A 134,175-nucleotide genomic window follows, 5' to 3' on the forward strand; every position below is an offset into this window, starting at 1 on the left:
ATATGGATGACATCATACATTATATTGAATCGTCAGCAGACCCTGATGTGCTTCCTTATTATGAACATTTTTAGAGAATTTCGATCTACAGCAGTAAGGAAGCAGCACCAAGGTGTAAGGCAACGGAAGCGTGATGATTTCTTGAAGGCCACTTCATCAACTGGACCTGTTTCGCCAGAACCCTCTACCAGCAAGGAATTAACACCTCTCCCTCCCTCCATATGACAGTTGTTTCTGACTCTGAAAATTATGATTCTTTCAATTAAGTTAATATTAATATTGAATATTGTATATCTTTTTTAACGTGTTTTGTATGTTTTTATTCAACGGAGTTTAAGAATTTTAAAGTATTTTTTTCCCTCTAAAATGGATTTAAATGAAAAAAACCAATGTTCACATTGAAAACAACTTTGTGTGAGCTTTAAAAAAATAAAAATTTTAAAAAGTTGTGGAAACACTCGATTAGTTACATTGTATAGTTTTTAATTAAAATAAAGTTTGGTTCCTGTCGTAAATTTATTTTTATATTTTTAACAGATGTTTTACTGGCGTGTATAAATTATTCAATATACGTTATAATAATATTGTATTCATACTTATACATTATAATAACATTTTAATACATCCTGTACATTGTAAGTTCGTTACGCGCAGATATGGGAAACCACAGGTGGCGCCTGACGCTAACACTATCTAAGTTCGTTATTAATATATTTCTAAAATTCATTCGATTTAACGGACTTTCGGCAATAGCGGACACCCCTTCCCCCAATTAGTCCGTTAAATCGAGGGTCTACTATATATATATATATATATATTCAAGTTTATATCCAGATAAATTTGAATAAATAATAAAATAAGGAAAAGAACTTTATTAGTGATGCTAATGTATTTTCAATTTATAATTAACTTTACCTTATTTTATTTTCTTCTTTCAATATACAGTATTATATACAGTATCTATACAGTAGTATAAAAAATAAAATAAGAAAAAGGTAACTGTATGACATGGAGTAGTGATTTCATTATACCTTCAAGGGAAAAGCAGCTAATAAAGAATAATTATTATCATAAAACCCAAATACTTTTGTGTATCACGCCTGTTGGTGTTATTGTTGCTTTAGGCACATTAGCAACTTATACGTTATAATAATAACATACTATATTGTCCTGCTGTATGGCAGTGCAAGGGTGTGTCTCCCAAGGCCGATTTGCATGTTGTGCGGGCTGAAAAACTAAGAATAACTCACGGCAAAAAAAAAACTACTTCCACCGCATGAGAACGCCTAATCACAGTCCCGACTGAAGAAGCCTTTAGAAATCCTCCAGTCATCGGCAAGACTCAAACCACACTTCTCTAAACGAGTGACAGTGGCGAAACCACTACATTTTCACGGAGACCACGCTTGGCACTATGCCAACTGTTCAGCAATAATAGGAACATTTACTTTCTGATGATAGCCTGTCGCAGTGTAAACAAAATTCCATTTTGGGAAGTCCAAGAATGCGTAATTTTAAGAGTGGTTCGTGATATGTGAATCCAAAAACCCTTCCCAACACCATCAAGGGTAATGGGAAGGGTTTCTGCTTTCGTAAAGGCGCCTACAGTGGTCTCAAACAGCTTTTAAATACTATACAGTGTGGCTAACTAATGTTGTTACCAACAACAAATTCTAAATGGGAAGCATTCCGGGAAATAATCATAGATGTTACTAGGCTTTTCATGCCAACTAAGAAATACAGTTCAAAGATTAGATTTAAATGGATGTCAGACACAATTTAAGTTGATCTACCACTTATACATATAAAGCCGCTGTAGCCGTCCTTAGGTCAGGCGCGTGGGTTCATGAGGACATGTGGCTTGAGCGACAGGGGTTCGAGCCCATGATTGTAGAATATGGCGCTGTATAGTATTCTGTCTATTTTCTGATCACGTGGTCGTCCCGCAGTATAAACAGAAAACTTATTTACGTAGCTTTACGGTGATAATTCATATTTGCTTTTACTCCTTCACGCACATAGATACCCCACACTATTTTTACATCACCCATTCAGGACTTAATATACAAGAAGTGTACACTGGACACTTTTCACCGGCACCAGGGTAACCCTAGTGCTGCCTCTTTAGACTGTGTACCCCACACAGGTCAGGGTACAAGTTGTCCCCATTCGGTGGCCAGTATATACAGCAGTTTGGTGGCCAGCATATACAGCCGTTCCTGACTTTCAGCCTTCACCAGCGTCACAGACCACTTTATTCCTACACAAGAGATGTTGCTAGTTGCTAAATTCAAAGCCAACTCAGAGTGCGCACACACACACATACATTAAAAAGTTCATTTTTTACTATTACAAAACTATTATCGTGTTTAAGTTGCCCTAATTGTATTGAAGGAAACAACTCGCTGATGAGAGAAACAGGGACCGAAAAATTTTGAACAGAATAAGAAAGGCTAGCCGCAGCGTCAAGAGCATTCCAATACAACAATGGTAACCAAAGCAGATCATCAAAGAGCACAATTCGTCGTAGCTTGTCACGTTCTGTGCATAGATCTCTTGATGCTAGGAGTGTCCCAATTGGATGGCAGGAATGCTCCGACTGGATCTTGATACCAGGAATGTCCGGATACTTTTGGCAATATGTTATGCTTGTTTCGTTCATAATTTGTCATTTCCTATGAGACCACCAGTGGAACAACATTTGTATGTGACAAGTTATCTAGAAATTGTTTCCGACCAGGCGCATTCCTTCATTTCTTAGTGTATATATCTGCGAATAGGTTCCTTCAACAGGATAATGCACACAACAGGAGAGTGAATTCCCATACTGCGGTGGCCTTCCCAATCGCCAGATATCAATCCAACGGAGCACATGTGGGATAACGTAAAACGAACTCATCGGAATACAAATCCACAAACCACTCTATCTGCAACAGGCGTGAAAAGAAAATAGTCAATGTGTACCAGAATCTCTGCAGTACGCTGTCAACACCTCGCCGAGTCCCTGCCACGACAAATCCAGGCTGTTCTAAACGCTAAAGGGGCCCCTACTCGCTATTAGGTAGACGTACCTAATAAAAGCGACCACTCTATGTATAACTGTAGTTTGTGTTTACCACTTATTTTCTCTATTCCTTCTAATCAGAAAGAATGAGAAAGACATGATTAATTAAAACAATCTAATATAAGTCCTTAACGACGTAATTTAAAACTAGAAGATTAGAAGGAATGGAAAAACGAGGCAGAACGTTTTACTGCTATTTGATGAAGGCTTAATGACCTCAGAACACTGCTTTAGTCTTCCCCACCTTCATAAAATCCTCGGACCACCACTGAATACTAATACGGTATCAATATAGATATATGCAATAAAATTTTCACACACACACACACTTACTAAAGTTAGAATTAATAATTAATGTCTATTGTGTTAATTCTGTTGAATGGAAACTATTATTCCTCTAGCAATTTAACTACATTGCCTATGTTTGATACCTATCTAGTTGTACTTGTGACTCTTGCTCTGGTGCCATATCATTAAAATATTAGTGTTATGTGCTCCAACTCAACCTGTTCCTCGACTTTTGCTTCTACTCCAGTATGTGTCACTGTTCTTGGCAATAAACTGATATTGATTTATTTAACAGAATTGTAAATAAAAACAATCAAAACACATTATAATATTTAAGTAACATATCAAGTACCATATTACTCTCGTCGGGTTGTAGAAGTAATATCGCCATAAAAATATATACTGTATTTCATATCAGGCTATTGTATATAACACAGTATATTGATATAATATATAAGGTATCAATATACAGTATATCGATATAATATATAAGGTATCAATATTCAGTATATCAATACACTGTACTACATATTATTGCAATTCATAGTGATGCATGACACATAAATTTAGTTTTATAAACCAGGATCTGACTTATTTAAATTTAATAAATTATTTTTGTTATTTACTTATCGTTTAACATTAAGTTTTGTTTCCTTTTTTTTTTTTTTTCTTTTTACTAGCTAATACCAAACGACGTTATGTTTTAAGGAAAGCAGAACATAAGGCCATCTAACAGAACTTACTTTCGGTGATTATTCATCTCCCCAATAATAAAAGCCTTTTGCCTAACTTGGCTTCTCTCACCACCAAATTATAACCGATTTGGAGGGAAACCACTCCAGATATATGCCCTTCAAACATTCGTAGCACGACAACAGATAAATTCTACTGGTGACAATCGCTGCAACTTGTGTTAAAACAAAATGCTAATTTGCTTGGTATTTGGCCGAATAAGAGCCTCCTGCCGGAATGAATCTAACATTACATATATAAAACGTATCCATAAAATCCAACAAAAACGTATAAATAAATAAAAGTATAAATAAAAACACATTTTTAACCTAAATCATCAAAAGCTGTTATATTTTCAAAGTGGTTCAATATATTCATAAATTAGTTTCTTGCGAAATATGATTTTTATAACTAAATTAAGATCTTTATAACTAACTTAAATTAAAACTTCGAACCATTTTTAATAATTCGTAATAGCAAAAATTTGCAAATACACCAATTCACGCTTAATTTTACTCAGGGAGAATAGTGGTAAGAAATATTAAAGAAAGACTGCTTAGAAGCCCTGGCTTTCATTTTCATTATTGAGGTTAAAATTAAAATTTTAATCACCATCACGGACAGTGCAGTAGATTATTTCTTTGCTTTCTCACATTGTGGAAAAGGCCTGGACCTGATCCCGTTGAAGGAAAATTACTCAGCAATAATTTTAAACAACTTGATTCGTTATTTTGTCCACTTTTATCAATTTTCATTGATGTTACGTTGTTAAAAAAAACTAACAATTTTTTCAGAAATGAAAAGCTCTACAGCAAAGTATCAATGCGATTTTTTCGCAAATATATTTCAGTTATATTCATACTAACTTTCTCTGATTCCCATTTGTTTCACATTTTACTGTTTTCCACCTTCTTTGCTTAATTTAGTAGCGCAATTTTCTCTAAGGCACATACCATGGAGAAAATAGCGAAAAAAAAAAAAAACAGACACATGAAGGTCATTTATGGAAATTCTGAGCAGATAGATAACAGAGACACTTGAAATTATTTTACTTGAAACTGCAATCTGAAGAACTTTTAACGCTTTGGATTCTCTGCGCATTTTCCGTTCCTGTTATTATATACGGTATATTATGTCCGTTGCAAGATTAGATATCTTGCAACGGACATAATATACCGTATATTGACCAACAGGGAACATTCAACATTATTGATATTCAAGAACTGAAATGGTGTTTCCATGGTGAATTGTACTATCTGAATTAATCTTTACAATGTTATTGCATTTATTCATAAATTCTCCTGCTCATATGCTAATGATTGAAAGTTTAAAAATATCATGCGGGACACTGACATTCCCCATAATTCCGCTCTTCCAACAGAGTGGCAGCAGTATGAGCGGGCTGTTTTCTGTTTCTGTATAATAATGAACCATATTACACTATACAGCCTGGCCCAGTGCTGGACCAAGGTATTTTTGCAACACGGGCAGAAAGATTTTTCGGCGCCGCTTTTACTAAGGATATATATATATATATATATATATATATATATATATATATATATTGTTTTCATTATCTGTAAAATTTGGCGCCCCTTAAAGAATAGCATCCCCTGGCAGAGCCCTCCTAGCTCGTGCCTTAATCCGGCATTGCAGCCTGCAGTGATTTTACTTAAAGTCAACGGCAAGCAAAAGCTAAATTATCCTGCCCAGTGATCCTACCTTAATTCCACTGAACATCTTTGGGATGAATTGGAATATCAGAGAGTTCGCAACTCGTAAATGAAGTGCTCCCCACAGTATCAGATCGATGCACTAAGTAACAAAACCCAGCATGTTCATAGCTACCTAGAGAAAGTTTACTCATAGCTATGAACAGAAAGAAGTTATGTCCGATATGTACAATAAAAAAAAGCCATTATATTAAGGTCACCTAGAAAGTCACTTCAACCACCCATGTGTATTGTGTCCTTAAATTGCATGTGTTCTCTGATCGATTTGCCTGCTTTTCTGGACAAAAACCCGAGTTTCCAGGGGAGGAGGGGGTGAACCTTGATATCTATAGCTCAGAACGACTAATTCAGCAACGTAGTGAAAACAAAAGCCCATAAAAATTCTTCGCGTCATCGACGGGATTCGAACCCGTGCATTTTCTATCCGGTGTGGTGAGAACGGTAACGCTACCACTGTGTGGACTGCGTAGACTGTCCACTACATACAACAAAAAAAAAAAAAAAAAAAAAAAATATGGGGTTACCCGTAAATGATTACATTAACCCGTATTCGTGTCTGTAAATTGCGTGTGTTCTGTGGTCGATTTGCTAGACGAAAAAAACCGCAGTTTCTGCGGAAAAAACCTTACTATCTACGCCTAAGATCAACTAACTCAGCCACGGAGTGAAAAAAGCCCACTAAAGTTCCTCGCGTCATCGACGGGATTCGAACCCTGACCTGGTGTGGAGAGGACGGTGACGATACCACTGTGCCACCCGCGTAGATTGGCCGCTATGTACAGTGACTTTATTTAGTTTTCATATCATGAGGCTTTTGTTTTAGATTTAACTATGTCTACTTTACTTGCTGCATCGTCTCGCATCTCTTATACTGAGGATATTATTATTATTATTATTATTATTATTATTATTATTATTACTAGCCATATAGTGCAAGGAAGACTGAGGTTTATGCTGCACCAGCTAAATAAATTTCCGAGTTACCCTGAGAGAGAGAGAGAGAGAGAGAGAGAGAGAGAGAGAGAGAGAGAGAGAGAGAGAGAGAGAGAGAGAGAGAGAGAGAGAGAGAGAGAGAGAGTAGAAGGAATGACCAAGAAAGATAAGAATGATCATATCCAGCTTAGGACCCTGGGTGTGGCAAGTCCATATTCACCAGATGTGAGCCCCTTGGGATGTACCTTATAACTGGGTTGTTCAGAACTTCACAGTACTTTCTCACCGATAAGTCTCCAACCGGAGTCGAAAATCAGATCTGGTAGTGACTTGCACTTTATATAAAACTTAATATATACTCCATTGGAGTAGTGCGTTTTATTTAGAGGAGTGCAATACAAAGACAACTGTGTGGCGAAGTGCCTCCACATTATGAGATCGTTGCCCTACGTAGCAAATCCAGTTTGCGCATATACTCACTGGCCAAAAAATTAGAAACCTCTATTTAATATCTAGCGTCTGCGTAGCACAGTGGTATCGTCACTGTCCTCCTCACACCGGGTGGAAAAGGCCCGCGTTCGAATCCCGTCGATGACCGAGGAAATTTAATGTTTTTTTTTTTTACTCCCTGGCTGAGTTAATCGGTCTAATACGTAGATAGCAAGGTTCCTCCCCCCCCTCAGAAACTGGGGGTTTTCGCCCAGAAAAGCAGACAAATCGACCATTGAACACAAGCAATTAACAAACATATGACACACGGTACAGTAGATGAATTTCATTATTTGAGTGGCCTAAAAATAATAGTTTTTTTTTTTTTAATTCAGTTTTACTCTGTGTGGGTAGCACATTGATATCATCACCATCCACCCCACACTAGGTGGAAAAGGCCCGAGTTCGAATCCTGTCGATGACGCGAAGAACTTTAGTTGGCTTTTTTTTCACTCCGTGGCTGAGTTATCAGTCTCAGGCGTAGATAGGAAGGTTTTTCCCAAGAGAAACGGGGGGTTTTACGTCCAGTAAAACAGACAAATCGACCAGAGAGCACACGAAATTTACAGACATAAATACGGGTTTATGTATTAAATTACGGATAACTCTAATATAATAATTCGAATTTTATTCAATATCTACTGTAGGTCATCTTTTGCCAGAATTATAGCTCTTAGACATGGTGTGGGTTCAACTAGGTGTCTGAGGGAATCTAGCTCCATGTTTGATCATTCTTCTCAGCACATTTGTCAGCTGCTGGGCGGTGGTCAGTAGAAAACTTCCCTTTCCTACATATCCCAGACATTTTCAATTGGATACAGAGCTGGAGAATTATGCGCCCAGGGTAGTGGTTAAAAAACTTGGGAATGTTCCTCAAAGCATTAAAATATAATTTTTGCACAGTGGACAGTTGCATTGTCTTCTTAAAAGAAACCATCACAGTCCAGGTAAAAATTAAACATTGCTGGGTGAAGTTAGTCCGATACGAGAGAAAGATATTTATTGGAGGTAACACGACCTTCTAAATCTATGAACGGACCCACTCCGTACCAAAGTACCATGATGCCACCTTCAACCACTTAAATAGTGAGCACAAAACAGTATGATGCATGGCTTCATGAGGTTCAAGCCACACTTTCGTCCTATCACTGGTGCAAAATTTTAAATTGGCACTTGTCACACCACACGAATTTTTTCTTCATTATTCCACAGTCCAGTCTTGGCGTTGACGGCACTACTCAATTTGAATATTTCGGCACTACTCAATTTGAATATTTTTTATCGGAAGAAATGGATTTCTTATAGGCACACGACTACCAAATCCATATGCTTCAACGCCCGCGGCATAGTTCCATTGGAAATGAGTTTTTCTTGCCTAAATTGAATTTTTTAGGCATTTGCTGGACCTTCTGACGCACAATTCGTTTTAAATTTATGCGGTCTCATTTTTGCAGTACCGACTTTTTACCACTATTTCCTCCTTTTAGAACTGCATTCTCCACTTCATTGTATATTTTTGAAATGGTTGCTTTTGACATACCAGAAATATCTTTTGTTTTCTCAGTTGTCGCTAAACGTTCTCTAACAATAACAACTTTCTCAAATTCAGAAAGCTCACCTCTTTCTCATGACTAGTTGACTAATATAAGAAGCCACAGGAAAGCATACAGTATTTATCTGATACGAAGGAACCGTAGGTTAATTATCCATTGACGCCAATTACAAAAGTTTTCTAATTTTTTAACTAGTGAGTGTAGCTATGTGCAGAAAGAGGTTGTGTCCCACTTCTATAATGAATTTTCTTGTTTAATTTAAAATGCTATGCATTTCGCCGTCAGTTCAAGCATGCTGTTGACCCTGCTCGGGTAGCTAACAAACTAAATGAATATTTTGCATCGACATTCACACATGAGGAGTTATTCAGCGAGGGGAATGCCAGAGGTGTATTCAACTCTAGCAGTAAGCTAGAGAATCTTGTAATAACTGAGAGCAAAGTGGAGGAGAAATTGTTGAAGATAAACACAAGAAAGGCACCTGGGGTGGATGGGATCTATCCAGTTATATTAAAGGAGGCAGCAAAGGAGGTAAGCAAACCCTTAGCCATAATTATGAGAGCTTCCTTGGACTCAGGGGAGGTACCCATTGACTGGAGATGTGCAAATGTGACCCCAATTCACAAAGGGGGATCAAAGGCTGACACAAGTAATTATAGACCTGTGAGTTTAACTTCTGTTCCCGGAAAATTAATGGAGGCACTGGTGAAAGAAGCACTGCAGGATCATCTAGACAAGACTTCAGTTATAGCTAGGACACAGCATGGTTTTGTTAAGGGGAAGTCTTGCCTGACCAATTTGATTGGATACTATGATGCAGTCACAAAAGAACTGGATGCAGGGAATAACTTTGATATTATATACTTGGATCTTAGAAAGGCTTTTGATACTGTTGCACATGGAAGACTGCTGCACAAATTGGAGCAGTGTGGCATTGGAGGCAAGTTGCTGCTATGGATAAAGGGGTGGTTGAGGGGGAGAAGACAGAGAGTGGTAATCAATGGACACTGCTCATCGTGGACTAATGTTATTAGTGGAGTCCCTCAGGGTTCAGTATTGGGGCCTTTATTGTTTTCTGTATTTATAAATGATATTGATGATGGTATATCAGGCTTAATGTCCAAGTTTGCAGACGATACAAAGGTTGGCAGGGTTGTCAAGGACACTACTGACACTATGCTGCTGCAACAGGATTTGGAAAGGTTGAGCAGATGGGCTTCGAGGTGGCAAATGAAGTTTAACATTGACAAATGTAAAGTACTACATATGGGAAACAGCAACCCCAGAGCAACGTATCAACTCTGTGGTACTACACTGACAGTGGTAGAGAATGAAAGGGACCTGGGGGTGGTGGTGCAGGCAGATATGAAGTTCTCTGAGCAGTGCAGACGAGCTGCAAGAGTAGCTCATGGTGTATTGTCAATGATATATAGAAATTTTTCTAGCAGGGATAAGGAGGTGATTATTCCCTTGTATAAGGCAATGGTCAGGCCACACCTAGAGTACTGTATACAGGCCTGGAGGCCTCATTTCAGGAAGGATGTAGAGCTGCTGGAACGAGTACAGAGAAGGGCAACTAGATTGGTGAATGGGACAAAGGGGTTCTCTTACGAAGAAAGGCTTAAGTTTTGCAAATTACAGTGTCTGGAAACTAGGCACCAGCGGGGTGATCTGATAGAGGTGTACAAAGCCTTGAATGGTTTGAGCATGCTCAATGCTGATGGGATTCTTCCTCTAGCTCAGAAAAATCACCTGAGAGGGCATAAATTCAAATTGAGGAAAGACAGATGTAGGATAGATGTGCGGAAATTTGCCTTTAGCCAGCGGGTGGTTGGTGGGTGGAACAGACTTCCATCCCTTGTCGTGGAAGTTGATAGCCTAAATAAGTTTAAGGCTCAGCTGGACAGGTATTTCGAACGAACAGAGGGGTGAAGTGGAAGTGGTTATTTTTATTTATTTATGTTACTTTTTTTTTTTTTTTTTTTTTGGCTGATGCTGCATAAGCTTGCTTTCTTGCATCAAATGCCTCTACTAATGCTAATGCTAATGCTAATGCTATTTGCTACAGTTATCAAAAAGTTCCATTAGTTCACTGTTTGCTCGCTAGGGTGTAGCTATCCTTAGACTACTCTGCAAAGTTAGTAAGAGGTTGTGTGGTGCGTCATAGAGTAGTAATGTACTCGGTGGTGTGTGTATTTTTCTGTGAAAATGCCCTTGAGTGTTCAGAATAAGATGGCTTCTGCTGATTTTCCATCTACAAACGAAAATGCCACTTCAAGGTAATTTTAGTTTCGTGAGATGTAATCCTCAGTGGTGTATTTAGTGGAGATGGCAAGCTTGTTACTGATTTGTATGGTGTTAAACAGACACTAAATGTTATCTGGTTTTTTTTTTTTTTTTTAATGAAAACCCCAAACACGAAAGGTATTAAAACCTATAGTACTTAGTACCGTGCATGGGTTGAAGGAGAAGTATGGGGGGAGGGGAATGCCGGAAACTTTGCTCTAGAGACTAAACATGGTTGTAACCAGATAATCATGAAATCAATTTCCCAAGAGAGTTTAACACTATATACGAGGTCTATACGGGTTTCTATACGAGGTCTGTTCAATAAAGACTTGATCATAATTTTTTTCACAACACCTTTATTAATCGTCAATATTTTGACGTTTACAAACTAGTCCCCATTTATTGAAATACATATACTCCAACGTCTCTGGCCGCCTTCAAAAATACGCTAGATGCATTTTTATTTGACATGCCTTAGAAAATTTGAAATGCCTCCGATGTCTAAAACGTCTGGCGACTGGATATGCTTTCCTCGCAGCTCCTTTAAATTTGGAAATTAGCATTAGTAAAGCCACAAGATGCAAGAAAGCAAGCTTATATAACAACAGCCATAAAAAAATTTAAAAAAAACATTTCACCCATCCACTTGCTCCAAGTGTTTGTCTAGTTCTACCTTAAACCTATTTAAGCTATCAACTTCAACAACAAATGGAAGTTTGTTCCACCAATCAACCATCTGCTGGCTGAAGGCAAACTTCTGCACATCTAACCTACAATCGTCTTTCCTCAATTTAAATTTATGCCCTCTCAGGCGATTATTCTGAGTAAGAGGAGGAATCCCATCAGCATTGACTATGCTCAAAGCTTTATACACCTCGCAGGTCCCTAGTCTCCAGACTCTGTAATTTGCAAAACTTAATCCTTTCTTCGTAAGAGCAACCCTTTGTTCCATCACTAATCTTGTTGCCCTTCTCTGTACTCGTTCCAGCATCTTTACATTCTTCTCAAAATAAGACCTCCAGACCTGTATACAATACTCAAGGTGTGGCCTGACCATTACCTTATACAAGGGGATAATCACCTCCTTATCCCTGCTAGAAAAATTCCTGTATATCATTGACAAGACACCATGAGCTACTTTCGCCGACTGTCTGCACTGCTCAGAAAACTTCATATCTGCCTGCACAATTATATGCCGAGGTTCTTTTTATTCTCTGATACTGTCAGTGTAGAACCACACAGTTGATATGTTACTCTGGGGTTACTGCTTCCCATATGCAGTAATTTACATTTGTCAATGTTAAACTTCAGTTGCCACCTCTCAGCCCATCTGCTCAACTTTTCTAGATCCTGATACAGCAGCATACTGTCATTAACAACCCTGCCAACTTTTCTATCGTCTTCAAACTTGGACATTAAGCCTGAGCTACCATCATCAGTATCATTAAAAATACAGAAAACAACAATGGACCCAACACTGAACCCTGGGGAACCCCACTAATAACATTAGCCCATGAAAAGCAGTGTCCGTTGATTACCACTCTTTCTTCTCCCACTCAACCATCCCTTTATCTATAGCAGCATTTTGCCTCCAATGCCACTCTGTTCCAATTTGTGCAGCAGTCTTGTGAAGCTATCAAAAGCCTTTCTAAGATCCAAATATATTATATCAAAATTATTCTTTGCATCCAGTTCCTTTGGTGACCACATCCTAGTATCCAATCAAATTGGTCAGGCAAAACACCTTTACGAAAGCAGAAACCTTTCCCTTTACCCGTGATGGTAGTTTCCTCTTTGAGTAAATTCCACTTCAGCAAATTGTGTTAACTGTCCCCTAGTGGGTCCTTTATCTGCAGATTCTTAATGCATGAAGAATCACTACTGATATCAGATCAAGAGTATTATTCCTTCTAGTTGCCTCCCGAACATGCTGCTGTAGAAAACAATCATCCAATAAATCTACAAAAGCCTTGCTAGTGTGTGAGTGACCAGCACACAAATTCCAGTCAATATCTGGGTAATTGAAACCTACATTATAAGACACTCTGATTTACTGGCCCACTCTATTTCTCTGTACAGTTGTTTATTATACTCATCAGAGTCATTAAGCCTATAATATACTTCTACTCTCAATTTTGCTTTCACAGTGCTTATGTCACACAAAACTGACTCAACACTGCACTATCCAGCCATGTCGACTTGCTGTACTTCCTTGGATTTTGTGTTTCTTAACTACTAGCATAACCCCTCCTCCCTTCCTATCCTGTCTACTCTTCCTGTACAGATTGTTCTCCCCAAATTCCAATTCTGCACTGCTTATATCTGTGTGACACAGTCTCTGATATCCAAACAATATCTGCCTTTGATGTCTTAATCAGCACTTCAAATTCATCAATTTTATTTATCAAACCCCTAGTATTGGTGTACACGCAAATATATATGCACCTGTTCCTGTTCTTAGCTATCCTAACACAGCCCATATATTTATTTGTTCCACAATTACTCCCAGCAGTCTTTGAAATCCCGTGTGCCTTGTTTTCCACGCTGCTGCTCATTCCAGTAGAAGCATTGCAAGAATTACTTTCACCTCTGCCAGCGGCTACTGTTAGTCAATTAGTCCAAATATACCCTCCAAGCTAGCAGTTTTCTGACCCAAGTAACACTGCTTCGATAGCATCAGCAAATATTCTTGCACCCTTTCTATTTAAGTGTATATCCCATCTCTGTAGAAGTAGTCTCTCCTGTTGACAAGCACAGACCAGGCTGAGAAAAATTCTACCTTGTGAGCTTTGCACAATCTCTCCAGGGCCAAATTGATCGACAAGACTCTCATCATATACTCCCTCCTATCGTGTCTAGGCAGAATGGCAGATACTTTCAAATTTAACCCTAACTCACGGCATTTTTTCAACATTGACCTGTTCTTATTAAGTAATTCTGCCTGTCTCCTACTTTTAATATCATTAGTAATGATTATCATTAGAAATAAAATTTAAAAAAAAAATCATCAGGGTTGTAGGGCAGATGAGGAACACATCTGCATTAATTCTGGCTAAGTACTTGATGACAGTATTGAGCAGTGTGAGGTCTTTCATTGTCGTGATTCGAGCCCGTGACCACCAAATACGGAAGATGCGGAAAGGTCAGGGAATGACCACCGCATATCCTCGGAGCAATATGGCCTTAGTTGCTAATGCTCCTAAAAACCAAATAACAAAAACATTTTCGTGATGCAGTATCTACCCACCTGCATGCAGTTGTGGTCGTTTACGGCCAACATGATTCTTCAAAGTGTGTAGAGCTGTACAGTTCTGTAGTAAGGCCCCATAACAGTTGTATGATGTGGTGCAACATGCTGGTAAACCATATTTTATTATATTATATTTTCTTGAATGTCAAAAAAAAAAAGAGATGACCATAACCTTTCCTGCAAAAGCCACAACGTTTGCTTTTTTCAGTGTTGGCAATGACAAACTTCTAAACAGCTTTGTTGATTACTCTCTGGGTAGAAATGATGAAGCCATGTCTTATCCAGCGTTAACACTTTCTGCAGAACCTCTCCGTCTTCAGTGACCATCCGTTGCAGCTCCTGCCAAATCTCCATGTGAACTTGCTGTTGCTCAGGTGTAAGTAATCTTGAAACCCAATGTACACAAACACATGTATGCAAATGCCATGAAGAATACCGTACATGCTTCCTACTGATATTCTTAACATTTCTGCTAGTTGAGTTACTCTTATACAACAAACGTCTTCCACGATTACAGAAGCAGAGTTTATGGTTTCTGTGGTGACAGCAGTGGTTGGAGCTCCAGAACTGCTGATTTTTGTGATTGAATCACATCCATCTTTAAACATCCTAAACCACCTGTGAGCTGTGCTCTATGGAAGCATAGATTCACTATAATCCTCTTTTAACATTTCATATGTTTCAACTGATTTTTTCTTGAGACGGAAACAAAAGATGAGAGCAGCACACTATTCTTCACATGTCACATCCATTGTTGTATAGGCAAAATTAAACTGGCATAAATAAACTTGACCAGCTGCCAAGATTACATCATTCACATGACTCAACTGCATATTTGCCATGTGATGCAGCTTGGTTTGTTCTTGAATTCCACAACTCAGCTAAAAATAGCAAGCGGCACAGTTGTTCATATAAAATTATGATCATTCTTTATTGATGAACAGCCCTCATTCTTTTAAATTTCACATAATATATCAGCTGATTACTCGTAATTGGGAGGATATCAGTTAATTGTTTGAATTTACTAATGGGAAGCCCTTTCTTTTATTAACTTATGACTTTATATACGCCAAGAAGCAATCATTCATCAGTCAGATCTGTTAGTATAAGTATTATAATGGCTAAATGAAGCAAGCCAGCTTTTTCTGTGTCTGCCAAAAAAGGGGGGAAATTTTTCAAATATACCTTCCCCTTTGCCAAAAAGTGGCTATCCAATTCTACTTTGTACTTTACCAAACTCTCAGCCTTGAGCACTGTGACAGGCAGTTTATTCCTGTGATCTTTAGAACATACTGCTAGAATTTAAATTTCATGACTTCCAGTCTTATCTTAATTGCTTGAAATTTTGTATTTGTGGCTTTTGGTTCTTGTCTTCTATCACTAAAAATATACTTCCCTCATTAATTTTACTTATTCTCTTCAGGGTGTTATATACTTATATCAGCCCCCCCCCCCCCCAAATATGTCTAGTAACCAAACTTTACATACCATACCTTCTAAGCCACAACCTTTATTGTATTCTTCTTTAAGTGGGACCACCAGACCTGAACACAATATTCTAAATGCTGTCTCACTACTGTGTTGTATTAAGAGACAATAACATAATTTTCCCTTCTTCCAAAGGTCCCATACATCATAGGCAGGACACAATATGACTTTCTAGCCACTTGTTTACAATGCATGGAAAATATTCTTAATATAACTGAAATTTTTCAGAAATGAGAATGAGCAGCTGACTCCCTCACAATGCTGCAGATAGTACTGAAGTGAGACCTTATAGAGGGAGAGAGATGATCCCTGGTCAGACAGAAGCCTCCTTTTTGTCTAGAGTGAGTAATAAAACTGCTCGCATTTGAAACTTAAAATATATTTGGTGATGCCTTCGATTGCTTCCATTGTGTATTAATCTTTTGAGTAACTGCAAAATTGGATAATTTCCATGAAAGTATTGCTTTGTGAAAAGATTAATGCATAATGGCAGCAATTAAAGGCATAACTAAATACAGGGTGGCCATAATTAAAGTATCCCTATTCAGAGTTCTCTGTAGCTCTAAGTAATAAGCAGAATCATCAAAATTAGTAAGTAAACTGTTCAAGGCATGGGGAGAAGGAGCCCATGAAAAAAAATGTATAGTTCCAATATCTGCCAAAATGAGACAAAGTTCCAACAAATAAATAACTAAGACAAACCTTAATGAAATTACAAATTTTTATTTGTGCTCTGCAAAAAAACAGAAACAAACTGTGAACTAAACTGCCAGAGGAAATGGTTTCACAGCTCCAAACTCACAGTTTACTCCCAATGTTCGATGATGTCGCTGATGGTAGAGTTGGTTTTCGATGTGATAACCATTGTTCTGGACCAGAATTGCATTCAGTGCACAGTGTGCTCGACTGCAGAATGCAACGTCTCTGGAGCAATGTTCACACTTGTTGCGTTACGTTGTCCTTTAAGACAGCCAGGTTAGGGACACTTCCTCGATAGACATTGGCCTTGAGGTGACCCCACAGCCAAAATTCACATGGTGTAAGGTCAGGCAGACGTAGTGGCCATGCAATGGGAAACAAATGACTAATGGCTCTTTCTGTAGTAAAGTGATGTCGGAGAAGCTGCTGCACTGGTCATGCGATATGAGGAGGAGCCCCACCTTGCATAAAAATTCTCATCCAGGCATCCTCTTTGCTGCAGTTGAGGAATAATGAAACTGCTCAGCATGCAATGATATCTTTGAGCTGTAATGGAACAGGTGACTGCTCCTGCTGGGTGCAATTCCTCGAAAAACTATGGCCCTGGGATGAAATTTGAAGTCACACCACACCAGGTGATTTTTGGCAAGTGCAATGGGATTTGCTGAATAGCACATGGTGCTTCTTGAAGCCTATATTTGGCAGTTTTGAGTGTTGACAGTCCCATCGAGATAAAAATGGGCCTTGTCTCCCTAAAGAATGTTCCATGGCCAGGTATCATCCACTTCCATTCTGGCCAAAAACGTTAGAGCAAATGCCATTCGTTGTTCAAGATCATCTCTTTGCAACTGCTGCTGGCAGCTGATCTTGTATGGATAATAGTGGATTAATTTCCAAAGAATTTTCCACATAGTGGAATATGGGACATCCAATTGCCTCACTATTTCCCATGAGCTGCTACTAGTTCCAGTAGCTGTATCCCTGGATTGGTCAACGATAGCCGTTGCAACTTCCTCTGCTACCTGAGGTGAAACAGGCTTCCTTCCTCTTCCAGGCTTAACAACAAAGGACCCAGTTTCCTCAAATTTGTTAATCATCCTTCTAACTGTTGCACCTGATAAAGGACCTTGAAATAAGTTCTTTCAGCATCTAAATATACGTAGAATGGCTGCTGTATTGCATCCATTAATGTAGAAGAACTTGGCAATTAAAACATGACAGTAAACTTACAGAATACACTTTCGATGTTTGCATTGTGTTGTTATACCTCTTTGCTCCTGTAAAAATTACATTAACTAAGATTTATGCAGATTTTCTGCTCTCTTAGGTTTCTTATGTTTTAGTTTGGATTTAAAACTTTAGTACAATTCAGTTTCTTTCTGTTTTTTTGCAAAGAGCACAAATACAAAATTGTAATTTCGTTAAGGTTTGTCTTATTTATTTATTGGTACTTTGTCATGCCTTTCCTCTTGTACAGTGCCATATTATCTGCTATTAGCAAATTTTGGAACTTTTTTTTTTTTTTTTTTTTCCATGGGATCCTCCCCGTGCCTTGAATAGTTTACTTACTAATTTTGGTGGCATTCCACTTATTACTTAGAGCTACAGAGAGCTCTGAATAGGGATACTTTAATTATGGCCACCCTGTATATTTTAAGTTTCAAATGTTAGTAGTTTTATTACTTACTCTAGCCAAAATGGAGCATCCGTCTGACCTGGAATCATCTCTCTGTGTATAGTCTCACTTCAGTGCTATCTGCAGCATTATATATTTCAAATGCTGATTTTCTTCTCTTTATAAGAGAGTTATGTTAATTAACTAAAATATTTTGTTAAATTTCAGTAACAGTTGCATTTAAAAGTTGACATCAGATAATTTTCCTTGTCTGTCTTGAAATAGTATTAATATTGGCAAGTGATGCAAGTAAACAAGCTTATACAGCATCAGCCAAATAAAACTATCCACCTCACCTGCCTGTTCCCTCTATAATTTTCTAATGCTCCCTTGTATTTAATCAAACTATCCACTTCTATAACACCTAATGAAAGTTTATTCCAATAATGAGTTACACTCAGGCTGAAAGCAAATTTTTGTATATGTATCCTGCAGCCATCTTTTTCAATTTCTGTTCCTTATATGTGTTATCTAAGAAAGAATAAGGATGTCATCAGCATTTGGTCTACTCAATCCATTTAAAGCCTTAAACATTTCGGTCAGGTATCCTTACAGTTTTCTGGTTCTCAAGAGCTACAATTTGCAAAATTGAAGTCTTCCATGTTAGATACACCATTTTGTGACCTTGACAGCGAAGGTAAAGAAAGCCTGCACGAGAATGACGAGAAACAGCGGATAACTTATGCCGAAAATTAGTTTGCCGATATGGCACTCTAGTGCTGCTCACTCGGTAAACAGATGATAGGTGTTATCAGTCTGGAGCAAAGTCGAGAACGATATACTGATTGACAGGTAGGCATGGAAAACGACGTGCTGATTGGTGCACGAACGCAACACACGATAACATTGGTTTAGTATCACTGTAGCAGCACTAATGGTAACTTGTCCTAATTGCACATGCCCTAACATTTACTGTAATGGTGAAACAAAGGTCAGGTTACCTCGACTTGAATCCCATGTGAGCTTGAACCTCTCCCGAAATGGAGGGGGTAACATAACCTTTTTTCTTTAGAATCATTGAGTGGACTAGCACATAAATTGTTTATTAATAAAATATTAATTTTTTATTACTGTACTTTTATTTTTAAAGACACTCATGCGGAAATTTCTTCCATCTTTAAAAGATTCATCGCTACTATTACCTGTTCACTGCTCATTACAAAACTATTATGCACCATTCTTTACTGGTAAATACACATCATAATGCCAACCAATGACTACACAGTAGCTTGTTGTCTGTCGTGCCCACCACCAATCATTTCATCGTTTGCCACGCCTACCTGTCAATCAATATATCCTCCAGACCGAGCAACGCTAGAGTGCCGTATCGGGAAGCTAATTTTCCGCGTAACTTATCTGACATTTCTCGTCGTTCTCATGCAGGCTTTCTTTACCCAAGCCACCTTGATTAATCTTGTTGCTCTTCTTCACCTATCCCAACAGTTCCACATCCTTCTTAAAATGAAGCCTCCAAACATGTATGCAGTACTCAAGATGAAGCCTCCAAACATGTATGCAGTACTCAAGATGAAGCCTCCAAACATGTATGCAGTACTCCAGATGAAGCCTCCAAACATGTATGCAGTACTCAAGATGAAGCCTCCAAACATGTATGCAGTACTCAAGATGAAGCCTCCAAACATGTATGCAGTACTCAAGATGAAGCCTCCAGACATATATGCAGTACTCAAGATGAAGCCTCCAGACATATATGCAGTACTCAAGGTGAAGCCTAACCATTGCTTTATACAGTAAGATAATCATCACCTTGTCCCTGCTTGAAAAATTGAAGTATATCATTGACAGAAACCCAGGCTGTTCTACCAGCCTGTCTGCACTGCCCACAAAACTTTGTCAGACTGTACAATTTATCCCTATGTCTCTTTTGTTCTCCACCACCTAGAGTGTGGTGCCATTCGATTGGTATGTTATTCTGGGATTACTGCTGCCCTTATGCAGTACTTTGCATTAATCAATGTCAAATTTTAACTCCGATTTCTCAGCTCACCTGTCTAATATTTCTAGGTCTTGTTGCAGTAGTATGCCTTAATTCCTCTCATTAACTATCCCTCAAACCTTTAGATTCCCTGTGAACTTAGAAAATGACATTCCTGCAGCACTAAATATCAGTCTATAACAGTCAGTAATCAAAGCCTTGTATTGTGGCATAAAAATAAAAATTGGTAATTTCATAATTGGAGAGATGTTTAGTGGAATATTAATATAATTGGTTGTGATTTACTTATTTTCATTCAGTATTTCAAAATTTAATTTCAAATTTGATTTCAAAGATGTTTTTGGATCTTCTGTTTCATCCTTCAGTTATGCTTTATTTTCAACTCAGTTCAATTTAAACTTCAGCACAAGGGCTGCTGCGATGCAATACTCTTTTTAATTAAGACAGCTAAAAAGAGAGAAATATTTGATATTTAAAATAATGTTTCATATGGCCATTGTTCTTTCCAACTTGCATATTCACTGTGGTAAAAGGATATGCCGTGCTGTTGGAGCCAGTCTGTTGCTGTCATTTTCTACTCCTCGTCACATGAAAAGTGTTTCCACAAAGATTTCATATGTCAAAATAGAAAAATGTCAGAACAGACCCAATTAAGGTTATATGCAGGATGTGCAATACTATCCACCTGATTTCTGCAATTTTCATCTGTCATATTGGCAGTGTAGGGCCTGGTATTATCATGGTGTAATATGATTTTGTGTCCTTCATTTTTTATTTTATAGTCCTATTAAAGTTATCAATTTCTTTCCTTATTTATAACCTTTCTTTAAAAAAATCAAACAAAACAGCGCCTTCTTTGTCCTGATTTTTCTCTCTGCCAAAATACTGTGGCCATATGTTCTTTGAATCATCTAACAATTTGAGGATTTTTCTTCATTGGAGAAGGCAGATGGGTCCGTTCCATAGAATAGCATTTGACATAGGTGGACAGTGCAATGTTGAGTGAGCTTGGTGTAGCATAAGCACTGGGAAAGCAAAAATGAGAGTAGGAATGTGTTATTGGCCTAATGACTCTGATGAGTACAATTAACAACTGCACAGAGAAATAGTGGGCCAGTAAATCAGAATGTCTTATAGTAAGGGATTTTAACTTCCCAGGTATTGACTGGAACTTGTGGGTTGGTCACTCACACATTAGCAAGGCTTGTGAATTTATTAAATAACCCTTTTCTACAACAGCACGATCGAGAGGCAAACAATGGAAGTATACTCTTGATCTAATTGTCAGCAGTGATTATTCATGCATTAAGAATCTGCAGAAAAGGGACCACTAGGTGGCAGTGATCACAGTATAGTGATGTGAGATGTAACTACCATCAGAGGTAAAGAGAAGTGTTATTGTTTGTAAAGGTGACTATGGTGGTCTCAGACAGTTTTAAATTTATACACTTGGACCAACTCATGATGTTACCAACAGCAAATTCTAAATAGGAAGCATTCAAGGAATTAATCTTGGGAGCTATTAGGCTTTTCGTACCAATTAAGAAATACAGTCAAGGTTTAGGCCTCAATGGATGTCAGATGAACTAATGAAACTCATGGCAGAGAAGAAAAATGCATGGGATGCATATAAATTATCAGGCGACACAGAAGCCTATGGTAGATATAAGCTAGACTGTAGGCAAGCGAAGGAAGATTATGATAAATCTTTTGCAAAGGCTGCAAATAAAATCAGAAAAGACCTCTTTACTTACATAAATACTAGAAGAAAGGGGATAAGTCAGATTGGTCCACTTGATATTGATGGTTCGACTGTTGTTGATCCTGCTCAGGTAGCTGACAAACTGAATGAGTATTTTTTGGAATTCTGTATGGAAGTGGAGGCCATAAGTTTATCCTACTCTAACAGGGAGCTAAATTATTTTGTAATGATTGAAAGAAAACTGGAGGAGAAATTGTAAAAAAGAAAAGAACCTGGTATGAATGGGATCTATCCAGTTATATTAAAGGAAGTAAGCAAACCCTTAGCCATAATTATGAGAACATCCGTGGATTAAGAGGAGGTTCCCATGAACTGGTGATGTGCAAATGTATGTATCCCCAATTCACAAAGGTGGATAAAAGGATGACATGAATAATTACAAACCTGTTAGTTTAACTTCTGTTCTGGGGAAAATAATGGAGTCACTGGTTAAAGAAGCAATCCAGGATAATCTAGACAAGACTGTAGTTAGTTCAGACACAGCATGCGTTTGTTAATGGGAAATCTTGTCTGAGCAATTTATTAGGATACTGCAATATGGTCACTAAGGAACTGGATGCAAAAATTAATTTTGATATCATATATGTACTTGGATTTCAGGAAAGCTTTTGATACTCTTGCACATGGAAGACTGCTGTACAAGTTGAAGCAGTATGGCATTAAGGGCAAGTTACTTCTAGGGATAAAGGGATGGTTGAGTGGGAGAACACAGCATAATCAATGGACACTGCAGTTTGTGGATTGATGTTATTAGTGGAGTCCCCCACAGTTTAGTGTTGGGCCCATTGTTTTCTTATTGATCAATGATATTGATGAAGGTATATCAGGCTTAATGTCCATGTCCAAGTTTGCAGACAATACAAAGGGTGGCAGGGTTGTTAATGACAGTATGCTACTGCAACAGGGTATAGAAAAGTTGGGCAGATGGGCTGAGAAGTGGAAAGTCAAGTTTAATGTTGACAAATCCAAAGTACTGCATATGGGTTGCAGTAACCGAGAGTAACAGACCGCCTGTCCAGTACTACACTCATGGTAGTGAAGAATGAGAAAGACCTGGCAGTAATTTTGCTGTCAGATACAGATACAGAGGCGAATTTAACGGCGTGCGCCCTGGGCCCCGACTTCTGAAGGGCCCCTCAAAACCCCAACTTGACACTTTTTTTCTAATGACACCATGTTTGGTTTCATATGCGCAATTTTAATTACATACAAGTTTACAATCAGTGGTAAAACCTGATAGTATGTTTATATTCGCTTATTTTCATTATTTCATTACTACGCTGCATATGCCCCGCGCGGCTGCGCTACCACCCATCAGAGGAATAGAATCGTATTTGCTCCTTTGTACTTACAAAGGTTCTCCTGCAGTGCAGACTTACGATATATGCAAATAAGCGTATATCGTATATTGTTAAAATTATATTAAGATAAAATTAATTCCTGTTGTTACATCAGCGCCTGAATTTTCGTAGTTTATGAATAATCTTTGAATTTTAATTAATTATTAATTTATTGCACTATAACGAAAAATCTCTTCTCTAGTATTCTAATCATCAGACTCTAGATTTTCTAGCTACCAATGGTAGCTAGAAAAATGAAACAACATCTATCAGGGGCTGAAAAAAGACAAATAAAAAAAGATGCTAATATAATACATATATTAAATTTTTATTGGAAATAAAACATTAATAGTACATAATATTTTTTATTTATTTAAAAAAATGGTTAACATGTATTTTTATTTTCCCTGTCTCTCTTTTTTTTTTAAGGGGCCCAATATTTTCTTCTGCGCCCAGGGCCTCAGCCGACCTTAAATTCCGCTTCTGGTCAGATATGAAGTTTTCTGAGCAGTGTAGACAGCCTGCCTGAGCAGTTGATGGGGTCTTGTTAAGGATAAACAGGGATTTTTCTAGCAGGGATAAGGAAGTGATTATCCCTTTGTATAAGGCAATGGTCAGGCCACACCTTGAGTGTTGCATACAAATCTGAAGGCCTTAATTTAGGAAGGATGTAGAGCTGCTGGAATGAATACAGAGAAGGAAGATTGGTGAGGGGAACAAAGTGGTGCTCTTACCAACAAAGGCTTAAGTTCTGAAAATTGCAGCATCTGGAGACTAGCCACCTGCAAAGTGATCTGATTGAAGTGTATAAAGCTTTCAATGGTCTGAGCAATCTCAGTGCTGATGGAATTCTTCCCCTTCAGATTATGCACTTGAGGAAGCATAAATTCAAATTGAGGAAAGACAGTTGTAGGATAGATGTGCAGAAGTTTGCCTTTAGCCAGCAGGTGGTTGATTGCTGTACGAAACTTCCATCTGTTGTGGAAATTGATAGCTTAAGTAAATTCAAGGACGAACTGAATAAACTTTTGGATCGAAGGGATAGGTTAAATGGGAAGTTTTTTTTTTTTTTTTTGCTGTTGCTGTATAAGCTTGCTTTCTTGCATCATATGCCACTGCTAATTTAGAATAAATGGAAATCTCCAAGTTATTGCACTCCTGCAACAGCTCTTGGCAGATCACCTGTCTGGAGAATTTCATTTTGCTTGTTAACTGTTTGGGTACCCATTTGCATCTTATTTTTTTATAACCTGACTTGTCTAAAATGGTTGATACACTTTACTTTGAACATCCTAGTTCTCGTATCATTACATATGTGGTTAAAATTTTTCAGTGCACACACATTGGTCTTCCACTCCTTGGCTAGTCAAGGAGTGGAATACCTAAATGTAAAATCTGCAAGCCATGTATGAATTTTTCTTATATCAATAGTGTCTTGTTGGTATTTTTTTCTCAGTTTTTCAGGAATTACAACAGCTGAGTTTTCTTCTGATTTCAAAAGAAACTCGATTACAGACAATTGGAGAAATGGATACAGTGTTCCCAGAAAATTTTTCCAGCTGGGTAGCATTATGAAGTAGCTGTGTGGGGAAATGTAATAATTTGCAATATAGTATAAAATTTTCTGTTATGTATAAATGTAGTAGTGGTAGTAGTAGTGGCATGTGATGCAAGAAAGCAAGTGTAAAAAATCACACCATTCCCTCCAAATGCCTGTCCAGTTCCTCCTTAAATTTATTCAACCTATCAACTTCCACAACGACAGATGGAAGTTTGTTAGCGCAATTAACCACCCGCTGGCTAAAGGCAAATTTCCGCACATCTATTCTACATCTGTCCTTTCTTAATTTGAATTTATGCGCCCTTAGGTTCGTAATCTGAACAAGTGGAAGGATCCCATCAGAATTCAGCGTGCTCAACCCATTCAAGGCCTTATACACCTCATCAGATCACCGCGCAGGTGCCTAGTCTCCAGCCACTGCAATTTGCAGAACTTAAGCCTCTCTTGATAAGAGGATCCCTTCATTCCCCTCACCAATCGTGTTGCCCTTCTCTGTACACGTTCAAGTAAATCTACATCCTTCCTAAAATGAGGCCTCCAGACCTGTACGCAGTACTCAAGGCGTGGCCTGACCATTGCCTTATACAGAAGGACAATCACCTCCTTTTCCCTGCTAGCAAAATTCCTATATATCATTGACAAAACCCCATGACCCGCCCTAGCAGCCTGTTTGCACTGCTCAGAAAACTTCATATCTGACTGCACAATTACTCCCAGTTCTTTTTCATTTTCTACCACCTTAAGTGTAGTACCACACAGTTGGTACGTTTCTCTGGGATTACTTCTACCCATATGCAGTACTTTGCATTTGTCAAGGTTAAACTTCAGTTGCCACTTCTTAGCCCATCTGCCCAAATTGTCTAGATCCTGTTGCAGTAGCACACTGCCATTACTGTCATTAACAACCCTGCCAACCTTTGTATCATCAGCAAACTTCGACACTAAGCCTGATATACCTTCATCAATATCATTGATAAATATACAAAACAATAGTGGACCCAACACTGAACCCTGTGGGACTCCACTAATAACATTAGTCCACAAAGAGCAGCACCCATTGATTACCACCCTCTGTCTTCTCCCACTTAACCATCCTTTTATCCATTCTGCTCCAATTTGTACAGTAGTCTTTCATGCGCAACAGTGTCAAAAGCTTTCCTGAAATCCAAATATATGATATCAAAATTATTTTTTGCATCCAGTTCCTTTGTAACCACATCATAATATCCTATCAAATTTGTCAGACAAGACTTTCCCTTAACAAACCCACGCTGTGTCTGAATTATTGCTGAAGTCTTGTCTAGATGATCCTGCAATGCATCTTTAACCAGTGACTCCATTATTTTACCAGGAACAGAAGTTAAACTAACTGGTCTGTAATTACTCGTATCACCTTTCAATCCCCCCTTTGTGAATTGGGGATACATTTGCACATCTCCAGTCCGTGGGAACCTCCCCTGAGTCCAAGGATGCTCTCATAATTATGGCTAAGGGTTTGCTTAGTTGCTTTGCCACCTCCTTTAATATAACTGGATAGATCCCATCCACCCCAGGTGCTTTTCTTATGTTTAACTTCAACAATTTCTCCTCCACTTTGCTCTCAGTTATTACAAAATCATTAAGTATCCTGCTACAATTTGATAACCTTCTGCCATTTTCAAACCTTATTAATTCCTCATGTGTGAATGTAGATGCAAAATACTCATTCAGTTTGTTTGCTATCTGAGCAGGATCATCGATGTTAAGTGGACCAATCAGATTCATCCCCTTCCTTTTAGAGTTTATATAAGTAAAGAAATCCTTTCTGTCTTTCTTAGCATCTTTTGCCAAGGATTTCTTATAATCTGCCTTTGCCTGCCTAACCTCCTATGTGACCTGATTACAGACTAGCTTATATCTGCCATAGGCTTCTGCTGCCTTTGCCTGCCTAACCTCCTATGTGACCTGATTACAGACTAGCTTATATCTGCCATAGGCTTCTGAGTCGCTTGATAATTTATATGCATCTCATGCATTTTTCTTCTCTGTTACAAGTCTCATTAGTTCATTTGATAACCATTTAGGCCTAAACCTTGAACAATATTTCTTAATAGGTATGAAACTTCTAGTAGCATCCAAGATTAATTCCTTGAATGCTTCCCACTTAGAATTTACTGTTGGTAACATAGTCAGTTGATCCCACTGTACAGAATTTAAAAACTTTCTGAGACCACTGTACTTAAGCGATCCAGAGCAAAATTAATTGCATAACTGAACATTATATGCTCTTGTCGCATTGACCTCGATCGCATAGTATCTTCGAATAAATATTTATGATAAGTACCATGTTTCTACTAAATGCAGTCATATTCAGCATGTGTGGAATTCGGTTGTTGGATACACTTCTAACGTTTTGTATGAAGCACTGTTGCCATCAATCACTCATTTTCAGAGGGGAGAGGGGGCAGGATCAGAATCTTTGATAGAACATAGAATGCTGTGATTCAAAAGAGAACGATTACACCATCATAACTCCTGCAAAGCTGATTTCTTACTTCAAAAACACTTCTTGACTGCTGCTGAAAATTTCAAAAATTAACTTCTGGGAATGCAACAATAATGTTGCAGTTGCTTTGTCAGTTATTGTAGAAAGTTTCAATTATGTTTAAATAATATTAAGAAATATTATTCGGACATATTGAAAAGTTTTTATTATACATATCATTAATAAATTACTTATGGATTTTGTACAAATATGAAATCAAATCTTGTGATTTTATTACAAAAGTATTCCTCTAATTTGCATTCCAACAACTTTTTTGCTTGTGAACTTCAATGTCTGGAATGGGGCAGTTAAAAATTTAATAATTTTCTCATTTATAGTTGGTAAAGATTTATTTTTGGTTGAAGCTGGGTTTTTTTCCCCCCTCCCAGGAATTCATAGTCTGTTTCATACTACAACTTGCTTCTGGCCAGATAATTGAAGGAAATGTAGCTTTTTTTTCACCCATTTATATAGAAATCAAGTAATCGGAAAGAGAAAGTCTTTCATCATTTTGCATTATAGACAAAAATCACTAACTTCACACGTTAAAAACTGAAGTACAAAATAAATGTCTCATCCATTTTAATGTATCTGATTCCAAATTTTATATTCACAGATTAAACTTAATTCCTGGATCCTGTTACAAAAATCTTATCTAATATGCATTCTGACAGCTTTTTTTACTTGTGAACTGGCAATGTCTGGAATGGGGACAATTAAAGCTTACCCTAAAAACCACCATCCAGTAATACCAGATTTGTGTCAAAGATCTGACAGCATTGTGAATAGCCAACAACCATACATTGCAGCTTTAATATTAAACTAATGACATACTCTTTTTGATTAAGATATTCATTAATTTCTTTGAAATGTATTGCTTTTTGCTGGGTAACAAACAAATTGCTAATGGAATGTAATGCCCTCCTAGCAAAAAATGTAATATAAATAGTTGACCAAAGTATTTTGTGCAATAACTAAAAGTTCCAAATGAATAAATCCTGCTCAAATATTTCATATTAATATCACATTAAAATACACCATGATATTGTTCTCTGTTGTATATATATACATTTTATAAATGTATAGCATTTGGAGTTGAATGATGATAATGCACTGTTGTGCCTTTGTGGAGAAACTGGTAAAACTGACTGAAGTTTTTTCTTGGAATTATAAATATTTCATTTAATGTTATATCTTTCACATTAAAGTTTTCTGAGTTGTGAGGTTAATTTTTATCCATGAATAAGTTATCTTACTAGGCTGTTCTGAAATATTATCAGTAGCTTTTCATTTGCATATTTCACTCCATAGTATGAAAAATGACAGAATAACCTTGCAAAATATATAAAATCATTTATTGTGATCAAATAAAGTAAGGGCAGTACTCCCATACAGCTAAGCTAGAAGGATTTACATAATTTAAGTGATAATAATAAAATGTAAAATAGGTGAATATGACTTTAGCAAAGGAATAAAATAAAAATGTAACAAGCCCAATGAAACTGTAAATAGCAAATGTTAAGAGAATTGCTGGATCCTATTGTCAGAAATCCTATATATCAATACAGATTGATATTATTTTTAGCTGTCATTCAAAATCAACTTTTAATTTATGTATAAAAAGTGTAGTAGGGTCTTCCTTAGAAATAGGAACTTGCACTTTGGCAATTTTTGATCAATCCTTCCAGAGATTGAGTGCAAGTTATATATCGAATTATGAGATCTTGATAAACTTTGTGCACAGATTATATAGGCTGTATCCCACTTAAAATATTCACGTTCCAGGAAATTTAAAGCCAAGAACCTGACATCGATTTTTCATTTACATTTATTTTTCTTAAGGAAAAAATTACAAATATGCAGGATTATTTTTTAGCTAACTTAATAATAAATCTTACTTTTACAAAAAATTTTAAGTTAAGTTACTTAGGGTTTTTTTAATTATTGGATCAAAAAAGGACAGTTAATTTAAAAGTTACCAAAACTAACTTCTTACTTAACTCATTACTATTTAAGTCTGATAAAAGTAATCGGACAAAATTAAATGAGCAGAAAAGTGGCAATTGAAGTTTAATATTGACAAATGCAAGGTGCGGCATATGGTTAGCACTAATCCGAGAATAACATACTGTGTGATACTACACTGCACAATTCCTCCCAGAACTTCATGTCTGAATGCACAATTACCTGGGGTTAATTGTGCATTCAGACATGAAGTTCTCTGAGCACTGCAGACAGGCTGCTAGGACACAGCTCATGGAGTTTTGTCAGTGGTACACACTACAGTCTCACCTTTCATCCCCACAAAGACCCACAAACGGAGGAGCAGATCCAGACCTGTAGGGAAAATGATAAGTACGGAACAGATAATGCAGAACCGCGATTCACTACGGATGAGCTCATCCTGGCGGCTTCACGTATAGCAGCGAAAAAATGCCCAGGTCCAGACCTCTTGGAGCCGGAAATAATCAAAAAAGTCGTAGAAATAGAACCGGAACTCTTGCTCCAGCTCTTTAACCTATGCCTCACAGTGGGAGCATACCCGCAAGATTGGAAAATGGCCAATGTTAAACTAATAATTAAGAATCCAAACAAACCACCAGAACAGCCATCTTCCTACAGACCGATCACACTACTCACAGTACTAAGTAAACTTTTTGAAAAGCTACTGTTATCCAGAATAAATCACCACTACCAACAGGCAAACCTATCCTCACCAAACCAGTACGGATTCAAACCAGGTCGATCTACAGTAGATGCACTCCAAAGCCTAATTGCCCAAGCACAAGAATCTGAGAAAAAATACGTGCTAGCTATCTCAATTGATTTTGCCGGGGCGTTCGACACCCTATGGTGGCCGAGCGTCCTGGGTCGGCTCCGGGAGGCAGGGGTTCCTGGCAACCTCTTCAATGTGCTTAAAAGCTATCTCACCGACAGAGCAATCAAGATAAAAGCTCCCTACAAAGAAATAGAAAGAAAAATATATAGAGGGTGCCCACAGGGGTCAGTACTTAGACCAACAATGTGGAACCTCCTGATGGACCAGTTTCTAAACAAGGATCTGGAAGGGGTCCGCTCACAAGCCTTCGCGGACGACCTCATCTTAACAATAGAAGCTAATTCCAGGGCGCAACTGGAAATACTGGCAAACCGCGCTGTGCAAATTCTCCAAGACTGGGCCACACACCATTTACTACAAATCTCACCGACGAAGACCAATTCCATACTCTTAAAGGGAACACTGAACATCCACAGACCACCCCAAATTAAAATTGGCACTAGAACAATAAGGCTCAGCACAGAGCTCAAATATTTGGGCGTCATCTTGGATACCCGCTTATCCTTCAAACCGCACCTAAACTACGTAAGAAGAAAAATAAGAAACTGCACTGCCTTAATAAACAGAATTGCCCGAAGAGACTGGGGATTGAAACAGAGAACGATGATGTTTTATTATAAAGCAGCCTTCTTACCAATCGCAACATACGCAGCTGGTGCCTGGTACAAAAAGGCCAGCACAGCTGCAAACCTAAGAATACTTGATTCCATACATAGAATCATGCTACTCACTGCTACTCGTGCCTGCAGCACAGTGAGCACACACGCTCTGCAAGTCATCGCAGGAACCCTCCCCTTAGACCTAGAGGTAGTGAGAAGAGGCATCCTCCATGAGCTCGCTAAAGGCAATGCTTGTACACACCTTGACTTCAACGGAGATCCAGGAAATAACCGCATTGCGGAAAAAAGAAGACTCCAGACCCACTTGCTGCAGGCGTGGCAGGCACGATGGGATGTCTCCATTAAAGGTCGGATTACAAATAAATTCTTTCCAAATATACATAGATTCCAACCTAAATTACCAACCTGGTATGCACCTGGTCTGTTTGTGACGTACCTACTCACAGGACATGGTGCCTTAAACGCCAAACTAACAACTCTGGGAATAATTGAAAATCCAAACTGCACTTGTGGCATTCCAGAAACTTGGTCGCATCTAATGTATGACTGCCATCAATACGACGACATCCGCTGCCAGCTGGTGACAAGACTACAACATTCACCCAAGGATCAGGAGCAATTCATTCTGGACGATAAAGGACCATACATGGCATTCACCGAATTTGCACAGAAACTGTTTAACAGACGCCGAGCCACACTAGCCCAACAAGCAAATAACAACACAACTGGAAACTAAATGGGACAAGCCATTCCCACAACAAATTCAATACCTCCAATGAGAATAAAAGGACATGGCCTACAACTCTGCGACTGACTGAACCCTGAATCTGTAAAAGCCTACATGGACCCGAACCATGCAGCTTCACTGCCAATCAAGACTCGTTGGGGACCAGAATCGAGCACCTGACTCGATTCCTTTCCAAACCTACCACGGCGGGGCGGAGACTCCTTGTGTCCCCTCGCCGAACCCCCCCTTTCCTCTCTGGTGAGGCATGGGCATGCCTCACTGACCAACTGGGGGCATCTTCTCTATCGCTCCCATATTTCTATCTTTACCCCCCAGTCTTCTGTCTCCCCTCCTACTCTATCTATATACAATGCGAACGCCCCACACACTAAATTTAACAACACTCAAAATAATCTTCGCCCAGTTTCGGCCTATCCATCTATGTAATATCAAACCCCCCAGCGGTGTGTATAGGCATACAACATATGGTGTATGCAGACAAGTGAAATGAGTATATACATGTGCATATACATACATATTATGATTTTTTTTTTTTTTTTTTTTTTTTAAAGGTCCTAGCCGCCGAAATCTCAGGAAACTAAGCGGCAGGACCTGCCAGAGTAACTAAGTCTACTGGGTTCCTGGTCTGCCTCCACGGGGCGAATGTGGGGCAACATTGGGCTCCAACAGGGGCCTAGCGGCTAAATGACCAGATGAACAACGGTACACGACATTACACATGTACAATACCCACACACTTTTAAATCTCTGGCATTCCCAGCAAGCTGGTACACCCACAATGAAAGCAACGCGGAGATGGGGGAAACCCCTGGTGCCGCATGACATCAATATACCTTACACCTTACACCTTACACTACAGTGGTGTTCAACCTAAGGCCCCTGGGTCGGATATAACCCAAGAATAATTTTATACGGTCCTCGGGGAAAGTGAACTAAAAGAGCATTTTAAATTTTGTAAATTATCAACCAAAATTTTCTCATTAAATATTAAGTTTTGTTCAGTAAATGTTATTGTGTATTCTATAAAGTTGTTGAATATTTTCTATTTTAGGTGTATCATTATGTTTATTTATTCACCTTAACATTGAAAAGCAGCGATTCTTTTCAGAGTGTAAATTTTCTAAAGTGAGCATTTAAAAGCAAAAGTAAGGTATTTTTTTAAAAACAAAAGTAAGTCATATTTTTGTAATTTTAATTAAATATGAAAAATAAATCACTGACTGATTTATTGCACATAAAAGTGTTGAGAATTTGCATTTTTTAAAATCACATTAATGTTTTTTAACGTGATAAAAAACATTAACGTGAAAATAGAAACTTCCTTTTGCATGTAACTAGATATGGAAAATGTAATACTATTTTTTCTCAAATCACTCACTGCGGCCCACAAAACAAATCTAACTTCGAATATGTCCCTGTACAGGAAAAGGTTGGACACCGCTGGATACAGGAATTTTAGCACCTGGGATTAGGAGATAATTATTCCAATTTAAGGCAGTGATTAATCCATGTCTTGAGTATTGCATACAAGTTTGGAAGCCTCATTTTAAGAAGGATATGAATCTCTTGGAACAGGTGTAGAGAAGAGCAGTGATTAGTGAGGGGGAACAATAGGGTACTGTTAACAAAAAGGACTTCAGTTTTGAAAATAAAATTTGTAAAATTGAAGACCTCATTGCAGAATTTGAAAATTAAGTACCTGTGAAGAGATCTGATTGAGGTCTTTAAGGCTTTGAATAAATTGAGTAAGCTAAATGTTATTCTTACCCTTGCTCAGACTATACACATAAGAGTTCATAAATTCAAACTGAAGAATGGTTGCAGGACAGATGTGTTGCAATATGCTTTCAACCAGAGGGTAGTTGATTATTTGAATAATCGAACAAACTTCCATCTGGTGTGTGGGTGTCGGTAGTTTGAATAAATTTAAGGAAGAATTAAACAGATTATTAATGGATGGATGATGTGTTTTATGCTGTTGCTGTATAAGCCATATTCCTTCCATCATTTTCCATTACTAATAATAATCTTAAAATGCTAAAGACTGATATGCTATTTTAGTTTGTGCCTCTATGTTCTAACAGGAGTTTCTTTCCTAGTAGTGTATATTTTTTTCTTTTCTGATATGGTTAGGACTAGTGCAGAGCGTATTCTTACAAAGAAGAAACAGGAAGAGTGCAAAAGAAATGCCTTAAGAATCGTGGAGAAGATGCTTGAAAATACTGTTTTAGAAGATTGGCTGCTAGAAGCAGTAAGTTTTTGAATGATCTTATTCATGTGACCTTATTTCATTTTGTCAGTAGTATCATTTAGTTTTTGTTATCATAAGTTATGTTGGTCACAGATTAGAATATCTGTGTGTTTTTATTGTTATCAGTTACCAGTTTTGACTATTGCCATTTTGATTATTATCTAGATATGAATATAGAAATTAATTAAGCAAAAAAAGAAAATATCTGTTTTTATAGAATACAATAGTTGTAATTCCTAACATTGTAATCGTAATTATTATAATTCATGACCAGCTTTATTTATAATTAAACATAGCAACTATATATAGTGCCAAACTGTAAAGACACTAAATAAGTCTTGTGCTTTTCATGAATTTGCATGCAATAGACAAATAACAGAATGGCACCCAAGAGGAGCTAGAAGAAAACCTGGAAGATAAAGGCGGAGATGGATAGATGAAATTCATGAGTTTGTGGGTAGTAAATGGATGGCCAGTGCTCAAAACAGAAGGAACTGGAAAGTTGCTGGAGAGGCCTTCATCCTGCAGTGGATTGAAAATGGCTGATGATGATGATGATGTAGCACATCTGGTGGAACATGCAACAAATGCACCTTAACCATTCTGCAATACCATTTTTATTCTGATTTGCTATGTTTTTGTATATTTCATGCACTGGAATTCTGATTTAAGGTTTCTCATTTTTAAGGTACATTTTTTGGTGCAATCCAAAGTTCCATATAAGTAATGTATTATATTCCTCAATTTAATGTACCGCGATTTAACATTTTACTTACATTTCAGGTATACGTTTTGGTTCAGAAATGTACTAAACTAGTTCTTTTTTTTTTTTTTTTTTTTTCTTTTACATATTAAAGAATGATACTATATCAACACTGTTTTCTCTAAAACTTGGTAAATCAAAATACATAAGGTAAATTAAAATAAAAAAAGTGTTCTTCCCATTCATGTAATTCACTGTGAAAAACTAATGCTCTCTCTCTCTCTCTCTCTCTCACACACACACACACACACTCACACTCACTCACTCACTCACTCACTCACTCAAACCACAATGATCAAAAAACTGAACTTTTCCAGTGAGGTGCAGAATAAAGAATGACTTTCAAAAGCAGTGAGGCTATTTTTATGAAATTAATTTTTAAAAGCAGAATCAAAAAGAGAATGAATATTATGATTCACTATATAAACTAGAAAATAAAATTGAGATTATTTCAGATTATCAATGGATGGATGATGTGTTTTATGCTGTTGCTGTATAAGCCATCTTCTTTCCATGAAGAGGGCAGTTCATAAGGTAGAAAGATTATTGAGGATAAACATAATTAGATTTAAAGACTAAATGCTGGTATTTTATAGAGAATATTACCTATAGTGATATTATAGGTGATATGAAATGATGTTGCTTATATCATTTCATCTCATATCACACTAAATTTTAGTGTGGAAGTGTTAGCAAAGGAACTACAGTTAACTTTATAAAATTCAGTACTGTAGGATTTGGAATGCTTTAAAATTTAGCACATTTTAAAAATAAAAAATAAAAATTTTAAAATTAACCTTTTACAATTTGGAAATGTTAAGAAAGTAATTTCAGAAGAGGGGACTTTGGTAGTTTAAAGCACTATTGGGCATCTGTTAATTGGGTGGATTGCAGAGTAAATGCATTTTAATTGTGGAATATCTTTAAAGCAAAATTCAGAGAAGCCATCAACACTTTTAGCATTAGTAGTGGCATATGATGCAAGAAAGCAAGCTTATACAACCAGAGCCAAGAAAAAAAACACTTACCTATTTCACCTATCCCTTCATTCCAAAGGTTTCTCTAGTTATTTCTTGAATTTATTTAAGCTATCAACTTCCACGATAGCATTAGCATTAGTAGAGACATATGATGCAAGAAAGCAAGCTTATGCAGCATCAGCAAAAAAAAAAAAAAAAAAAAACACTCTCCCATTTCACTCCTCTGTTCGTTCCAGGTAGATGTCTAGCTCAGCCTTAAATTTATTTAGGCTATCAACTTCCACAACAAAGGATGGAAGTCTGTTCCAACCACCCGCTGGCTAAAGGCAAACTTCTGCACATCTATCCTACATCTGTCTTTCCTCAATTTGAATTTATGCCCTCTCAAATGATTATTCTCAGCAAGAGGAAAAATTCCATCAGCATTGAGCATGCTCAAACCATTCAAGGCTTTATACACCTCAATCAGATTACGTTGCAGGTGCCTAGTCTCCAGACACTGTAATTTGCAAAATTTAAGCCTTTCTACGTAAGGGCAACCCTTTGTTCCATTCACTAATCTTGTTGCCCTTCTCTGTACTCGTTCCAACAGCTCTACATCCTTCTTAAAATGAGGCCTCCAGACCTGTATACAGTACTCAAGGTGTTGCCTGACCATTGCCTTATATAAGGGGATAATCACCTCCTTATCAGTGCTAGAAAAATTCCTGTATATCATTGACAAGACACTGAGCTACTCTTGCAGACCGTCTGCACTGTTCAGAAAACTTCATATCTGCCTGCACAATTACCCCCAGGTCCTTTTCATTCTCTACCACTGTCAGTGTAGTACCACAGAGTTGATACGTCACTCTGGGGTTGCTGCTTCCCATATGTAGTACTTTACATTTGCAATGGCACCTCCGTAGACAGGTGGGCAGGAGCAGCAGTGCGTAGCACATGCTTCTTAATTAGACCGGGGTTCGAGCCCGTGACCACCAAATACGGAGGATGTGGAAAGGTCATGGAATGACCATTACATATCCCCAGAACAATATGGCCTTAGTTGCTAATGCTCCTAAAAACCAAATAACAAACATTTGTCAATGTTAAACTTTATTTGCCCCCTCTCAGGCCATCTGCTCAACTTTTCTAGATCCTGTTGCAGCAGCGTACTGTCATTAGTGTCCTTAACAACCCTGCTAACCTTCGTATCGTCTGCGAACTTGGACATTAAGTTGATATGCCATCATCAATATTATTTATAAATACAGAAAACAACAATGGACCCAATACTGAACCCTGAGGGACTCCACTAATAACATTAGGCCATGATGAGCAGTGTCCATTGATTACTACTCTCTGTCTTCTCCCACTCAACCATACTTTTATCCATAGCAGCAATTTGCCTCCAATGCCACACTGGAAGTTTATGGATAGATGGAAGTTTGTTCCAGCAATCAATCACCCGCTGGCTAAAGGCAAATTTCTGCACATCTATTCTGCAACTGTCCTTCCTCAGTTTGAATTTATGCCTCCTCAAGTGCATAATCTGAACAAGAGAAAGAATCCCATCAGCATTGAGCTTTCTCAAACCATTGAAAACCTTAAACATCTCAATCAGATAATCAGATCACCTTGCAGGCCTAGATTCCAATTGCTGAGAGGTCCCTATGGACTGGAGAAATGCAAGTATATCCCTAATTCATAAAGCAGAATCAAAAGGCAACATGAGTACCTATACACCTGTTAGCTTAATGAATGGTCCAGGGAAAATAATGGAATCACTGATTAAAGAAGTAATGCAGGACCATTTGGACAGGCATGCAGTTATTTTTTTTTTTTGGTAGTTGTTGGCACATAGGCTTCTGTGGCCACAATGCACCTCCCAAGGTTTTTGCAGTACTTTGATCCAAGCCCGAGGCAGGAATCGAACCCGCAACCTTTGGGTTGCCAGGCAGGCACTTAACCCACCCGGCTAGCCTGGTCAGCCATGCAGTTATACTGCAATCAGCATGGATATGTTAAGTGGTGGTCTTGTCTAACCAATCTGATAGGTTACTATGATGTTAGCAAGTGACCAAGGAACTGGATGCAAAAAATAATTTTGACATCATATAATAAATAAATTTTCTGTTTATACTCCGGGACAACCAAACAGTCAGAGGAGTTTACAAAATATACAGAATACAAGAAACAGCACCGCATTCACCTGTCACGGGCTTGAACCCCGGTCACTCAAGGCACGTGTACTTATGCACCCGCACGCCTGACCACTTGGCTACGGCTTTATTTCAGGGAGGCTTTTGATACTGTTGCACATAAGACTGCTGTACAAACTGGAGAAATGTGGCCTTACGGGCAAGTTACTGCTACGGATAAAAAGGCCAAAAAAACTCCGGGGGTTCACATCTGGTGAGTATGGGCTTGGCCCACCCAGGGTCCTGAGCTGGATATCATCATTCTTCTCTTTCTTTGTGATTTCATTCTACTTCTGACTCTTGTTCTCTCTCGCTCTCTCTCTCTCAGGGTAATTCAGATTTTTTTTTTTTTTTTTTTTTTTTGGCTGGGACAGCATAAGCCTCAAGCTTCCTTGCACCATATAGCTAATAATAATAAAATTAGCATTTAGAACTGGATCATACTGCAGACTCCAACTAGCCTGTTGGAGATGTATTCCGTAAAACACATCCTCTTGTATGCTTTTGTAGACCTAAGACTGTATAGGAATCTTTCATTACCTTGCATCTATTGACTCTGCCATCATAGTGATAATATGATGACAAAGCCTGTATAGAAGCCTATAAATTCTTATAGCCAGCTGTAAGAATTTATGTATGTTTGTAAGAAATGCAAGTTTAATGTCTTCTATACTTGGGTGGGCTCTTATGTGATTTTTTTATTCTAACTGCTTATGCAGTGTTAGGCATGCAAATTGTTTAACTAATACTAGTTTTTTTTTTTTTTATTGTAGTGCCATCATATTTCTCAGGAAGATTATGATGATGCTGTTGAAGAAAGGTTCCTAGTCATGCAGTGTGGTTATCCACTTTGTGGTAAGCAACTCTCAAAGGTAAATGAAGCACTTCAATATGAAGGTGCATTTTTGCCGTATATTGTTGTAGTTTATCTTCCCTCTGATTGAGTAGAAAAGAGAGCATGGATATTGTGACATTTCATTTGATTGCAGACATTAGTTTTTACTTTTTTGTTTAAATGTGCTTTTGCTCAGATATGATATTATTTTTAGAAAGTTCCTTTATTTTTGCCTGTATCTTGTAGTAGTAATTTTCTTTAACTCTGACACCAAAAGCATCCAACAATAAAAATTTTTCAGCATAGCATTTAACTTAACTTTCTGATATATATAAAAAAAAAAAAAAAAAAAAAAAAAAAGGCAAAAATCAACAAAAGGTGAAGCAATATGCCTGTGTTTGAACAGCTTGGTTTTCCTAGGCTCAAAAGCAGTCAATTCTGCCACTTATCAAAAATTCTTTAATCAAATTTTATGTAAGAAATCCTTAACCTAGCTTTGTTCAAAAACAAAGCTGTTTCTTAATATTTATGTCTGAAAAGGGGTTCCCAATATGCACAGATCAGAAATGCATAGTTTCTTAATTATGATTTTCACTGTCTGTCCTAATATGAATAAAGTCGAACTTGGTTAACATAGATGCTATACATTTTTGTACACTTTACCCTGACATCTCCATTATTTCAAATGACTAACCAAAAGCAACTAAATAATGGCCATCTTTAAAACTTCATAAAACTAAACAAAACTCATTAATAATTTATAACACATGCAGCTGGAGTAGGTTACCTTCATACAAAGATTTTCATACAAATATTACCTTCATACAAAGATTTTTGGATTATTCTTAAGAGAACTCAAATATCCTATAATGTCTTCAGTAGCACATAAAATACAGGTAATAAAGATTTTTTTTAAAAATAACTCTTAGATTAACTGTATTTTTAAATCATACAATACCTGCTACATAGTTCTGTCTCCTTTAACTTTTACTTCTTTGGAGTAAACTGCTTACAAATAAATCTTAGCCAAACAATCGCCTTAGAACCATAACTTTTTTCCCTCCAACATATCTTCATTCTTTCATTTGCACTTTAAACTGCCTTTTTAGAGAAATATTGAAAAATTAATGTAAACCATTCATACTAAGGGAAAATCTAAACATAATTTATTTCTCATTACTAATAAAATGTTGATTGATTATTTGTATTACATTACATACACTTCAAAGCTTCACCCATTCTCACCCATAAGGCTCCTTGTTATATTCTCTACCCCCAGCACTATCAACCAACAGTGGTATCTTTTCAAAACTTGCAAAATTTAGGGTTCAAGGATTACTACAGTATAGCAATTACAATGAGAATGCTGAAAACAACATGCCAACATATAAAGGTATTTGCCATTTATATTTAATGTTCTTCTTTTAGTTGTGGCCTTTATAAATTAAATTATTTTCTTAAGACTGTTCCTATTTGTTAAAGAAAAGACTAAGTATTTACAATTACTTCTTTCACATACAAAGCAGAAACCTTTAAATTAATGCTTCAGTCATGTGCTATCTTAATGTATGCATGTTACTTACTATAACAAATATACATAAGAGGGTTTTCTCAAAAAAAGATGGCTCACGTAGACAGTTAAATTGTTCATGTCACAATGAGTAGTTGTATTTAACAGCACATTTCATATAACAAAACTTTTTTTATATGAGGAATATCATTTAACCCTTGGACTACTACAAATATATTGATGCATTTTGATTTTACAAATTGTGGATTGCAGATGGTTAAGCAGTGGGGTTGCAAAGTACAATATCGACTGCTGATCTATTAGAGCCTCTGCTGTGAGTTAAATGGGAGGAAAATTAGTATTAGCCATATGGTGCAAGTAAGCCCAAGGCTTTTGCTGCATCAGCTAAAAAAATAATAAAATATAATAATAATAATAAATAAATAATAAAATAAAATGAACAACTATTCAACTCTCTCCTTACATAGGTAACTATCCAACTGACCTTTGAATCTCCCCAAGCTGACAGCCTCAGCCACCCATGAAGGCAACTTATTTCAGTAATCAACAACTCACTGGGTATATGCCATCAACTCCAGTATAGATAATTTTGAGGGAGGCAGCAAGAGAGTGTTTTGAACTATTGAGGTTAATTGAGTGCATTGTTGGACTTGGGAGAGATTCCTTTGGATTGGAGAAGAGCCAGCTTATTGCCATTACATAAAGGCAGTTCTAAGAGGAAATTGGTAACTACATATTAGTTAGTCTGACTTCAGTTGTAGTGAAAATCTTAAGAGTCAAAGATCAAGAGTTTAATCCAGGGACATTTAGATAGAAATAGCATTCTGAAGGACACACAACATGATTTTATTAAGTGGAAAATCATGTTTAACTAACCTAATAAGCTACTATTTTGTCACAGTTACTCGTGAGATGAATGTAGGAAACAATTTCAACCTAGTTTATTTGGATTTTAGCAAGGCATTTGACTCAGTCCCTCATGAGAAGTTACTGTATAAACTGGAACGTGTAAGTTTTACACTTGGGAAATAGCAACCTCAAAATAACTTATACCCTCTACTAAAAATAGTACAGGAAAAAAGGGACCTGGGGGGGGGGGCAGATATGAAATTTTCTAAATAGTTTAAGCAGGTGGCCTGGAAAGTCCATGGTGTCCTATCAGTGATAAATCAGACAATATCCTATAGAGATAGGAAGGTCTTACAATTGCCTTATATAAGCCCACTGTATAAGACAATTGTAAGATTGCAGTTGGAATACTGTGTCCAAGTATGGACACAGTATCCTCATCTGAAAAATGAAATTTAACTTCTTATGGGGAGGGGTACAAAGACAAGTGGCTTGCATGGTGAGATTAGCAAAAGGGTGACTGTACAACTTGGGTTATGGCAGCTACAGAGCTTGAAAACCAGACACCTTAGAGGGGCACTTGGTTAACTTTGATTGAGGTTTTCAAGGTATGGCTGTTAAGTGCCACCCCCGTGAAGCAGAAACAAAGCAGATGACCTTGAACCTTTCTATTGTTGTCTGCCAAGTCACATTGCAACACACTCATTCACTTTGCAGTGAGACAGGTTCTCATTACCTTGTGTTTTTTTGCAATTTGTCAAAAAATTACACACACAAGAATTGAACAACAAATCAAATTTTTAACAAAACTAAAGAAAATGCAAACTGAAAATTGAGTTCTTATGTCAAGTTTATGAAGAAGATACTATTGTCTAGAGCCTGTGTGTTATGAGTATACTGTAATTACTTGCAATGAAACTTGGCCGTTCTAGTATGACCCAGAAACTAAAAGTTAGTCAATACAATGGGAGATAAAAAAAAAAAAACAATCCCCCAGACTAAAAAGAAGCAAAATGTCAAAATCAAAAGTGAAAACCAGGCTTCTTGTTTTCTTAAATATTAAAGGAATTATTATGGCTGAATACATCCCACCAAATCAGACTGTTAGTCAAACATACTACATACAAGTTCTGACAAGGCTGTGTGAAAAAATTCAAAGGAAGAGACCTGAATTGTGGAAGAATGGTTGGATGCTCTATCGAGATAGTGCTCCAGCACACAATGCACTCCCTGTTCACCAGTTTTTGGCAAAAACAAATTCCCTGTGAACATGCATCCTACTCACCAGACCTTGCCCTTTGAGACTTTTTTCTCTTCCTAAACTGAAAAGTGTACTTAAGGGAATCCATTTTTAGTCCATTGCAGACATTCAGAAAAGAACAACTGAAGTGTTAAAAGGGCTTACAGAAGATGATTTCCAGAAATGATTGTGTTTGGAAGAAACATATAATGGTGTGTGTGCAAGCCCAAGGCAATTATTTTGTAGGGAATAACTTGTAAGGCACGAAATATTACATTATATTTATTTTATTGCAATAGTCACATCTTATATAAGTCTCTGAGAGGGGCTAGTGAAATGAAAACGGGTGGAATTCCAGAACTAGGATCTCTGAATTCAAATTATAGGGGAAGAGGTTTAGACTAGATTGTAGAAAGTTTTCTTTTAGCCAGAAAGTTATTGATTACTGAAACAAGTTGCCTCTGCAGGTAGGGAAGGCTGACAGTTTGAAGAAATTCAAAGGTCAACTAGTTAGTTACCTACATGAGGAAGGAAGCACATAATTTGTATTTTCTTATGTACTTTTTTTTTTTTTTTTTTTTCTGGTGCAGCAAAAGCTTGTAACTTCCTTTCTCTATACGGCTAATATTAATTCCAAAAAAAAAAAAAATTACTGAATCCGATTTCAACTTATGTCCCTTAGTTCTGGAATCATAACACTGAAGATGTCAAGTCAACCTTATTCATTTTACTTTTTTCCCTTAGAGCCTTGTATACCTCAATTAGTTCTCCTCTAAGGTACCTAGTTACTAAACTCAGCAGCCCACATATTCAAAAAATCTTTTCTCATATGGATAACCCTTTGCCAGTCTTGCAGGTACATTGTCCATCTTTGAACCCTTTCAAGAAGCTCACTGTCTTTCTTTAGTTGCAACCTCCACACTTGAACACAGTATTCCAAAGTGCGGTTTGACAATTGCTTTATACAGTGGGATTATGACATTCCTATCTCTACAAGAAAATGTATAATAAATCATCAATAGATGGTTTCATTAAAATTCAGGATTCAAGGATTACTTCAGTAAAGCAGTTACAGTGAGAATTTTGAAAACAACATGCCCATATAGAAAAGTGTTCATTTATATTCTGTGCTATAAATAATATAGCAAATAAAGGATTAATTATTGATATAAAGTCTCTTAAATTAAAATACAGCATCAGCATTTCAAAAAGTGCATTAGATTAAACAAGATGCCACAAAGCTCCTTTACAAAAACAAAAATATTAATTTTTGAATAGGGTACATGATACAACCAGAAACTACTTCCAGGTGATAGTAGGTGAGGTCTTCAAGGTGAACTACTTCCAGGTGAGATCTTCAGATTTTCATTCAGCCACTGGAAAATATGCATGCTGCAGTAGATGGCATAATTACAAAACTGTAATCATAGTGGAATTTACTTACAAAATCCCATCCTCTTGGTTTTTGTCATTGATTGACAGTTTCTGTATGAGCTGTAACTTGTCTGGTTTCTTCCTCAGACAGTAGTGTAACACATTACACACTGTTGATCATGGCATGTTAAGCACTCACAATAGGCACATAATATGGGTTTCCCCAGGCTTTGCCTGAAACTTCTTCAAACCAGCTCCACTGCATCCTCATTGATTTTTGTTTTAGCTGCCACCACCACCTTGACTGAGATGATTATACAAACAATTGCCTTTAATGAATTTTCCTTACCGTTGAAGAACTATAGGTCTACTTGGTGGCTTCTTTTTCAACTGTTTTTGAAATTTAAGCATAACAGTTGTGACAGACTGTAGCTTATTGAACCACCAAAGTATGCACTATATTTTTCTTTGGGTTGGTAAATTCTGCCTTGATTACAGGTTTTCATTTATGCTGCCTTCTACTGCAGCATGCACATTTTCCAGTTGGTGAATAAAAACTTGAAGATATCCTCTATCACCTGGAAGCAGTTTCAGGTTTGTGTCTTACCTGATTCACACAGCAACATTTTGGTTTTGAAAAAGACATTTGTAGATGTCATGTTTTTTCCAAAACATCTTTTTGTGATAAATATAACAGTAAAAATTATGTCACACCAGCTCTTTCCTCTGTGTTCTCATTAATTATGTATATTAAAGTTACCAGGCTGATGTATGTTATTTATTAGTAGTTTTTGATAAAATAATATGAAGAGCTAAATTATGAAGGTATTGTTAAACTCAAGGGAGATCCCTTTAGCTTTCAGAAGTGTCAGTGTATACAAGGTACATTGAAAAAAGCTTATAAAATTTTGAGTGAACAGTTGAGCTTGCTAATCTAATCACCTTCAAAGTACCTTCCTTCTGCATACACCTGCTCCATCAGTCTTCCCAAGCTTTGAAACATTCTTTAAATTGATAAAACAAAAAACACCAATTTAAATATTCTTTAAATTGGTGTTTTTTTTAGCGCACATAGGCCTGCTCTAAAGAAATGCCTGCTTTGGCATTTTCTTTGATGTTATCCATTGTAGCGGAATGACGCCAAAGCCTAATTTTTGCATATATCCACCCAAGGAGTACATATATACAGCTACTTCCCGATTTACATAAGGATTGCGTTCCACGGAACTCTACATAGTTGGAATTTCCCTAAATGCTTATGCAGCATTCACAAATTTGATTGAAGCAAAACAAGAAATGTTCGACAAACATGTAATAGAATTATTTATTAAATTTTTTTATCTCATGCACAGGAAAAATGATAAAATTACAAAAAGAGTGAGAGTAGACGGTCATAATGTCAGCAAGTTTTACCTTTCGAGCATTGTTGCCAGAATTAACTCTCCAGCTGATAAGCATGCTGCTGCGGAAGTTGAGGGCTGTGGAGATTTAGGAGGAGTTTTTTTTCCAACACACCACAAAATTTCTCTGCAGCTGCAGAATCGGCACTGGCAACTTCACCGCGTACTTTAATGTTTTGGAAACCAGCGCGATGCTCGAACCTATTAAACCACCCGTTGCTTGCCACGAACTTGGCTTGAGGTTCACCTTACTTATCCTTAATATCTTCATAAATACTTCTTGCTTTTGCTTGAATGGCCATTGGACTCAGGGGCACTTGCTTCTGAATCTGATTTTCCATCCATATTATTAATAGCTTTTCCATCTTCAATATAACACCTGAATGCTGTTTTGTGATCACTGTTGATCTTAAATGCATTTATCCTTTAATATGTTCTTTTATATGCGCACTGTCCCTTAAAATAGTATTCACTGTTGAAGCAGCGAGACCTAATTCCATGCAATAGATGACAAACTTTGTCCTGCTTCGTAATTCTTAATTAATCATATTCATTTCTAAATCAATTTTGTTTCGTTTCCTAGCACTTCCAGCACTTGCACTTTCTATTGGTCCCTTTCCCTTCACCATTGTAATAAGTAAATAAGAATGAAATGAAGATTTCAGTGAAGGGGAACTGAACTCATTTCACCATAATACCATAACATAAAAACCCACAGAATTCCATTTATCGGGATTATTGCAAATGCAATAAGATGGAGCTTACTACTTGTTTATAATATTGTGGTAACAGAAAAGCCCAATAAACTGGAAAGTAAAAATTGTTTTTATTGTTTTATGGTAGCGATCTCCAGAAATATGTTTTAGAAAAATATCACAAAAATGTTCAAAATTGATTCTTATAACGGAATATATGATAACAATGAAAGTGCAGTGCAATTTCCATTATAATAATGACCTTTTAGAGAGATAAATAGCTTAGTTATATAGCAAAAATTTAAACTTCCAAGGTCTTGGAACGAATTACCAAAAAAAAAAAAAAAAAACAATTTTTTTTTTTTTTTATGAAAATATTTTAATGTGTTCACATTGCAATATTTTAATGATACCTCCATTTATTCCTATGGGATGCAAAATATGTTTCCACGATTTTTTTAAGTTTGCACCAGCCATCAAAAACTTACGTAAAGTCGAATTTCCATAAGTCCAGTATTACATAATCCGGGGAGTGGCTGTATATGCACTTTCTTCACAATTGTTTCAAGTTTGTTGCTACTCTTTCATTAGGTGCTGCCATCTCTTATCTCTCTTTCTCAGCAATTGAACTTATAATGAATGGCAGCATGAAAATAGATTTTCAAAATGAGTGAGGAGAGGATTGTGCCTGTCAGATATTTTTGACCAGTTTTGGCTTATTAAAAGCTGAAATTCAGATCCAATTTCATATTGATGAAATTGAACCCAGTGATACATATATAGAGGATATTACATCAAAAAAGGAATATGGTTTTTTTTTATAAATATTTGCAATTTTTTTTTCAATTTCTTTTAACTGTTTTTTTTTTATTGCCTTTTAAGGACATTAGCATATATGTATAATACACCTATTGTATTCACCATGTCTGTCCGTCTGTTCCCATGGAATAACCTGACTCCTAATAGATGGGGTTTTGTAAAATTTTATATAATATTTGTGTAAATACACCATAGTTTGCTCATAAATGTAACTACATAAGTAGTGTAATGGCATCGTTTGATTATATCTCATATTGTTTTTCCATTCATTCTTATTGTGGCTACCTTGACATCGAGATACCAGGTGTTGCACTACTTCGAATAAATAACACTTTAGTAGAGGAGACTACTATTATTTATTCTCTGTGGGCACCACCACCACCTATAACATAATATGCCTTGTGCATTTAGTCTCCAAAATATTATCATTATTTTCACCATTTAGCATTTCTCATATTGTGGAATTAACTTCACAACTGTGATGGCATGTCTGCATTATCAGGGTACCTGTCCACCCACCAACAAGCTCCGAAACACGTCTGGGTGGTGGAGGTGCCCACTGAGAATAAATAATGGTAGTCTCCTCTACTAGAGAAGCGTTATTTATTTGAAGTAGTGCAATACCTGGTATCTCCTTGTGAAGGTAGCCACAATATGAGATGTAATCAAACGATGCTGTTACACTACTTATGTAGTTAAATGTATGGGTAAACTATGGTGCATTTACACCAATAATATATAGTTAATCTCAACTCATAACATATTATGCCTTGTGCATTTAGTCTTCAAAAAAGTACAATTTTATATATGGCTCTTTTAGAAAAAAATTATTGAGTTATTCCAAATGGAACCAATAGAAATCCAACGATTATTTTTCCATTCCCCCCCCCCTCATCCTTGTAATAATTTGAGCCCCAGTGGGGCTCAAATTATTACAAGGATGAGGGGGGGGGGGGGGGGGAATTTCATACAAATTTTCAAAATTTCATACAAATCCACCAGTGGGTGGATTTGTATGAAATTTTATAATTAGCTCTGTTGGAGGGAGAGAGAGAAACACAGAGCACGGTTTCTCAACCTGTGTGTTGTGGGTATGTTTCAAGTGTGCTGCAGAAAATTCAGATTTAAAAAAATAATAAATCGATGTTTTATAATAAAAATTAATTCAATTAATTTAAAGTGGGTTTTCCACTTTAAGCGAGATTAAACAAAAAAAAGAGACTAAGGTCGGTAGAAGAGGAGCTGAGAGTAAGCTTGTCCAGAATAAATCCTCATATTAAAAAACTGTGCCTCCCATCAAACCCAACCACTCACTGATTAAAATGTTATAATTGTATTTTTGTTTGTTTTTATATAATTATGTTAATTTTTTACACACTTTCTTTTAAATTTCATGTATGCTCAAAAAATGGATATTAAAAGCATTTAAAACAAATAATAAATGCATTATTAAATGTACCCAATAGAAATAACTTCCTGTTTGTGAATATATGAGTGTAATAGTGATTGTAGTGTGTCACAAAATTTTAGCATCTTTAAAGGTGTGCCACAAAATGTTAGCATCTTTAAAAATGTGCCCGAGCAAAAAAAGGTTGAGAAACACTGATGTAGAGTAATTTGACCACCAGTAATTGAACAATTATTATTTCTTTGTCCATCCATTCATCTGAAATTTGATAATTCGTCTTATTTGGAACAATTTAAGTCTTGAAATTTCATTAACATTCCATCCATCAAATTCCATCAAAAGAAACGCAAATGTTATTTTTTTATATATAAATTATGAATCATTACTATTTACTAATATGCCCGAAAAGTAACACAGCGCATACATTAACTGACTTCTTTTTTTTTTTTTTTTGATTCCGATTTGATTTTTGAAATAATTTCACTTTCACATTGGGCAACTGAGTCAAAATGAGAATAAATTATTACAGTAAACCCGCGCTATTCGCGGTCACTGATTTAATATAAAATGAAACCTAAAAAAATGTGAACATTTTCTGCAATAAAAAAACATGGGCGTGGCTAAAATTATCTTTCTCGGTCAAAACAGCGCTCAATGGGTGGGGGGGAGGGGGTGACAAAATCGCGGCATGGATGTTTCTCGCTAATCCTTGTTCAGTATGTGTTATATGCTTGTCATGAAAGGTTTCATCGTTTGCTTTTAATTTATATGCTTATAAATTGAATAAATTTATCAATTTATAAATTGATATGCTTACAAAAGTGATAAATCTACCGTTTTGCAGTGTAAAACAGACTTTTTCGAGTGTGTTAATGGAAGAAAGTGACTTTATTGTGGACAAGTTCTTTCTAACCCGTACAAAAATATGGCTACAAATAACAAGGGAAATGTGAAAAGATCAAAGAAGGTGATGACATTAGCGAATAAAATTGAGTTATTAGACAAAATTTCTAATGGTGAAGGTGTCTCCTCAGTGGAAAAACATTATAAAAGTCAACGGTACGATCAATCAAAAAATCAGAAGTAAAAATCTGCCGTAGTGTCCGTGAAAATGCGCTAATTGCTTCAAAAATTTGCTCTGTAACTCGTGATGTTAAATTAGAAAAAATGGAAAAGGCTTTAAATCTGTGGATAGAAGACCGAACTCAAAATAAAATTCCGTTAAGTTCACTCATCATTCGTGAAAAGGCAAAACTCCTTTATCAACACTTTAGTGAAACTGGTGATAGCACTGGCGGGATAAGTTTTTTAGCTAGCAAAGACGCTGGTTTGAAAGATTTGTTTGAAATTACTAATAAATATTACATTTAATATTAAATTGTTTCTTATTTTCATTTCGATGCCATATGCTTGCATTTCACTATGTACTGTCTATGTACATAGTCATATTATGAAGGTACATATAATACATACATAGACAAAATTTTAGACTAGTTTTTCTTATATATTTTATACTTTGGAATGGAACCCCTTTATTACTATAGGAGGGAGCCATAACTCAGTATTCACGTTTTCGGTATTCGTGGCATTTCTCAGGAACGTAACCCCTGCAAATAGCGGGGGTTTACTCTATATAAAAGCATTTATATTTTATGCCCCAACACCTACTAATAACAAAAAACTCATTGCTCAGGGCCCAGATGTGTTCAAGAAAATCACCGTCGAAAAGGTTAAATAAATCGAGATTGCCATAGCTTAGCACCAGTAAATATAATGGTGTTTGTAAATATTTTCACATAGTATTATATGCCATTAAACTCAGTTTCCTGAATTTTATTAATATTCAGAGTATTTTTCTATTTTAAAAAATTACTAAGATTACTAAATGCCTCATATATTTATTTAGGTTCCTATGCACAAGTATCACATTTGTACAAGAACAAATAAGGTTTATGATATCTCTGAAAGAAAGGTAAGTGTGTTACAAAAACTTTGAGAGAAAGTTGGTGTGGATACAGATTAATGTTACACACACACACACACAACAATTTATCAGTTTGGAAAGAAAGAAAGTAATGTATTTATTTGCAGTGTACTTTTATTAGAAACGGCAAAAACTTGACAGTATTACTCAAGAATTTAATTTCCTCTATTGTCAGTAAATCCCTTTTCTTTACAAAATGTTATTCTGATGGTAAAATTTGAATCGGTATTGATTACACTATAGTTGCTTTACTTCTTTCTGTTCAAAAATTGCTGAGGTTTTAAGTTAATAATCAAATGGAGTAAAGTCCAATAAATAAGGACAGAACTTCACAGTATAGGAGCAGAGTTTTTTTATTTTGTAATTCTTGTAATATTGAGTTTATTATTATCAAGCAAGTACAATATTTCTTTTATCTTTCACCAATACAGGTAATTTTACAGTCAAAGCCGGCTTAAATGATCTGGCTTTTGACAGATCACTTAAGCCAAATCTCATTTGATCTTAGCTATTGATAGTGAATTACACCCTACTTATTCTACCATATGCCAACCATGGGTGCGAAGCACGTTCATATTTGTGGGTGCAAAGCACATTCATTATTGTGTTTTGTGATGAGTACAGCATCTGCTTCTCATGTCCAGCCACAGTTTCATCCTAGAAATATCTTGTGTATTTGCTTTGCCTTTGAAGAGGAACAAATAGAAATTAGATGCTTGTAGTAGGTTACCTATAGGTTTGTTTGATTATAACTTTTGTAGGGGACATTGGATGCTGAATTTAACAATGCTGTAGGGATGTAAATTACAAATGTAAATACATAACTGACTAATGTTTCTGCCTGTTGTAGTAAGCCAGTCCGAGATTTCAACCGTAGTTGAAGGATTTCATCTCACCATGTTATTACTTCTGCTGCCCTGATTTGATGCTCTTTGTACTAGGTGATTTGGGGTACGGGGGGGGGGGGGAATAAGTGATATCATTCGTGAGCATCTTTCAGTTGTCGGTATATATCTGAAGAAATGGGATCATGTTATATAACTTCTGAAATTGAAAAACTAGGTAGATTTCGATTTTATTGTTGTTTCTGTTCATAGTTAAATGGGTGGAGAGGGGTGTAAAAATCCTTCTTGAATTCACAACCCTTTTGAAAACTAGTCAGTGACTGAAAGAGAGAGAGAGAGAATTTGAATGTTTCTGAAGTCAAATGGAACTTCATTTGTTCTACAAAAATTTTTGTAACTAAAGTAGATCTGATTTCTTCTCTTATAGGCTATCATGCACTTTAACTTAAATTCATTTAATTCAGCATTTTCAGTTAACTTTGTAAATAGGACTTCTGGTAATTGGAGGGCTTGAGAAGTTGTTTTGATTTGTTGAAGCTAGTGAATAAAGGTCTGATATTGCTTGTACTTCAGGTGATCCTGTCATCAACTTAGAAATAGTATCGGATAGTAATGTGAGTCTCTCTCTCTATCTGCAGCTGTAATCAGCCTCATTAAAAAGATCTAACATCATAAACTGTGGCCCAATTTTTTCATGTCCACTCCTTGCCACCCATTAAGCATTAAGCAGTAACCTCAACATCAGATACACCTATCACCAAGGACTCCTTAGTTCTAGAACCCATGCAGCTCATTTACATCAGAGCCAACTTCATTGCTATTAGAAATGCCCTCTGTAATCAAACCCAACAAAATCATTTATCTCTGAGAAATAATCACAGCATCTTCAATGGGAAAGTAGTTCAGCCATGTTAATCCTAAACATGAGGAATAACAACAAGCTGCTCTATCTCTTTGGTGACTCCGTGGTCCATAACATCCTTCCTAGAGACAAAACAACCTCCCTGAAACTGTTACCAACTAAATTAATCATTTTCCTCACAACACAAAGTCAGCATCATGCAAAAAAACCCAAACAACTCAGGACATTATCTTGGGAGCATAAAAGTCAATATAGAGAGTTGCCCAGAATTTCCCAACTTTTATGGAAAAGTCCAACCAGGACAACCATCATGAAGTGGCTAATCAATATTCTCACCCAAAACACCTGACACACATATTCAGAAAAGAACCTCAGATAACCTCTTCTACAGTTTCCAACTCGCACAACAATATGGGAATATGCTGTTAAGTTTTTACATTACACATTCATCAGCAACCAACCTTTCCAAGTTGATGGTTTGATTTCACTTAGATTCCTTTATATTCTTGATGTAGTTCACATTTTTATACTTTTTTGGCAGTCAGCAACTGACATAGAGGTATCCTCTCCATCTGGTAGAGAATTCTCAGAAATGTGCAGCAGATGTAATACAACTTAAATGTTGCTACAGTGGGATCCAAATCCATCGGTTGGATCAGTATCTCATCTCACTTCATGGCATAAGTATATAGAGCAAGTGAATATATATAATCTGCAAATGTAAGCTTGCAGAGAAACTACCCACAAATATTCAATCTTCAAATATATATATATATATATATATATATACACGCACCGTCGATTCCGGTTATTTGGGCCACCGGTTAATCGGGGCAGCCGTTTATTTGGGGTAAATCTTAAAAAAACAAAACCCAATCGAGAAAATAGCCAGGTTTTACTTCGCTTAATTGGGACAACATGCCACTTAATCGGGGCAAGAGACCGCAGCACTGGAGATTACCCTACGTTTGTCTGTGACCGTACCACGTAGTTTGGTTGGATTTCTGGAGGTCATAACCATAAAACAATAAAAACAATTAGCAGTCACCTGTTTATTGGGCTTTTCTGTTAGTGCAATCTATCATAAACAGGCGGTAAACTCGATCTTATTGAATTTGCGATAATATGGAATTATGTGGGTTATTATGGTGAAATGTGTTTACACTTCATGGAATCTTCAATCATATAAAAAAATTAATTTTCAGAATTTTCTCTTCATTCCTATTTTTAAAACTTCGTAACTTGTTACTCATTCTCACTTGTGCGTATCTTGTTACTTGCAATTTGTGTGTGCCGTGTTCTTTGTTATTGACTGCTTATCTTTTTACTGTTTTAAATTTTAACCCCCACCCCACAAATGTCAATGAACAGAAATGTCAACTAGTTAGTATGTACATATTACATTACGTATTAATTATTCCAATTATCACATATATTCTTCTGATTTTCACATATCATTTTATATTCTTCTGATTTTCACGTATCATTTAATTTTTTAATTGGTAAGGTAATAAAGGGTAAATTTGTGCTTAATATATCTTTACTTTTATAGCCTGTGGATAATATTCCTCCTATTTTCGCTCATTAAAATCGCTGTTTAATAGAATTAAAATTCAATTCACAAACGGGATCACAATCACCGGCGCTTACTACACATTGTATAGTGAATAGTACTTTCCTATGGTGAGTCCATTGTAACATGATTTTATTGTACAGTGAACCAATTGTAAAGCGGGAGTCCATTGTATTTTTAACTATTTACATGAAACTTTGGTAACTGGGGCAGCCGCTTAATCAGGCCAAAATGCACTATTCCAGATGCGTCCCAAATAACCGGAATCAACTGTATGTATATATATATGTGTGTGTGTGTGTGTGTATTCAATTAAATTAAATGTGAAGAGGCTTACCTCAATATTTTCTTATGAAACGCTTCCATTCTGATTCTCATTATTACTTAAGTTAAAGTTTTACAAATTACTTAAGCGAATTTTTTCAGCACTCGAAATAAAACGGACGATTCAAAATATCCGGTATCAACGATTGAAGGTTCCAACCTTGACATTCAGAGCTATAATAAATCATCTCAAATGCAAACAAGTGCAAAAAAAATACATTAGCATCATAAAATGAAAAATAAAGAGCAAATAGAATTATGAATAAAATATACTATCCTTAAAGCTGACAAAGCTTTTTTTGACTTAGAGTGTTGTGTTTACTTAAGTAATATAGTGAGAATCGGAATAGAAAAGTTTTGTAAGAAAATATTGAGGTAAGCCTCTTTATTCAATTTAATTATTTATAATGGGAAATAAATTTAACCTCATTGTTGTTATATATTTTAATATGTATTCAATTTATAATTATATGATGTTATATATTAGATATTTTGTAACAAATGGATCAATATGCACCCCAAAGGATATTTAATTGTATGTCTATCATTGCTGCAATTAAAGATTCTATTCTATTCTATTAAATTTCTCATACTGAATGCAAAATAACATGGCCCTAAGTCAAAGTTTTAGTTGCTTTGGTGACATAGTCTATCCAACAAACCACATTTTATAAGGGTGCAGGCAGGAAAGAGAGTTTATTAAGTGAACCATCCAGCACATTGAGGTTGCCAGTGCCCAAGTCAGAGAGTCATTGGAAGCTCTGAAGCTGGTCAGTCTCAAGAAAATGTATCTAGACGGCTTAATATTTAGGCAGTTGCCCTTAGACTTTAAAGAAAGTTAGGAGTTGGAACTGATACAAGAAGGCTTGGTATGGGCAGATAATGAACAACCTTGATGAAGACAGTAACTTTCAGCTATATTGAATGCCTCTACCATATGCAAGGTTACATGAGAGTGATCTATTTGCAGGATGACTAAATGTGTTATTCTTCCCTACATCAGAGAGAGAGATCTGAACTGGTGTAGGCAGCATGCTACATGGTTTCAAGGCTGTGGTTTTCATTGTTTACTAATGAGTCTAGATTTCTTCCACAGGTCAATCTGATATAAGCACTCATCTGGAGGAAGCTGGTGGCAGTAACATTATGGAAAATGATACCTATGGGACCTCTCCCCATTGACCAGCAGTTGATATTTCATCCATGACTTCATGCTTGGCCAGTATGTCATTTTAAAGAGAGAGAGAGAGAGAGAGAGAGAGAGAGAGAGAGAGAGAGAGAGAGAGAGAGAGAGAGAGAGAGAGAGAGAGAGAGAGAGAATTAGCCATATAGTGCAAGGAAGTCACAGGCTTTTGCTGCACATATTTTTTACTTTTTTTTTGTTTTGTTTTATTGTGGCTTTTGCTGTAATAATAAAACAAAAAAAAAGTAAAAAACATAAGAAAATAGATACATTTTATGCACTTCACTCCTTATGTAGGTAGCTATTCAGTTGATCTTTGAATTTCTTCAAACTGTCAGCCTCAGCTACCTGCAGAGGCAACTTTTTTTCAGTAATTAACAACTCACTAGCTAAAAGAAAACTTCCTGCAATTTATAAGCACTGATACAGGGGAAGAGGGTAAGCCTCTTCCCCTGTAATTTGAATTTATGGCCTCTACTTCTGGAATTCTCTACAATAGTGAAAATTTTGCTTTCATTTATTGTACTAACCCCTCTTAGAGTCTTACAAATAGCCAACATAATCAGTCTTTCCTTGTAGGTTGCCATTTTGCCAATTTCACCATGTGAGTTGCCTGTCTTTGGACACTCAAGAAGCTCAATGTATCTTTTTTTGGTACAGTTTCCATACAGCATTCCAAGTGTGGCCTTATAATTGCCTTATGCAGTGGGATTATGATCTCCCTATTTCCAAGCTGTTGTTTGATAAATAAAGATATAATAAGTAGATAAGAAAATACTGTTTTTAATTTAGCCCTACCAAATGTATAAATTATTTGGGGTTGCTATTCCCCAAGTGTATGACCTTGTATTTTTCTGCATTAAAACATAGCTGCCAATTTCCTGACCATTCCTGTAGCCTTTTAAAGTCATCCTGAAGGAGAACTGCTTGCCATTAATCATTAACAACTCTCTTGATCTATCGTTTCCATGCTCGTTGTCATTTTCATTTTACCAATATGTAATGCTTAATATAGATTGTCCATTTACAAAGTTGCAGCAGTTAAATTTTTTCAGATTCTTACAGTGTTTCATTTTTGAATGTTGCTTAAGTTTTGGAAACCATTGTATATTAGTAGGATACATTATTTTAGCATTTCAATGAAACTCATAGGCAAAAACCTAATTTTGTGCTCCTACAAGTAAAACCTGACTGAGAGTAGAACTACTTTTAATAAAATATAGTGATGTATATACACAAACAATACTAAAAACAATTTTATTTTAATAGTCATTGAAAATAAAAGTTGTTTTCTTTTAGAAATTCTGCAGCAACAGATGTTTTAAGGCTTCAAATTTTCTGAAGGCACAAATTCCTGTTAGTCCTGTCTGGCTTCGTGAAGATGATGATGATGCAGAAAAAGCTAATATAGCTCTTTTGACAGTGAAAGATAAAAGGTTTGCTTTTAAACAACTAATTTTTTATTGTAAATTAAGATTATACTTTTAACAGATTTAAAATTGAAAGGATTATGAGTTTGTTATTCAGCCTTTCAAGAAAAATTCATAAATGAGAAAATATGAGAAGACTGTCATAGATCAGTTTGGCCCAAGAGGGCCCCGTGCCATTAAATCCTAAGCAGTAACAACAACAGATGCAGGTTAGTGGGCAAGTGATATATGTAGATATAAAATGAATTACAGCTGCACACACACACACACACACACACACACACACACACACACACACACACACACACACACACACACACACACACACACACACAGGAAAACTTCATTATGAGATAACTCCCTATCAGTAGCAGGTCCTAACAGGGAGGATACAGTTTTGCATGCTCTACAATTTTAATGATTTGAAATATTGCCAAACATGGTCATAATTTGTTTTTTGAAAGATACATATCAATGTATCTTTTTGTTTGTTCCAGGGGAAGATGATTAAGTTGACAAGAAAAGCCAAAAGTTTTTTATTAATATTATTAGTATTTAGTATAGGCCATGTGGTGCAAGGAAGTTTTAGTTAGCTACTGGTGCACCAGCAAAACTGTTTCATTCCTTATCCTGTCATCCTGAACTAACCACTAGTTCACTTATTCCAGTAATTAACAACTCGACTGGTTAAAAGAAAACTACTATCCAATAACTCTACCCCTATAATTTGAATTTATGGCCTCCAATTCTAGTATCATTTATGATTGAACATAGTCTGCTTTCATTCATTTTACATTTTGCCATCCCCTCTCAGAGCAATATAGACCTCAGTCGAATCTACCACTAGGGTATCTAGTTACCAAATTCTATAGTTCATATATTCCAAGTGTATTTCCTCATATGGGCCTTTTGACAGTCTCACCACAGTCATAGCCCATCTTTGAACCTTTTCATGAAGCATAATGTTATATTTTTTTTTAGATACAGTGTCCATATTAGATGCAGTGGAGTATTCCAAGTGTTGTTTCATATTATGCCTTATACAGTGGATTATGGCACCTATCTCTATCAATTAATCGTAACTCTCTCTATCCCTGTTCTGAGAAAGCCCTAAAGTCTGCAGAACAGCCTCGACAATTACCCAAATTCATTTCACAAATATACATGGTCTCAATTCTAATCTCAACGATGTCCATTTCAACTTGCAGTCTGCCAAACCCCATGTACTTTTTCTGACAGAATCTCAGTTATCGGTTTATTCAACTACTGCTCATCTCAGATGCCCAAATTATTCGCTGTATGATTCTTTTTGCCTCAAAGGTGGTACAGCCGAGTGGGTAAAGTACCTGCCCGGCAACCCAAAGGTTGCGGGTTCGATTCCCGCCTCAGGCTTGGATCAAAGTACTGCAAAAACCTTGGGAGGTGCAATATGGCCACAGAAGCCAATGCGCCAACAACTACCATATCAAAAAAAAAAAAAAAAAAATGGTGGTACTTGTCCATATGTCCGTTCTGATATTCCCTGTCAGAAACTAGGCAATTTAGAATCTCCTCTCTTTGATCTTCTCTGGCTTAAAATCTCTCTACCTCATTGTGTCAAATTCATCTGTTGTCTCTACCGTTCTCCCAACTCCACTAATCACTTGGAGCTCTTTGACTTCCTCTCTTTGCAACTTGACTTTCTACAGTCCAACTTTCTTAACAGTGAGGTAATTTTCCTTGGTGATTTTAATGTTCACAACTCCAGCTGGCTTCCGTTTTCTAGTCACACCGACCCAGCTGGTCGAGATGCTGAGGCTTTTGCAATTACTAATGATCTTGCACAGATTGTTCATTTACCTACAAGAATACTGGACAATCCTAATCATACAGCCAATACGCTTGATCTTTTTCTCACAAACAACCCTTCTAAGTACACGGTTGAAGTGAGAGGTCCTTTGGGCACTTCAGATCACAACTTGGTGATTGTCTCTTCTCCAGTGGAACCTTTATCTCATGGCTATTCCCAACCTCGTGTTGTTTGGCATTACAAGAATGCAAAATGGGATGACCTGCGAGACTTCTTTTCTTCTTTTCCTTGGTCGGATTACTGTTTCAAAACTTCTGATGTCAGCGTTTGCGCAGATCATGTCAGTGAAATTATTCTTGCAGGAATGGAATCCTTTATCTCACACTCCACTTTAAAATCTCGTCTTTTATCTAAACCTTGGTTTTCCAATAAATGTGCTAAGGCTGTTCAAGAGAAGAATGTTGCATATTGTAATTGGCTTGTTTCTAATTCTTCAGTTTCATTTTCTGCCTACACCAAAGCTCGCAGCAATTGTAAAGCAGTTATTAACCAGTCCAAACTAGAGTTTGAACAGGATAAGAGTAGAAAATTTGCTTCTTGCTCTAATGGTAGCCGAGCATTCTGGTCTCTTGCCAAAGCTATTGGCCGCAACTTTTGCCCATCTCTGCTCCCACCTCTGTCCAAACCAGATGGTTCTGTTGTCACTTCAGTCAAGGATAAAGCTGACCTGCTAACATCCCATTTTTCTTTCAACTGATGCATTAACGATCTTGGTAAAACACCTCCCACTATTCCAAACACGCTCCATTCAATGCCTCCTGTGGTCTTCCGTCAAAAGGATGTCAGAAGGATTTTGACGAATCTTGATGCTAAGAAAGCTCCAGGTCCCGATGGTATTTCTCCACTTGTTCTCAAAACCTGTGCTTCTGAACTTACCCCTATTCTTTGCCGCCTTTCTTTCACTTTCTTATTCCAAAGATGTTTTTCCTTCTGCTTGAAAATTTGCTCATATCCAGCCAGTTCCTAAAAAGGGTGACAAATCCCTCCCATCCAATTATTGTCCCATTGCAATTACTTCTACTCTTTCTAAAGTAATGGAGAAATCAATTAACCGCCAAATTTTAAACCACCTAGAAACCTTCCATCTGATCAATGATCGCCAGTATGGATTCCGTCAGTGTCGATCCTCTGGTGATATTCTGGCTTATATTACCCATTTATGGACTAATTCAATGGAAAGGTTCGGTGAAACACAAGAAGTTGCACTTGACATCTCAAAGGCTTTCGATCATGTTTGGCATAAAGGTCTTCTAAACAAGCTTTCATCTTATGGTTTGCCAACTGTTTTTTGTAATTGGTTATCCAGTTTTCTCTCTAATCGCTCACTGAGGGTGATGGTAGATGGCTCTCTGTCTTCTAACTTCTCCACTAATGCCAGTGTCCCCCAAGGTTCAGTTCTTTCCCCCACTCTTTTCCTCTTGTATATTAATGACCTTCTTCCATTGACTGGAAATCCTCTCCATAGTTTTGGCAATGATAGCACATTGCATTCCACTTTCCATTTTGAGAAACCTTGTCCTGCTCAATCAGCTTCAACTTCTCAAATATCCGCTACCAATTCCTTAAATGCCGATCTTCAGGTAATTCTCCAGTGGGGCAGAGACAACTTAGTTGATTTCAACCCTTCTAAAACTCAGTCTTGTCTTATATCTCGCAAAAAGGATTTTTCTGCTCCTATGGTTATCTTTAGTGACACTCCAATTTCTGGGCAAAATGATATATCTCTTTTGGGGATTACCCTGACTTCTAATCTCTCTTGGCACAAGCACATTACAAATATTGCTTCTTCTGCATCTAAAAAACTTGGTTTTCTCTTTCGCTCTCGGCGTTACTTTTCTTCCAAACAGCTGCTCACTCTGTATAAATAACAAATCCGCCCTGCCATGGAATATTGTTCCCACATTTGGGGTGGTGCCCCCAAAACCTCTCTCAGGCTTCTTGATTCCATTCAGAAGAGGGCAGTTAGGTTAATTAATGACTCATCTCTAACAGAGACTCTGCACTCGTCTCATAGATGTACTGTTTCTGCTGCATGCCTCTTCTACAGATACGTCCATGGGCACTGTTCTTCTGAATTAGCTTCTATAATTCCTGCTCTCTCTCTTTTAAAACAGTCCAAACATGTGCCGCCACCAGCCAACATCCATTTACTGTCGAACTTCAAAGTCACAGAACCAACTTTTCATCTTCCTTGTTTATTCATTCAACTGCCGTTTTCTGGAACAACCTTCCTTCATACGTATTTCCTGAAAATTACAGTCTACGGAAGTTTAAGTACAATGTCAACAAATATCTTCTTTCGTCTTCTCAACCTCCAACCCAAGCACGGTACTAAGTACTATAGGTTCTAACACCTCTCGTGTTTGTGGTTTACATTAAAAAAAAAAAAAAAAAAAAACCTCCAATTCTTACAGGAAGGAAGGCTCCCTTCAGATCTTAAAATAACCTTTAGAGGATTCTGTTACTGCCTCAAGAAAAACTAACAGAATCCTATACTATCACTATAAACTTGTATAATGATGTAAAGAAAGAAAGGGCTGGAATATGAAACAGACTACATCAAACAGACTACATGCATCGATATTTACAAATGAAAAGCCTTTTGTGGCAATGGGAAATTGTGGGAGCGAAGTTAAAAAATATGTAATTAATGATATTGAAATTTCGCAAGATTATTTAATGAAAAACCTTCGAGCCTACAGATTAGTAAGGCTCCTGAAGTTGATGGAATATACCCTATAATCTTAAGAGAGGCGGCAAGCGAGTGCATTGAAGCGTTGAGGCTAATTATGCGAGCATCACTAGACTCTGGGGAGATTCCCTTGGATTGCAAAAGTGCACTTATTATCTCCCATACATAAGGGTGGTTCTAAAAGTGAAGTTGCGAATTATCGACCTGTCAGTCTGACTTCAGTAGTAGGGAAAATCATGGAGGCAATGATCAAGGGTGGAATTCAGGATCATTTGGATCGAATTGAAATTCTCAAGGATACTCAGCATGGTTTTGTAAAGGGAAAATCATGTTTAACAAATCTGGTTCGCTATTTCGAAAGGGTCACTCACGAGCTGGATTTAGGGAATAATTTCGACATTGTTTATTTAGATTTCAGCAAAGCTTTTGACTCAATCCCACATGAGCGGTTGCTTTATAAGCTGGAACAGGTTGGAATCACTGGGAAAATCCTTAGATGGATAGAAGGATGGCTTCAGGGCAGGAGGCAGAGGGTTGTGATAAATGGCTATTCCTCAGATTGGGTTGATGTAAGAAGTGGGGTTCCCCAAGGATCAGTATTAGGACCACTGTTGTTTTTAATTTTCATAAATGACATTGATGAAGGGATAAAGGGCGTGATGTCTAAATTTGCAGATGATGTTAAAATTGGTAGAGTAGTTAATGATCACTGTCAAGCTGAGCTTCTTCAGAGAGACCTAGATAGACTTCAGGAGTGGTCAGAAAAATGGCAGCTGTGCTTTAATCCAACAAAGTGTAAGGTATTACACCTGGGAAACAGTAATCCCAAAAAACTTATTCACTTGGTGGAGTTCAACTAAACCCAGTACTGGAGGAAAGGGGCTTGGGTGTTACGATACGGTCAGACATGAAATTCTCTGAGCATTGTAAACAGGTTGCAAGGAAGGCCCATGGTGTCCTATTGATGATCTATCGAACTTTTGCAAGTAGAAATAGGGACGTGATAATCCCATTATATAAGGCTTATGTTAGACCACATTTGGAATACTGTGTTCAAGTATGGAGACCGCACCTAAAGAAAGACATCGAGCTTCTTGAAAGGGTGCAAAGACTGGTAACTCGCCTGGTGAGATCGACAAAAGGGTGTCCTTATGAAGAAAGACTTCGAATATGTGGGTTGCAGAGTTTGGAGACTAGACACCTTAGAGGAGATTTGATTGAGGTGTTTAAGGCTCTGAGAGGCATCAGTAAAATGAATGAGGACAAAATTTTCAAGATTATAAATGATGCTAGAACTAGGGACATAAATTCAAGTTACGGGGGGAAATGATTAGATTGGACCGCAGGAGGTTTTATTTTAGCCAGCGAGTTATAAATTACTGGAATAAGTTGCCTTCATGGGTGGTAGAGGCTGACAGTTTGGGGAAATTCAAAGGTCATCTGGATAGTACTTTCGGGTAAGGGAAGCGCATAGGATGATAGCTTTAATTTCCTTTTTATTTTTATTTTATTTTTTTATTTATTAATTATTATTATTTAGTTATTTATTTTATTTATTTATTTTTTTTTTTGTTTTTATCATTGTTTTGTTCGGATTTTTTTTTTTTTTTTTTTTTTTTTTTGGCTGGTGCAGCATAAGCCATAGGCTTTCTTGCACCATGCGGCCGTTACTAATAGTAATACTAAGTTGGCAAACCAAATGGTTGCATCACTGACAGAATTCAATCTGAAGCCTTTTCCACTTGGTATGGGAGGACAGTGATTATCGCCATTATGCTACCTGTAAGGGCAAATTGGCAATGCCAGATTTTGGTAATTCTGGATCCCTGCTGCATATATTTTTTTAGTCCTAAAAATCAGGTTGTGGGTGCCCTAACCAACACTAACTGCATTGTTCCAGGGTCCCTGCATCCCTAGAACTGGTGCAGCTATGAACCTCAATAAATTAAATCTGCCTTCATAGTATGTAGGGCATGGAATGAGGATTTTATTACATGCTACCCCTCAGCGATGCACTTGTCAGAACCATACATACCATTAATTTTCTTCACAATCCCTATTAGTGAAATTGAAATTCAGACCTCATTGGGGTCTGAATCCATTTTTTTTGCATAAAATTAATAAAACATCAAATAAATATTATGATAACATATTTGTATTTCCTTTCACTACAAAACAAGAAGAAAGCTGCATTTAATATAACATGATTAATTTCCTTAAATGTTGCAAATCAGATTAAAGAAACTTACAAAAATGCAGAACTAAAATAATTATTCAAAAAAAAATATATATATTCACTTAGGTTAAGATTATTCAGTCTGCAAGTTGACCTGAGACAATATGTATTTTGGACCTGTTTTCATAATGTTTTTAAGATTGTTGCACGTTATATAGTAATATAAATTAACATTTTTTTATATTACCATTTAGAGAAAACATCATATTCACATTGATAAATGGAAAATTTATTGTTTTTTATTTGTTTTATTTTTTTCAAATATTTTAATGACATAATTACAGTTTTTCCTCTAACTCCCTATTTTCTACAGGACTTTTTTTTTTTTCAAACATAGTATTTTTCGGGAATGTATCTCCCACAGTTGTCAAGGGAACTAATGTCGTTACCTTGAAGCTCTTGTATGACATAAATCTTATACAGGGGGAATTTGTTCGTTATAACGCCATGGATGTATTACACTTAATAAAATGCACTGTTTGCTTGATGTTTGTAGAGCAATCGGGTACGGGACATGATACTGCCAAGGGGGATGTCTTTGTGTGTGCACGATGCAAGGAGTGTATCGATATCAGGCAACAACTCGGCGTTCTTGTGGGCCTATATGAGAGCTTGAAGGACAGGGTGGATGCCCTCGAAGAAACTAAATTGAGGGGCCCATCAAGCTCTCAGCTGCCCACATCAACGCTAGAGCTTGCACTTGGGCATCGCGTGACACAGAGACAACCCCCAAGGCAGAATGCGCTGGTCCCGAAGGAACTAGTAGTTGTTGGTGACTCTATTGTCAGGGAAACGGGGAACATGCTTTGTAAAAAAAAAAAAGATAGGTGGAACAGGACCAGGGTATGTCTGCCAGGGGCAAAGGTTGATGACGTTGTAGAGCGAATATCATCTTTTAAGGGCACAAAAGGTGATATAGTTGTACACGTTGGCACTAATAATATTAAGAGTAGGAGACCGGCAGAATTACTTAACAAGTACAGGTCACTGTTGAACAAAAGCCGAGAATTAGGGTTGAATTTGAAAGTGTCTGCAATTCTGCCCAGACACGATAGGAGGGAGTATATGATGAGAGCCTTGTCGATCAATTCGTCCCTTGAAAGATTGTGCAAGGCTCGAGGAGTAGAATTTTTTTCAGCCTGGACTGTACTTGTTAACAGGAGAGTTTGCTTCTACAGGGATGGGATACACTTAAATAGAAAGGGTGCAAGAATATTTGCTGATGCTATCGAGGCAGTGTTAGGTGGGTCGGAAAACTGCTAGCTTGGGGGGAGACAAAGACCAATAGATTGACAGTAGCCACTGGCAGAGGTGAAAGAGATTCTTGCACTGCTTCTATTAGAATGAGCAGAAGCCTGAAAAACAAGATGCATGGTATTTCAGAGACTGCTGGGAGCCATTGCGGTACAAGTAAACACATGGGTTGTGTTAGGGTAGCTAAGAATAGAAACAGGTGCAGGTATACTTGCATGTACACCAATGCTAGGAGTTTAGTAAATAAATTTGAGGTATTGCTCAAAATATCAAAGGCAGATATTGTTGGGATATCAGAGACGTGGTGTCACACAGATATAAGGGATGCAGAACTGCAATTTGGGGAGTACAACGTCTACAGAAAGGATAGACAGGATAGGAAGGGGGGAGGGGTTATGCTATTAGTTAAGAAACACATAAAAACCAAGGAAGTGAAGCCAGTCGACATCGCTGGACAGTGCAGTGTTGAGTCAGTTTGGTGTTACGTAAGCATTGGGAGATCAAAATTGAGAGTAGGAGTGTGCTATAGGCCTAATGACTCTGATGAGTATAATAAGGAACTGTACAGGGAAATAGAGTGGGCCAGTAAATCAGAGAGTCTTATAATGGGAGATTTTAATTTCCCAGATATTGACTGGAATTTGGGGGCTGGTTACTCACACACTAGCAGGCCTTTTGTGGATTTATTGGATGATTGTTTTCTACATCAGCATGTTTGGGAGGCAACTAGAGGGAGTAATACTCTTGATTTGATTATCAGCAGTGATTCTTCATGCATTAAGAATCTGCAGATAAATGAACCACTAGGTGGCAGTGATCACAGTGTGCTGAAGTGGGATTTACTCAAAGAGGTAACTACCATTAGGGGTAAAGGGAAGGGTTATTGCTTCCGTAAAGGCGACTACGATGGACTGAGACAGTATTTAAATTCTATACAGTGGGACCAACTGATGATGTTACCAACAGCAAATTCAAAATGGGAAGCATTCAAAGAACTTATCTTGGAAGCTACTAGGCTTTACATACCAACTAAGAAATATTGTTCAAGGTTTAGGCCAAAATGGATGTCAGATGAACTAATGAGGCATATGGCAGAGAAGAAAAATGAATGGGATACTTACAAATTAACACATGACACAGAAGCCTATGATAGATACAAGTTGATATGCAACCAAGTTACAAAGGAGATTAGGCAGACGAAGGCAGATTATGAGAAATCCTTGGCAAGGGATGCAAAGAAAAACAGCAAAGAGTTCTTTACTTATGTAAACTCTAGAAGGAAGGGGATGAATCAGATTGGTCCACTTGATATTGATGGGTCAACTGTTGATGATCCTGCTCAGGTAGCTAACAAACTAAATGAATATTTTGCATCGACATTCACACATGAGGAGTTATTCAGCAAGGGGAATGCAAGAGGTGTATTCAACTCTAGCAGTAAGCTACAGAATCTTGAAATAACTGGGAGTAAAGTGGAGGAGAAACTGTTGAAGATAAACACAAGAAAGGCACCCCGGGGTGGATGGGATCTATCCAGTTATATTAAAGGAGGCAGCAAAGGAAGTAAGCAAACCCTTAGCCATAATTATGAGAGCTTCCTTGGACTCAGGGGAGGTACCCATAGACTGGAAATGTGCAAATGTGACCCCAATTCACAAAGGAAGATCAAAGGCTGACACAAGTAATTATAGACCTGTGAGCTTAACTTCTGTTCCAGGAAAATTAATGGAGGCACTGGTTAAAGAAGCACTGCAGGATCATTTAGACAAGACTTGTTATAGTTATAGCTCAGACACAGCATGGTTTTGTTAAGGGGAAGTCTTGCCTGACCAACTTGATTGGATACTATGATGCAGTCACAAAAGAACTGGATGCAGGGAATAACTTTGATATTATATACTTGGATCTTAGAAAGGCTTTTGATACTGTTGCACATGGAAGACTGCTGCACAAATTGGAGCAGTGTGACATTGGCGGCAAATTGCTGCTATGGATAAAGGGGTGGTTGAGGGAGAGAAGACAGAGAGTGGTAATCAATGGACACTGCTCATCGTGGACTAATGTTATTAGTGGAGTCCCTCAGGGCTGGGTCCATTATTGTTTTCTGTATTTATAAATGATATTGATGATGGTATATCAAGCTTAATGTCCAAGTTTGCAGATGATACAAAGGTTGGCAGGGTTGTCAAGGACACTACTGACACTATGTTGCTGCAACAGGATCTGGAAAGGTTGAGCAGATGGGCTGAGAGGTGGCAAATGAAGTTTAACATTGACAAATGTAAAGTACTACACATGGGAAACAGCAACCCCAGAGCAATGTATCAACTCTGTGGTACTACACTGACAGTGGTAGAGAATGAAAGGGACTTGGGGGTGGTTGTGCAGGCAGATATGAAGTTCTCTGAGCAGTGCAGACGGGCTGCAAGAGTAGCTCATGGAGTATTGTCAATGATATACAGCAGGGATAAGGATGTGATTATTCCATTGTATAAGGCAATGGTCAGGCCACACCTAGAGTACTGTATACAGGTCTGGAGGCCTCATTTCAAGAAGGATGTAGAGCTGCTGGAACGAGTACAGAGAAGGGCAACAAGATTAGTGAATGGAACAAAGGGGTGCTCTTACGAAGAAAGGCTTAAGTTTTGCAAATTACAGTGTCTGGAGACTAGGCACCAGCAAGGTGATCTGATAGAGGTGTATAAAGCCTTGAATGGTTTAAGCATGCTCAATGCTGATGGGATTCTTCCTCTAGCTCAGAAAAATCACCTGAGAGGGCATAAATTCAAATTGAGGAAAGACAGATGTAGGATAGACGTGCGGAAATTTGCCTTTAGCCAGCGGGTGGTTGGTTGGTGGAACAGACTGCCATCCCTTGTGGTGGAGGTTGATAGCCTAAATAAGTTTAAGGCTCAGCTGGACAGGTATTTTGAACGAACAGAGGGGTGAAGTGGAAGTGGGTTTTTTTTTTTTTTTTTTTTTTTTTTGGCTGATGCTGCATAAGCTTGCTTTCTTGCATCAAATGCCTCTACTAATGCTCATGTTAAAAACTTGATTCCACGTTGTGTGGCAGCTTTTTTTACAGACTTTGGATTCACTGCAATTTTTCCAAGCATAGCTATTCCATTTTCTTCATTTGTAGCACTTCTATCTCTACAGATGCAGTTGTGGATGATTTCAGTTCTCTTGAAGTGGTTTACTAATTCTCATAACAGTTGTGCGAATGATATGCTTTTCTCCTGATCTAGCCACTTAAATTTCTCTATAATATATTCATGATATGCCCAAACTCTTAGACCATAAATAACATGGCAACTCTTTCTTCCAACATTAGCCTTATTTCCATCATATGAAAATTAAACCTAAAACAGGGAAAAATTACAATTAAAAATTGCTTGATTATTTTTTCCCCTTATGATGTGTAGCTTTTGGAATATCCTCTATGTAATTCTTCATAATGTTTAGGCAATGTAAAAAATGGATAAGGCAATAATCATTCATTTAATTGAAGCTCTTGATAACCACCTTCAAGTTGATGCAGTCTACACAGATATATCTAAGGCATTTGATAAAGTCCCGCACGAACAACTTCTTGAAAAACTTAAGATATATGGTATCTGTGACCCTTTGCTCTCATGGTTACGCAGCTATATTACTCATCATTCCTTGAGTGTTATCATCAATCAAGTGAACTGAGACTGTTTTATACCACTAAAGTGGAGTACCACAAGGCTCCCCCTTAGGTCCTCTTCTCTTCATTGTTTTCATAAATGATCTTCCTTCTTTCATCTACACCTCCAATGTTCAAGTTGCTCTCTATGCAGATGATCTTAAGATCTACTCAGCAGTGAAGGAGGTTACCGATTCACAACAGCTTCAATGTGCTCTCAATAAATTCTCTCTGTGGCTATCTCTGAATGGTTTGTCTGCTAATCCCTCAAAGTGCAAAGTAATCTTTCTCATCCACCAGATCTCCACAACTAATTAATACGGAGTACGGTATTAACTGTGTGATCATTGACAGGTGTGACCAAGTTAACGACTTGGGGATTCCCTTCTCCAGCAGTGCTAAATTCAATGCCCATGTCCTTAAAATCACCAGCAAAGCATTCAAAACACTGGGATTCATCAAATGGAACACATACAAGTTCAAAAACTACAGATGTGGTTATCCTTTATAAAAATATTGTTCTGCCACTCCTTGAATTCAGTTCACCCATCTGGAATCCTCACACAAAACTTTAACTAACAAAATTGAAGCAGTCCAAAAAAAGTTTGTCCGTTACCTTACGTACCATAATCCTCTGTTCTATCACTCAGTGTATTATGAATCGCTATGTGATTACTTTCATCTGAAGCCTCTGTGCACTAGAAGAGTTACTGCTGACATCACCCTTCTAGCCAAAGTAATCACTGGAACTTATGAAGCATCTGATATCCTTTGCAAAATCAACTTCAATCCTCCTTGTAGACAAGTCGGAAACCTTACACCTTTTCGCCTGGACTCTGCCACCACAGACTTTATGAAGTTCAGTCCACTGAACAAAATCAGCAAATGACTCTCGTTGATTCTTTGACAACTTCCAATCACTAATGAGCTCCATCCACAAGTTTGCCTCTTCTCTTAAACTGCAAAGTGACTAGCTGTGATCTAATTATTGTAGTTTTTTTTTTTATTATGTGTTTTTTTATTTTTCTGTTCTCTGACTAATTAATTTATTACTCTTTTTGCCGGTAACTTAACTTAATGCAATCCTCTTTTGTACATATGATTTTAATGTTTGAATATATATTAATATTTATCTTCCTGTTGGATTTCGTATTATTGTTATTATGTTTATTGTTCTGATCTCAGATACACTGTTAATGGTTACCTGTTGTGTATATTGTTATTAATAAAAATAAAAAAATAAATTCAAAGAATGCACTGCTCAAATTCAAAACTCTCTCCCCTCTTGAAATTTGGGTTATACTCAGGCATGCACAGCATTTGTTCCACCAGACTATCAAATTGGCTACTTGGCTGAAAAAGGCAAAGTGTATTCTGTGGTTTCAAGAGACAAAATCGGTCACAACCAAACAAATCTTTTAGAAATTCATTGCCTACTTGCCCTCTATGAACATCGTGGATGACCCTCGCTATCTTTGTGGTGAAAATGAAGACTGGGATCACCTATTCTGTTTGCCCACTCTACAAGGACCTGCGAACATTGCCCATAACAAAAATACATGCCTTGCCTCGAGGAAATTAACATTTTCTGATTAATGAGGTAGACCAGTACCACGCTTTTTCTGCCTTTGCCCATGATCTATTCACCAGAAGAAGATCACTGGTACAGCGTCCTAGAACTAATGCACATTGATTGACACCCTTTTCTTACATATTGAACATCTCCACCTCGGATTCATCCAGATTCGACTGCGAACATCTGCACCTAGATTGTGACCACTTCTAGCTACTGGACTTGACACTCAAGTCGCTTGAATTGTTTCATCTGTGTCTCTCTTGATACATGACTGTCTTCCCACCCTCTCGAGGGCCCTCTTCTTCCACTTTCCACTTAGGTGGGAGAAATCCCACCCAACCTGTGGAAAATGCCTTCCTTTACATCCTCCGTCGCTCTGTCTATACCTCCTTTCCTTTACTCTCTTTGGTACATTATCGTTATTAAAGAGGTTTTTTTTTTTTTTTTTTTTTTCACTTGGTCTCTTTCCAGGAAGCTCAGGCGACCTGGAGGAGACTAGCCAGAGAATTATGCACAGCCTGGCTACCTCCTAGTGGTGTGTGTGTGTGCATGCGTGTGTACAACATGGGGTCCCCACCAAGGGCCCTCCGACTAAAAGCCAGGACACCCAACAGAACCCAGCACGATACTTCATTTACAACACAACACTTATAATTAGCCATATGGTGCAAGGAAGCCTGAGGCTTTTGCTGCACCAGCCAAAAAAAAAAAAAATTCTGAGTTACCCCTGAGAGAGAGAGAGAGGGGTCAGAAATAGAAGGGAATCGCCAAGAAAGAGAAGAATGATGATATCCAGCTCAGGATCCCGGGTATGCCAAGCCCATACTCACCAGATGTGAGCCCCTGGGGGTGTTTTCTGGCTTTCACAGTGATACTGTTTGTGTTCACAGAGTGTATATGGCGCAGATGTGGAAAACCACTGGAGGCATCTTTCCCCCAACACTATGCCTACGTATCCATCTTTTAACAATCCCGTCTGTGGAGGATGGGTTTTCTGTACAGGGATGCCCCTCTCTCTCTTTAACTTCTGAATTCCTGGTGGAAGTCTTTCTGTCATCCAGCTCCTTCACCTTCACTATACTCCATCACTTACAATATCTCTCCCGAATACATATATATTTAGGGGCCCATCCCGAGCTTGCCAGGCAACGAAGTTATGGGAAACCACCAGTGCCACTTGACACTAAACCTTATGTACTATGTCCATCTCAGTCTATATTGAAACCACATACAAGTCTAAAAATAAGTGTTCTCTGCAGTGTCAGAGGAAAAGGTCTATGAGATTTTTTTTCCCTTTTGTTTACTTAAACATATTACAGAAATGGCTATTTCCACATTGTAGGAGGACTTCCCATAAACGTTTTTATACACTGGTGTGCAAAACTTAAAGACCAACACTATTTCTAAAGGTTACAACCATAAAATCAAATGAAACATCCTGTGGCGATTTGCATAACTGTGGCTATTTGGTAGAAAGCTGGTGCACACGCAAAAATTTGAATCGTGATGAGAGGACTCACATAAACAGAAAAAAGCAGGAGTTCAGCAGTTATGTGCAAATTACCGGATGGTGAGCACGATTGTTACAGACATTTGATTGGTTCATACAGTGCTACGACAACGAAATCGCCAGTAGACATTTGGATGACTTTACCTGGGATCGAATAATTGGGAGCTCGGGGAAGGTCGAAGTGCGAGGAGTGTGGCTGCAGAGTTTGGTATCGCCTCACATGTGTGGTCGGCCTTCAGAATGACAGGTACAGCTGTTCGAAGGACCAGTGGTGGTCGTCAACAAAAAACAATGCCCAATGATGACCGCTATATACTCCTACAGGCTAAGAGGGACCGACACCAGACAGCGAGATCCATTGCAAACCCAGCTGCACAGGACGCAGGATATCACGGTTTACTGTGGCCAGGCAACTCCACAAAGGTGGACTATTTGCTCGACAGCCAGTATGCTGTGTCCATTTAACACCTGCCCATCGGAGACACCATTTAACGTGGTGCATCGAACACAAGGACTGGACAGCAGCACAATGGCGTAATTTGCACCTTGCAAATATCACTGAAAGGATCGATATGGCGGTTGAGGTGGTCTCGTCTGGGAGGGCATTATCTTGGATGAACGTACACAACTCCAGATACTGGAAGGCAGTGCTGTAACCGGTGCACGCTACTGTACTGGGGTAATCCTTCCCTATGTGCATCTGTTCCAAGGTGCCATTGGCCCTGAGTTCGTGTTTATGGACGATAACACCACACCCTGTTGCACTGCAGCTGTTGATATGCTTTTAGAAAGTGAGGACATTGTTCGTATGGATTGGCCTACCCATTCCACCGATCGAAATCCCATCGAACATATATGGGATGCTCTGGGGAGACGCCTAACGGCACGGCCACACCCACCAGAAAATGTTCACCAGCTGAAGGTGGTGCTGGCAGAGGAATGGACAATGTTACTACAAGAACTTATCAAAAACATTGTTCTAAGTATGGGCAGGCGGTGCAAAGCCTGCATCGACATTAGGGGTGGCCATATCTCCTACTGAGGACCACCTCTTCCCTTTGTTCCATCTTTGGCAGTGATGCATGTGTATCATGGCAGCCAGTGCTGTGTTGCCATTTTTGAATAAAGTCCCTCTGTACCATTTTGTTTCTGTTGTGTCGGTGACGTTTTCTTCATAATTTCTGTATCTCACGAGGTTCCTTTTGTATGCTTTTCCCATATCCAGGCCAATCCTATGAGAAGCTACAGGTGAAAACCTGACTGGTCCTTAAGTTTTGCACACCAGTGTATCAACAAGATGGGATCCAGTCCACTCATTATTTGATTGATGTGTATTTCTGTCTAGAAGAATGCCAAATCTCCAAGTGTGGAATGATTGGCTTCAAGGTTCAGTTTTTGTGATGTGAAGAATCAGATCACAACAGCTGTGCTGTGATCTGATTCTACAGCTTGGGGACTACAGCCTACTCCATAACACAGGAAGAACTTGACTATTGACTGGATGCCATGGTTTGAATATCATAAGGATCCACATTCAGTATATATAGCTCGTAAAAAAAAAAAGAAATAAAAAAACGAATTTCATGAAGTTCTCCATCTATTGCAAACAGGTGACAGGGAGGGCTCATGTTGTTGTATTGATTATTTATCGAACATTTGCTTGTACAAATAGGGAGGTTGTAATTCCACTGTACAAGGCAATTGTAAGATCATGTTTGGCATACAGTGTCCAATCATGGAGAATGAACCTAAAGAGACACTAAATCACGTGTCTGGCAAAAGGGAGGAAAGACTGTTTGTCTTTCATCATATGGACCCTTTTGCCAGGCAGATATTCTACAATAATATCTGCAGTAATGTAATTTTTCCTAGTAAAATGAGTGAATTTGAACTCATTAGGACATCTAACATTGTGACATAAGGCTAATGGAAACTTGATGTTACCCAGAAATAGGGGGATGGTGAGTTGCACTGTAGTATGTATAATGTGTCTAGGAAGGGTAAGCAAGGTATAAAGGTTGGAGAAGGTCACGCTCCTTATCAAAAGCAGGCTGAGCATTACAAAAACCTTGGATTCAGAACTTATTCATGCTGGAAAAAAATCTATGTAGTTTTGAGGAGTTAGATGCAAGTGAGAATAAGTGTATGCTATGGACAAGAATTGTGAAGCATATGACAAGAGTTTCTACATGCAGATGGAATAAGGAGCAAGCAAGTGTAAATGCCTTATTATGATTGATTTAAATTTGTCCCTTAATCATTGGAGCAAGCATAAGAAAACTCACTATGTGGGTACAAAATTTTTAAACCAATTAGATGATGATTATTTGTATCAGTATTAGCAATAGTAGAGGCATACAATGCAAGAAAGCAAGCTTGTGCAGCATCAGCCAAAAAAAAAAAAAAAGACCCTTCCACTTCACCCCTCCGTTTGTTCGAAATACCTGTCCAGCTGAGCCTTAAATTTATTTAGGCTGTCAACTTCCACAACAAGGGATGGAAGTCTGTTCCACCAACCAACTACCTGCTGGCTAAAGGCAAATTTCCGCACATCTATCCTACATCTGTCTTTCTTCAATTTGAATTTATGCCCTCTCAGGTGATTATTCTGAGCAAGAGGCAGTATTCCATCAGCATTGAGCATGCTCAAACCATTCAAGGCTTTGTACACCTCTATCAGATCACCTCGCCAGTGCCTAGTCTCCAGACACTAATTTGCAAAACTTAAGCTTTTCTTCGTAAGAGCAACCCTTCATTCCGTTCACTAACCTTGTTTCCGTTAGCGAAAATACTAGAGGTAAAATTTGTCTAGGCCTGACCATAACCCAAGAACCAGAAGATATAGGGGTTCACAATATAGGAACTACTAGCAAGAAATGAACATGTAATCCTTAGTTGGAAGATGAAGAAAGAGATCATTTGTTAAAGTTAAAGGTGTGGGGGTTTAATTTCAGGACAGAAGACTATAATAGTTTAAGATGCTACATGGCCTCTATCAACCGGGCAGATAGCAGAAGTGGAGTTAATTCTTTAAAATTATGAAATGTCTTTAAAGCAACAGTCACAAATGTGATGAATGTAATATATACCATTAAGAAAATATAGCTCAAGGAGGATGTGCTCTATTTTAATGAAGAATGAATAAAAAGCTGATTAATCTAATAGAGCAGGAAAAGGTGGCATACCAGGAGCTCAGAGTTGACATGTAATAGTAGTAATAGTGTTTGCCATATAGTGCAAGGAAGCCACAGGCTTTTGCTGCACTAGCCAAAAAAAAAAAAAAAAAAAAGTAAATAAGAAAATACAAATTGTGCTGCTTCCCTCCTCATGTAGGTAACTTTTTTTTTTTTTTTTTGAATAAATTCAAACTGTCAGCCTCAATGACTCGTTGGCAAAGGCTAAGTGAGAAAAGAATGGGGATAAAGCGTTTTTAGTATCTTAGTGGGAAATGATGCAAGGAAGCAAGCTTATACAACATCAGCCAATAAAAAAAAAAAAAAGAAACACCTCTAAAACATTTAGAACCTAAAGACAACTAAGACTCAGAGTTGGTGGCATATACACATTCATTTTGAGGGAGGTGGTGAGAGACATGCATTGAACCATTAAGGTTAATTGTGAGGCACTACACCAGGAATTAGAAGATATTCATTTGGATTTCAAGAGTGCCAGTGTAAAAATCATGAAGGCAATGATAAAGACTGGAATATATAGAAATAGAATTCTAAAGGCTACACTTCATGGTTTTGTTAAAGGAAAATCTTGCTTAACTAACTTCCTTAGCTATTTTGATACAGTTACTCATAAGTTGGAAGTATGAGATAATTTCAGTATTCTGTATTTGGATTTTAGCAAACACATTTGACTCACTTCCTCATGAGAGGTTGCTGTATAGGCCTAAACATGTTATGATTGTGGGTAAGATTCAATGTTTTATTGCAGGATTGCTGCAGGGCAGGAGGTAGAGAGTTGCCCATGTTGTTTATCCATGATTTATTGATTGTTTGCTTGTAAAGGTAGTGATATTAAGTAATAATTCCATTGTATAAGGAAATTGTAAGACCACACTTGGAATACTGCATCTGGAAAAAAGATATTGAGCTTTATTTTTCAAAGAGTTAAATGAGTAACCTGCTTGTTTAAGATCCACAAAAGAGCACCTGTATGAGGAAAGACTTCAAATTGTAAGTTACAGAGCTTATTAGTAACCAAGCTCCTTGTAGCCCATAGTTCAAAGCCTTTCCTTGCACAGATGCTGTTTTGCAGCTCTCTCTCTCCCCAAGCTAGTTGGCCCAGCTTTGGACCATTTCAAGAACCTCACTGTCTTTTTTTTTAGATGCATTTTACATAATTAGATATGGTGTTCCAAGTGCAGTCTTACAAACGCTTTATGCTGTGGAATTATGATATCACTATCTGCACAAATGAACAATAAATCATTGATAGGACACCATGGACAAAGGAATACCTTTGTGCCTGTCTTCACTGCTAGGAGAACTTCATCTCTGTGCATATCATAACTCCCAAATCCCTTTCTTCCTCAACTATTTTTAATTCAACTCCAAGTGCAAAAGTTATTTTGGGGTTGCTGTTCCCCCAAGTGTGTTGTGATTATGTATTTTCTAGGCACCTCAGAAGGGACCTGAATGAAGATGAAATTTTCACCCTTATAAATGATTCAGGAACTAGAAGCCCATAAGTTTAATTATGAGGAAAGAGATTTAGAGTGGATTGTAAGTTTTCTTCTAGCCACTAAGTTGTTTCCATGGGCAGTTGGGATGGACAGCTTTTACAAATTTAAAAGTTCAGCTGAATATTTTAACTACATCAGGAAGGAAACACAGGTTATTTTTTACTTATTTATTATTATTTTGTTTATTTTTTATTTATTTATTATTATTTTGTTTATTTTTTATTTATTTATTATTATTTTGTTTATTTTATTTTTTTGGCTGATGCTGCTAAATCTTGTTCCTTTCTTGCACTTTATGGCTAATATTATGTATGCTAATAGACTTTGAATATGTGGACTACAAAACTTGGTAACTAGGCACCTTACAGGGTGCTTGATTAAGGTCTGCAAGGCTCTGGTGTGTTACAAATGGCTTCACTATTGTAATTTGATTTTTGGTACCAGAACTATAGGCATAATTTCAAATTACAGGGAAAGAGATGTAGACTGGAATGTATTAAATTTCCTTTTAGCCTGTGAGTTGTTAATTAGTAGAATAACTTGCCTCTATGGGCTGTTGAGCTTTAGGAAATTCAAAGGTCAGCTTACTAGGTAACTACATGAGAAAGGAATCACTTGATATGTTTTAAGCTGTTGCTCCCTGTTATGCCTATCACTAAGTAAATAGTCATGTAGTGGGTGATACCAAATTACCAATATTATTGTAGTAACTAACCTCTGGGTACTTAAGGATGCTCACTACTTAATTCTTAAAGATTCAAACGTACTTTAACTATTCTTTAAATAGCCTTTCACATAACTGGATTAATTTCTCTGTTACTTTTTTTTTCCCTAGTTAACTCAATTAAATTTGAATTTAATTTTTAAAATTTAAGTAAAGTAAAATTTAAATTTAAAAATTTCACTGAAATGATATTAGAATTAGAAAACAGTTGTTGCCAAATTCAGTCTCACCTGCAAAATTTATGGAATAATTTATCCAGGTGCTTTGTGGAAAGCTGGATGGCTAATCATTAAAAAAAAAAACCAATTTTTTACTGTGTGAATATCATCAGAATTGTATTTAAAAATGTTTAGCAAATTCTAGACAAAGAATTTGATTAGTCATTTGATAAGAACATTAAAACAAAATTAAAAACTAGTATAATGATCACAGTTGTTTGACCATTTAGGTTGTGTAATATGTGAAATTTCCATTACTGTGAATTGTAAACTTCATATTATTAAAGTAAATGTGGATAAAATCTTTATAAACTTTATTTTATCAGAGGAAGTCCTGGTGAAGAAGTGGATTTTGGTCATGCAAAAGTAACCAAAAATGAAGTTGAAGTGAAAATATATGATGACACCGAACTAAATCCATTAAAAAGAATTGGCTTGTCACCATATGTCAAAAATGAAGATATTGAGAAATGTGCTTCCCAGTTATCTGGTCTTCATATAAAAGAAAAGAATTTAGCATATCATTTTGATGATTACCATCATCAGAAAAGGTATATTTCTTAATTAAATATTAAATTTTGTAACTTTTTTTTTTTTTTTTTGAAGCACATAAAAATTTATTTATATTAAGCGTATCAAACTCAGAACACTAAAAACCATATACAGGAACTCCCCAACTTACATAAGGGTTGCATTCTACGGAACTCTACGTAAGTCGGATTTTACGTAAATCAGGGAATTTCCCCCATGCTTGTGCAGCACTCGCAACTGTGCTTGCTGAATTGATTGAATCAAAAAAGAAATGTTCGACGAACATGTAAATAGAATTATTTATTCAATTTTTTATCTCATGCAGGAAAAATTACCAACGCATGCAATTTAAAAAAATTTCAAAATTATAAAATTACAAAAAAAGAGGGGAGACAGGCATAACATCAGTAAGTTTTACCTCTCAAGCATTGTTGCCAGAATCAACGTCTTCAGCTGATAAGTATGCTGCTGCAGGGGTTGAGGGCTGTGGAAATTTAGAAGGGGTTGGTCACTCAGCCTTATGAAAGAACATATTAATGGATGACTGGACGATGGCTTTTTCCTTTTCATCATAGATTTCTTTGTAGCAAGCAAGCATATCATTCACCCCTCTGTTAACTTTTAAGAATCGTTTGCTGTCAGGATCCAAACCTTGCCATTGCCGATGAAATTTCACAAAATGCCATTCCATCTCTCTCTGGTGATGAAGCGTCTTGGCTGTTCATTTGGTTCATCTTGAGCTTCATCAACCTTTTCTTCTTTCATTATCGCTGCCTGCAAGTCAATAAATTCTTTGTTAGATAATTCCTTCTCTTCTTCCTCTATTAACTCCTCCACATCTATGGCATCAACCTCCAACTGAAGTAGCTCTGCAATCTTTACTTATTTTCTGTGGGCATTACTAAAAACAACTTTTAGTAATTTTCACCTAGGCCTTAAGATAGTGTGGTAACTATTGTAAGATTTCCAAAAGTCTCTTAGCGTAATTTTCTCATCTACTGCAGAATGCCTGAGCAAATGTTGTGCGTAAATAGTATGCTTTTAAATTCGAAATAACACCCTGATCCATTGGTTGGATGAGTGAAGTCTTGTTTAGCAGTAGAAATATGCCTCTCGCATTCAAATTGAAATCATCTAGATGTGTAGGATGTCTAGGAGCATTATCTAATAGAAGCAAAATCTTGAAAGGAACGTCGTCTATACAATATTTTCAACCTCGGGAATGAAGCAGCATTTAAACCAATCCTCAGAGAGAGAGATATTGTTATCCATGCTCTCTGTTTCGATCGGAAATGCATGGGTAGGGTGGCTTATAATTGAACCTATTAAGGGCATCAGCCCTTAAATGCACGAGGATTTCCAGAATGGTACACAAGCAGTGGCATTAATCTGTAATCTCCTGCTGAATTAGACCCAAGCAAGAGCCTGGCCCTATCTTTTGATGCCTTTAAACCTGGCATTGTATTTTCTTCTTTGGCAATGTATGTTCAATCCAGCATTTTTTCCAATACAGAGCAGTCTCGTCAACCTTAAAAATTTGCTGCGTTGAACAGCTGCCTTCATCAATAATTTTTTTCAGCACATCACAAAATTTCTCTGCAGCTGTAGAATCAGCACTGGCAACTTCACTGCATACTTTAACGTTGTGGAAACCAACGCAATGCTTGAACCTATTAAACTATCCATTGCTTGCCATGAACTTGGGTTGGGGCTCACCGTACTTATCCTTAATAGCTTTATAAATACTTGTTGCTTTTGCTTGAATGGCCAATTAGACTCAGGGGCACTTGCTTTTGAATCTGATTTTCCATCCATATTGTTAACAGCTGTTCCATCTTCGATATAGTACCTGAATGCTGTTTTGTGATCACTGTTGATCTTAAATGCGTTGTTCCTTTGACATGTTCTTTTATACACACACTGTCCTTGGTGCCTCCGTAGCCAGGTGGGAAGGAGCAGCAGTGCGTAGCACACGCTTCTTGATTAGACCGGGGTTCGAGCCCGTCACCACCAAATACGGAGGATGCGGAAAGGTCAGGTGACCACCGCATATCCTGGAGCGATATGGCCTTAGTTGCTAATGCTCCTAAAAACCAAAATAACAAACAACAACAACAACACACTGTCCTTTAAAATAGTATTCACTGTTGAAACAGCGAGACCTAATTCCTTTGCAATAGATGACAAACTTTGTCCTGCTTTGTACTTCTTAATTAATCATCTTCATTTCTAAATGAATCTAGTTTCTTTTCTTAGCACTGCCAGCACTTGCACTTTCCGTTGATCCTTTTCCCTTCACCATTGTAATAAGTAAATAGGAATGAAGAGAAGTTTCTGAAAATTTTTTTATATGATTGAAGATTTCAGTGAAGGGAACACATTTTCCCATAATAGCGTAAAAACCCACACAATTGCAGTTATCAGTATTATCGCAAATGCAATAAGATTGAGTTTACTACCCGTTTATAATTAAATTCACTAACAGAAAAGCCAAATAAACCGGAAGGTGCAAATTGTTTTATGGTCGTGACCTCCAGAAACGTGCTTTAGAAAAATATCACAAAAGCCTTCAAAATTGATTCTTATAATGGAGAACATATGATAACGATGAAAGGGTAGTGCAATTTCCATTATAAAAATGACCTTTTAAAGAGATAAATAGCTTAGTAATATAGTGAAATTTTCAAATTCCAAGGACTTGGAATGAATTACAAGAGAGGAAAAAAAAAAAAAAACCAATGTGTTATTGGGTTCACATTCCGATATTTTCACGATACCTCCATTTATTCCTACAGGATGCAAAATACGTTTCCACGAATTTTTTAAGTTTGCACCGGCTGGCAAAAACTTACGTAAAGTCAAATTTCTGTAAGTTGAGTATTACATAAGTCGGGGAGTTCCTGTACTCAAAATGTTGTACACCAGAGATTAGTGAGGTAGTGGAAGTTGGTTCTCATACATAGCATTAATTTTTCTCAACATAAATTGATTCAGAGTTCAGTTTTGTACTGATAGTCTCAAATAATTTTTGACAGTTTAATAAAAAAAAAAAAAAAAATCCCGGTCTTAAAAAAAAAAAAAAAACTCTCCATATATGACATTGCAACTAATTTTCAGTTTCAATTTTCTGACTTGCTTTCTGTTTTTATTTTGTGCCTTAGTCCATATTCTGTGTTTTACAACCTGTTTTTTTTGTCATAGTTATTTAATTTTTAATAACTAACAATTCTAGAGACCATTCCATTTGGTTGGAAACTGTTATGACCACAGAGTGATTAGTTATGTAGTATTATGACTTCTCTCTTTCCCCATTGCTGAACAGTGGTAATTTCACACAGATGTCAGGGTGACCTTTTCACATGTGTGACAGGTGCAAAGTAGTTGTGATTCTGAGTGCTTCTCCAAAGATGATGAATTAACACTGACAGAGTAAACTGAAATTTTTTGAAGAATGTGTTTGAACATTTTTCATGTCAAGTTGCATTATAGGTTTTTTCAGACAAAAATGGTTCCTAACAAAACAGTTCTGTTTGATAAAAAATATTTCACAAAACAACCAGTTCATTAACACCCAATAGTAGGTATGTTTCCAGTTAGAAACGTGCCTGCTGTTGGGTGTTAATAAACAGGACCTTGGAATTTATTAATGACTTTCACAACAAAGTGGATTATCATGTAGTTTGCACAACATAGGATAATTTGCCAAACAAGCAATAAAAAGTTGAAATTGCATGCTGCTGCATTTGCTCTTGCATAAACTCAAACTACAGGGATTGAGAGTAGTGAGAGTTTGATACTGTCATTGGTTTGTAACACCAGTCATTTTGGAATAGGTGAACTGAGAAAGCTGTTCTTTTCAGATGAGGCTTAATGTATATATATGTATATATATATATATATATATATATTATAATATATAATATATTATATTATATATTATATATATAATATATTATATTATATATTATATATATAATATAACATATATAATATATATATATATATATAATATATAATTTATATATATTATATATATATATTATATATATATATAATATATATATAATATATATAAAATTAATATATCAGCATTCAAAAACAGTTTTGGAATGCAAGGATCCCATATTCTGCACCTTGCATCTGGGCAATGAAAATTTGAGCATGGTGCATGATACTGTGAAAACAGATGAACTACTTTATCTCAAGGTAACCATCAATTGGAATGGTACCACAATAGTTTACTGAAGTTTGCTGCTTTTTTTTTTTTAGAAGAGAATAAAAGAGACTGCTGGTTTCAGCAAGATAGTGTAATGTCCCATACTTCCAACATAACACTGGATTTCTCAATAAGCTTCTTTGGCAAAGGTGTGCGTGCGCATGCATGCTTGCTTTGATAACCAAGACCTTTAGATAATGCTTATAATGCTTCAAGCTGCTAAGAGCTTGCATACCTTGAAAAAAAGCCAAACATTAATTAAACAAAACATTGAGCATTGTATTACAATATCAATCAAAGGATACTTCACAAGATAGTATAGAACATGTTGAAAAGGGTCAGTATATATTTCTGTAAACAAGGTGGGCAATATGAGGGAGTCCCATATGTTCTGAGTTCAACCAGAAAGGAATAATATTTATATATTCAGAAATTAAAATTTTCTTTTTATGTTTAATTTTTTGATATTTTACAGGACCTGAATGGCTTTGCATTAAAAACTGAGAAATACATTTGTAGGTGATGATGATGGTGGACACCTTGAGAGACCTTATCACTTCATATGCCATTGTTAAGAAGTGAACAGGTGAATTCAGCTGTCAGTTGAAGATTATCCTTAAAAAGGAAAGCCTTCTGATGTCACCACTCCAAAAACCATCATTAATATCCATGAACTCATTATGAACGATTGCCAATTGATGATCCAACAGATTGCTGAGGCACTGGGTTTACCAAGCCAGCTGATGAGATTGTGACAGAGGATGTAACAATTTGATCAGTTTCCACACAATAACTGCTGATTGATGATCCAGCTGATTCCTGAAACACTGGGCTGAAACCAGTTGATCAAATTGTGACAGAGCATATCACAATTTGATCAGTTTCCACACACTGGACTCCGAAACTTTTGAGTTTTTGAACAAAAGCTAGTTGGATGCAATATGTCAAAGGAAAATCTGTGCTTTCTCATTGCAGATCCACAGGAATGTATATTTTTTCACAATAATGTATGAAACATAGGTCCCCCCACTTCCAATTATGTGAGACTAAGCAGCAGCCTAAATAGGAAATATCTCACCTCTCCCACAAAAGTCTGTCTTTTGGCTGTGAAAGTTGCAATATCAGTCGTTTTGGGATTCTGACAGAGTAGTTCATTTAATTTCCTATAAAAGAATCAAAACTATTATTGTAGTTTATTATTATTATTCCTCCTTCAACTACAAGATTAAATCTAGATAAAGCACTAGAGGAAATTGGTGAAAGAAATGTATTTTCATCGAAAAGACATCTGCCATGTCACACACCCATTATTACCATGCCTGTAATCCACAAGTTTGGGTTTAATTACTTTAGCATCCCCCTTATGCACCTGGGGTGGATGGAATCTATCCAGTTATATTAAAGGAGGTAGCAAAGGAAGTAAGCAAACCCTTAGCTATAATTATAAGAGCTTCCCTGGACTCAGGGGAGGTACCCATGGACTGGAGATGTGCAAATGTGACCCCAATTCACAAAGGAGGATCAAAGGAAGAAACAGGTAATTACAGACCTGTTAGTTTAACTTCTATTCCAGGGAAATTAATGGCAGAATTGGTTAAAGAAGCATTGCAGGATCATATAGACAAGATTTCAGTTATAGCTCGGACATGGCATGGATTTGTTAAGGGGAAGTCTTGTCTGACTAATTTGATTGGATACTATGATGTAGTCACAAAGGAACTGGATGCAAAGAATTACTTTGATATCATATATTTGGATCTTAGAAAAGCCTTTGATACTGTTGCACATGGGAGACTGCTGCACAAATTGGAGCAGTGTGGCATTGAAGGCAAATTGCTGCTATGGATAAAGGGATGGTTGAGTGGGAGAAGACAGAGAGTGGTAATCAATGGACACTGCTCTTCATGGACTAATGTTATTAGTGGAGTCCCTCAGGGTTCAGTGTTGGGTCCATTGTTGTTTTCTGTATTTATAAATGATATTGATGATGGTATATCAGGCTTAATGTCCAAGTTTGCAGATGATACGAAGGTTGGCAGGGTTGTTAATGACACTAATTACAGTACACTGCTGCAACAGAATCTAGAAAAGTTGAGCAGATGGCCTGAGAGATGGCAAATGAAGTTTAACATTGACAAATGTAAAGTATTACATATGGGAAGCAGTAATCCCAGAGTAACGTATCAACTTTGTGGTACCACACTGACAGTGGTAGAGAATGAAAAGGACCTGGGGGTAATTGGACAGGCAGATATGAAGTTTTCTGAGCAGTGCAGACGGTCTACAAGAATTTTTCTAGCAGGGATAAGGAGGTGATTATCCCCTTATATAAGGCAATGGTCAGACCACACCTTGAGTACTGTATACAGGTCCGGAGGCCTCATTTTAAGAAGGATGTAGAGCTGTTGGAACGAGTACAGAGGAGGGCAACAAGATTAGTGAATGGAACAAAGGGTTGCCCTTACGAAGAAAGGCTTAAGTTTTGCAAATTACAGTGTCTGGAGACTAGGCACCTACGAGGTGATCTGATTGAGGTGTATAAAGCCTTGAATGGTTTGAGCATGCTCAATGCTGATGGGATTCTTCCTCTTGCTCAAAAAACCGCCTGAGAGGGCATAAATTCAAATTGAGGAAAGACGGTTATAGGATAGATATGCAGAAGTTTGCTTTTAGCCAGCGAGTGGTTGATTGCTGGAACAAACTTCCATCTGTTGTTTTAGAAGTTGATAGCTTAAATAGATTCAAGGCAGAACTTGACAAACATTTGGAGTGAGTGGATGGGTGAAATAAGGATTTTTTTTTTTTTTTTTTGGCTGATGCTATATAAGCTTGCTTTCTTGCATCATGTGCCTTTGCTAATGCTATACGGCTCCCTTTTACTTTGTTTCTTAACCTCGGAAAGAATTTGGCAGGAGCCATTTTATCATCAATGAGGTTATGCCTGCTGTGGATGGGCATTTCAATGACAAAACATTCTACGCACTCTAAATGCAACAGAAGCATTTCAGCATTACAGGACCAAATGTGCAAAGTTCCAAAAAGACTATGTTCCAAGTATTCCAAAACTGATCAAGTAGGTTTCTCTTGGTTAGGCTTAGAACTTAATGGGACATTTCTTGTATTAACATGTGTTTTAACAGGTAACATCATAATTATAGCACATGCATTGTTTCTCAATTTATGTAGTAGATGCATTTACCTCATATTATACTGTATATAATGCTGAGCTATTTAATCTTTAGCTATTTTTAAGTGAACCTTTCTAAATAACATCAATAAAAAATGCAGTTACTGTGCACTCACCTACTATGTGCAAGCGCATAAATTGAGAAGTGGTTGTATGTACAAATATAGGTTGCTTTCAGTGATGGCATTTTAATCTGATTTCCCATAAACTCTACTCCTTCTCTCTCTCTCTCTCTCAATTTTTCCTTTGCTTCCTTGTTGTCAATTTCATACCTAATTTGCATATCACTACTCAAAATGAGAATTAAATGTTCTCTACTATGCTTACGTCACATCAAGAATCGCCTTACAAAGTAGTTTTATCAAGCAAACCCTTTAAAACTTGTATTGTCTGTGTTGAATGCATTGTTAAGACTGTAATATTTTAGAGTTTCAGATAATTTTGCACCATTCATTACAACCCTCATCAACAAATTTGAACTTTCTTCACAAGTGTTTCAAGAAACAGTATCATATTCTTTTTGAAAATTTATTTGTCATATGCTACTTTCAGCAAACTCAGTCATAGCAGTAATTTGTTAATTAATTCAAAACTGAACCTTAACAAATAAGAAATGTGTAATTGCATTGGGAACTCTATGTAAATGAAGTCACAATAATTTACCAGTTCTGCTGTATTTTCAGTTAATGAAGAATTGGTACAGGAAGTACCATGAAACATTTAAAAGTAATCTGTAATTCTTTGAGAAATTAAAGGCAGTTACACTCCACGCAGGTTTAAGTGCTCATTATTTCACCAATTACCAGTCTGTCATTTATAATGAGAAATGACTTATGGCTAATCTGTAGCCCACATTCATTCAGTTGTTTGAATGAACGTGGGCTACAAGTAATGTTTCTGATGGTGGCAAGCTCTGTGGAGTGCATTTCTATATGGAATTTTGGAAAAATGCACACATACAAAATAAGTATTAATTTGCTCCTATTTTGACATCACTGTCCAACGACAGTGAAATTATTGTCAAAAATCAAGAAAAAAATTGGCTGTTACCCCCCCCCCCTTTTTTTTTTTCCCTGTAGTATTCCTCCACATTAATATCATCTATTTAGGTATCAACTTATAGAATTCCTGAGAATTTATTTAATTTTGGCTTTTGTAAGCCCAAATTGGACAATTGTAGCTAACAAAATTGCAAACTCTTCTTCCAGTTTTAAAAGGGGCATTTTTTTTTAACTGCCATTTGTTATAAACTGTTTCTGCAGTCAATTAGTTTAAAACACAAATATATGATAGCAACTACTTGAATATTTCTATATAATTTATATCTGATATTAAAAAAAAAAAAAAAAAAGAAAGAAAGAAAAAAAGTGCATATTTGAAGTCTAGATTTGAAGAGGAATGCCTTGGCAGTCATTCAAATTTTGTCTCCCAGACAAAACTCAAATGACTGCCACAACCCCCCCCCCATTTCTTGTAGGGTTAAAAAATATTATCACCAGAATAGAGCAAGATTATCAAGTAATTGAATAAAGGGATCATTTTATTAACTCTTTAGTTCACTAATGTGAGCTAAATAAATTTTAAGTTAGATCATTGGCCTTAGTTATTAATATATTGGATAGCATTAAAGATATATATTTATGTAAAGTTGATTGATGTTTGTTGTCAGGAGATTATATTATGATATTTCTATTTCTTACAGTCTACATGTGAAACAAGAAGAAAATTCATTCTGTGAATCACATTCTGGAGATAAACAGAAAGATTATGATGCTGAAAAACCTTCAGAGGAATATGAACTATTAAACCAAAGTTTCTGTCTACTAGGAAAGCATGATTCTACCATGTTATCAATTGGCATTAAGAATTTAGAAGCTGATACTAATAAATCAAAGGTTGCTACTTTTCAGAACATGAAAGTTAGTGAGACAATACAAAACCAAAATGATTCTATAAAAATTGACTCACAATTTGACTCATCAACAAATAAAAATGTAATCTATAAACAATGCACTTTTGATGGAAACCGTAAAAATTGTTTGAATGGACTTTCCCAAAAGTCTTCTAAAAAGGTAACAACTGTTACAGAAAATAAAAATTTACCTGCAAGAAAAGGATTAATTACTTTGTCTGAGTGTCCAAAACAAGAAATAACAGTCATCCCTGTACGAAGTGATTTAAATTATTTACAGATTGCAGAAGAAACCTTAAGACAGTGGGTAACAAAGGAGACTTTGAAAGAGCTAATTGGCAATGAAAAGTTTGAAGCATTACTGGAAAATTTTAAAGAAAAAAAACATAAAAAAACAAATAAAGTCGCTGAAAGTACTGTAGATGGTACTAGTACTGTAGAAAAATTTAAACTGGATTTTATACGATTATGTCAGAAATTAGATGTTCAAGAGGCTGTAGACAGCGATGAGGATGCTAATTTAATTTCACAGTCAGATGATACTGCCATTGGGAATTCTCAGGAAGAAATAAAAAAGGAAGAATTAGATGATAAATCAGTTGAATTAAGGTTAAATACGTATCTTAAAGGAAAGCTTTATGTATCTGAACTAGAATTACACGAAACAAAAGCAAAAAACAAACCAGTAAAAAAATCTAGGAAACCTATGAAATCTCCCAGTTCAGTACAACCAAATGCAAACTCTGCTTCCAAATCAAAAAATAAACAATTGGAAAAGGTAAGTGAATGATAATAGCTTTAAATCTTATTTAATAACAATTTTTTCCCCTTTAACGGTCATTGGTTTCTAGAACAACACTTCAAGAATATGAATTCCACACAATTCTTGAAATTTAGATATGTCTATAGATAAGTAGAACATGTTTGCTTAGTTATTTGATTATATATATAATCTTGCACAACTTGGTATTAAACAGATATCCAATATGATTTTATTAACCAGTTAACAGCCAGTAATTTAAACTTCAAGTCATCTCAGCTGATACTGTCTGGGATAGGTTAATTAATATATGCTTTGTGAATCATTCCCAGTTGATATTTTATTTATCATTCTTTTAGTTATAGAAGATAGATTACATTCTGTTGTAGTAGTTTATCATCAGCGTGACTTTTGGAAAGTATAATATACTGGCAATAAAAATTGGATAGTGCCCTATCTTACTTCAGTGAACATGAAAATGCTAAAAGTACTTTTGTAATAACTATTTACTTGTATAGATTTTTAATTTCCTATTTTAAACTGACATTGACCATATCAATACCATAGTTTAAAACACAAGTCAGCAAATTTTCAATTGCAATGCATGGGAAATTAAAATATAAGAATTTTCTAGAGAACACCAATGCCAGAAATCTCATTAATTACATGTCCAATTTAATTTTTAAGTTTACCTCAAATTCCTATGTGCCTAATGTGCTTTTTATTATAAAAAATAAGAATTGTGCAGCTTTAAAATAGAGATATATTTGTGATAAATCAGTCTTGCGACTGTGTTCATTGTTCATTTTTAAAGTAACTCATATAGCAAGAAAGGTTGCTGGCACCTAGAACATTGTGGTATGTTATGCAAATATTGAATATTTTTGTAAGCTGTATACATTTCAAAAGAAAACATATAACAACATAAGAATAATATCATAATCATCACAAAATGGAATGGAAATTTTATTTTTCCTTTACCATTCTACATCCAAAGAAATTACAACAAAAACTGGAACCCAAACATGGTATGCTTAAACTCAGACTCAGGATCAAAAAATTGGTGACCATACATTATGACCGTGTTGCTACATCAAATCAGATTTCACCGCTAAGTAAATAACTCTGACTTCTTAATGTCCATAACTTTAGTTATAATGATCATAGATAAAGAAAGCAAGTAATGTAAAAGGTTTAAAATTTGATAAGTTTAAAAGTATACTAAAATTGAAAATAGGGATAAGATTTGTTCAAAACGTACCTGGATTATGCTCGTTATTCAAGGTTGAGACAGCAGATTGCACTGCCGTCTCTTTCATGATGTTAGAGTGCATTGAGCTGTGTGTGTGTGTTAAAACTGGAAAAACCGTAAGAAACATGTAATCTGTTCAATGGACCATACACAAGTTTTTGACTGGCAGCATCATTTCAGAGAAATTAGAAAGTCTGCCAAAAGTGATTACATCTGGACAGCCTTCAACCAATGATGAAATTGTGTTTCAAGTGAAAACTTTATGAAATAGCCAAAGATTAACTAATAGTGAAATTGCTTCATACATTTCGTGGACTAATGTTATTCGCTCTTTGTGGACTAATGTTATTAGTGGAGTCCCTCAGGGTTCAGTGTTGGGTCCATTGTTGTTTTCTGTATTTATAAATGATATTGATGATGGTATATCAGGCTTAATGTCCAAGTTTGCAGACGATACTAAGGTTGGCAGGGTTGTTAAGGACACTAATTACAGTACGTTGCTGCAACAGGATCTAGAAAAGTTGAGCAGATGGGCTGATGAGAGATGGCAAATGAAGTTTAACATTGACAAATGTAAAGTACTACATGTGGGAAGTAGTAACCACAGAGAAATGTAACAACCCTGTGGTACTACACTGACAGTGGGTAATTGTGCAGGCAGATTGATGAAGTTTTCTGAGTAGTGCAGACTGTCTACAAGAGTAGCTCATGGTGTCTTGTCAATGATATACAAGAATTTTTCTAGCAGGGATAATAAGGAGGTGATTATCCCCTTGTATAAGGCAATGGTCAGGCTACACCTTGAGTACTGTATACAGGCCTGGAGCCCTCATTTTAAGAAGGATGTAGAGCTGTTGGAACGAGTGCAGAGAAGGGCAACAAGATTAGTGAATGGAACGAAGGGTTGCTTTTACGAAGAAAGGCTTAAGTGTCTGGAGATTAGGCACCTGCGAGGTGATCTGATTGAGGTGTATAAAGCCTTGAATGGTTTGAGCATGCTCAATGCTGATGGGATTCTTCCTCTTGCTCAGAATAATCACCTGAGACGGCATAAATTCAAATTGAGGAAAGACTGATGCAGGATTGATATAGTAGTAGTAGTAGCACATGATGCAAGAAAGCAAGTGTAGGAGCTTATGCAGCATCAGCCAAAAAAAAAAAAAAAAAAATCACACCATTCCCTCCAAATGCCTGTCCAGTTCCTCCTTAAATTTATTTAACCTATCAACTTCCACAACAACAGATGGAAGTTTGTTCCAGCAATTAACCACCCGCTGTCTAAAGGCAAATTTCCGCACATCTATTCTACATCTGTCCTTTCTTAATTTGAACTTATGTCCCCGTAGGTTGGTAATCTGAACAAGTGGAAGGATCCCATCAGAATTCAGCGTGCTCAACCCATTCAAGGCCTTATAGACCTCAATCAGATCACCGCGCAGGTGCCTAGTCTCCAGCCACTGCAATTTGCAGAACTTAAGCCTCTCTTGGTAAGAGAATCCCTTCATTCCCCTCACCAATCGTGTTGCTCTTCTCTGTACACGCTCAAGCAAATCTACATCCTTCCTAAAATGAGGCCTCCAGACCTGTACGCAGTACTCAAGGCGTGGCCTGACCATTGCCTTATACAGAGGGACAATCACCTCCTTTTCCCTGCTAGCAAAATTCCTATATATCATTGACAAAACCCCATGACCTGCCCTAGCAGCCTGTCTGCACTGCTCAGAAAACTTCATATCTGACTGCACAATTACTCCCAGGTCTTTTTCATTTTCTACCACCTTAAGTGTAGTACCACACAGTTGGTACGTTTCTCTGGGGTTACTTCTACCCATATGCAGTACTTTGCATTTGTCAAGGTTGAACTTCAGTTGCCACTTCTTAGCCCATCTGCCCAAATTATCTAGATCCTGTTGCAGTAGCACACTGCCATTACTGTCATTAACAACCCTGCCAACCTTTGTGTCATCTGCAAACTTCGACATTAAGCCTGATATACCTTCATCAATATCATTGATAAATACACAAAACAACAGTGGACCCAACACCGAACCCTGTGGGACTCCACTAATAACATTAGTCCACGAAGAGCAGCACCCATTGATTAGCACCCTCTGTCTTCTCCCACTTAACCATCCTTTTATCCATTGTAGCAACTTACCCTTAATACCATTCTGCTCCAATTTGTACAGTAGTCTTCCATGCGCAACAGTGTCAAAATCTTTCCTGAAATCCAAGTATATGATATCAAAATTATTTTTTGCATCCAGTTCCTTTGTGACCACATCATAATAACCAATCAAATTTGTCAGACAAGACTTTCCCTTAACAAACCCATGCTGTGTTTGAATTATTGCTGCAGTCTTGTCTAGATGATCCTGCAATGCATCTTTAACCAGCGACTCCATTATTTTACCCGGAACAGAAGTTAAACTAACTGGTCTGTAATTACTCGTGTCACCCTTCGATCCACCTTTGTGAATTGGGGACACATTTGCACATCTCCAGTCCGTGGGAACCTCCCCTGAGTCCAAGGATGCTCTCATAATTATGGCTAAGGGTTTGCTTAGTTGCTTTGCCGCCTCCTTTAAAATAACTGGATAGATCCCATCCACCCCAGGTGCCTTTCTTATGTTTAACTTCAACAATTTCTCCTCCACTTTGCTCTCAGTTATTACAAAATCATTAAGCACACTGCTACAATTTGATAACCTTCTTCCATTTTCAAATTGTAATAATTCCTCACGTGTGAATGTAGATGCAAAATACTCATTCAGTTTGTTTGCTATCTGAGCAGGATCATCAACAGTCGAACCATCGATGTCAAGTGGACCAATCATATTCATCCCCTTCCTTTTAGAGTTTATATAAGTAAAGAAATCCTTGCTGTTTTTCTTAGCATCTTTTGCCAAAGATTTCTCGTAATCCGCCTTCGCTTGCCGAACCTCCTTTTTGACCTGATTACAGACTAGCTTATATCTTATGTGGAAGCTTGCCTTTAGCCAGTGGGTAGTTGATTGGTGGAACAGTCTTCTATTTTTTGTTGTGGAAGTTGATAGCCTAAATAAATTTAAGGCTGAGCTAGACAGGTATTTGGAACAAACAGAGGGGTGAAATGGGAGCATTTTTTTTTTTTTTTGGCTAATGCTGCATAAGCTTGCTTTCTTGCATGGTATGCCTCTACTAATGCTAATTTGTAACTCTGTCAGATCACGTCATTACATTTTTACAAAAACTTTGTTAAAATGTCATTCAACAAAAACATTAAAACTATTTGTTCAAGGTTGAAACAGAAGAGTGCACAGCAACAAAAAAACTTGTTCAGACATATCTCATCCTTACTTCTACATAGTAAGCTATTCAACTTACTAATGCCAATCTGTTACTATTGGCCAATAACAAAGACGTATTTTCACCTCTGATCATATTTCAAATTGTTAGAGTGCACATACACATGCATGGCTGGCACTAGCATTTGTGGCACCTGGGGCAAAAACTTGCAATGTCGCATAATTCATATCATATCTTAACATGCATATATATGCATTAGTGCATCTAGGAGCAGCTATTTTAGTGTGTGTGTGTGTGTGTGTGAGAGAGAGAGAGAGAGAGAGAGAGAGAGAGAGAGAGAGAGAGAGAGAGAGCGCGAGAGCAAGCGAGCCTTCAACAGTGATGAAATTGTGTTTCAAGTGGAAACTTTATGAATTACCAAAGATTAACTGATATTGAAATTGTTTAATCCATTTATAACTATGTCAAATCATGTTGTTCCATTTTAACAAAAACTTTGAACATGCCGTGTGTTTCTGCAAAGGTCATACCACAGCTGTTAGCAGCTGAATAATATGAACACTGCCAGCAAGTCAATTCCAATTTGCTTGAACATGCAACTAATGATGAGACATTTTTGAAATTTATCATAACCAGAGATGAAATTTAGGCTCAATCCAGAAACCAAACAGTCATCCTGGTGAAGACTCCTTCCCCGATCCATAAAAGTGCAGGTTGCACAGCAAAACAGAGGCAAATTGCTGGCAGTTTTGTGCATATTTTCTTCCCCATGAATTCCTAGTTTTACATTGAAGTCCTGAAATGAGTTTGTGATTCAGTTCAAAGAAAATGACTAGAAAAGTGGAATGCCAAAGGCTTTTGGTTTCATCACGAAAATGTACTGTTGCATTTGTTGCTATTTGCTTAGAGATTTTTAGCCAAAAAAGGACATGACATTGATGACAAGAAAGAGTAATATGATGGCTTGGCTTTCCAGAAGTGCTTCCAAGGGTGGAAAATATCATTGGGGCAAGTGCACTGCTTCAGAAGGCCACTATTTCAAGGAGAATTAAGCCCCCACCTCCATGAGTATAGTGTACCTATTGTCACTATATCATTGCAGTCCAAATACGTTTTGCAGACCTTGTATGTAGCCCGTGACCATCAAATATGGAGAATGCAGAAAAGTCAGGGAATGACCACCGCATATCCCCAGAGCAATATGGCCTTAGTTGCCAATGCTCCTAAAAACCAAATAACAACAACAACCTTGTATGTTATCAAATCCATTAATTATTTTACTGCCATTATCTCATCAAGAGAACACCAAATAATTTTTCTTATTCTTGAATTATTTTTGACAATACAGGGTGATTAAGAATTAAGCTGCATCACTTTAGAAGCCTGCAAATTGAAGGTATGAAAAAAAAAATAAATAAAATAAAATAAATTAGTTTCAATGTACATATAAAGTATATAATCAGATACAATTGAATACCCCAAATCCAGACAGTATGGCTTTTTTCTCACTTTCTCCAATCTCATAATATCATGATATAGTGTGTATTTTGAAATTATTCATAGATCTTATTTTTTGAAAAAGGGGTTTTTTTCTGTTAAGGGTTAAATGTTAATGATTTTATGAAGATATAACATTCCCTTCATCTATATTATGCAACTCAAAATCATTAACTTAATATGCACACAGTAAATTAGAAAAGATGGGACAGCGAACTGGATAAAAGGTTTATTTTAATGTGAAACATCCTTGGGGCACCTCAATCTAGTAAGTCTGATCAGTCACAAAAAATAAGATGTGAAAGTGACGTCATTTGCAGACAGAGGAAAATTATCATAACTTGTATTGTTTTAATCATATTTCCTGTAGCTGCCATTTGATTGTACCCATTTAAATGGGTGATTAGGCTATTGGCTTGGATTACATTAACCTCTTCCAGGACAAGAATATTTCAGATAAAATCATCAGCTGCACATGCGTGACTCACGCCATTTTTTTATGTTGCTGTATAAGTTGATTTTTTCCAATACTAATACTTACACCATAAACTTTGGACTTGGTGCTTGCCAGTTTTGAAATTTTTTCAGCTTCAAGATAATACATATCACACAGGTGTTATCATACATTACATTCAAAAATTTGCTTTAGCAGAACATTTATTCTAATGTTTTAACCATGTATTCAGAATTCTATTCCATACCTCTCCCAGTATTTCATAGTGCTAGTTTCCACACTGCTACACTAGACACATTCTGTGTATAAATATTTTATTTATTTATTTTTTTTTTTTTTGTTAATAGTGGAATGAATTAATAAATCCATGTGATTCATTTGAAATGAAAATAAAAATTCAAAATAACATGCAATAAATTAGATACAAAAGTTAAAATGACAGGGAAGAATATATACATAAATACTTGCATAGCTAATGTTTGTTCCATATTTGCATCCTCCGATTCAGTCATAGACAACTGACAACCTTATATTTCTTGGTTTTGTCAATAAATATAAGGTTCATTATGACTGAATTCATTAGTATCCACATAGATAGTTGATAGGAGACAAGCCAATTTTCAGGTTTGCTTTGTTTTTTTAACTCTGACCAATACAGTATTTGTACTATTACATTAGCCTGTTGCACTCTTGAAAATCAGATGGAAGTAGAAATGCAAACAAAATTCTCTGTAGTTGTGTTTGGACACCTTTAATATGGTACATGTATGCCTGTATAACTTATTAAACGGTTATACAGTATGTAATTAGAAAGGAGAAATGAATAGAGCTGTAATAAACACCTAGGAAAAGCTTGCTGTGAGCCATCAAACAAATTTCATTCTACAAGTTTTTTATTTCCAGGGCAATGCAAATAATATGGCTCACTATGATACTCTCTCCCACTTTATAAAGCAATAAAGACTAATTTTCAAAACCAATAAATGCATGGAATGCAACTCTAACTTGCATTCCTGATAGAGTTTGAAGGGAAAAAATATGAAGCAAAACACTGCCCTTCCTTATCAGCAGTTTAGTAAAGGCCACCGTCTTTGTTAACAACAATTATGAAAGACTAATAAGAGAAGTAGAGATACATCTTGAATGTCACATAAGGTGATAAGTGATGAACTGATTGTAGCACATTTTATGGGAGATTTTACACAAGTGTTCTTAGGTATAGTGATGATACAGTGTTTATATGCAATTTTTCCAAAAAGAAAAGCAATAATAAATATAAATAAATTTGTTAAATTTTGGACTTTGTTTGGCAGCTAGCAGACACTATCATGGGTAAGGTCATAGCTTGTTTACTTACGACAGTTGAAACTGCTGGTTGCTAAAAATAAATGCACAGATACATAGCTACCAATAGTTTTTTTTTTTTAAAGTTAAGCTAAATATTGTTCAACTTTAATATAATCAAATTTGGAGAATGAATTCATCGGTGCTATTTGGAGAATTTTGCATGTACTACATTAAGCTCCCATTTATCGGAACTAATAATAACTGGCAATGTTTCTGGATTCTGTATTGAATCCTGTCATCAGACCTAATCCTGGTGGTGATGTAAAGAATGCATTCCAAAGATACAAACTCACTCACTAGTACTGTGTGAGGAAGAGACATATTGTTTAATGTTCAGCAGTTCTCTCACTCAGTTCACATAAGGATTTGTTTACGTTAACATTAAACTTTTGCTGTGCATTTTTTATTATTGGAAATATGGCAAGAAAAGGAAAAGTGACAAAGCTGTGTCAAATAGAAGGAAGCCAGTGAGTTTTGAAATGAAAGTGGATATGTTATCATAAAAAGACATGATTAAGACCAGGAGCATTGGCAATGCTCCTGGTCTTAATCATTTTACTATTTGGAACTATTATTAGAGTGAAAGAAATAATTTGGAGCATGTAAAAGTATCCACATCAATACAGTTTACAATAATTATAAAAAGAAGTGGTGCTGTAAAATGGGCACTTTTCTGGTAATATGGAATTGAAATCAGAATCAAAGATGCATTCTTCTTATTCAACAGAAAGCGATGAGCCTATATGAACACTTGGACATAATGTACATGCTTTCCAACAAGCCATGGGTTGAAGCAGCCAGTGCCATTAAAAAAGCAGCAGCAAAATTTTTCAAGACATTTACTGAAATTGTGAAGCTTATAATTCCTAGCAAATGTTCCATGTAAACTAAACAATAGGTAAAAAAATTCCTGAAAACTTATCTTAAAAGATGAGAAAAGCATGCATAGCTTTAAAGTTGATAAGGATCGCCTAACCTTATTGTTGGATGGTAATGCATCAGGTGATTTCAAGCTAATACTGCTGCTCATATATTTTTGTGAAACCCCTTGAAATGTGTAAATAATGCATCTTTGCTAGTGATTTTGATATACAGTTAAGAAGCTTGAGTAACTTTATTTTCAAAGAATGAAAGTATTTTTAGAAATATTTTAGATTTTTTTTTTTTTTAGAAACAAAGTATTTTTACAAATACTTTGTGCTGGAAGTGAAGATTTATGTGCAAAGGTGATTCCTTTCAAAATTTTACTAGTTTTGGACAATGTTCCCTGACATCCACTACATTTAGATGATTTTCATCCTGATATTAAAGTTTTGTTTCTTCCTCCCAACACAACATCCATATTGTAGTCAGTAAATCAAGGTGTGATACACTCATTTGAACTTATTTCACATGTTGAAATCTACTGAACAAGACTACCTCAAAACCCTGAAGGGAATTTCGAAGCAGTTTGACATTAATGGTTCAGTCCTCAACATTGGACATAGTTTGCAGAAGGTTAAGAACATAGCCATCAATTCTTCCTGGAAGAAAACCCATATTCAATATTTCTTCAGTTTGAAGAGATATTATCAGAATGGAAATAAAATGGTTAAATATACTACTGATGGAGGATGGGGTTACTGATTAAAGCTCTGCTGGATTCCCAACATGTGTATGTGAATCTGTCTAATGAAGATTTAATCACACATGAGAAAGAGAAAACAAGCAGGTGTTTCAGAGGAAGTGACTAAGACTCCAGAAGAAAAAAAGAAAATTGACAGCAAATTGTTAGCAAAGACTTTCAATGAAACTGAAGGTCTAGAACTCACAGAACAGGAATAGTAACTTATAGCTTATGGGTCAAGTAGTTTTTGTTCATAAGATAGGTATACAACTACTACTACTAATCATACTGTTTCTTGTGAAAAAAAACTTTGAGTTAAGAACAGGGCCAAGTGTAATAGAGGATTAGGGGGGGGGAGATACCATAATAGACACCAAAATGTTTTAGTTTTTTCAAATTAATTAACATAATTTATTTTTAAAGTAGTCTTAAGTAACCAGGGGGAAGAAAATTTCATTCAGAAATATTCACATGGCACACTAAGCTTCTGAAGAATAGTATGTGAAAACCAGCATATGCAACATCCATTTAGGTTATGAAATTAAAAATATATATTTATTGCCATTATGATTACAGTATTTTAATGTTGCAGAACTAAGAGTTGCATTGACCAAGAAAAAAAAATTCAGTGAAAATATTCAAAACCGTATGCGCTATAAACATTTTAAAATGGAAAATGCCATACCCCATACATTTCAGAGTTTCACCTTTGCTGACAGGGTATTGTCAGTGAATTAGTCTACTGCTAATTTATATTATACTAGAAAGTGGCAGTGTGTATTTTTTTGTTATGACAATTAATGATAATAATTCTCTAATAATATATCATAAAAATACTGATATTATTTGACTTAATATCACATTTTCTATGAAGTTGAAGAAATCTGCATACAAGACAATTCAGATATTAACCATTTTTTATGGGAATGCGATGTTTGTAACAAGAGTGTTTTGACCAGTTTAAAAGTTTTAAAGACTGTAGAATGACTTAAACAATGCACAGAGTGGACCTCTCTCAAAATAATGAAAATGTTTAAAAGAGGGTTACTGGCAAAATTATTCTACAGATTTTGAGTTAAGAATAAAAACAAAGAATTGGAAATTTGTTCTAATTCTAAAAAGTTCAAGAAGATAGCATTCTTTTGCAAATATGACAACTGGCAATGAAATGGTTTTTTTGATGTAATCCAGAAAAATATCGAAATCTTCAGCAGAAAACTCCTTGGTTTTTGAAAGTTGAGGAAATATACATATCAAAATTGAAAACTGTTGATTTGATATCAGTCATGTTCATTAAAAATTCATCCCTTAAGATCAGCTTAACAGATCTTGATAACCAGCATTATTATTTGGAAATTCTGAAGTATTAATGGATTCTCTTCAACTTCAACAACAGGAAAAGTATTTTGACTAATTGAGTAGATTCTTCACTGTAACAATGTGCCAATTGCACAATACACACCAAAGAGGATTTTTTGGGGGGCTAAAAAATAAAATTATGCAACTTCATCAACCTTGTTTGCATAATTTTGGCCCCAACTTTTCCTATTTCCTAGGTTAAAAAATTAAATGAAAAGAAAGATTTTCCAGCACAGATTGTGTCTTGATTGTGAGTAATGATTAAGTACAAATGTGTTGACAAATGGTTTGATTATCTTACACTTCAGCTGATTATTTATTATTCAGAAAAATGGTTATAAAAAATTCACTTGTCTTGATTTCTTTAATTGTATATTTTAATAAATTTTACAGTCTAACCGTTTTATATCTTCAGATTTATTTAAAAGATTCATCATTTGTATTTCTGTAAGGTAATTATAATTTTGTTACAGTATATCCTTTCTAGTTTTAAGAAATCTGTTTTTGTAATAAATCTCTTATAAATATATATACTTTTCATCAACTAAGAAAGCAGATGGTATTCAAGAAGTTAGAGAACCAGTTATTCCTTTGGTAGACTCTTTGTCTGAAAAAGCAATAAGGCAAAATATTGTTCTTGAAAGGCTAAAAGCAGTGTAAGTTTGTTTCTAATTTTTTTTTTTTTTTTTTTTGTTTCTTCACTTCAGAATAAAAATAATCAGTAAAGATTAATCAAATTAAATTAACACTTAATCTAGTCTACAACTAAACACTTACATCATGTTTTAGGCTTGTCTGTTGGTTCCAGTTGATGGTGAAATTTGCATTTTGTATTATTTTATTTTATTTGAATTAAAATGACTCAAAGAAAATGTTAGAGGGTCACCCAGATTTAAGTATATTCTCAAGTCATATAAGACATCCATATTCAGTTTGCTTTCTACAAGCAGACCAGGAAAGAAAAATGACCACTGGGAATTCACACTAATCATTTTGATGTTTCCATCAAAATGATTACTGTGATTCACCCAAATTTTCTTTTCTGTTATTGAAGTAGGTGCTGATATTTTTGTATGGATGTAGAGACCTTTGAATTATTCCCAGCTGCATCTTAATGTTTGCATGATTCCTGTTGTACTTCTCTTTGTGAGTATTGGCTCTTGCTGGTTAATGTGTTTTTTTTTTTTTTTTATAGCTTACACATAGGCAGTGCTAGCACCTTACAAGCACAACATGTATAGGCTTTGGGAAGTACATATGTAGATCTACATTTCATTTTTGGGTTCTGTAAAGTATGTACACAGAACCACATTTTGTAGGCTGCTTCAAATAATATGTTCATTAATGTACAAATTATCTTAATTTTTATGGTACATGTTGCCATCCCTTTCTCATGTTTCCAACTAATTGTAGACAATTTATAAAGAAGGCAGTGAATGGCTTTGAAAATCGGAGAAGATTGCACCCCCTTGATCTCAGCTGCCTAGTTTTTGGCTGATAAGAGCCAAATTGAAGAATTTCTGTGGAATTCAGATCCAGAATTTGATGAAACAAAATCTGGTAATAAATATAAGGTATATTTTTGTATTGCATAAAAAAAGAAGATTGGTTTTATTTACAAGTTTCTTTACCAATTTTTTAAAAAAATTCTGATCTGATTTTTGACAGTAATTTTACTCTTAGTGTTGGGCAATAAAGTCAAAATAGGAATACATTATATTTTAAAGCATTTATATATAAAGTTTTTTATTTTTACAAAATTTCATGAAAACACTCATTCCACAGTTCACTGTAGGAGACTTCCCTCCCCCACATACAGCAAACTCAACTGCTGAGAGGATTAATTACTGAAATATGCTCTCTGTAATGATAATGACAATTTGCAAGTTTTTTTGTGTATTCATTTCAGTTCAACTTATAATATCATCCAAATTATATAACAGATTAGCTAAATAAATAATCTGCAATAGAACACAACACGCACACTTTAAAAAGACCTTTTTTTTTTTTTTTTTCCTTTTTGTTTTTTTTTTTTTTAAATCTGGAGACATTTGTTTGGCAATAAGTGAGAGAGAGAAATTGGAACCAAAAACACCACTAACATAAGAGGATTGAAATAACATAGCTTGTACAATGTAGTTGAGTTAACATTGTATTCTAAAAATGACCTAGATCAAAATCTCATGCTTCCTTTACTGCACAAAGTAGGTCAAAATGTTTGCAAAATGACTAGGGGAAAAAAAAAAAAGAGAGACTTTTGGAAAAGCTTTTATTTTAATGTTCAGCATGGTCAACTTCTCTGCAATCCAGTTTCTCATAGCAAAGATAACTTCATCTGAGCAAAACCTTTGTTTGTGGAGGTGCTCCTTAAATTTTAGAAGGAGAAAAATCACTAGGAGCACAGCTTGAGAATTTAAGGGGATGAATGATTTCAAATGCTGCATTTACAATAGCAAACATTACAGCAGTGGTCCCTGTAGGTGTTTTTCTTGTGAGAAAATACCACATTAGCTTCCTCACCAGTTCATCTTGACTTCGTGTAATTTCACTATTAACTGTATATAATACTGGCCTGCAATTGTGGTTATATGCTCAAGGTAATCAACAAACCACTCTCTGATCATTTCAAAATTGCAGAGGCCATCACCTTGCCTGCTGAATGGGCAATGTGGGTATGCCCATGTTTCATTTCTAACTATCAGCCAAAAGAGGAAGATCAGAATTTCTCCTAAATCTCTTCAAAAGCTTTTCTGATGTTTTTACACAGAAACACTGGGAAATCCTTCGTGTGGAGCTTTTCTGAAATTCATGTAATTGATCAATGAAAACTATTATTAGCACAATGATACCAGTACATAGGGATGCATCTGTTGAGTGGACTGGGGTTCAAGCCCGTGACTGCTAAATACGATTAACAATTGCATTGATTGATTTATTGTAAACTCCACTGACCTGGTGGTCGTGCCGGAGTATAAACAAGAACATATTTCAGGGTCATATGAATAATACATGTAGCTCACCATCATCATATATGCTAATATACAAAATTGGTGCAAACAAGTTTTCAATGAATCCAGAAGTAGCACTTGCTCCATGCTCAAATGGAAGTCTTCTGACAATATTCAATGTTCTTGTTAACACTATAAAGTACAAAAGTCCTTAAGAATATTCTAAATAAGTTATGTAAGCTTGAAAAGGATCAGAACTTCCATGTCAGAATATAGTATTGTTTCTGTCATGGGTAGGGGCCTCCATTATTAAAATTGGACCTGAGACCTCTCCAGGATCCAACAAAACATGTTAAAAATTTGGTGTTGATCTAATGGAGAAAATGCAACCAAATTTGGCAGTTATGTTCTTTGGAGATTGCAGAAGAGAACTACACAAAACAAAATTTACTTAAAAATGACCACAAGAGAAAAGAATGTGCTCTGAACAAGTTACATATCCCATTCATGCATAAATGCAGAATGGAGGCATAAGATGCTGCAGATAAGAATAATACCATACTGTTAAGAGTGCGATGCCTCTCATCTTACCAGAATGTGCTTTGTGAAGCTCTACTACCAAAATGGTCTAGCAGCAGCAATTTGTGATTATAGATGTTGCAAGTGGTGAAGAGTCTTGGTATTGAAGAGGTCTAGTGACATCTGTTGTAACAATATACCATGTGATTGGTGTATTGTTAATTAATTCACATTAATCAACAGCAATTCTGGAAGCATCTGTGGTTAACGTACCAGTACTGACACTAGAAGATAGAACAAGTGCACTTGCAGCAGCGAAACAGCTGGATATACATAATATTCTATGTATATTGTAATTGTCTTTTGTGTAAAATAGTCTTCTGAGCAGTGTAGACAGACTGCTAGGACAGCTCATGGGATTCTGTCAATGATATACAGAAATTGTGCTAGCAGGGACAAGGAGGTGATTATTCCTTAAAGACAATGGTTAGGCTGCATCTTGAGTACTGCGTACAGGTCTGAAGGCCTCATTTTCAAAAGTGATTTCTTCACTCATGAAAATGAGTGAAGAAAGCAACAAGATTAATCAGGGACACTTCAGTTTTGCAAATTGCAGTGTTTAAGATATTAAATGGATTGGGGAAATTAAATGCACATGGCATCGTAACTCTTGCTAATATAATAGACATAAATTTAAATTGAAAAAGGATGGTAGTAGGATAGATGCATAAAAATTTGCTTTTAGCCAGAGAGTGACTGATTATTGCAGCGAAGTTACATCTGGTGTTTTTAAGGTCTTTAGTTTGAATAAATTTAAGGAAAAATTAAAGAAATTATTAGAGGGATAGACAGATGAGGTTGGTATTTTTTTTTTTTTTTTTTTTTATTGGCTGGTGCCATATAAACTTGCTTGCATCATTTGCCACTACTAATACCCCATTTGCAGAAGTGTGGAAGGTATTCATAAGGTTTTTTTCAGTTCTGCTCATAGAAACTCCATTATGAAACAACATTTGAAAGTCACTCATGCTAAAACTTATTGATTGCTTTCTGCATTTTGGCACCAATAGAAGCAGACACCAAGCAGTCGTGGAATGCATTTCGGAGATCAGGTTTGTTTCGCACGCTAAACGTTAAAAATTAGATACGCTAAAAATCTGGTGCTGATTCAACTTTTCAAATTGGATCAACACAAAAAAAAGTCCCATTTGAAACATGTAAAAATAAAAAATAGTTGCTATAAACTTCTCAAAAATCTTTATTTCTGAAATAATAAACATTAATCATAAATTATAAAACCATGTGAAAGGGACTCTAAACAGTACAAAACAAACATACCAACACCAACATGAATAGTGTTGTTCTACTACATGAAATCATACCAATTACAGTAAGTCCCTGACTTACATAAGCCGAAGTTATGCAACTTCAGACTTACATAAACAGTAAAAAATAAGCAATCAATAACAATGCTTAAAAATAGGAATGCAGAGAAGATTCTTAAAATTTATTTATGTTTTTTTTATATAACAGTGAAGAGGACACACATTTCACCATAATAACGTAAAAGCCCACAGAATTCCAGCTATTAGTATTACCGCAAATACAACAAGATCGAGTTTACTGCCCGTTTATAATGAATTGCCCTAACAGAAAAGCCCAATAAACCAGAAACTGCAAATTGCCTTTATTGTTTTATGGTAGTGACCTCCAGAAATTTGCTTAAGTAAAATGTAAGCTCGCATGGGGTGATATAGTGAATTTTCGCCTTAACCCTGTGAAGTTCTTTACAGAAAATTTAATTTTGACCGTTATCATGGTGCCGAAAGAGAATAAGTGACAGCAGTACCAGTAAATCTACCCAGAAAAGGAAAGTGATCGAGTTGGATCAGAAAATTAAAATAATAAGGATGGATGAAAATGGTCAAACATTAACAAGTATCGTGCAGAATTCAGATTTGTGTGTCAACAATGAACACATTAATAAAGGAGAAAGACAGAATATGAGAAATGGTGGAGGGATTGACACCAATGAAGTCAACTATAATAACCAAGGCTACAAAATACATATCAGTTTTTACAGTACAATAACACCCATTTTTCCTTCCTTTTATGTTTTCTTTTGTTATGTGCCACTCCGGCTACTTCACCGCTGTCCCCAGATAAAGTTTTTAATTGAACTAATTAAAAATATATAGCTATTTTTCTTCATTCTTTTGAGGATATTATTTGGCTTTTGTCTCTAGACACTGCAATTTGCAGAACTGAAGTCTTTCGTACTAAGACCACCCTTTTGTTCCCTTCACCAATCTCGTTGCCCTTCTCTGCAACCACCCTTCCTAAGGTGTTGCCTAAACAATGTTTTGTACAATGGGATATCCCTGCTGGAAAAGTTCCTGTATATAACATTGACAAAACTCCATGAGCTGCCCTGGCAGCCTCTCTGCATTACTCGGAGAACTTCATATCTGACTACACAATGCAAAGCAATAAAGGAGGTTATATTGGTCAAATTTTACATGAAGCAATAGCATAAAGGAAATTATGCCAATCAAAAGAAAATTTTTTTGCAGATGACAGTGTATTTATCTACATTTATCTAACTTGTGTTAGATAAATGTAGCTTTTGGCCGTCATATACAGGCTTTCATATATATATATATATATGAGTGTATGTGTTTTTTTTTTTCTTTTTAATGGCACTTTGACATATAAGTATTATTGTGCATACAAATCTGGTAATCAAGTTAACCCAACTAGGTTATCTTAATTCAGCATGGACTATACATATTAATTTTAAGCAGTATATTACTATATGATAATGAATTTTTCATTACATTTTACTGATGAATTTTCATTACACTTTACTGATGAATTTTCATTACCTTCAGCTAAAATTATGTTAAATAACAATACATTTACATATATTATAATTTTAATTATAATATATAATATTATAATACTAATTTTAAATAACAATACATTTACATATATTATACTATAGTACATTCCATTACGTGGCCGTCAATCCCCTACTTCTTCGGGGGCTTTGAGTGGATTGACAGCCCATCTTTTTTTTTTTTTTATGTGAACCCCAAACACGAGAGGTATTAGAACCTATAGTACTTAGTACCGTGCTTGGGATTGAGGTTAAGAAGACGAAAGAAGATATTTGTTGACATTGGACTTGAACTTCTGTAGATTGTAATTTTCAGGAAATACGTATGAAGGAAGGTTGTTCCAGAAAACGGCAGTTGAATGAATAAATGAGGAAGATGAAAAGTTTGTTCTATGGGTTTGAAGTTGAACAGTAAATGGATGTTGGCTGGTGGTGGCACGTGTTCGGACTGTTTTGAAAGAGAGAGCAGGAATTATAGAAGCCAGTTCAGAAGAACACTGCCCATGGAAGTATCTGTAGAAGAGGCATGCGAAGAGCAGAGAAACAGTGCATCTATGAGAAAGCGAGTGGAGAGACTCTGTTAGAGATGAATCATTAATTAACCTGAATGGAATCAAGAAGCCTGAGAGAGGTTTTGGGGGCCACCCCAGATGTGGGAACAATATTCCATGGCAGGGCAAATTTGCGATTTATACAGAGTGAGCAGCTGTTTGGAAGAAAAGTAACGCCGAGAGTGAAAGAGAAAACCAAGTTTTTTAGATGCAGAGGAAGCAATATTTGTAATTTGCTTGTGCCAAGAGAGATTAGAAGTCGGGGTAATCCCCAAAAGAGATATATCATTTTGCCTAGAAATCAGAGTGTCACTAAAGATAAGCATAGGAGTAGAAGAATCCTTTTTGCGAGATATAAGACAAGACTGAGTTTTAGAAGGGTTGAAATCAACTAAGTTGTCTTTGCCCCACTAGAGAATTACCTGAAGATCGGCATTTAAGGAATTGGTAGCAGATTTTCGAGAAGTTGAAACTGATTGAGCAGGACAAGGTTTCTCAAAATGGAAAGTTGAATGCAATGTGCTATCATCGGCAAAACTATGGATAGGATTTCCAGTCAATGGAAGAAGGTCATTGATATACAAGAGGAAAAGAGTAGGGGAAAGAACTGAACCTTGGGGGACACCGGCATTAGTGGAGAAGTTAGAAGACAGAGAGCCATCTACCATCACCCTCAGTGAGCAATCAGAGAGAAAACTGGATAACCAATTACTAAAAACAGTTGGCAAACCATAAGATGGAAGCTTGTTTAGAAGACCTTTATGCCAAACACGATCAAAAGCCTTTGAGATGTCAAGAGCAACTACTTGTGTTTCACCGAACCTTTCCATTGAATTAGTCCATAAATGGGTAACATAAGCCAGAATATCTCCAGTGGATCGACACTGACGGAATCCATTCTGGTAATCGTTGATCAGATGGAAGGTTTCTAGGTAGCTTAAGAGTTGGTGGTTAATGGATTTCTCCATTACTGTAGAAAGAGTAGAAGTAATTGCAATGGGACAATAATTGGATGGGAGGGATTTGTCACCCTTTTTAGGAACTGGCTGGATATGAGCAAATTTCCAAGCAGAAGGAAAAACACCTTTGGAATAAGAAAGTGAAAAAAGGCGGCAAAGAATAGGAGTAAGTTCAGGAGCACAGGTTTTGAGAACAAGTGGAGAAATACCATCAGGACCTGGAGCTTTCTTAGCATCAAGATTCATCAAAATCCTTCTGATATCCTTTTGACGGAAGACTACAGGAGGCATTGAATGGAGTGTGTTGGGAATAGTGGGAGGTGTTTTACCAAGATCATTAATACGTGAGCTGGAAGAAAAATGGGATGCTAGCAGGTCAGTTTTATCCTTGGCTGAAGTGACAACAGAACCATCTGGTTTGGACAGAGGTGGGAGCAAAGATGGGCAAAAGTTGCAGCCAATAGCTTTGGCAAGAGACCAGAATGCTCGGCTACCATTAGGGCAAGAAGCAAGTTTTCTACTCTTAGCCTGTTCAAACTCTAGTTTGGACTGATTAATAACTGCTTTACAACTGTTGCGAGCTTTGATGTAGGCAGAAAATGAAACTGAAGAATTAGAAACAAGCCAATTACGATATGCAACATTCTTCTCTTGGACAGCCTTAGCATATTTATTGGAAAACCAAGGTTTAGATAAAGGACGAGATTTTAAAGTGGAGTGTGGGATAAGGGATTTCATTCCTGCAAGAATAATTTCACTGACACGATCTGAGCAAACGTTGACATCAGAAGTCAGTAATCCGACCAAGGAAAAGAAGAAAAGAAGTCTCGCAGGTCTTCCTATTTTGCATTCTTGTAATGCCAAACAACACGTGGTTGGGAATAGCCATGAGATAAAGGTTCCATTGGAGAAGAGACAATCACCAAGTTGTGATCTGAAGTGCCTAAAGGACCTCTCACTTCGACCGTGTACGTAGAAGGGTTGTTTGTGAGAAAAAGATCAAGCGTATTGGCTGTATGATTAGGATTGTCCGGTATTCTTGTAGGTAAATGAACAATCTGTGCTAGGTCATTAGTAATTGCAAAAGCCTCAGCATCTCGACCAGCTGGGTCGGTGTGACTAGAAAACGGAAGCCAGCTGGAGTTGTGAACATTAAAATCACCAAGGAAAATTACTTCACTGTTAGGAAAGTTGGACTGGAGAAAGTCAAGTTGCAAAGAGAGGAAGTCAAAGAGCTCCAAGTGATTAGTGAAGTTGGGAGAACGGTAGAGACAACAGATGAATTTGACACAATGAGGTAGAGAGATTTTAAGCCAGAGAAGATCAAAAAGAGGAGATTCCAAATTGCCAAGTCTCTGACAGGGAATATCAGAACAGACATATGCACAAGTACCACCTTTGAGGCGAAGGGAATTATACAGCGAATAATTTGGGCATCTGAGATGAGCAGTAGATGAATCAACCGATAACTGAGATTCTGTCAGAAAAAGTACATGGGATTTGGCAGACTGCAAGTGGAAATGGACATCGTTGAGATTAGAATTGAGACCACATATATTTGTGAAATGAATTAGGAAGTCCTTGGGAGGTTTAGATATTTTCGCAGATAAGCTTGCTCTATTAGTTTGACAATTCATGGTGTATTCGATAGTAAGAAAAAGTAGGTGGGACATGCTGTATGAAGTAATGAAATTTTTGGATATGGCATACATGTGGTAAGAATATACCCAGATCCTTGACATAACGTGGCCTCGACAATGCTCCCCACATACACACTACTCGGACTCCCTCCAGTCACTATCTGGCAGAGTAGAGGTAGCAAGATTATACATTAGCTGATCCGGAAGCTTCCTAGAGAGTTACCAATAGGTTCAGTCTGTTGTACTAACTAGCAGCCGGCCTGCGAACACCGTTTAGAGCTGTACCCTCAAAATGTAAGGAATATTGGATCTTGCCACGACGTTCATCATAACCTCAAAAGTCATCAATCATACTGCATGATGGAAGAGATAGGGAAGGGTTGACCGGAACTTAGCTCTAGAGACTAAACATGGGTTCCACCGCTTCAAGCCTTCAATAAGCAAAGTGGCGGTATTTCACCGGTTGATGAGAGTTATCTACCACCTAGTACTGCCTGGTAACATAGAGGGGTGGCGTTCCTCCATGTGGTGTGGGCGCCACACCTCGACCCCGGCTTACGTTGGTTCACACCTGGGTGGTCACTCACCATGTACTTGTGCATGGAAGTTATACCCAGGATTACTAACAGTCCCACCATCGTGAAGGTGCAAGCAGAGGATTTGGCTGTCAGAGACCGTCCGGACTTCGCCGAAATTGGGTCCACTTGACTTGAGTGTCACCCGAATATCAGTTCCATCAGCGTTTTAGACTCCCAGGTAGCAAGTACAGCTTGTCTGGCATATCTGAGAGAATGTCTGTGACAACCTCAAGGACCAAAGGTGGTACTTGTGGTACATCTGATGTAATTTCTCATACCTACCCATTTCTGTTGTCCCTATCCCAGTTTTGCTATATTAATTTCACTTTCAAATTTACATTTTAAATTTAAATTTTCAAATTGTTCACTACAGCAAACTGTGATAGGGGACACAAAGCCCAATGGGTAAGTATCCGATATTGTGAAGGCTCTTACCTACTGTTAGTGTCCTGAGGAAGTTGTAGTTTAGAAAGGGGTTATTAGCATTAGTAGAGGCATTTGATGCAAGAAAGCAAGCTTATGCAGCATCAGCCAAAAAAAAAAAAAAAATCCACTTCCACTTCACCCCTCTGTTCGTTCAAAATACCTGTCCAGCTGAGCCTTAAACTTATTTAGGCTATCAACCTCCACCACAAGGGATGGAAGTCTGTTCCACCAACCAACCACCCGCTGGCTAAAGGCAAATTTCCGCACGTCTATCCTACATCTGTCTTTCCTCAATTTGAATTTATGCCCTCTCAGGCGATTTTTCTGAGCTACAGGAAGAATCCCATCAGCATTGAGCATGCTTAAACCATTCAGGGCTTTATACACCTCTATCAGATCACCTCGCTGGTGCCTAGTCTCCAGACACTGTAATTTGCAAAACTTAAGCCTTTCTTCGTAAGAGCACCCCTTTGTTCCATTCACTAATCTTGTTACCCTTCTCTGTACTCGTTCCAGCAGCTCTACATCCTTCTTGAAATGAGGCCTCCAGACCTGTATACAGTACTCTAGGTGTGGCCTGACCATCGCCTTATACAATGGAATAATCACCTCCTTATCCCTGCTGGAAAAATTCCTGTATATCATTGACAATACTCCATGAGCTACTCTTGCAGCCCGTCTGCACTGCTCAGAGAACTTCATATCTGCCTGCACAACCACCCCCAAGTCCCTTTCATTCTCTACCACTGTCAGTGTAGTACCACAGAGTTGATACGTTGCTCTGGGGTTGCTGTTTCCCATGTGTAGTACTTTACATTTGTCAATGTTAAACTTCATTTGCCACCTCTCAGCCCATCTGCTCAACCTTTCCAGATCCTGTTGCAGCAGCATAGTGTCAGTAGTGTCCTTGACAACCCTGCCAACCTTTGTATCGTCTGCAAACTTGGACATTAAGCCCGATATACCATCATCAATATCATTTATAAATACAGAAAACAATAATGGACCCAACACTGAGCCCTGAGGGACTCCACTAATAACATCAGTCCACGATGAGCAGTGTCCATTGATTACCACTCTCTGTCTTCTCCCCCTCAACCACCCCTTTATCCATAGCAGCAATTTGCCTCCAATGTCACACTGCTCCAATTTGTGTAGCAGTCTTCCATGTGCAACAGTATCAAAAGCCTTTCTAAGATCCAAGTATATAATATCAAAGTTATTCCCTGCATCCAGTTCTTTTGTGACTGCATCATAGAATCCAATCAAGTTGGTCAGGCAAGACCTCCCCTTAACAAAACCATGCTGTGTCTGAGCTATAACTGAAGTCTTGTCTAAATGATCCTGCAGTGCTTCTTTAACCAGTGCCTCCATTAATTTTCCTGGAACAGAAGTTAAGCTCACAGGTCTATAATTACTTGTGTCAGCCTTTGATCCTCCTTTGTGAATTGGGGTCACATTTGCACATTTCCAGTCTATGGGTACCTCCCCTGAGTCCAAGGAAGCTCTCATAATTATGGCTAAGGGTTTGCTTACTTCCTTTGCTGCCTCCTTTAATATAACTGGATAGATCCCATCCACCCCGGGTGCCTTTCTTGTGTTTATCTTCAACAGTTTCTCCTCCACTTTACTCCCAGTTATTTCAAGATTCTGTAGCTTACTGCTAGAGTTGAATACACCTCTGGCATTCCCCTCGCTGAATAACTCCTCATGTGTGAATGTCGATGCAAAATATTCATTTAGTTTGTTAGCTACCTGAGCAGGATCATCAACACTTGACTCATCAATATCAAGTGGACCAATCTGATTCATCCCCTTCCTTCTAGAGTTTACATAAGTAAAGAACTCTTTGCTGTTTTTCTTTGCATCCCTTGGCAAGGATTTCTCGTAATCTGCCTTCGCCTGCCTAACCTCCTTTGTAACTTGGTTGCATATCAACTTGTATCTATCATAGGCTTCTGTGTCATGTGTTAATTTGTATGTATCCCATGCATTTTTCTTCTCTGCCATATGCCTCATTAGTTCATCTGACATCCATTTTGGCCTAAACCTTGAACAATATTTCTTAGTTGGTATGTAAAGCCTAGTAGCTTCCAAGATAAGTTCTTTGAATGCTTCCCATTTTGAATTTGCTGTTGGTAACATCATCAGTTGGTCCCACTGTATAGAATTTAAATACTGTCTCAGTCCATCGTAGTCGCCTTTACGGAAGCAATAAACCTTCCCTTTACCCCTAATGATAGTTACCTCTTTGAGTAAATCCCACTTCAGCACACTGTGATCACTGCCACCTATTGGTTCATTTATCTGCAGATTCTTAATGCATGAAGAATCACTGCTGATAATCAAATCAAGAGTATTACTCCCTCTAGTTGCCTCCCGAACATGCTGATGTAGAAAACAATCATCCAATAAATCCACAAAAGTCCTGCTAGTGTGTGAGTAACCAGCCCCCAAATTCCAGTCAATATCTGGGAAATTAAAATCTCCCATTATAAGACACTCTGATTTACTGGCCCACTCTATTTCCCTGTACAGTTCCTTATTATACAGGCATACCTCGGTTAACGTTACCTCTGATAACGAAGCTTCGATATAACGAAGTCCGCAATTTCAAGCCCCATTTAACATAAAAATATTCCAGTTTAATCACCTGAAATCTAAACAAACTGAAGAAATTACGGAAACCTTTGGGGCTTCTCGTGGTTGGTTCGAGAAATTTAAAAAACTGGCCAGGATTCATAGTGTAAAATTAACAGGAGAAGTTTCCAGAAAAACTAAAGGAAATAATTGAACGTGAAAATTTTCCACCAAATTTGGTGTTCAATGTTGACGAAAGCGGTTTGTTCTGGAAACGGCTATCAACAAAAAGCTTCATTTCTATTGAAGAAAAATCAGCTGCTGGGTTGAAAGCAGCCAAAGACCGTTTAACGTTACTCTTTGGATCAAATGCCTCTGGCGATTATAAATTAAAATTGTTATTAGTTTACCATTCAGAAAATCCGAGGGCGTTAAACGGTAACATAAAACTGAATTTACCTGTAATACGGAAAGCAAATAGAAAAGCGTGGGTTACCAAGGAGTTATTTACTGATTGGTTTGTTAACCACTTTTGTCCTGAAGTAAAACGGTATTGTCAAAAAAACAACTTTGAAGAAAAAGCTCTTTTGTTGTTAGACAATGCTCCGGGACATCCTACTGATCTTAACACGTTGGACACATGCATTCCTGTCAAAGTTGTGTTTCTTCCAGCAAACACAACTTCCCTGATTCAACCATTGGATCAGGGAGTAATAGCATCATTTAAAGCTTATTATCTGCGTCGAACATTAAGCAATTTAACTGAACTAGAGGATAAAGAGGAAATGACAGTTAAAACTTTTTGGAAAAACTACACCATTAAAAACGCAATTGAAAACATTGATAGTTCTTGGAAAGAAGTCACTAAGAAATGCCTACATGGAGTTTGGCGCAAAATATGGCCAGAAGTTGTACTAGAAGAAGAAAATAACATCCAAGAAATTAGAAATGAAGTTATCCAGATGGCTCAATCAATAGGTTTCGAAAATGTCGATGAAGAGGATGTTAGAAATTTATTGAATGCAGAAGATGATGGTTTTTCAGTGGAAAATTTAGAAAACCTTGTTAGCAATGAAGACGAAGTTAAAGAAGTTCCTGCCGAAAAAGTGTTAACAACCAAAGATTTAAAAAGGTGCTTAAATGACATTGAAAACGTTTTAAATTTTTTTAGTGAAAATGATCCTGATTTAGGAAGACGTTTTATTGTTCAGCGATCAGTGTTAAATGCAATAACTCCGTATAGGCAATTGTTAAATGAAAGGGAAAAAAAGCATAAGCAATCAACTTTAGACTCATATTTTAAAATGTGATTTCACTTTGTATGTAAGTTGACTGTTTATTTAATAAAACTTTTTTGTTCGAAAAAAAAGCTTTTCATTTTCTTTACGTAGGAACGTATCCCTATTCTGGCCATAGTATTTTTACCTCTGAAAACGAAGTTTCGCTTAGCGAAGTAATTTTGTGGAACGCATCCTATTCGTTATTCGAGGTATGCCTTCAGAGTCATTAGGCCTATAGCACACTCCTACTCTCAATTTTGATCTCCCAATGTTTATGTCACACCAAACTGACTCCACACTGCACTGTCCAGCGATGTCGACTGGCTTCACTTCCTTCACTTCCTATTTCCCACCTTCTAATTGTTATATAGGTAGCAAAGCTTTTTACTGCACAGTCGCACTTATTTATACTGTGTTGTGTTGGTGCATTAGCCTCAGGCCCCGACATCCTATGCTAATGTCTGCTGTGGGGGGGGGGGTGTTTATTTGGTTGTTGGTTTTCTGTTAATTTCTTATGAAATATGCCAACAATGGGATTTAAGTTTGTCTTATCAAATTGTATTTACATGAGTATTTACATTTACCTTTGTATTTACATGTTTTTACTGTTATTTGTACATTTGTTTTTGTCTTACCTCGGACTGCGCTGGTAACGCTTTTCTAAGGCATAACAGCGCGTATATTTCCTAAGGTATGGCTATATACAGCCTCTTACTAGGTGATATTTTCTAATACTTTTATATTTTTAGCTGGGGAGGAATTTTTACTGAGGGTTGTAGTGTGGTCAGACGACGAGCCTCGTCTGAGCGCATTACAACCGCCCTACAATACACACACACACACACACACACACACACACACACACACACACACACACACACACACACACACACACACACAGAGAGAGTGTTTCAAAAATGATGGTCAATAATTTAAAGGCGAAAAGTACAAACTAAAATAAACAAAAAAAAGTCCCAGTGAACATCGGGCCGCAAATGAACCATTTTCACGATAATGATCATTTTCTGTTAAGATCCGCCACTGACTATGGGAGGGTAGTCTGTATTGCTGAGACCTCGTACATGCTGGATATGGTGGGGGTACAGTAATTGGCAATGTAAAATTCGCCACACACTGCTATGACTCAATACATGCTCTTTCAGAGCAACCCTCCTTGTCGAAATTCCTAGATTTTGTTCTTTTCTTTCTAACACTTTCCTCAACATCAGGTGTTATGCTTCTGGGCCTACCTGCTCATACACCATGTGCGAAGCACCCATGTTCTCTAAGGTGTTGATGTACCCTGATGAACGTGCACCTGTTGGGCTGCCTTTGGTGGGGAAATGCTTCTTGGTACAAATGTGCAGCCTCGAGTGCACTGCCTGGAGCAATATGGCCTTAGTTGCTAATACTCCTAAAAACCAAATAACAACAACAATCGAGTGCACTGCCGTTGGCTTTACCATATATGAAGTGCATGTCCGCATACTCTTCGTTGCTGTAACCTCTTTCCATGTTGACTATCCTTTGACAAGAACTAGTATACCTGCTACGTCTCAGAGCATTGAGAAAGGGAGACAATGAGCATAACCTAAACAAACAAGTCAGTGGTGGATCCCAACTAGAAATGTGCAATATCTCGAAAACGATTCATTTAAGGACCCATGTTTACTAGGCTTTTTTTGCATATTGTAGTCTGTACAGTTCACCTTTAAATTATTGACCATCACTTTTGAAACACCCTGTATATAAAACAATATTCACATTCATCCTGTATTCTTGTAAACTTTGTTTCATTCTGTGCTACATTGAAATAATAACATGCAAGTGTGCTAAAAATTATTCCATGTCCTTATATTCCATTAAAGTAATTACCAACAGCAGTATGACCTAGTTATACTATGCATTATCTTTGGCATTGAATAAGAAACTACATAACAATGTGTAGTTCTTAAAGATGTGTAATTTGGGACAAGGTAACTTTAAAAAATATCTTAGCTCAATTTAGTGTTGCAGTGTGCTTTTCTTCATTTATAAAAAAAATAAATATAGGAATAAAGCATTTGGCAGATGCTACCGTAATAAGATAAACATAGGGAGGGGGAATGATTGCAATTATGATGTACTACATGGTATAGATGAAAATATTAATTTTGAAATGGTTTTGAACATGTTAGTTAATGATAATACTGGAAAATGACACAAATACACACATGCATATAAATCTAGTCTGATAGCATTAAAAGTTAAGTTATTTTGTTTATCTTTAATATTGTCATTATCAAACTTCAGAATATTTACTTTTTTTTTTTTAAAATAAACTAATGCAGTTATCCTGATATTCTCTTCCCACTGGGACTTCGACTAAGTAGCATCAGCGTAAACCTCTACCAACTCATAACTACATTTAAGTGAGTAATTCATTTTTTTGTATTATAGTTTGCAATGATTTTTAAATTATAAACAACTTTAAAATATTATAAAAAGCTGTTCAGGAACGTTCTGATTTATTTTCTCCAAACACTCATATAACTAATGATTTGAATTTATATCTACAGGGTGTCTCAAAAATATTGGTACAAACGTTTAGGGGAGGTAGGTAACATCTAAAGGAATGTGAATCGCATAGGAACCCATACCCGGAAACGTCACAGGAAAGTAGTAGCAGAGGCACAAGAAGCAGAAATGACACGACAGTAATTAGTGGCAAACATTTATTTGACATAATATTAACAATGGAGTACGAGATGGATGCATTTCATGATGTTACAACAGATGCTCGAAGGTTCCACCATGAGATGCGATGCATGCGTGACACCGACGCAGCATGGATTGGTGGACACAGTCTAACACACCTGGAGTTTCTTTGACAGTAGCAGCAGCGCAGACGAGTCTCACCATGAGATCCATTTCTGTCTCCACAGGCAATTCATACATGATAGATTTGAGGTCCGGTAACCTGATTTGATAGATCAGGTAAGCGTGGGGGCCAGGCAACGGGTCCACCACAGCCAATTCATCGACACCCAAAACGCCTGTTCAAATGGTCACGAACACACCTTCCATAATGGGCAGGCGCCCCGTCATGTTGAAACCAAATGTTTCATCTCACATTTGCTGGAACATCGTCAAGTAACCCTGGTAGAACTTGTTCAAGAAAGATCAGATATTTAGTGGAGTTCGTGCTGGATGATAACAAGTATGGGCCGACTAAGCAGTCATCGATCATACCTGCCCACACATTTATTGTGAAGCGATATTGTGCTGGAATGGGGCGCACACCATGTGGGTTGTCGTGAGCCAAACACATGAGCATTGTGCTGATTGAATAAGCCTTCCCGAGTGAAATAAGCCTCATCCGTGAACGAAACATAGGCTGGAAAATTCAAGTCTTGAACACTTTCTTGGAGAAACCACTGTGCAAAAGCCGCACGTGCAGGATGATCTTGGGGGATAGCAGTAACTGAACCCTTTGGAGATGAAAGGGGTATAAGGAATTGTAATGCCAGACACGCTGTATACTGCAATGAGACATTCCTAAGGCAGAGGCAACGGCACGTGTGATGGTAGTAGGATTATTCTGGACGGCATTCAACACACTTTCTTCTATGGCAGGAGTTTGCGTCAAATCTGGTCTGCCCGCACTACTCCTGTTACCTCTAAATGACACATAATCACACAAATTTTGATGCACACTCGCAAACAAACAGTGGTCCGGTACATATCTGTCTGGGAAGCATTCTCCATTAATTTGTTGAGCGGCTCATCCATTGCCCTCTGCTAATCCATACACTAGGTGCATGTCAGGCAGCTCACAGTTCATATATCGATGCATGCTCTTTGTGCAGTGACTACTGCTTGAATGAGTAAACCAGAAATTTTCCCTCGCGAACTGACGAACAGCGCCATTTACCGACTTACGGTGACGTTTTTGGTTATGGGTTCCTATGCGATTCACATTCCTTTAGATGTTACCTACTTCCCCTAAACGTTTGTACCAATATTTTTGAGACACCCCGTATTTAGAAGTTGTAATGATTTTTTTTATTTGCATATTCTTTTAGGTTATCAGCATATTCAATAACGCATAAACCACCAGTATGGATATTGCTGGCTCTTGTACTCCTTTATATGTAAGTATTATTCTTAAATCTCTATAAACATAAAATTGATACTCTTTAGACCATCGTGAGATAGTGGCAGATATTTGCTTTCTCACCTACAAATTTGTAAATATTTTACAAACTTTTCACAACTTTTAAATCTCTTTAGATTGAGATCTCAAACAGTATCAAAACAAGGGCAAAAGTTCTGTATCTACTTAAGAGTTTCCAAAATTATTAATAGCTTTATGGTTTAAGCATGAAGTTAATCACATACTTCCACATTTGAACTGAAAAAGTCTAACAGATAAAATACAACTAATGTGTAAGTTTTCATCCATGTTACTTAAGTTATATTTATTAATTAATTATTTAATAGGGCTTTTTGTACTGTATTATGCAAGAAGTTTAACTTAGCTGTTTTGGTAGAGTTATTAATTTCTTTCTATATATTAAAAATTGACATCCCATCATCGTTTTGGCAGCCATAATTTGTTAGTTATTAGTTTATTATAAGCCTTGCACCATAAGTGTGAATATCATGTACATTATGCTTGAGCAATGCTAATTTTTAATATATAAAAATATTGTACCAAGTAGAATTTTTCTTAGTGTTAGTATATAGTTTAGAGAATAATCAAATTACTCTTAGAACTTAAAGAAATAAGATTTTTTTTTTTTTTTTTTTTTTTTTGTCAAAAACAAAGTATAAAAATATCAGAATTAATCCCTGTGGTAACTATTTTGATGGTTTCTTTTGAATCAAAATTAAAATAAATTGCATTTCCAAAAGAGAGAAAGCATACCAATTTATTTTAAAACACTTGAACATTCAAACAAAGTAAAAGAGTGTTGAGTATGTTGTTAAGATTCTCCAGTATTCTACAATAAACAAATTGTGTAAAGTCATTAATAATTGGAAGAGCCCTAGCATTCTGAGCATTAAAATCATTGAGAAAAATTACTTCACAGGTAGGAAAGAAGTCAGACTGGAGAAAATAGAGTGAGATGTTGAGTTGGGAGAATAATAGAAGTAACAAGTGAATTTTACAGTCTGAGGTAAAGAGATTTGGAGCCAAAGGAGATTAAAAAAAAAAAGACTAGATTCCAGAATAGGAAGACTGATGGGGAAAATCAGAGCAGGTGCACAGATATCACCTTTAAATCAGGAAATAATCAGGACAAGTATGATAAGAGGTGGTTGAGATAACTGATAATCAACATCGTCAGGAAAAGTAAGTGGTGTTTAGCAGATTGTAGATGGAAATGTACATTACTGAGATTAGAACCAAGGTCATATATTTGTGAAATGAACTGAAAAGTTCTTGGTTGTTTTATTCTTTTTATGGATAAATTTGTTCTGTTATTTTGACTATTCATGTTGCATTGTATGTGGGGTAAAAGTTTGGGTTGGACATCGTATGAATTGATGAAATTTTAAATATAGGATACACAGCAAAATATTTACTGTTTGTTGCTACAATTATGTTGCAGATAACAGTAAACAAGATAGCTGGTGCTGATCGAATTATCCATCTATATTAAAAGATTCAGCAAAAGAGGTAATCAAATCTTTAGCCAATAATGAACGTATCCTTGGATTCAGGGAGAAGTCCCTTCAGATTTGAGATGTGCAATTGTCCCTCCTATTTACAAAGTATGAAATGGGCGATTACAGACTTGTAAGTTTGATTTTGTACCAGCAAACATAGTTAAAGAAAACTAATACAGTCAGTCCTCATACAGCACGATAGTTGCGTTCCTAGAAACCCTCGTGCAATGCAAAATCGTGCAATATAAACAACAAGCCCTATGGGAAAAATGGGGTTAGGTGCCGACCACCCAAGATTGAACACACATTTGTAACCAAAACATTACCAAACACAATAAATAATCGTAATAAAATATTGCTAATGCTTTTACTTCTATGGTAAGCAAACTTGTTTTTTGTTTGATTTTCTATCCAAACAGATGACAGGCGTTCCATCTCTTCCAATTCTTTGTGTCTTAATCTAATGGATTTTAATTACACTTTGAGTTGTTCCTGCTATGAAAGTTGTTTTTATTTTCTCTGCATTCTTTCTAATTCTCGGCGTTGCCTCATTTAGGTCTGTAGCACGTGCAATATCACATGGTCTTTCATTTCGCTCAAAGTGTTTCACAATTTCATATTTTTTCTCTATCGACAGAGGCGGACTGGCCATAAGGCTTATCGGGGAAACCCAGGTGGGCCAGAACCCGATGTGATTTTGACCATAAACCATAGTATGAGGCCACTATAAATTTTCCCGGGTAAGAATTTTTGACCGAGTCCGCCTCTGTTTATCAATATTGCTTTTCTTTTTCTCTCTGAATCTGCAGTATCTTCACCAGGATGCCTCCTTTTCACACCTTTTAAGTATTTAACTCATTTTTAGGGAATAAAGCACAATTACAAAACGGGGAGGCACGCTTGATACACATAAACAAAGCTGCGCGCACGTGTAGCAACTGAATAAACAACACCGTAAAGGCTGAGATACACTATTAACACCTCACATTTTACTAAAGCACATTTCGAGGGGTTACTACCATAAAACAATAAAAACAATTTCCAGTTGCGTTTCTGCTAGTGGAATCTGTTATAAACTGGTAGTAAACTCGATCTAATTGCATTTGTGATTATACCGATAGCTGGAATTGTTGGTTTTTACGTTATTATGGCGAAATGTGTTTCCCCTTCACTGATATAAAAAACATAAATACATTTTCAGAATCTTCTCTTCATTCCTATCGTGTTGCGTTTGGGGCGATTCTGCGTTCGACTGCTCGTTTGGGGTGATTCTGCGTTCGACTGCCATTTCTTGTAAACACAAAGGACAAAGGCGAATCGTGCATAAGCGAATTCGGTTCGTGTTATATAAGATATCGTTCCCCTATTTATAAATCGTGTATGATCGAATTAGTGTAGTGTAAACGCGTGTTATACGAGGACTGACTGTACAAGGTCATCTGGATGAGAATGAAGCTATGAAGCAATCACAGTATAGTCTGATTACCTACTGTGAGATAGTCACAGGAGAACTAGGGTGCAATGAATAGTTTTTATAATTTACTTAAATTTCAGTGAAACTTCTTATACATTCCCACATACTGTAGATAAAAGGATTAAGTATTGGAAGACAAAGCAATTATAAATGACAACACACTAATGTTATGAATGTGATTCCAGAGTTCAGTGCCAGATCTCTTATTAATGATATGGATGTAGGTATCTATCTCAAGTTTACTGTGTAAGTTTAAAGACACAAAGGAATACAGGGTGGCTAATGATGTTAATCAGTGTATGTTACTTCAACGAGATATAGACAAACTATTCAGATGGGCTGAAAAAAATGGCAATTGTGGTATAACGTTGATAAAAATGAGAATACTGCATACCATTTTGGCATCACCAAACTGAAGGTAGTTTAATAGAGGGAGAAAAAAGACATGGCATGGAGGGATAATTGGACAGTTTTGCATAAAGTTCTCTGAGCAGTGCAGACAGATAGAACAGCACATAGTTCTGTCAGTCATATAGAGAAACTTTGTCAGCAGTGACGGAAAAAAAAAAAATCCCATTTGTATTAAGCCACATGTTGAATACTGTAGACAGATTTGGTTGTAGATCTGTTACAAAAGGTGCAGAGAAAGGTACAAGATTAGTTATAGAGCATGCTTACCAAGAAAGAATTTAGTTCTCTAAATTGCAACATCTTGAAAATAGGAATCTGCATGGAAACATAACTGAGGCATTTAAACCCCTTCAGCCCCTCAAAAAAAGTAATATTTAAATAAGGATAGGCCAGTGGCATTTTTACAATAATGTTACATACCTGTCAAAAGTTTTTCTTCTGATATATGTTATTATTTTAAATATGCTGGTCCCTCCCCTCCCTCAATTTTACTCTACAAAATTTAAAAATACACAAAATCCAATTTCACTTGCTATGTTTATGTAGCCTAAGTATAAATGTATTTTTACAACATTATGGGGAACCTATATAGACTTGATTATAAAACTACAGAACTTTTCATATCATAATTTCAGGGTTTTTTTTAAGTGGCATTAAAGATACCAGTGGAGTTTAGTACACCATTATTGTTACTGGTTATCCGGGTAATTTGTTGTTAAAAGAAAGTTGCCCTAAGTAAATTGGAGTCAAAATATATATATTTAAAAAATATATATATATACACAAAGATGAATTATTTTGAATTTATGAAGTGATGTCACTATATCTATTTGGGTAAAATGGCATGGTGTCCTATAACCAACTTCAACCACATCATGGAATGTGAAGATTTTTGAATAGCCAATTACTACTATATAATTGAACAGAATTTTAAAAAAATAAATGAAATGTATTAATAAAAGTAGATAAAGGTGGCAAAGAACTTTAAAATAGCAGTTTATTGCATTTCATGACAACATGTACAATTTACTCACTGCAGCATATGACATGCATTAATTAGTTTTGATTAATTTGCAACAAAGCTGGATCTCCATTAAAAGTCGTTCATTTTCAATTTCTAAAAGTTGGCAGGTATGTTGCTGGAGTTAATATAAGAACATTTTGGCTGTGAAATGTAACTTTCAGTCCTAATGGGAAGGAGTTGAAATATAAGATCAATCTCTGAAAGATAAATTTTAAAAATTTAACGTTCACAAGAACATTAATTTATAGACAGTATATATAATGCAAAATGATAAGACAGTTCTAATATTTTGCTGGTTCTAATTTTTAGGATAAGTGAAACAATGCCAGAAATTAAAGAGGTTTTAAAAAGATCTGTATCCAAAGATCATCTGAACAAAATGCTCGAGGGGATGCACTGTAATGTGGAATATGTAGAAAGTCTACAGTCTTCTGTTTTAAATCATCATTATTTACTCTCTTCCTAGTCTTTAATAACTATGTAAAACTGACAAATTTTCCTCACCTACAAATTTGTAAATATTATACGAACTTTGCATACTTTTTAAATCTCTTTAGATTCTGAGATCTTAAACAGTATCATAGCAAGGGCAAACGTTCTGTATCTACTTACAACTTTAAAAATCCATTAATGAGCTTGTAGTTAATTACAGGGGTAAGGTTTTGGTTGAAGGTAGAATCATATTTCTTCAGGAATAAGATTAACTTGGACACATTTTGTTTTTCTTTTGACTTGCCAGATAAACCAGAATATTTATTATTATTATTACACAGTACATTCAAAAAAATTCTTGGAATTATATCATAATAAATCTCTCTCAAGGGTGGGAGAGTATGAAACTTGTACATCATCTTCAGTATATGCTTATCTGGAAATATAATGCAAGTTCTGGTATACAGAAAGTTTAACCTTGATCTGACAGTCACAACCCAATTTCATATTTTAGTTTTCGTTTTTGGTAATGATAAAGTGTCACTGATTGAACAGCATGCTAACATATTGTGTGTGCGCGCTACTAAAAGGGGTCTCCATTTAAAACACTTATTTAGTTATGGCAAGAATATGGTGAGATTTTAAGAAACATAGTCAAGTGTACATATGGTAAACACAAGCTACTGTGACAGTAATATAACTTAAGTATTGCATATGAGTTTCCATGTGAGGGAACAAAGGAGTATGAACTAAATCAAATAATACATATAAACATATAGACTATTAGGATATTACTAAAAAAAAAAACAGAAAATAAGTAATGACAATTTTTAATATTTTGATGTTTTTTTTTTATTTTTGACAATAATCCTATTTTTTAAAACAGAGGGGGGAAAAAAAATTCATAGCATGTATACGATCCAGAAATGGACCTGCAAAAGGGTAAAATTAAATCAAAAATAATCATTCTATGCAACTTTCACAATGTGTTCGTATTTTATTATTACACTGTAATGCAAAAGTTGCTTATGGTTAACTGTTTCTTATATGTATTTTGTGTGCTGAATCTAATGGTATCATTGGTTTTTGTTGTACCAATAATTTGGTGGCAGCTGAAGATTATGCTTCTGTGACATTTATATGTAGGTGTTTACTAGTAGTGGTAAGCATTTACATATAAAGTTATGAAACACCTTCGTTTATGGGATGTTTCATAAAGTGTGGGCCATACTTTTAGGGTTGATAGGATGGAGAAAATAATGAAAAAGGCTTATATAAACATGTGTCCAAACCTAAAACAGTTACAGCGGTGTGATTGTTTGAATTTTAAAAAATGATTAGATTTTCATCAGTAAAAAAAAAAAAATAAGAACAAACAGACACATACTTAGTGAAATGTTTAATTCATATTAGAGACTTCAAGATTCTAGGGTTCATTCGGAATTTGCAAGGTGAGTTTATTAAGTTCTAATCAGCATTACAAAAGAGAATGGTTCACCAGAATTGAGTTGCAGTGTGATGCACATGATGTGATAAACAGTCCCTTGGACTAGTCAAACAATTTGTTAAAGCGCTGGATCCTTTGAGCAACACCCTCAAGAATGATATACAATCTATTTCCAAAATTATCTGATGCAGAAGTGTAAGTTTATTAGATGTGAGCCCAATTAATTCCACAAGTTAAGCAGATAGCTTCACAAGAACTGGAAGACAAAATGACTGATGCTTAACAAAATGGCTTTCTTGAAAGCCATTTTATTAAGCATCAGTCATTTTGTTAAGCATTTTGTTAAAAATTGCAAATAACTAGTTGACAAATTACAGAAAAAATGAGATGCAGACTGTCAGTCAAGCTCCCTTGGTTCTGCTCTGACCCTGGATTTTTTCCAACAATGTTAGTGAAAATGAGCTTGCCATAGCTCCATTGGTTCCACTTTCACCTAGAAGGTGGGATGAAGTTGTGGTAAACTATATTTAGTTCTTGGTTTGGCACACTTACCATAAGAGAGAAAAAAAAAAAAAATTCAAATACAGTGGAAAGTGCTTATTGTGATCACTTAGGGATACATATTAGTTGATAATGATAACTGATGAAACAAGAAGGCAGCTGTCCAGCATTATTTATTGGTGCAGAATGGAAAAGTGTACAGGTGACCCCCACTTAATGCTGATAATTCATTCCGGAAAAACAGAGTGCTGAGTGAATCCGCGCTAAGTGAGCGCCGCTTTCCCATAAGGTAACATATGTATTTGTGAGTTGCAGTTGGTGCCATAGGATATTTCATAATCAATAATAAATGGTAGTGAAAAGATGCACAAATGTCGGTCAAAATATTTAATATTCAAATATTTGTACATATAAAATATTCTGCATTACATGCGTATATAATTATGTGGTAACTACTTAAGTATCAAAATTAAACTTAAAATTCCAATTAAAATCATGAATTTCATTGATCTAAATTGATTTTAATTGATGAATTTAATCATGAAAAATGTGTCGATTTTGGGTTGCACTTTGGCCCTCTTCGAAATAAACTAAAAGGGGTATTAATTTTAAATCCCCCGCAGCGTTACCACCTAACAATAAAGTCAACTGATCCTTCACCGCTTTGAAACCTGGCATGTTTTTTTCTTCTTTCAATATGAAAGAAGAGGCATTTGTTTCCACAAAAGTCCTGCTTCATCTATGTTAAAAACTTGTTGAGAAGTATAACACATAAGTCTCTTCGATAATTTTAAAAAGTTCTCTTTTGAGAGTTTCGGCCCCTTCATCTGCACTTGCGGCTTCTCCCTGGATTTTAAATCTATTCAACCAGCCCTTACCAGTTTTAAATGGTTCCACTTTTTTCTTTTTTTTTTTTTTATTAGGTGAGTTTTCTTCAGATCATCATATTGGCTAATCTCTCTCTTCTTTTATAATATTTAACTTAACTGAATTCTGCATTGGATATTACCTTCAATAAAATTAGTTAGTCTTTCCATTTCAATCCTAATAGTCGACTAGCCCTAGTTGCTTGCAGTGGAACAGCTATCTTTCCTGCTGCTAAATTAATTCTTTATTTTTTTTATAATTGTTCTTACAAAACTTGCAAGTCCTAAATTATGGCACATTGACCACTGACCGGAATCGATTCGCTTCAAAACGTCTTAATTTAATTTTCAAATTCAGTCTTTTTCTTACATTTATAGTCTTCGTACTGCACCCAGACGTTGCTTTTTCATTCTTATCGGCCATTATTAACTCTTCGAAAATGTAACTGCGTTGGTTGCATTAATTACGATACAATGTTCAAGTAAACTGTCCGTTACACACGATGTCTAATACTGTACTAAGTGATGACTAGACTTCGGATAAATGCATATAACGCAAATATTACAAGCAATATACTTGATAATTTATTAAAATGTTGATCTCAGAACCATGTAAAAAGTCACTGTACTGCAATTAAATTAGTGTGCGAGAAAATTTCACCGAGCGTGGGAAAATTTCTCAAGCCGGCATTGGAAACGTTTTAATGCTGTTTTGGTATTCATTTTCAAGCTATCGACTCCATCAAATGAAACGATTTTGTTAAATATGCCAAAAGTGCAATCTGTAAAAGAGCGTTATAGTGATCTGTGACAGCATTATAGTCAGATACAGGTTATAATATAAGAATAGCGTTATAGCGAATCAGTGTAAAGCAAACCGTGTTATAATGGGGGCCTGCTGTATATAAAAAGGTGGAAGGGAACAGAAAGAAAACATTAAAATCAACCAATATAAAATACTTTTGACTATTTTCTTCAAGAATAATAAAAGTTTTCTTCATCAATAAAAGTGAAATTGTCAAAACGTCTCTGGAAATACATACAAAGCATTAAAATAAAATCAAGATCTACAAAAGGGCTAATGCTCTGCTGTAAAACAGCCAGATGGGTAGGAGTACAGACATAATTATTTCTTTTAAGAGTAATAACACCAACAACTATGTGAACTAAGAAGTAACTAGATGCACAATGTATCAGAGTTCAAGAACAAATTGGGATGTTACATAATCACTTCCACTACACTACACATAAACTGCAACAAGGCACAAAAGTGATAATATAAACTGAAGCACAGATTACTACTTATGATAAACTTGTAGAAAATATTATTCTCTATGGAAGTTAAACATTGTTTATAAAGCAGATATGGTATTATAATTGTATATTTACTTTGCCGACCGGGTGGGTAAAGTGCCTGCCTGGCAACCCAAAGGTCGCGGGTTGAATCCCGCCTCGGGCTTGGAATAGAGTAGAAAATGCAAAAACCTTGGGAGGTGCAATATGGCCACTGAAGCCGAGGTGCCAACAACTAACAAAAAAAAAAAAAAAAAAAAATTACTTTCTTTCATTTCTGGGGAAATCATTAATGCTGTAAAAAACTAAGATTGCGCAGTAATTATAATTAACATATCCAGATTCACAAAGAAACACCAAGAAATGCAGATAAACAGAATCAATTTGTTGCATAGTATTATTATTATTTCTGTTTATTAAGGAGAATTCTGATGCTTTCTCGATAAGGAATCAATAGTGTACAAATAAAAAAAAAAAAAAAAACCTAATTTTTAAAATTATCAAAATTAACTTTTATAGCATCTTCAATTTTGTGAGGTATATAACAATTTTTTACGAAAAAATAAAATTCAGGCATGAAATACTGGAATGTGGTTCTTGTTCCTTTAAGAAATGAATACAGATAATTGTTGCTATTATCGATAATGAAGACAAATTAAGCTAGAAATGTATTCAGTAACCGATTTAAATGAGTCCTAGAATTTAGGGAAAACTGTAAATGCATTATTATGTTGTTACCTGGATGGCAGGGAGTTTCTATTTGCTGCTTTCTAAAAATTTATAAAATTCAGATGCAGCTTGCAAATAAAAAAGAAGTTTATAAATTTGAAATTTCCCTTTAAGCTTTTTCATGTACTTATAACATTGTCATGTTAATATTTTGTTGCAGCAGTTAAAACATTCAGAAGTAAATGCAATGCAATTGCCAATACAACCTTCAGCTTCTTCAATATTACACAAAATTAATAAATGAAAATACCATTGGATAAATGCACTTTCCTCCACACAAATAATAGTTTACATAGTCTTCACCTGGACACAGTGAAAATTTAGTTCAGTTCTAATGAAGTATATATATATATTTTTTGTTTACACTTTTTTTTTTTTTTTGCAAATCTATTCAGATATGTACTTGCTAAGACCTGCCATTTCATTAAAGAAAAGTGATGAACCACAAAGCACTTATGAATTGGGAGCTGAAATGCAAGAAAAAGTAAAATATATTAGAAAGCAAATCATTATTATTTATATATTTATTATTATATATATTTTTTTTCTTTCAAAAGTTAAGTATATCTACTTCATTTCCTCAAATCAAGGAATCACAGTGATCAGCAGTGATTTATCATGTATTAAGACTCTTCAAGTAAAGAAACCTTTAGGTGACAGTAATCATAGCATATTGATGTGAGATTTAGTCTCACAAATAAATGCTATCAAGGGGTAAAGGGAACGGTTTTTTGTTTTGTTAGGGTTACATTTGAATGTGTCTACAATTCTGCCCAGACACGATAGGAGAGAGTATATGATGAGAGCCTTGTCAATCAATTCGGCAATGGAGAGATTGTGCAAGGCTCATGAGGTAGAATTTTTTCAGCATGGTCTGTGCTTGCTAACAGGAAAGACTGCTACTACAGCAATGGAATACCCTTAAATAGAAGGGATGCAAGAATATTTGCTAATGCTATCGAGGCAGTGTTAGACGGGTTGGAAAACTTTTAGATTGGGGTATTCATAGACTGTAAGATTAATGTTAGCCGAAAGTGATTCTTGCACTTCTATTGTAATGAGTAGCAGCCTAGAGAGTAAGTTGCTGGGGACTTCAAGAGCTGCTGGGAGTCATCATGGAACAAGTAAATACACAGGCTGTGTTAGGGTAAATAAGAACAAGTGCATGTATACTTGCATGTACACTAATGCTAGAAGCATAGAAAATAAAATTGATGAATTTGAAGTGCTGATCAAGACATCAAAGGCAGATACTGTTGGGATATCAGAGACATGCTGTCACACAGATATAAGCAGTGCATTCTGTACGGAAAGGACAGACAAGTAGGAAGGGTTATGCTGTTAGTTAAGAAAAAATCTAAGAAAGTGCATCCAGTTGACATGGGTGGACAGTGCAATGTTCAGTCTGTTTGGTGTGACATAAACACTGGGAAGGGGAAAATGAGAGTAGAAGTATGTTATAGGCCTAATGACTCTGATGAGTACAATGAACAGCTGTATAGAGAAATAGAATGGGCCAGTAAATCAGAATGTCTTGTAATAGGGGATTTTAACTTTCCAGATATTAACTGGAACTTGTGGGTTGGTCACTTGCATGCTAGCAAGACTTTTGTGCATTTATTGGAGGATTGTTTTCTACAGCAACATGTTCGAGGGGCAACCAGACGGAGTAATACCTTTGATCTAGTTATCTGCAGTGATTATTCATACCTGAATAAAGGAACCACAGGTGACAGTGATCACAATGTACTGATGTGGAATTTACTTATAGCTATAACTACCATTGAATTAAAAGGGAAGGGTTTTGTTTTCGTAAAAGTGATTACAGTGGTCTCAGACAGTTTTTAAATTCTATTCAGTGGGATCAACTGATGATGTTACCAATGGTGAATTCTAAATGGGAAGCCTTCAGGGACTTAATCTTGGAGGCTACTAAGCTTTTCATACCAACTAAGAAATACTGTTCAAGGTTTAGGGCTAAATAGATATCAGATGACTTAATAAGGCTTGTAGCAGAAAAGAAATGCATGGGATGCAAATAAATTCAGTCAACACAGAAGTGTACGGCAGATATAAGCTAGTCTGAAATAAAGTCACAAAGGAGGTTAGGCAGGCAAAGGCAGATTATGAGAAATCTTTGGCAAAGGATGCAAAGAAAAACAGCAAAGAGTTATTTCCTTATGTAAACTGTAGAAGCAAGTGGATGAATCAGATTGGTCCACTTAACATAGATGGTTTGACTGTTGATGATCCTGCTCAATTAACTGATAAATTGAATGAGTATATATTCTACATTCACACAAGAGTTATTGAAGGAGGGAAATGCCAGAAGTTTATCAAAGGCTAACAGAGAGATAAGTGATTTTGTAATAACTAAAAGCAAAGTGGAGGAGAAATTGAAGTTAAACATAAAAAAGGCACCTGGAGTAGATCGAATCTATCCAGTTATAATGAACGAGGCAGCAAGGGAAGTAAACAAACCTTTAGCCATGATTATGAGAGCATCCTTTTAGAGTCAGGGGAGGTGATATCATATATTTCGATTTCAGGAAAGTTTTTGATACTGTTGCACATGGAAGACTGCTATACAAATTGGAGCAGTATGGCATTAAGGGCAAGTTACTGCAATGGATAAAGGGATGGTTGAGTGGAAGATTGCAGAGTGGTAATAAATGGACATTGCTCTACGTAGACTAATATTATTAGCAGAGTCCCACAGCATTTGGTGCTGTGCCCATTTTTGGTTTTTATGTTTATCAATGATATTGATGAAGGTATATCATGCCTATAATGTCCAGGTTTGCAGATGATACAAAGGTTGGCAGGGTTGTTAATGACAGTATACTACTGCAACAGGATCTAGAAAATGAAAGTTAAGCAGATGGACTGAGAAGTGGCAACTGAAGTTTAACGTTGACAAATGCAAAGTACTCCACATGGGTAGAAGTAACCCAAGAGAAACATACCAACTGTGTGGTACTACACTCAAGGGAGGTGGAGAATGAAAAAGACCTGGGGGTAATTGTGCAGTCAGATAAGCTGTCATTTGGTTTTTTCAATGATATATAGGAATTTTGCTAGTAGAGACAAGGAGGTGATTATCCCTTTGTATAAGGCAATGGTCAGGCCACGCCTTGAGTATTGTATACAGGTCTACCCTCATTTTAGGAAGGCTGTAGAGTTGCTGCAACAAGTACAGAGAAGGGCAACAAGATTGGTGAGAGGAACAAAGGGGTGATCTGGTCGAGGTGTATAAGGCCTTGAATGGTTTGAGCAGGCTCAATGTTGACAGGATACTTCTGCTTGTTCAGATTAAGAACTTGAGTGGACATAGATTCAAACTGAGGAAAGACAGTTGTAGAATAAATATGTGGAAGTTTGCCTTTAGCCAGCAGGTAGTTGATTGCTGGAACAGACTTCCTTCTGTTGTTGTGGAAGTTGATAGCTTAAATAAATTTAAGGCTGAACTAGACAAAAGATTTGACATTACCAGATGGATGAAATGGAAAGTTTTTTTTTTTTGGTGATGCTGTATAAGCTTGCTTTCTTGCATCATATGCCTCAACTAATGCTAATATCCAATCACAAGGTTTCTAATACTGTTTTCAAATTCACCATATGTGGATGTGCATCATCATTCAGCAGACTGATTCCCTTTTTCTTTCAAACTTCTGTATGCAAGGCCATCTTTATTCCAAAGACGTGGAAGTGTAAGCCTTAGTAGGCTTCCCTCTTTTTTTGTAATGAATATTTATTTCATTTGTAAAAAAAGTAAAAATGACTGTTTGTACTGTGTTAACATGTATGCATTTTTTAAAACTTCCAGTAAATTATATTTTAATACTAATGAAACATTAAAATGTATGTATCTATACAAGGTACCTAAAAGAAGTGAATCAGTTCATGCAGGGACACCCCTGATACCAGAGAGAAGGAACACCAGTTATGACTGTATCAGTTGTGTTCTCCCACTCATTTAGCAATGCATTTTTTTTTTTTTTTTTTTTTTTTAAATGAACAAAAAAAATGTCACATCAAGTAATCATCAGTTAAGAGATATAACTCATCTGATATTCCAACTTGTATTAAATAGACAAAAATATTCAATGGAAAAGAGCCATTAAATATTTTTTCACAGGATTATGAAAACTCCTAGCAAAAATATATTGCAACCTACTATAGGTATGGGTGGGGGGGGTTGAAAGGCTTTGTAAAACTTTGGGCACAGAACATGAGAAGTTCATATTCACATAAGTCCAGACACTTCCGTTCTGAGTTATAGCTCATTTTCTTTTTAACATAAAGCAAAGATAAGGATACCTGTCAAGTTAATTTTTCTTATTAAGGTAATTAATGTACATTGTAAGTGAATGAAAACTTTCCTTGAGTAGCAAGTACATACCTCAGCTTGTAAAATACATTAAAAAAATTCCAACCAATAGTATTCCAAATTGTTTGACGCAATCCATTCTCTGAAAACTTGTGCATTATTAACTAGCATAGTATAAATAAGAGTAGTTAAGTGTTCCCATAAGATAAAATCCAGTGCAATTAAATTGGAAAAGTATAGGCAGTGTGATTCAGCCGGTTAGGTATCAGTTCAGCAGAACCGATACCTAATTTTTTGTTGAGTTCGGCGAACCGGTTGTTAAAATTGGCACTTGTGATCCGGGTTCTCTCTAAGGTGGGTGCCTGGGCAGCCACCCCATGTGGAAAACACAGATTTACATTCCTTACTCTTTTTTAACATTCATCTACACAACAGCATATTCCAAGTGCCCGTAGTAATGTTCATTCTGTCCATAGGTGAAAAAAATTAGACTGAACTATGCTTGTAATATTTATTTATTCATTCATTCATTTAATAAAACTCTTTATACCTTTGATGAAATACTACATTTTGATTCCCTCACCTTTGTTACTTAAGTAAACAAACATATAATGTAAAGAGAAAAAGTACCAACCAACCAGGGGGTGACACATTGGCATTTGTTTCAGCTTTGTGTTACGCCCTAAATTCCCACAAGATATGAGTGCGTTGGTGTTCCCCGATAATAAAAACAATAAGAAGCTAGGACACAACGAACCAATAGAAATATAGATTTCAAGGGTTATCTTATTGCCAATTTCGGAAGCCGTGGAAGAATGTTCTTCCATGTTGGAATCCTTATGCCAGTGTGCACGTGGTAATTAAGACGTCTTTATCATAACTTTCCCGTGACAAACAGGTTTGTTGTACACATTCTATCATATTTAATCTGCATAGCTTATGCCCTTTATTAATTCAGCAAGAAATTTTCGTTTAGTATCGATAAAATGTATGTTCTGACTGATGTTTATCAATGGTATAAGCACAGTGCTTTGTTTATAAAAGTTTATGATATGACCACACATGAACAGAACCACTAAAAGTTTTCAAATATATAGGCACATATCTGTTCCTGCTCTATAATATATTAAAATAAAAGATTTTTTAAATTTTTTGCAGTAGCCCTTAAAAGGATGAAAAGGCAACAGAGTTTGACAGATTTTTTCAATAATAACCAAAATCAGAATTTGTTGTATCAGGATTGGCCTTGTATGGTACAAAACAGTCACAAGCACAACCACTCCAACTTGAAGAAAGCAGCACGTCAATTATTGGAAAAAAACGATAACTCCAAAATTGAAAATAATCTTCCGGAATACTAAGTGCAACAATTTTAAAGAAAAATATGACGGACTGGTAATTTTTAACAAAAAGTTAGGTTGCGAGTATTGTGCAAAATATGACTTTATAAAAGAGAAAAGTGTTCATGTGTCAAAAGAATGGAAATGTTTTCAGGTTGAGGCATCAAGGAAAAATAGAGGTACAAGCTTCTCTAAGGAAAAAAATGGAAGAACATTTTTCATCAAAAGCTCATAACATTTGTAAAGAGAACTTAACAATGTGAGCAGGATTCAATAACAAAAGTAATAGATACGATGAATGAAAAATATTTCAGTGTTACTTGTAGAGTATTTAATACAGTTTACAGCCTGGCAAAAAGATGTAAACCGTTTTCAGACATAGAAGATGAGATAGAAGTGCAAATTAAAAATGGATTAGATATGAGAATAGGATTACATTCTCGTGAAACTGCTGTGAAAGTAGTTGATTTCATTGCATAGGAAATTAAAAAAGAAATAATAAAATTATTGAAAATAATATTGACGAAGCTTCAACGATATCCTGCAAACCAGTTATTATACTTTTCTTAAAAGTTGAGGATTCAGTTACATCACCAACAATTTTTGTTGAACTAGTTGAATTGGAAAAACAAGATTACATGACAATGTTCTTCAGTTATGGAAAGTTTAAATAATGTTGGGCTTATTAAGAACTACCTAGAAAAAAATTTAATAGGATTTTGCTCCAATGGTGACAGCGTTATGCTTGGGAGAAAATCTGGAGTGAGCACTAGGATTACAAAAGAGCTTCCAAACATAATAATATGGCACTGTTTAAATCATCGCCTCCATCTTGTTTTAGATGATTCAATAGAGAAAATAAAGCAAGTAAATCATTTTAAAATATTTATTGATAAGATATACAGGAATACCTCGCATAATGCTGTTAATTTGTGCCAAAAAAATACCGCGCTAATCAAGGTATTAGGCCCCGAGTGCCAAGCGATATTAGTGACCACAGCGCCTTTTCATAGTGATTATCTGATACGCTTTACTGTATATACATTTCTCCTGAGTTTCGCAAGTCCGTTAACTCTTGAGCATTATAATTGAATAGATCTTTCAAATTATATAACCCAGAAAGGAAAGTGCCTTTCTTTAACCCCCTTTTTTATTTTTCGTTAATACTAACCTTCACTTCGCTTGGGTCACTAGGCGGCACCGCTCTTGCCTCCACGTGGCGGGGCTGGTAACCTGGGAGAAAAAGGTAATCTCCCGGGGCCAAAAAGAGCACGTCATGAGTAAATCAAACTCGGACTTATCTGGGCTGCCAGATGCACCCCAGTCAACAAAAAAGAAAGACAGTTCTATTGCAGGAACTTCAAAACGGCAGAAAACTGACTCTGACATCTATCCTACTCCAGCTTTCCTGATCATGCACTCAACTGGTGAAAATGCAATTGGCAAAATCTCGCCATTTAGGGTACAGAAGGAATTAGAAAGCAGAGCTGGAACTCCTAAGTCTGTAAAAAGACTTAGGTCAGGAGATATTCTGATCGAGACCTCTAATAGTAAACACTCAGAGCGGCTCTTGAATATTAATCTCTTTGCTGGAATACCAGTTACTGTGACACCCCCACAGATCACTGAACACCTCTAAAGGAGTGATTTCTGATTGGGATTTAATAGATGTATCCGAAGAGGAGATGCTTGAAGAACTTAAAGAAGAAGGCGTTATACAGGTCAAGAGAATTTCCACCAGAAAAGAAGGGGTTCTGACTCCTACACGTAATCTCATTTTGACCTTTAATACACCACATCGCCCAGCATCCATTAAGGCTGGATATCTCGTCTGTAATGTCAGACCTTATATTCCAAATCCCCTACGGTGTTTCCGATGCCAGAAGTACGGACATTCCCAGACAGCTTGCCGGGGAACTCCTGCTTGTGCAAAGTGCGGGTCAGTTGAACACAACTGCGAAGCCTGTACTGCACCCCAACCGATATGCCCAAACTGCAAAAAAGATCATCCCGCTTACGCTAGAACATGTGAACGCTGGAAAACTGAGAAACTTATTCAGATTTATAAAACCAATCATAACGTGTCCTATCAAGAAGCTAAGCGAAATATCTCACCACCAAACCTTGCAAATAGATCTACGTATGCTCAAATCACCAAAAAATTCCAATCAACCGCATCGCAAACTGAACTAACAGTACCCCCAAAAGAGTCTTTCTCGAACTATGTAAAAACACTGTTCAATGCAACTGAAACTCAGGCAGTCAATACGCCTATTTCTATACCAATCGAAAATCTCCACTCCCCGGATGAAGGGCACAAAGAAAAACAAATCGTAACTTCTACTCACCAACAAGAAATGGATACTAAGGAAATACCCCCAGATGACCCGGT

The 134,175-nt window shown here is 36.4% G+C and overlaps 1 protein-coding gene across 1 annotated transcript; it reads left to right on the plus strand.

The window, feature by feature from the left end:
• The first annotated feature begins 10,928 nt into the window (after positions 1-10,928).
• Positions 10,929-121,530, plus strand: LOC150082925 (putative RNA polymerase II subunit B1 CTD phosphatase RPAP2). The gene is made up of 11 exons (XM_090376916.1): positions 10,929-11,071; positions 33,678-33,795; positions 38,492-38,590; positions 49,776-49,841; positions 55,940-56,076; positions 76,819-77,043; positions 86,129-87,116; positions 98,451-98,557; positions 114,612-114,692; positions 116,346-116,414; positions 121,155-121,530. Exons 1-11 carry the CDS (start codon positions 11,001-11,003, stop codon positions 121,309-121,311), a joined length of 2,118 nt encoding a protein of 705 aa, XP_090233042.1. The 5' UTR covers positions 10,929-11,000; the 3' UTR covers positions 121,312-121,530.
• The last annotated feature ends 12,645 nt before the right edge of the window (positions 121,531-134,175 follow it).

Source organism: Mastigoproctus giganteus, chromosome 7 (genome assembly GCF_048544385.1).
Source record: "Mastigoproctus giganteus isolate SK-2022 chromosome 7, ASM4854438v1, whole genome shotgun sequence".
NCBI lineage: Eukaryota > Metazoa > Arthropoda > Arachnida > Uropygi > Thelyphonidae > Mastigoproctus > Mastigoproctus giganteus.

Bases quoted from the DNA above. Each gene is read 5' to 3' on its own strand.
- LOC150082925 (XM_090376916.1), top strand. From the start codon at position 11,001: ATGCCCTTGAGTGTTCAGAATAAGATGGCTTCTGCTGATTTTCCATCT. The intron at 49,842-55,939 runs GTAAGTGTGTTA...GTTTTCTTTTAG, and splicing joins ATGATATCTCTGAAAGAAAG to AAATTCTGCAGCAACAGATG. The intron at 77,044-86,128 runs GTATATTTCTTA...TATTTCTTACAG, and splicing joins GATTACCATCATCAGAAAAG to TCTACATGTGAAACAAGAAG.